Raw genomic sequence first — 144,179 nt, 5'->3', positions numbered from 1 at the left:
TTGATAAGGTACCGGTGTGGATGTGGAAGGAAACGTTAGAAAACTGAATTCAGTATTGGTAGAAGGAAGCGGGTTGTTTACAGAGTCACCGTATGTTGGATAAAATCCACTTTTGTGCAGAGGGCTAGCACAGATGACATCAAGGCTTGGAATGAGATTTTCATCTCGGGCTGCCTTTCAGTGCAGGGGTGGAGTTTACCCTTTGAGCCTCTGTATGTAATTGTGCTACATCAGGATTTAAATTCTGTATTTACTGTTTTCCTGGAAAACATTTAGGTAAATGTTGCATTAAGTAGACATTTATTTTTAATAACATTGACATTTATCTTGCTTTTCTCCTGACATTTTTAGCACCTTCACAGCTATCTGCATAGCTATTTCTGTTCTAAAATTTGCACTAATTAAATGCTTTTCTGTGTATCTATGGGAGCAGCTATTAGCAAATAGAAGGGGAGGCACTGCGGTTACACATCTTTTGATTAAAGATAAATTGAAATAATGAAAGATGTGGTATTTCACGTAGATTCTTTAGGGCTGAAAACCCACCATCCTGCTACCTGCTGAGAAATACCTCACCCCACAAATAATCTCCGTTGTGGCAACTTCTGCTGTGACCGAGGCTAGCATTGGAACGTGGCCTGCAGTAATTACTGTTTTGAGAGAAAAGGGACTCTTTCTGTTCGCCCCAAAATGAATCACTTTGATTCCTCTTCTCTTATGACAGAGCACTAGATGTATAATTTAGGACGCACAGCGCAGCAGTGGAGCTTTTTAGGACTGGATCAGCCCAGCAGTCGGCAGCGAGAAAGCTAATTCAAGTGACGGGTGAGCAGATAAACTCCAACAATTTCGGGAGCTGGCTAGTCCTGTACATCTTTCAGTCACCAGTTTTGATCCTTTTGGAGGTGACACCCAGCTTGCCCAGGTGTGGCCGAGCTGCAGGAATGCCTTGGGATTGCTCTTCGGGGGGGCTTGCCTCAGCGCTGAAGTGGAGCTGCCGTTGTGTCAAGAAAACCAGTCCATGGTGTCAAGCGCTAATACCAGGAATTAAGTCATTCTGTCAGCATGTTTGGGGAGTATAAACAGGCATAATCAGTTTAGTGTCTCTTGATTCCAAACAGAAAGCTGAAGGCGCGGGGCTTTCTCGTAGCCGTGCCTGGAGCCGTTCCGTGCACAGCCAGGGGTGACCTCACGAACACAGGGTTGTTTGTTGAGTTATTAACCAGCCACTTAGGAAGGGATTCTAAAAACAGCTCTTTTTTTATTTCTTGGCGAGCACTCAAAACAAACAGTCCAAGGCAGAAATTGCTGATGTGCTTACCTCAATTCCCTTTTGATGGTTGTCTCTTCTTTCTTCAGTCTGAGGTCTGGGATGCTTTGGGAAGTCTGGGATCCTTCTCCCGCTCTTCCCTGACTCCAGTTCCTCCCCAGGCTGCAAACTCAGCCCCAATCTCTCTGTCTCTCGTCCTGCTCTAAAGTCTTTAAACCTTTAATCAGTGCCGCAGCTAAACAGCCCCTCCTTACAGTGCTGGGAAAGCACGTCTCGCTCCGCGCGCCCCGGGTTTCTGTACCGGAGGCACGACGAGAACTGGAGGAACAGCCAGCCCCTTCTCCCAGGGCTTTCCACCTGCCCTGGCTCAGAGGAGAGGTGAGCCACGAGCACCCAGGTTCTGGGGTCACTCGGTTGAGGTGGCATCAGCCAAAATTCGTGAACCTGGGCCTGATACCGTGTTTTCTCTCCTGGCCCTGCAGAAAGGCTGACTTGGGAAGTTTAGTAAAACACGTTAAGTCAGCACCCAGCACCTGCCACAGACAAGATTGCTTCATTGTGTCCCCTGTGTTCATCTGAAAAAGCAAATATATGTAGTTTGCATGTCTAATGCAACTAGAAGAGCCAGAAAAAAGACCAAAAAAGGAGATGGTTCTGTTTAATTTCTGGAGCCGTCCTACTTTTGTGTAAAATCAGCATTGTGATTGAGGCATTCTTATTATAATTTCGCAGATACGTGTTTATAATGTGAGGCATTGCCATGAGGTATTCTTACATCCCCCCCCTTTTTTTTTTTCCTTCTTTATAAAATTTTATGCTTTCAGTTCTGAAGTAAATTAAAGGGTTTGGATTGGCAGTTTCAGATGTAGATGCTGTCTGTTCATAAAGCAGGCGCTGTAAAGTAGCAGAATTAAACTGCCACTTTAATTTCACTTGAGCGCCTCTGATCTGATCCGAAGAAACCTTCATGCCAGCAGAGGAAGTTAGCAATTGAGTTTTGAGTACGAGCATGAAGTTTTATGATGCAAAAGTTACGCAGCTGACTGCAGTGAACTGACTGGTGGTATTGCTGCCTTCCTATCCCTGTCCTCACTCACTGGTTATTAAAACCCTGCCTCTTTACCCCAGTTCATAGCAGGTTCCCTACTTTCTGGATCTGCTGGGCTTCGGCAACACGTTTGCCGAGAAAAATTTCTGTTGTCTAATCTTAAGCCTCGTACGGTTTTATTCATTTTCTTGTTATTTGCATTTAAAAACTAAGAGGGGAAGGAGGATCCTAACAGAGAGGCGAAGCGGCGAGTGCAACTCGGATGCTAAACCGAACCTTTTCCTTTTGAATCACTCCATGGGTGGTGCTGCTTCTGTACAAGCACAAGGTGCCCTTAGTACTTTGGTAATTCAAAATTATTTCCAGCAACGTGAGCGCAGATGGAGCCAAAAATTGCTGCTTATTTCTAGGCTCTTTCTGTCTTCTCATGGGGGAAGTCTTTCTGATGCCCTTTTGAAGCTGAACATGATGCAAAAATCAGGCAGACCTTTCGTCTTCCTCTATCCTGATGCTCATCATCTTCTTTCTTGAACCACGGGGGCAGTGGCGTGTGCCTAGCGTATGGACTGAGCCTCCTTTGCGCGGGGCTGGAGACAGACCACAGCTGCCTTTTCCGTGCAGGACCCCGAGAAAGGGCTCATCCCAGCCCCAGCCTGTGGAACAAGCAGTTCCCATGAGGGTCCTGTGCCCAGCCCTGCGGCCGGGCTGGACCCCCACCTCGCACTGGTGCCAGGTGGGAGCTGGTAGGGGCAGCCCCTCGCACGGGGACAACAAGCGTGTGCCTCTTGCGATCAAAACCCGGGGGAGGTTTCCTTTCCAGCAGCCTAATGGGAGATGTTTCAATCTCTTCTGATTGACTATTACTCCAAACCAAAATGCCATTTTAAATATCAGTGTTCGTCTGGACGCGGCTCTTCTCTCTCACCTCTTTCACAGCGATCGAGGCACGGAGCTGCGTTACAAGCCCGACCACAGCCAGGTGACACCTGGCGACAGGACACATTTAGCAAGGGGGCCAAAACTTGGTTTAGACTAGGGGTGAGGGAACATCATCTCCTTTAAGGAAACCTGGCGGCTTGAACAGACCGGCAGAGCGTCTCTGCCCCCCATCCCGACCGCGGTGAGGCACCGCGCCGGTGGGACGCTCCGCACACCCATCCTCTCTCTGCCGGTGCCTCTGTGCCGGCCGCTGGAGGTGCACGTGGGGGTTCTTGAACAAAGACCTGCCTGTGCAGCTGGCGAAGTGAGAAGCGCTCGCTCTCAGATGGAAACGACGACAGCTTTTTTTTTTTTTTTTTTTTTTTCTTTTTTTTTAAACCAAATAATTTATTTGAGCAGATTAAATGGTAACTGTGTGCTGTCTTCCGAGTCGTTTAAAACCAAATTAATGGAGCGCACTCGTAAGCCGAGGCATAGGGAGGCAAGTAAATCCTTCTTCCCGAGTCACAGGGGAGTTGCTTTTTCCCTGCAGCTTGTGAGGAGGACTCACACGTGCTTGAAATGTCGTGTGTCAGTTACGGAGCCCACACGGCTGTTCAGATGACACCACTGGTAAGCACACAGTTTTCTTCCCACTTGGCCTAGTAGTGTGTGTGCCCTCTCATCATCATCCCCCATTTTATTTTAATAGGGACCAGGCTACACCAGCAGCATAACAATACGTTTCATAGGGGTTTCTCTTCCTCTAAGGATGATCTTTAGAAAAAAGCTGGGGTTGGACTGACACAGGGGAAATCACTAGACTAAGGCTGGAGTGCACGGAGAGCCTGGTCTAGCCCATCTGCATTCAAAGCTACTGCTGCTTTTGCCTTTTAGGATTAATATCTGGCAGAAATTCAGGCTGGGTGCAGTAAAGCTGCTGTTTGCAGCTGGAGGAGAGGTTTGCTGCTCCATTATGTCCCGTCATTGACTGCTGGGTAGCTGGAGAAGCTGGCAAGTTACTTCAGATAACGGCCCGGGTGGGGTATTTTTGAGTAACTGCTGCCAGGATTGCCCTCAACCCAAAAAGCCTGTTAAAGTCAGTGGTAGCTGGCTGAAGTGTGGTTTCTGCTCATTGGCATAAAGTCTAAAATGACTGGACAGAAAAAGCTCTTGGTTTGCGGTTCTCCTTGAGCAGACACTTCTGCCCAGGATAACTCCCCCCTGGGGGTGAGGATGAATGGAAATTAGTTATAGGGAGTTCCAAGGGAAGACAAAAATAAAGCAATTTCATTATAAAGCATTCTAAAGTTTATGTTGCGGAAATAACTAATGGGTTTTGAGAAATAGTGATTTTAGGATATATAATAGAGAAATATTTTATGCATGGAAAATTGGTAGATTCCAAATACGAGATTTTATGCTGGAGTAAACTTGTGCCATTAGTTCTGTCCAGAAAAAATGAGATTTTTGTAATGGGAACAGCAGTGGGACATTGTCTTGTAGAGAGCTGTGATGAAAGAGGGGCTTTCCGTCACCCTCCATTTACACCCAGAAAATTTTGTTTTTTCCTGTTAGTAACTTGACCAAAACATTTTTAATGCATACTCTGAAAGCTGCTTTGCACTGTACTGCACAGAGTAGGGGCAGCTGACTGAAATAAACTGATGGGGAAAGCATAAAAATTATTGTACAAAGAGAGATTGTTTAGATATCCTTATTTAGCAAGTGAAGTGCGTTGCCAATAGGAAGGAGAAAAATGGAGATTCAGCTGTGTTTACAGAGGCAACAGAAATTTTCCTGAAGCGAGGCCAACTTTGATACGAGCTATTAAGTTTGCTTGATTTTTGCAGGGCTAATTCTGAACAGGGTTTGAATGTCATGATTTTGAGCGAGGGCATGAACAACTTTTCAGTTCATGTTAGCTTTGCACCCGTGCTCCGAAAAACTAAAGCTTGGTCTGGCAGTTGCAGGCCTGTAAGGTGGCAGAGGTCGCAGCGCGACCTGAAACGGGTTCTGCCCTGAGCCCTGTACGCTTTTGGGAAGAGCTGGGATCCTTGTGGCAGCAAAACAGGCCCTCGATACCAGTGCCAAGCGCATTGCCTTTGATCTTGTGGTTTTTTGTCCTTCTCCCATCCCAGCAAACGTTTTCCTTGTGGCCTTGATCCAACAAGCCGTTTAACTGCGTGCAGGTGCCAGCACGTGATGGGGCCTACGAGCACGTCTCGCTGTGTGCTAAACTGTATTTTCGATGAAAAATCAGCTACAGGACGACCTCTGCGCCCGCCAGCCCCAGCCTTTGTTAGTGCCGAGCATGGACACCTTTCCTTAGCACCAACCTCAGGGTGGCGTACCAGGAAATACTGAATTAAGGTACAAGCCCTTACGTCGCTGTCTGGGACCTCCAAGGATGGGTATAGCTGCTGGGAATCGCCTGCGGCGCTTTGGCCTGACCCCCGGGAGCAGGTTTGCTGGGTGCTCGGTGGGGGCAGCGCGGCAGGACCCCCCTGGGGGGCTCGTTGCTCCCTGAACGCAGCTGTGTGAGCAGAGGTTGGCTGCTCACGCAAGGCCACCCGCAACGCTCGCACCACCGGTGACCCACGCTGTGCAAGCGCGGCTGGTGGCGTCCTGGAGATTGCCATCCATGAAACGTTAGAGGGGGGTGAACATTTTTTTCACAGGGTTTCCTATGAATCACATTTTTTTCCTGTTACCTAAGTGTGACTGTTAGCTGGTGGCTTAATACCTGCAAACTTACATGAGATCTCAAGCCTATTTCTGCCTCCCTCCTGCCTCAGATGAGTGCCACGCGTGAGTGCCGGTACATGAGCGTCCTTTCACATCCCACTAGGCCACTCACACTCCTGACCCATTGACCATTAGCTTAAGAGTCTTGCTCCTTGGCCCCTTTACTGCTGCAGATCTAGGCGTAGCTCTGCAGGGCCTCCTGTATCTCACACCCACTCTAATCACTACCCTCTCCCCTTAACAGGAACCCTTGGCCTTCTCTTTCCCCACTAATTCCTTTCCTCATACTTTCACCCTTCATATTATTCCCCTGTATCTCCTTAATCCAATTTTATCTGACAGGAAGAAGAATTTATTTATCTTCAAGTGCTTTTTAGATTTCTTGCTGTACTCAAATTGCAGCACCTCAAAGTGATCCCTGCCCCTCCCCATCACCTTCTTAGCAGAGCGAGGTTGTAAGGGTCTACCATCACTTTGCTTCCTTCCACTCCCTGGTTGAAAAACACACTAGTAGGTATTGTTCAGGCCTTGGGGCTAGTGACCCCTCCCGCTGATCCTGTCGAGCAAAAGAGGAAAATTGAAGGCTAGAAATATCCTTGACCTGCCCAAGCGTGCGTACTGTGACCAGTTTGGCTGAAATTCTTGCATGTATGACTGCCCACTGAAGAGCTCAATTGCTGTAGCAATACAGTGTCGAATTGGCCATGTCCCAGGAGGGACTTGCTTGGTGCTACTTAAGTGGAAATGTCAACAGGCTTGCAGGTATGAAGATATGATCAGAATTGGCTCGTGATCAAGTTCTGGTGGACTTCTGTTCACCTTAAGAGAATGATAGATTTGTCTGAAGATCATATTCTCTGGTTTGCACAGGCAAGATGCATCAGTCCCACGGAGTTATTTATGGTGTCTACCTCCCATCACTGATATTTTCCTCCTTTGGAGTGCTGTAAGCGATCTTTGAGTACAGTCAAGTTTGTGAGATTTAGGTGGGAGTTTTATTTCAAAGGGCTTCTATGTAACATCTACATAAGGTTTGATTTGAACCCGGAGGAGGAAAAAACAACAAATGGGGATGATCCAGCTCCTACTGACTTAGAGAAAAAAACATCTACTGACATCTCTCAACAAATGGACTTGACTGAGGCTTAACAAAGGACGCTAAGCCATGGGCCCAGATGAAGAAGTTCCCAGAGAATTTTTTTTGCAGTCTGTCCTTTCCTTTGGCAGCCCCAGGCTGATGGAAGTGCCAAGCTTTGCTCCTCTCCCAACCCTAACCCTAGGTATGGGCTAAGCCCTTTTCCAAGGACCACAAGCTATAGCAGAATTCAAGAAGCTATCACGGAACAAATATTTTTGCAGACATCCTTTTCAGCCACAACCTGACTGGGAGTTTGAGGATTTTCCCTCTCCTAACCCTAAACCTAAACACTGGCCTTGGCTGGACTACCATCAAGTAGCACAAGCCACACCGGTGATGAAGTTTTCAGCAGCAAAATCCTACTGAAGCCCATCCCTCCCTCTCAGGGAGCTCCTTGGCAGCTCTACCTCATGTGGAGCTCTAGGCTTTGACATTCTCCCGAACCTAATCTTAAGCCCTGTGTGTGAGCTGAGAATTTGCCAAAGAAACCAAGCCATGGTCGAGATAAAAAAGCTGTGAGGGTAGAAAGCTCTTTGCAGCCTCTCCTTTCCTTTGGCAGTGCATTAACAACTCTCTGCCAGCTGGAGCTATAGGAGCTGTAAGTGTCCTCAAGGTAACCCTAACCTGAGGTGTGGACTGCTCCGTCGATAAGAACACTCAGCTGTGGCTGAGATGAAGAATCTATCAAGGGGTTATAAGTTTCTTGATGTTCATTCCAGCCTTTTCCAAACCCTTCCTAGTCTCGTGCCAGCTGGAGCTCTAGGCTTTGTTCCTCTTCCATCCCTGTCACTAAAGCCTGAGCACAGCCGATCCTTAGCCAGGCACCCAGAGCAATGGTCCAGATGAAAAAGCAATCAGAGGAGAAATCTTTCTGTGGCCCACACTTTCCTTCAGAAGACCATCACCAGTGCCATGCTAACTGGAGCTTTAGACTTTGTCTCCTTCCCAACACTAAACCCAGCTCTAACGCTGTGCATGGGGTGAAGCCTTTGCCAAGGACCCAAATCCCAAATCAAGCGGTTGTCAAAGGAATGATCTTTTAGGAGGTTGCTGTTTCTTTTGGCAGTCTGTGGGAAACACAACACCAACTGAAGCTTCAGGGCTTCTCTCCCTCTGTCATGGTTTGAGCTCAGAGGGCAACTGAGCACCACGCAGCCACTCACACATCCCTTCTGTCCCAGCGATAAGAAGGGACAAATGAGCCAGGCTTGGGATTCCAGATAGGACCGGGAGGGGCAAATCACCCACTATGGTCACAGGAAAAAGGCAGACTCATCAGGGGAAGGAAAAAAAATAACATACATTTATTACAGACACTAACAACACATAACAGAGTAGGACAGTGAGAAGCATTGCCACATCTTGAGAACACCTTCCCCCCACCCCTCCCTTCTTCCCGGGCTCAGCTCTGCTCCCGATATCTCTACCTCCTCCCCCAGTGGCGCAGGGGCAGGGAATGGGGGGTGCAGTCAGCGCTGCTGCTTCTGCCATCTTCAGTGGGGGGAGCTGCTGGAACTTGTTCCTCCTGCTCCATCGTGGTCCCCCTCTCACAGGAGACAGTCCTCCACAAACTTTCTCTGAGGTGAGTCCCTCCCATGGGCCGCAGCGTTCCCCACACTGCTCCGTCATGGGTCACCAACTTTCTCCGACTGGATTCTCTCCCACAGCTGCAGCCCTTCCCGAGCTGCTCCGGCGTGGGACTCCCCCGCATGCTGCAATCCTCCCAGCACTGAATTACAGCAGCGGGGCTGCCTTTTCCCATGAGACCCCGGCCTTCTTCAGGCACAGCACCTTGGTAAACCAGGCAGGAGCCACAGGCCATAAATCAATGTCTGCTCCACCGTAGATCTCCATGGGTGGCGGGGGGGCCGCCCTGCCGTCTCCCCACAGGATACAGGGGGGTCTCTGCTCCAGCACACCTCCCCCCTCCTTTCTTCCTCCGTTCCTCCACTGACCTTGGTGTTCATGCAGCTGCCACAACTCCTCCTCACCAGTCCCACTGCTCCTCACCACGTCCCTTCTTAAATACGTTATTGCAGAGGCGCAGCTGATGGGCTCAGTTTCCAAACAGAAGTGGAGCTGACTTGGAGCTGGGGGAGCTTCAAGAAGCTTCTCACAGGGGGCCGCCCCTATAGCCCCCTCCCCTGTTACCAAAAAACCCACCACACCCTCCTAAAGCAAAACCCTGGCCTTGGGTAACTATAGCTAGGGACAACCAGCCATGGTCACAATGAAGAGGTTGGAACAATCTTTCGGGTAACTCATACCTTAATCCTAACACTAAACGTGGAATGAACTCTGGGCCAAAACCTCCAGCCATCATTTAAATGAAAAAGGGGTTGGGCAGAAACATTTTTGCTGCCTCCTCCTTACTTTGGAAGCCCATTGGCAGCCCCATGGCAACTGGACCTCCTCTCCCAACTCTCTCCCTTTTCCTGTGCCCACCCTAACTCTACCCCTGACTCTTACCTCACCTCGACTACAACCAAAGGCCTGCATCCGTGACCCAGAGGGAAAAAGTGGTCAGGAGATACATTTTTTTTTTCAGCCTACACATTGCTTTGTCAGTCCAATGCCAACTGGAGCTTTAGGTTTTTGTCCCGTTCCCAACCATTAACGTTACTGTAACCTGAATTTTAACTTCAACACTATCCCTAAACTGGACTATTCAAGGGATAACTGGGTTATTTCCATGCTGAGATGTTGACAATCTCTAGCCTTCCTTCTAGCTATAGGGACTCACTTTCTAAGGCCTGTGTTGCTTTTGACTCTTTTTTTAGTGCCACAGCTAGGCACAGCACAAATGAAGATTACTAACAGAGCTGTGAGTTGCTAGTGTTTGTGAGCACTGTTTAGGGTTATTCCTCTCTAATTAAAAATAAAATAAAATATAAAATCCTCTGCCAGGTAGCACTGTTGTATCTGTGATTAATTATGGGGAGGAATATTATCAGACAACATACTTGTGAAATAGGTCCACTAACCTGTGTGGACTGATATGCTGGTGTGATGAAGTGGTGACAACACAAACTCCAGACACCAAGTATCTTCCTGCCTGTTCTGGTGCAGGCCAAGCACCATTCCCCCCCTCTCAGATACTCTCCCCTGGCATCCAGCTGGGCAGAACAGAAGGATCAAACCAGCTCCCTGTTCTTTTGCATCCGGCTCTTGCTGTTCCTGCCAACGGAGCTGAGAGGAAGACCGCATGTTTATTTTCAAGTAGTGTCTCCCACCCATCAGCTGGAGCAAGCCGTGGATCCCTGCCATCTGAATGCTGTGAGCAATTTCCCTTTCCCCCTCTTCAGCAATGTGTGCCCGTGCTGGAAAGTAACTTAATAAAATAAAAGGCTTCCCATATTAGGAGAGATTATTTTCTGTAGCTCCTGGTACAACATGTTCCATATATGCTCAAGTCACAGAAGTCCAACTGGGGGGCCTCTAGATCTCCTCTGTTGTGCTTTAATCCTGGGAAGGCTGGGGTGTCCACCCCCAGGGTGTGTTCAGAAGTCTCAGCACCCATCTGCCCCGGAATTATAGCCACCGTGTCCCCGTGGGAGAGCTCATAGCATATGACACTAGTGGGTCGTTCTTAAACACACACTAAAATCCGCCCCCGTGCCCATAGGCAACCGGGCTGTGGAGGAATTCGGGTGTTCTTTGAGGTGGAGCACACACTGGTAGGTGGGAACTGTCAGCCCCAGGAGGTCTGTGTATGAGTTGTCATCCCTGCCAGCTCATGAGACCTGCTGCTTTCCTCCGCGCTGTGCCCCGCAACCAGAGAGCAAATCTCCTGTGCAAGCAAATCGCAAGATCTTCTGCACCTCTGCAAGCAACGCCAGATACTCCCAGGGGATCCCTGCGATCCTGAATAAAGAGACCCAGGGAGATGGTGTGGGGTAGCCAGAAGGAGAAAGCAAGCAGTAAGAGAAATCTTCTCCATCAGTAAAAGGAATGAGCCAGTGTGTCTGGAAAACAGCGAACGTTAACAGATTCTCGCCCTGTGGTGTGCCCTCTGGTGATTGGTATTTCAGATGGCCCCAAATGAGGGTTATCTCCTGTAGCTTCTCAGATCCTTAGCAAAACAAGGAAAGCTGCTTTCTAAGATCAGCACAGCTGCATTTAAGGCTGTGAGTCCCTAATCTGAACCACCACTCAAAGCTTTAGGATCGAATTTAGACTAGTGCAATGGAAATCAAAGTAAACTTGCAGCACGTGCAATTGATTTTTCGGAAAGCTTGAGGGTGTGAGTCCAGGAAGGCAGCATGACTGAAAGTTGGAGGGAAAATGGAAAGAGTCACTGATGTGAAAGAAAATTGCTGTATTAAGGATTTCCATGGGCAAATACCAGGTCAAGTGCTGATGAATGCTAACTGCCCAAGCCTTACTCATGAGTTACTGCAGGGTGGAAAGTAAGAGACTACATCAAGCATCCTCATTCTGCAAGGAAAGTCCTGCTGTGCTTTCACATGGTGCACAAGAGCTTACCTACATGGTTTTGGTAGTGCTTTAACTCCATCTATAACAATTCAGCCATGAATGCAGTTACACCAACAGGACCTGATTCCCACACATCTAGCGGAGAAGGCCGCAGGGATGTGAACAACTCCAAGATGATCCAGCCACGACCCACACTGTGATGACGCTGCCAGTAAATCACAACCCTTGACCCAACGATAGGGTGAATCACTAAAAACCCCAAACCGGTCCGTGTGTCTTAATTTTAAAACAACAAGCTTTGTTTTGCTGTGTGTTTGTCCTTCCAGCTCCTTGAAGCCGAGAGCCAGAGGGACACGTGGAGCGGCAGGTGGGAGGAGAGGGGAAAGGCAGGGCGAGCTACGGGGGGAAGAGCTGCCCTTGGCGCAGCACGCCGAAGCCGTGCCCACGGCGGGGCTGTCCTGCGCACAGTTTAACGGGCAGCACAAAAGGAGCAGGGTCTAAGGGAGGGGTTGATGAGGCTGGAGTTGCCGAAGGGCTCCCCAGCTGCAGGAGACAGCAACAGGGAAGGTGCCGAGAGGAGGGACGAACGGTGGAGGGGGCACACAGGTAAGCAGTTGGCAGGCTATTGGAAAGCCCTAAATCTTCAGCCCTGGTGCATATCCGACCATTTCATTTGCTTGCTGGGTCAGTGATGGAAAGCTTATTCATCAAACTGCTGTGTCCTGAAATGTGCTGCGTTTTACTAGAAATAACTTTGGAGCAAGATATATTATTTATTCCGAATCCTCTCACCACAGCCAGAACACTTTTTCCTGTGATTTAAGTGAATTACCAAGTAGGCTGCGATCGGATGAAGCAGTGAATTCTGCAGCAGCGCTACAGGACAGAGTTCCCCTGTCCCTGGGGATGGGGCTGTGCCACCGATCAGAGCTTGAAAGAAACAGCTAGGGGAAAAAATAAAAAGAGCTAAAAAGAGCATTTTTTTGAATGGACGTTGAGGTCCATTTGAATGGGCAGTCTGGGGTGAGGGCTTCTGCTGGTCTTGCCACGATGTCGTCAAACCTGAGCCAGCGGTCATGCAGAGCAGAGAGAAAGAGATGAGGAAGCAGCAGAAATAACAGTTTGCCAATAGTTGGTGTGACATATTTTGGCTAAGAGTGATCACAAAATCTTACAAAAGATCACAGCCTGCTCACAGGACCAAATTAAGACGAGGAATATTTTGCCTAGAACAGAAAGAGGCTGAGTTTATTGGATTATGTATCCACAACAAGCAACATGCCCGTTCTCAGTACAGAGATCAGGTGTATGCCCAGAGGTCCTGTTGTCCTGCTGCATTACTTACAAATGTTTGGAAGCTTCCAAAGTGCACTTTTAGCAGGAGGCACGAAGGACTTGCATAACCACCACCCAAGCACCAAGCTGAAAATGGGCTTTTATATTACGGTCCTCTCTGCTCACAGCGTTTGGGATGACATCCAGAGAGCCCAAGGAAATCCTGTGAGCCTGGGAAATGGCTGGCTGCGTGGAGGTAGATTTTATTTTTCCAGGAGTAAGTGACCATTGCTTCTCATGGTTTCTGAGTGGGATTTGCATGCAGTGTCGGGGCAGTGCCGCGGTGCACACCCTGCTTCCCCCGCTCAGGGTCCCTTTGCGATGCCTGGGGGGGACGCACTGGATTAAATGCATTCACCAAGCCTGTCTCAAAAAGTCCAGTGGGTGGAAGCAGAGGGATCCCTCCCCTCAGAAAGCACCACTATTAATGCAGGATGTGGTAAATACGGGTTATCTTCCTCCTCTCTCCCTTGGGCTCCCCGGGCGTGTCTCACACCTTCCTCTTGAAGCTGCTCCACTTTGCTTCAGGAGTCACTTGGCTAGAAAAAAAAAAAGAGCAAGCATAAGGCTATTGAAATAATAATAATAGTAGTAGTTGTAATTAGTAATAGTAATAGTAATAGTATTAGTAATAGTAATAGTAATAATAATAACAATAATAACAATAATGATGATGATGATGATTTACTCTTGACAGCTGCATGGATCACATTGGGGTCTGACCACTTTTCTGATCAGTTTTTCCTCTTGCACCTCTAAGGGGACAGGAGATTTGCTGGCCCTGTTCTCCACAGGTGAGGCAGAAAGTCACTGAGGAAGCAAATCGGGATCACTGGGGTCACGGGCTGCTGTCCCTGCAAGACCCTTCTTCTTCCTGTCCATCAGAGCCAAGAATGAAGGGTTACAGCCTGTTCAGCTCTGCCTGGGAGGGAACACAGCTGCTGCTCAGAAACCAGGATGAATAATTCCTTTTGCACAAAAGATATTTAAAATACAGGGAAATGACCAGAAGGAAAGAAAATGCAAAGGTGCTGAAAATTATTGGTGTTTGCAGATGCTGAATTTGCCTAATCAGGAAGGTAAATGGCTGGGGCAAGGTGGAGACTCAGCTGGGAAAGTGAATGTTTTTCCAGCTTTGCCCATTGCTACTCTGGATTTAAGGAGGCAGCAGATGGGGAAGAAATGGCGGTAGTGACTGTCATGTCCGAAAGCAAAACCAAAAGAAACCTCTTACAAAAGCTAAATCTTGATCCTCATCTACCCCTTACCACCAGTTTCAGATCACTAACCACTGGTCACAGCTACTCCAGGCTCAAAGGGGAAAATGCTGAACCAGGGCAACTCTTCTTCCTCTGAGAGATTTATTAAACTAACGCCTTTATTATTCAAAATATTTGAACAAGTGGTAACACGGTTACCTCCCTCTTGTGGAGATCTGCTGACGCCAGCCGTAACACAGAATAACAAAGTGGAGACTTTTTCTCAGCACACCATTTTCTCCTCTCTCCCGTCCCCCCCACTCCCCGCACGACATGCACCCCTGATGAAGGGCAAGCAGAGGCCTGAGCTTCAGAACAAATTATTTTGTTCACCCTTGGTATTGAAAGCAAACACTCCTGAGTCTCCTTTGATGCCAGCTGACCTGAATCAAAGCTCGCAGACCCCTAGCTGATAATTTTTACCAGATGCAGCAGTGAAGAAGGGTTTCCAACCTAACTTCTCGCTTGCTAGGCATCCGTACTGAAAATTAAGTGCATGGATAGGAGTTTGGCATCTGACTGCTGTGACAGAAAGCTTGCGTAAGAGAAAAAGCAAATCGAAAACGAAGTGATGATCTTTCTGCATAGCCCAATACATTCAGGTATTTGACTAATAGCTTGTAATAATCCAGGGAAGTGCAAAAGGCCGCCTTACAGGTTCTACAGAGCTGGGGTTTGCTTGCAGCCGGATTTGTACTAACAGAGTTTGCCATCTGGGGGAGTGGGGGGAGTCCTATTTGGCCAATACACATTGGCAGAAAGGCAGAGCTGAGTGAAAAGAAGGAGCAGCAAAAGCAACACTAATGTTTTTTTTTTTTGCTGGCAGAAGCAGAAGAAAATGGGAAGTGTCACCTGCGGGAGTCTCGGTGGCAGATCCAGGCACTGGCAGGGCCTGACGGACGGAGATACTGCTGTCATCTGCCACAGGGAGAGCAACAGCTACCTGGTCACCGCGTGTGCATCAAAACGATGATGCAGTGCAGATATTGCTTCATAGCCTGCAATCACTGTCTCGAAGAGTTCAGTTCTGCTTGCAGCTCTGCGACAACAAAGCAGAGGCATCTCAGTGCAGGGGGAGGAAAGAACGGGTCTTAGAGGAGAAGCAAAGAAAGGTGCAAAAACGCCCAACTTCCAGAGGCGCAATCGGTTACACAGGTACTTCAGCTGAGCCTGTTGAGAAGGGGAGAAGGAGAAGGAAGCAGGGGAAATACATGCATTCGTATTTCAGAGGCCCAGCTGCCCAAAGCAAACCCCAAACAAAAGGTTCTGCTGTCCCGTTGCTGGAAATAGCAGCAAGATCAGGCTGTTGGGTCAGCAGGAGAGAGCTAAGCACCGCAAGGCGGTACATGCCCACCCTCGTGGGGGCCATAGTGCTGTATGTAGAGCTTCATTGAAAGTACAGAAAAAAATCCAGGCCCCACAGCTTGCCACGTGTCCTTGGGCCATGGGGTTGTGCCCATACCTCCCCCCCCCAGGACATGGCAGCTCGACAGCCAAGCCGTCACATCAACTCTTCCCGGCTCCTGGGAACGCGCCGGTCATCCTGGGGGATGGAGCCTCCTTTCAGAAACTGCCTTAAAAAGCAGCAGTGGGGCAGGGAAAGCAGCCAAGGGATGTAAAGCTGCACCGAAATCCTTCAGGCTCCTGCAGCGAGCAGGGAAAGGAGAGGGGGGGGGGGGCGCAGGGAGCTGCTCCTGTGAAACAAAAGCTGGCGAGTGCAGAGCGCAGACCCCAGCTTGTCCGGGGTGCAGGGCAGCGGCAGGGGATTTGGCATGGCTGCAAGTCCTGCATCTGGGAAAGGGGCAATGTAAAACAGGGCTAGATCTGAGTCCACCGGGATGCTCTTCCATCCCCCTCCTCCTCTGGCTTTTTTTTTTTTTTTGTGTGTGTGTGTGTGTGTGTGTGTGCCATTTACTGATTAATTGCCGTCCCCGAGAGACTGCGTAAGGATAAGTTGGCCTGGGCTAAGACCTCTCATCTGTCTTGGCTTTTTAAAGAATGGGGGCATAACAACATCGTGTGGCCAGAGGGCTTCGTGCTGCCCTCCTTCACCCCAGGCTTCGCTCACTGCCTTTGAAAAACCCTTAGCTTGCTCTCAGCTCCACGAGCCTCCCTAGGTGTGAGAGCCAGAAGGCCAAAGAGCACTGCCCGGGATGTGTACGGCCCCTCCAGAGGTGGAAGCAGCTACAGCACTGCAGCTGGTCTCTCCATCGACTGCCAGACCTGCAGCACCTGCGTTACAGCTGCTGGGGTGCTCCCGTGCCCCCCCCGACACATACCACTGACACACAGGGTCTGTAGCCTCTTCCCTGGCACCGGTCCCAGCTAAGTCCTACAGCCTCTCCCAGAGGTTTTTTTCCCTCTGCTGTTCTGCAGTCCCTTTGCCTTGAGCAGCACCTTGACACTTCAGGATTTAAGCAATAAATGGCACGTAATTAAAAAACATAGGCAGCCTTGCCTGTTGCACGTCGTTAACCCGTTCTTTGCAAAGAGCGAGCGGCAGAACCCGTCTCTCCCCAGCCGGCTCTCAGCCCTTGTCTCCCAGGAGCCTGCCCTCTCCACTCGCCACCGCATCGCCGAGCTGATAAAACATCAGTGCGATGTCTGAGCCAAAACCCCATACAGGTCCCAGTTTTTGTTCCTGCCCTCTGCAGCCAGTGTACCGCCTGATCCCCAGGGTGCAGGCGAGGGAGAAGACCCGGGGTGCAGCCTGCCTGGCCTACCATGAATTTTAGACTCAAGCTCACTATAAGCCTGGCCTAAATCTGCCTCCCACCCCTCCCCAGTCTGCCCAGTGCACTTCAGGGGGGGTCACCCCAGCACAGAGCTGCCACCCAACAACAGGGGCGCTGAAGAGGACGTGCATTTAAATATTATTTAGCATGTGGTTTGCATGCTGTCTAGTCGTTGCTTGAAAGAGCAGTGTATAGGAAGAGAACCAACAAGTCACGGTTTTTTTTAAAGCCCTTGAAGAGCTATAAACCCCACCGCTCAAAAGTGAACCAAAGCCCTGATGAAAGGAAGCGCCGTGTGTCGTTGCCACAGGTAAGCAGCCAGGCATCTGCTTTAACAAGGAGTGTTTAAAGGCCTCCAGTGAGCACACCCTTGCTCAGGTTCCTATCAAAAGGAAATTCACTCTCAGGAGTTTTTTTGTTTGTTTTTTTTTTTTTTTTTCCCCCTGAGAAGTTTTCCAACCATATGGTGCAAGTCTCAAAAATTAATGTCTGAATCATTTATTTTTAATGAGTAAATATCTTCCTTCTGCCTCTTGCTTATTCAAGCATCCTTTCTGGGACCAGAACAAAATGTTGGTTTTTTGTTTTTGTTTTTGTTTTGTGTTTTTTTTTTTTTGTTTGTTTTTGTTTGTTTGGGGTTTTTTGTTTTTTTTTTTGTTTTTTTAACTAGAGAATGGGTCTCCCTGTCTCGGTCCCTTGGATTAGTATAAGTTTTCCCTTGAGAAGTGTCCCCAGAAGGGGAAGGCAGCCGCCCTTGTCCCATCCCATGGGGTGGCTTGGGGAAGCGCTGCTCTTCTCCGCCTCGTATGCAGCACAGGGCTGCTGGTGAGCCTCCCTGCTGAAGTGGGGGGAAGTCCCTCAAAGACTGCATGTATGCAATAATACGTTACTTATGTCCATCTCCTCTTACAAAGTCCAGCGTGTTTTTTTTTCTTTCTGCTGGCTGCACTGTAGCACCTTTGGAAAATACGCTTCACCACTTCCGTGGTCCTGTTGTCCTCTAAGTTGTCTGCAATCATCTCTTGCAAGCTGGAAAGCAAATCCTATTTTCTCTCTCTCCTTTCATCTGATGGAAGCCAGTAATACGGACGTGTGTGTGCCTGGGTGGGTGCGGTTGTTTTAAATGTGTCGCCTGCTTGGTTGCTATCTTCTCAGCAGCGGAGCAGGAAAACCAGCACTGCGGCTGCCCTCCCCTCCCTCCTCTAACCTGGCTCTGCCATTTTAGTGCCCAAATATCTTCCCGAACGGGGGGACTGAAAGCAGCGGTGGGAACGTGCTCCGCATTCAACCTGATGTGCTCAATCCGGGCTGCAAAAGTGTCCGGATAACGTGCTGCAATTGGGTTGTCATCTGCAGCGGTTAGCTGTGCACTCGCGTATGTAAGCGAGCGGATGCATCCAGCTTTGGGTAAGATTGTTAAACAGGCAGATCAGGCAGTCCTCTCGATTTCTCTCAGCGTGAGGATTTGCTGCTTTACTGGTTTATTTTTGGACGTGCAGACCGCAGAAGAAGGAATTTCATTAATAGCGGCGTGCAGGCTCGCTTGTGAAAGTAACTTTTCAGAAGTACGAGAGACCATTGTGCTGTTATAGTTAAATCATGCATGTTTTGCTGACTTGGAAGTTGGTACTGCATTTCAAAGACCAACTCTCTAAGCCTGATTGATGTCCTTTATCTTTTGATGTTTAAGAAGCCTTTCTTTCCAAAGTCTCCTTTTCTTTCAAGGCACTTCAATGAAAGTCTTCTCTTGCCCACCTTCAGAACTGCATGTAGCAACCTTCTATTCTCCCTGATGTATCTTATGTATTCTCTTGACTAGAGGCAGATCATAAATTTGCCCTAATTTATGATCTGGTGTTTTTCTTTTTAATTTTCTTTCAGTTGTGCCATTTTCTGAGACATTTATTTCACCCTAATGAAATGAAGTAGCTACTGGGGTATGCTCATCCCTCTGAAAGCAAACTGTAGTGGTTTTACAAACTATAGTTTACTTTTGGTCTATACTGCAATAAGGACATTAAATGCATCGACTGGAAGCAGAATCAACTGATTCCTTGCTGACATTTCATCAAGCATCCGGACCTTTTTTTTTTTTTTTTTTTTTTTCCTTAAACTACTACTACTTACATGTTCAAATGCAAAAAAGTGTGTTTAAAAATAAAGTGAAGGGTCAAACTCTGACCTTGTCTTCTGTGGGAACTGCACTGATGTGGTGCTTAAGACTGTGTTCTGGTCATAATTCCACAGTAGAAAGAAGAGCATTTTTGTTGTTGTTGTTTTGGCTTTTTTTGGAGGACAGCAATAGCTACAGGGTAAAAGACCCACTTATGTCTTATTTGGAGGCTTTAAAAAAAAACATAGTCCTCAGTGACAGTTCTGGGACTTGTATATCATTTGATTTTTGTATTTCTCTTCTTCTGGCTTTTTGACACCAAAGGTGTTTGCAGGAAAAGAGGATTATTATTCATTTTTAAAGAGGTCATCTGCTCCTGCTTCAGCTCTCTCTCTCCTGGAATCATTATTTTCTGTTTGTGACATCAGCATTGTTGCTGTGGAAGTGTTTATCATCTCAAAAATAGAACATGACATCATGCAGAAAAATAATAGCAGGAGGTGAGGAACTTTTAAAGGTGACCTGATTTTTATTTTTTATTTTCTTAAACTCTGATTTGAACTGTGTTTCCCTGAATAAATTAATTTGGCAGGCAATAGGCCCCCTACCTATCATGTCCCTTGCTGGCATGTATGACTTCCCAGAGCTTTCATGTTTCAATATGAGATGATGAGCAATGGATCAAGATTTAAACTTCCAAATCAGGGTTAATCATGAAAACGTAACTAGATCCTCAGCCACAGATTCCCTGGCAAAATGCTCTGTTGATTGTGACTCCTGCCAAGTTGGGATAAAGATTTATTAATTCCATGCTCCTGATGGTCCTTTGTAGGAGCCAGGGCGCATCATGTCTTCTCTTGACGCTCAGTTGAGCTGTGGGGAATAGGAAAGGTTTGGACAAGATGCCACGCTTGGTGTTTGTCCTCCTTCCAGAGGTCAGAGACTGGCTGCAGCAGGAGGGAAGAAGGTGGACAAGAGGCAAAGCTTCTCTGTGTAGGACTGAGCAACCTCGTGAGTGGTGGGGTCATCTCTCTGGTCCTCAGACTCAGAACTGAGATGATTGCCAGGTTAGAAATAAGAATCAAATTAGAAATCAATGGGGATTTTGCATCTGGAGGTAACACAGGGTGCAGTCCACCCTGGAAGATCATCTGGACTTTTTCCCCAATGGACTTCTTACTCTGACATGGTCCTAGGACATTAGAACCCTCTTTTCTACATTTCTGTGGTCCTTTGAGGTAGCTGTTGTGTGCTTTATTTCTGCACCAAAGATCTTAAGATTGTCATGGCTTAATGAAGTGTTTTGTGGCAAAGCAAAGACAGGGCGTGTATCCTTCCATTATATGGTTGCCTGTGACTGCCAAAGACTGGATTTAATGACTCGACAGGCTTCTTCCAGTTGCATTACTGATACTAGCTGTTCAGGCTGAGCTCGTAGGAGAATCTGGACTATTGCCCTGACAATGCTTTACTTGCATTCAGGCCTGGATTGAGAGTGGGACTCTTGTAATGAGCTCTGAAAGCCGCCAGTTACCCAGAGGAAAGAGCTGAAGGGATCAGTCTACTGCCTGAAGTCTGCAACATTCATTGATTTGAAGCCTTTTGACTTTGAATCTTGTATCTTCTGAATTTGCTTTTTTAGAGAAAGGCTTTCTCATTTTCCATGCAGCAATGGAGTCTCTTTGCATATCACAGTCCTAAACTTGCCTGAGGCCTCTGGATGCTTTCATCACGAAACAATAGTTCAAGAACCAACAGTAAAGACTTTTGACAGCCACCGCAATCCTGCAGACCCAGTCCCCTCCTTATTCGGTGTACCAGTTTGCTGCAGAATTTGGCTGAACTTGTTGTGGGATGACTCCTTCACGCCTGTTTTTTTTTTTTTTTTTTCTTCTGGGGTTTTGGAGGCCTCTGCACAGTTGTTCTTATCTCCACCTTCTTGCTCATGCTCATCTGTTTGTCACATCTCTCACCAGATGGGATCGTGCAGTCTCTCAGGCAGTGGATGGGTAGAGGCTATGGGTGTAGCATACTCACCCCACAGACGTTTAACAAATCCGCATGGCTGCATTACCATCCTGGCCAGGAGGCATCACCCCGGCATTGGAACTGGAGAGCAAACAATCAGGGTATACACAGGGGCTGAGGCCGAGATACCCAAGCAGCTCTTCAAGGCTTCATCATGGATTCACCTGACCTAAGGGTCTGAATGTAGCATGAATTATGGCAGACCAGATGTACCTCCTGCATCGCATCCCCAGCACCTCTGAGCATCTCGGCGGCTTTTCTGAAATGGAGAGCACAGGGGACTGTGGTGCAGGCTTCTCAAGGTAGCTCCATGAAGGGTCTGGGGGAGATGGAAGGATCCATGCTGGTCCCATGGTAATGAGCCCTGCTCGCTTAGCTTCTGGAATGAGTTGTTATAAGCAAGGAAGCCACCTCCGTCTACCAAACAAGAGAAGAAAATGTTGCCCCATTAGTTTTAGAGGCTTGCCTTAGAGAAATCTTGATAGAAAAAGCAGCAACTAAATGCAGACAGGATAATGGGAAATAGAAGATTTAGAAAATAACAATTGTTATGTGGAGATAAGAAGATGCCAGTGGACATGATTTAACAATGGGAACATTAATCCTCATCTTTTTATTTAATAGAATAGCTGATTACATTCTCTTTCATATGAAAAGTAAAACAAACAACTGAACAGGAGGGAATGGTAAACTGTTGGCTACCTATTTAAAAACACAGGAGCTGCAAAGACTTATTCCAAAGGCATTCTCTCCAACTTGCTCACTAACTCGTAACTCAACTGGAATAGCTAATGAATTTGGGACATTCTGAAACTTGCAAGTGCATTTTCCAGCATCTCCTGTAATCGATCAGTCTACAGGGAGACAATTAATTTATCAAAATTAGAAGTTCTTGATAGGGCTGTTTCACAGTTTCTCTGCGTTTAGAGAGAAGAACAAAACAATGAATTGAACAAAAGGGAGAATTTCTCTAAAATGAAGACTCCCCAGCCAAATAAAATTAAACCTGTTGTGAAGATGGATTTATTTTGGGCTTGGTGAGGAAGCCGGTGAGCTCAGAAGGCAAGCAGCATATATAGACACCAGTGCCCAGAAACCGTATGAGCTCTCAATCTGGAGCATCGCTAAATTATCAGCGCCGGGTCTCAGCCCTTCCTCCTAAGCCATTCAGCAACACTTGGAAGCACCGGCTTAATTTTAAACTTGTTGGCTCACTGATTAACTGCTGAGGTGCAGCTTCACCAAACATGCGGCAGCAGGTATTGGGGGCGTCTGGCCAGCTGCCCCCTCTGAAGGTTGATGTCACTCTCTGGAGGTGCTGGAGGTCATGGTCCCCACAGCAGCCCCTGCCAGGAGATGTGACTTTTCTCCTAGGACCCCAAAAAATGGAAGTCACCAGGCCCGAGGCTATCGAGGAAGGCTGCAGGGCTCTGCCATTTCACACTCGCCAGCAGCTGTTAGGTGCACATTCACTTACAAAACCTTTGTGGATGCCTATCTGGAGCTCAGCACGATGGGGCCCAGAGTTTGGGGCTTTTGAGTGCTCCTACAATGCAAATATTAAATAAAAATTCATAAAAGTAAGAACAGGAAAATAAACTAAACAAACGCTTGGTTCAAACTCTGTTGAAATCAGTGAGGCCTTTCTTTTGAGCCCATTAGGACTTCAGTTTGGCTCTTGAGAAAAATTATTCCCTTCCATGACAGAAACACTAAAAGTATGTTTGTTGTTCCTGTGTTCAAGTATGGGACTCTTCCGCATTTCCTCTGCATAATGAGGCATTACAGACTTATCCCCAACCAGTTAACAGCAAGGAGTGAAGAACAGATCCTACACACTAGGCGTTATTGGAGAGATAATGAAACCCAGATGACATTTCAGGAAGAACTTTGAAATCCTTTTTCCTTAGATAAGCTATCATCTGCTCTCTAAGCAAAACTGTTGTGACTATGTTCTTTTCCCATTGGTTTTCATTAACACAGCCATTTGCATAAAAAACAAGATTCTTGTTTCTGCAAAGTTCATATTCTCCTGCTGCTTGTTCCCCCCCCGAAGTTTTCATTCTCTGTTAGCAACCTGATAAATCACTTCCACTAAACTCAATTATGGTATCACCAACACGGCTTTATCGCTTCGGGTGATAAGGAATAAGCAGCAAGCACAGCCACAAAACCTGCAGGAATACAGATTATGTTTCCATGTCATTTGCTCCATTAACAGCTTGTATGGCATGTTTGAAAGAAAGGAATAAAAAGAAGACATGATAGAAAGAGATTATATTCCTTATGTACCTCAGATGCTTACAGCTGATGTAACGCATAGATTATTAGCCTCAGGTAGGGCCTTCTGAGACCAGTGGAAGGACTTTCATCAGCTTCGGTGAGTTTCAGGTAGAACTATGCATTTGGAGTGAAGCAGAGTACCACTATGTAATCAACACTGACAAAAATTGGAAAGAAAATAAGCAAATGAGAAGAGAAAAAAGGCTGCAGGCGTTTTTTGCTAACTTGGATATAAAGGTTCACAGCAGACTCCATTGAAGCCAAGAGATCCTTATCTCAATGGAAATAAGGAAACCACTACATCTGAATGAGATTTTGCTGATCTTGTCTAATTAGCCTGGTAAATGTTCAGGTATTTTAGTAATTAAACTTTAACTTCAGAAGCTAAATTGCTTCTAAATAAGCTGCTGGGATTTTCCTTTGGCATGGAAATCAACAGTCTTCTTGTCTTCTACACTACAAGAGCCTGAAGCATCATTATGACAGCCAGCATTATAGTCCAAGCCATCATCAGAAACAGATTGAAGAGGAAGAGACCCATATTTAACTATAGTCACGAAGTCCTGTAAGAAAAAAAAAAAAAAAAAAAGTTCAATAATTTTAACCAGATCAAAAGTCATCTAATATATAAATCATGAAGTGTTATGATCAACCCGTGCTGTAAAATAAAGTGTACTGTGGGAATGCCAGTGGACAAAGCTACAGTGATAACGACAAGTTACTAGGAAAGGATAATGTCTGGTTAATAATCACTATCTAAAACATGCTTCAATATTTCTGAAATAGAGGCAAATCGCAGCCTGGAAAATATGGTTGTGAATAACCTCCTCGACATGACCCCCCAGGGCAACGCTGCACAAGAAGAGGGGGTGTCAGACAGAAGCAGGCATGTTGCCATGTCCCTGCGCAGCATGCACAAGACCGCTTCTGGGGTGCCATCCCCAGTTATGGGGTCCACACTGCACGGAGGATGAGGAAATACAGGGGAGAGACCGCAGGAGAACAGTCAGGGTGACCCTCAGCCTGGAGACCAAGCCTTCCCAGGCGTGACTTCAGGTAGACAGACTGGCTTTCTTACCAAGGAGTAAGCTGAGCAGTGACTTATGTTCTTACACACAGAAAAATCTATCTGGTAAGAGAATGGTGGGGGTGGTATAAAGTTGCAGACAAGGGTATAACAAGATCTGGCGGGTAGAAATTGAAGTCAGACGAATTCAACCTTGACACAAGATGTAATTTCCTACTGCTAAAGTTAATGGGATGTCAGAGTGCCTGAACAGGGGAGGAGGTGGGCTCCATTCACAACTACACTAGGCACCTCTGTCAGTTTATGATAACACATGCTCTTTAGAAAATGCTGCTCTCTTAAAATCAACAGCACGTAATCTGTACAAAGTCATGGAGGGGCGAGGAGGCAAGAAGGAGTAGGTGCAGAAGGGAAAGGGGGACAGAGGAGATTCTGGCACAGACCCATGCATGTGATTGGCACTGCTGCGGATGGCTGTACAGATGAAAATACGATAATTCCCCTGTTTGTTGTTGTCCTGGGTTGAGTGAGTGGTGGAGTTTTTTGGTGGCAGGGGAGGGGGCTATAGGGGCGGCCCCCTATGAGAAGCTTCTCGAAGCTCTCCCAGCTCCAAGCCAGCTCTACTTCTGTTTGGGAACCTGAGCCCATCATCTGAGCCTCTGCGATAACGTATTTAAGAAGGGACGTGGTGAGGAGCAGTGGGACTGGTGAGGAGTAGTTGTGGCAGCTGCGTGAACACCAAGGTCAGTGGAGGAACGGAGGAAGAAAGGAGGGGGGAGGTGTGCCGGAGCAGAGACCCCCCTGTATCCTGTGGGGAGACGGCAGGGCGGCCCCCCCGCCACCCATGGAGATCTATGGTGGAGCAGACATTGATTTATGGCCTGTGGCTCCTGCCTGGTTTACCAAGGTGCTGTGCCTGAAGAAGGCCAGGGTCTCATGGGAAAAGGCAGCCCCGCTGCTGTAATTCAGTGCTGGGAGGATTGCAGCACGCGGGGGAGTCCCACGCCGGAGCAGCTCGGGAAGGGCTGCAGCCGTGGGAGGGAATCCAGTCGGAGGAAGTTAGTGACCCACGACAGAGCAGTGTGGGGAACGCTGCGGCCCATGGGAGGGACTCATGTTGGAGAAAATTTATGGAGGACTGTCTCCTGTGAGAGGGGGACCACGATGGAGCAGGGGGAACAAGTTCCAGCAGCTCCCCCCACCTAAGATGGCAGAAGTGGCAGCACTGACTGCACCCCCCATTCCCTGCCCCTGCGCCACTGGGGGAGGAGGTAGAGATATGGGGAGCAGAGCTGAGCCCGGGAAGAAGGGAGGGGTGGGGGGAAGGTGTTCTCAAGATGTGGCAATGCTTCTCACTGTCCTACTCTGTTATGTGTTGTTAGTGTCTGTAATAAATGTATGTTATTTTTTTTCTTCCCCTAATGAGTCTGCCTTTTGCTCATGACCATAAAGGGGGATTTTTTCCCCATCCCAGTCCTATCTCGAACCCCAAGCCTGGCTCTCTGTCCCTTCTCATTGCCGGAGGGGAAGGGAGAGAGAGTGGCTGCGTGGTGGTTGGCTGCCGACCAGGCTCAAACCATGACAGTTGTCTCCTCGCTCCACGGAGAGGCTGGGGCTCTGGGGCTGGGTAGTGCTAGCCCGGGCTGCTAAGGCCATTAGTGCCACGAACCTCCCTGCATACAGGCTTCGTGCAGCTGCCCGAGGGGCTCTGCAGGGGATATTTTTGTCCTGTCAAAGTATGCCTACTAGATATGCATTTCAGATGAAGGCAGAAGGAAGAAATTTAACTCCAGCTGGGCACAATAAATCCAAACGTGACAGATCACAGGACACCATTCAGTGCGGGGAGATGGTATCGAGACCTCTTTTACATGTTGCTTAGCCAATTGCCAGATACGGAATTAGACCAGAAGAACCCTTTGGGTAACATTTGCTGGTGCCCCCCGCGCCGAGCACACACCACCCGCTAGCGTGGTGTCCCGCGGGCCCCTGGCAGCAGCACAGCCTCCCCTCGGCTGCCGGAGCCCAGGCTTTGCTCGTGTCTCCAAGCAGGAGACGGGCAACGCGGTGCAGTGCCACGGAGGGGTCAGCGTGGGCTTCCCGGCCTTCGGCTGCCTGAACGCTGAGGAGAAATGAAAAGCTGTTGGTTGAGGACTGAGCTCTGCTGGCTTCCTGCTGAGCCTGGCTGCAGCCCTTTAATTAGGGGAAGCTAATTACATGTGACAGAGGAAAAAAGGCTGTCAAGTAGTATGGGAGAAATTCTTTTTGATTCAGCAGAAAACATTTTAACCCGGGGTGTCCTGTAGGCAGTAGGCGCAGATTAGGAAGCCAGCATGTCTGAGGACGGGATGCATTGTCTTTTTAGCAACGTTTCCCCTCCGCTGGGGACGTGTCCTATTTGGACAGTGGCCGAAAGGCAGGAGATGAAAGGCTGCTGAGGCTGAGGTTTCCAGCAGCACTCCACCTTCCTGCTGCATCGGAGGGGTGGCAGCAGCCGGGGGGGTGGGGGCTGCCAGGGCACGTTTAGGCTGGCATCGGACCTGAAGGAGGTTTAGGACATGCAAAACCTCTTGACTTATTTGCTTATCAAAGGATTTAGGCTGAGCTTTCTAGAAGAAGCTGGCACGGGCTGAGCACAGTCCCGCTGACATCCAGGAGGAACTGGGCTCCTCAGTTCCCGGACCTCTTTGAAAATCCCAAACTTCCTCTCCCCCTCCTGTCCCTGAGGGGCTGGGACTATCTTGGGGTGCTCTCTTGTGACTTATTTCATAATGTAGTTAAATAAGCTCAATATCGTGGAGCTTAAACTCGCTAAACTCCAACGACTAGCATAATGTGGAATTTGAAGAGCTGGCGATTGCAAATGGTTAACTAACAAGTGTTTACAGCGCCTCATGATAGTTGCTGGCACTAAGACAAGGGCAGTAAAAAGTGGATTAGATGAAGATAAATGTGAGACACAGGCAGAAACAAGTACTCCAGCAGATGTGTGTGGAAATTAATGGGGTGGTGATAATAACAAATTCTGATTCGCCACACAGTAAATGTGTCTCTTGATAATCACTTTCCAGTAGGATACCAACCGGGCATGCAGGAGACAGAAATGTAGACGGGGTGACATCTCCGCATTGCCAATGCATTGAATAGACACCGAGTAGCTCAAAAAAAGGGAACTGGAGAAGCTGAGTTTATTTTCTCCCCTGCAATCTCCCCCCCTCAAAAATTTTATTTTCTGGATCTGCGATGCAGTCTCTTGACAAATAAATCTGCAGGGCTACCAAGGAAAGGTATCTCCCAACTCGAGCATAAGGTTGGTCATCAGGAGATCTTGGTCACGTTCCAGCTGCTGCTGCAGATATCCTGTCTGACGTGGGGCAGGAGGTCACGACTGACCCCACGTGTCTGCTCATCTGCCGAACTGGGATGTGAAAGTTCCCACACAGCACAATACTTCGCCAGATGTATTGTTGAACTTCATGTGTTTATGTTTGTGAAGAGAACATAGGATGAAAGGCATCACAGAGCGGCAAGATATGATTTGTTATGATTCAAAAGCCATTCTGGTTTAGCAGTCCTACTTTCAAATATTTGCACCCTGCAGGCATTTCCAGAGAAGGACTCAAGCCCAGATTTTCTTTTCCGGTCCCATTTTTTAAAGAAGCAGAGTGGCTTCCAAACCCTTTCCATGGAGCCTGGGTGGCTCCACAGACGCGGAGGCATGAAGAACAGTCCCTGCGCTCTCCTCTCTCCCCCGTACCTATGGACATGCTTCCTCCCGCCGGCTTCATCCCGCACATCCATCCTCACGGATGATTGCAGTGAAGGCAGAGCAATCCCGGCCAGGGCTTCAGCTGGGTCCCTTCCCTGGTGCCTGGGAGGAACCAGGAGGGAGGGAGAGAGTGGCCGGGGAAGTCGAGGGGAGGGGGGGCTGTTTTGTGGTTCCCATGCTGGAAGCATAAGCCGCGTGCCCGGAATGGAGTCTCGGGATGTAGGGCTGCAATGCAATTTTCTTGGCAGGGAAATCATTCTGAAGGGTCCCGTTTCTCCATCCTCTGCACCACAGCTTGCTGCTGCCTGAACTGTGTGGATTAAACGGGGCGGCAGCTCTGTCCACCGAGGCCTTGCAAAGCTCCAGCTTAACAGCAGCAAATGGAGGTTTTCCTTTGCTTGCTTTGCTTTGAGGAAGGGTCTTTTTTTTTTTTTTTTTTTTAATTGGGGTCTTTTTGGTGAAGCTGTTCGCAGAGCAGTGCTGTAAACACATTTCCCGGCACAGTGGACGTTGGGGGAGATGACATTCAGCTTGCAAAGGACCTGACCGGCCAGGCTGGGCCTGCCCTGATTGCCATTGTGCCAATTGTGCGTGGAGCCCAGGCTGGAGCTGGGGAGGGAAGGGAGGGGGACAGGAGGACCCGAGGCTGGCATCACCACAGGGGGAACTGTAGGAAGGACCCACCTCATCTCTGGTACTCAGTATTTCTGCCCAGGTGCCTGGAGTGAGGCTCGGGGAGAATAAATCCTGTGGGACCCCTCCGAGCACCTGCTATATCCAGTCATTTGAAACAGCGGGGCGTACTAAAGGCAAAGAAAATGGAATTTATAGATTTCTGTCTTACATCCTAAAATGAATATGACATTTTCCACTCCCACAGAAGGCAGCTAGTGCCTCCCTGCTCGGAGGATGGCTCTCCTTGCCGAAGGCTCTGGCTGTGTGGGACGGTGCTGCTGAGATCCTCCGTCTCCCAGCCCCTCTCTCCTGGCCTCCCCGTGTTCAGCCACATCAGTCCTGGGCTCCCCGGCCCCGGGCTCGGGCAGTGAGGGGTCGGCAGCCGATCGTGGTGGTGAAAGCCCCCGAAAGCAGCAAGCAGGGACCTGCCAGGTCCAGACAACGGATGATGTAGCCCAACCGAATGAGTCTAATTTCCCAGCCACTGCTTCTTGCGCGCATGACCTGTTAAAAGGATTAAATTAAAAGAATTCCCAGAGCTAATCTAGTGATGATATGATGAGAGACAGGAGCTCAAGCATATCCCAGAGGTGGCTGATCGTGTTTCCTAGGATGTATTATTTATGGGGCCATCTGCTTTAGACGAGTATTGAAGTCTGAAGGGGAGGAGGATTTTGACAGAATTCACTCATTGAACTGGGACGAGGGGTGCTGTGGGTTCCCACCCCCCCCCCCCAAAAAAAAAAAAAAATGCTGCTGTAGTTATTTATGGAATAAAGCTGGCAGCAGGGTACCTGTGTGCCGATGCCTTCAACAAAATGCTGTACATCTTTGAGAGCTCGCGCGTGGCCTCACAGAAGGGGCCATTCATAGTGTGGGCCGTTAGTGTAAGGGAGAGATACAATTGCGTTCCAGTCTGAGCTACTGGTTTTGTGAAATGCAGGCGTATAAACAGAGCCATGGCTGGAATGTGAGGAGGCAGGGGGAGCAGCCAAAAGAGGCAGAGTCCACAGGAGAACAGGAAGAATTTCCCCAAAATAGCTGACTTAGTTACTGTATAGCTCAGTAACTGCAGGATTTGTTAACTGCTATTACAGGCAACACGAAGCAAAATCACAAATGTAAAAAAAGAGACTGTCTCTCTTTCTGATTTGGGCTGACATGCTATTTAAATAATATGGGTCAAGAAATCTGAAATAAAATATCTTCATGAACAGGATTTGTGTTCCTTCCTTTCTTGTCTGTCTTCCATGGTGCTAAAAGCAGTCGCCTTGTGCTGACATTTTCCAATCACAGTTGCATCATCTCATTTCTAAATAACAAAGGTTCCTCAGGGTAGTGTCCAAGCCTTTCTTAGTGATCAGGAATTAAGTTCCTCCCAGAGCTTTAGTTGGGAAGATTCTACTAAACCTTTACATAGAAATTTGCTGGAAGCTATCTGTCAGTTTGCTGCCCATTTTTCAGTAATTCAGACTAATGACTCGTCAGCCCTTTTTTTTTCTTCCTTTTACATCTGTCTAGAAGTAGCTTTCTGCTCCAGTTATCAGCTTAATAACACAAGGCTATCTACCGAGGTGAAATTCTTACCCAGTCTTACTTGATTTGTCTCATGACTGTTTTTGTAGTCTTTATTTTGTTAGTTATTAGGAAAAAAAGTCTGAGCAACTGGCGGTAGTGTTCAAAGATTTGTACCTCTGAGCTGGGGTATTTCTTAAGAGCTGTTCTCCTGGAGACTGGGCCTGTGCAGGAAAGTTTTGATTACATCAAACGCAGACTTACAGTCACGGACTATAAGGCGGCTGCGTACAGACTCAGAAAGCCTTTTCTGCAGAGTTTTCGCTTAGCTGAAATTTCACTTTCTGTCCTAAGGAAGGTTTCTCCCAGCGTTGCTACCTATCAGTGTTTTATCCGGACAGGCAGAGAATTAGGTTTCTGTCTGACCGGCAGCTTGTTGTCTCATCCACGTGCCAAATGTTCAGGCTGTGGAAGGCGCCTGAACCAGGCTGCACGACACCCACGGGCTTCGCTGCCGTGTCTTTCTGATGTAGCTGCCCCCCCCCCAAACCATCCCAACACCCCCCCCCGGCCGTGTCACGCCGAGGCCCCGCTGCCATCGGGGTGTCCTGGCCAGGGGGACGGTGCCGTGGGACGTGGGAGCAGGGAGCAGCCAAGCTCCCCCACGAGTGGGTCCCCGCGGGGGCCTGCGGCACTGACCGAAACCTGCGTGGGAATTAGTGCTCGGGGACACGTGCGCTGTCTTGCTGCGAAAGTCGGAGTTAGCAAGATGATGAAAAGCAGCCAAGCCACCGGGGTCCCTTTTTGTTCCCGTTGCTGCAAGGCTGATACCAGGGGCAGATTTGTCTCTCCTCCTCCCAGCCCAAAAGCTTCGTGAGGACTGGATGTCTCTCCTGAAATGGCTCTGGTTGGCAGCCAGGAAATGACTTACAAAATCTTTGGGCAGGACAGAGGGATGGGGATTTTAAGGCCTTTGCAGGACAAAATACTGGAGAGGCTGGCATCGAGTGGCTTTTGAGCAGGTATCTCTGCAGAGGCTGCTTCTTTTTCCAGCAATCCAGGATGAAGAGTCATGAGAGCTTCTTAAGGATACACCTAAGAGCAAGAAGCATCATGCCTCCCTGTGTGTTTGTACAGCCTCTTATCACAAAGCGTCTGGCTGCTATCACTCCACAATTAAATCAGGGATAAATCCAGTCTGCTTGATTTCACCGTCGTTAGCCACCACCATGGCTACACTGCCACACTGGGTGGCAATGCTTCCTAAATCTCTGCTTTTCCTCAGGATAATGTTCTTCCAGGAGGCTGGAAGAACCTCACCCCTTGCTGCTGTTCAGAGGAGAGCCCCATCGCTGGAGTTCAGCCGCCCAATTCTATGTCCTCCCTGGTCCCACGTCATACATCTGTGGGGCACGTCACTGAGCTTGGCTCACGAAGCCAGCTAGGAGAGCAGCCTGCCTCTGTTGCTGCTGGGTTGGTCTTCTGCTGGATTATTCTTCTGCTGTCTTAGTGAGCTGAACTGGCTGGATACATGCTGTTGGAGCCAAGGTGGTGTAAGCAGTGAGAACTGCCCCTGGAAGGGATGAAGGGAGAGGAGATGGTGTTTGTGGTGGCAAGACATCAGGGTGACTCAGTCTCATCCAACTTAGTCCTCATCCCTGCCTGGTGCCTTCCTGCCCACTGTGCTGTGGCTCATTCAGTCAGTGATGGGGTGGATCAGGAGATCAGCTGAAGCGATGGGGAGGTTGTTTCTTTTTTTTTCCCTTGGGGTACTTGCAGCCAAAGACACTTCCCTGATTCGGATCTCTCCATGGCTATATGCATAGCGAGTAAGCACTACATACTTGGCTGTTATGGTGAGTAAGAGCTGGTATTTCCTGTGGAGTCAGCAAAGGGAAAAAAAAAAAACCAAACCAAAAAAGCTTTTACAGACTTCCAGGTCCTGTTCCTTTAAGTTTAAATGACTGCACTATGTGGACTGAATTTTGCACAGTAAAAAGCAAGCCGCAGTAGTGGTATTTTTGAGGTCTGCATGATCATGTTACTTCCAAGCAGTGGCAGTAAATACAGCCTCTCTTCTTAGTGCTTGTACATGAACGTGGACGTGTGGCTGGCTGCCTGTAGGTAAGCCCTGTGCGGAGCATCTGGGCCCTGATGTACTGCATACAGCTGCTTCACCGCTGTATGTCCAGATGTGTGCCATGGCCATGAATGTTCACCCTCATGTGGCCAGATGTCCTGAGGCATTATCCAAAGGGTATATCCATTTCCACTGAACACCTGGATATGTATCTTATCTTAGCAGTTCTGGCGCTAAAAATACATAACGTGCCCCCAAAATACAGCTGTCACTGCCTCAAAAGTTTCTTTAAACTGACTGTGATTTCCTCGGGCCATTTGCAATGTTACTGGGCTGCCCCCCTGAAAACCAGTGCTTTTTGACACGCAGATGCCATGCTTGTTGTCTGTCCCTGGCTAGTTACAGATTCAGAGAAATTATTTTGATATTTCTGATGCCTATCCTGTTTTTTCCTCCTGGGTTATCCATAACAAGAGGCAAAAGCCCACCGTGACTGGCATAAAACATTGTTTTACCGCTGCAGCCTTGCGTGGTTTTGAGCCCGGCCAGCAATTACCAGGAGCACGGGTCTTCCCAAGAGGGAGCTTTGTTTCCTGCAGTAAGGTGAGCCTGCTGGTCATGCCTTCTGCCTCTGGCCCTCCTGCTGACCCTAGGTGTGCCATCCCTCCGTGCACCTCTTGGGTGCTGGGTCTCAGCTCTGCTGCACCCCGGCTCATACTGTCTCCCAGCACCTGCAAGAAATTAAAGAGCACTGAAATACTCCCCGGAGCCAGTCGCTCATACAGCCGACACAAAAGCCCAAATTCCTTTCACATGAGAACATGGGTACATCTGCTTGCAATCATTTTTTTTTCTCCAGGCAGCCGGCCTGATTAAGCAGAAATGTGATTCTCCACACTTGGTCCAGGGAGGCACTCGGCAGACGCCTGCAGCCGAGGGGCTGGGATTCGGGAGAGGCGGAATAAACGCGCCTTTCACGCCCGGCATCCCCGGCAGTCCCGGGGCTGCCACGCTCGCAGCCTTGGTCGCTTCTTGCCCCGCTTGCAGGAGGTGAGATAGGCTGAAATAAAGAGACATTTGTTCTGTGGCAGGAGGAAAGGTCATTTCTTCTGGCCAGGCATTTGAGAAGGAGACAGGAAGCATATTATTTTAAAGGTAAACTGATAAAATATTTATTTGCTTGAGGAAGGGGAAGAATGTCAAAAACTTGTTAATGTTCTTTAGCAAAAATTATTGTGGCGTCTTACTCCTGCCCTGACAACAACTGTGGGGTGTCGTAAAGAAATATTTTAGCCTTCAATGGTCTCTAGCCTCATGCAGGATATTTTCCTTGCTGGAAGGATGCTCTTTGTCCGTCAGTGCACGCGTGTGTGCGCGCACACGGGAGTGCGAATGCACATTCCGTAGGGGAGGAAATGGCTGAAAAAATTAGAAGTGAGTGGACGTAGAGGAATATTAGCAGAGTGTCTGGTAATGCTATTGTTTGTTTCTTAATAATTTCTTTATTGCAGCTGACCAGTGAGGAAACAACTAAAAATCGCTACTTTAATGAAAGCTGAAGTTTGTAGCACAGACGAGTTCCGGTTTACGTACTTTTGTACCTTTGTCAGATTCCATTTCAAAACTTGCCTTTCATGCTGCTACACAAGCAGACTGAAGAAGTAATTTATAGGTGAAATTGAGAATGCCATGTTTGGGGAGTAAAGGGAAAGTATTTTTAACAAAAGCGAGCTTGACAATTGAGTAGCTCAGCCTCACTGTGGTTCCTGAAAGCAAGCTGAAGGCAGCAGCCACAGTGTACTTTTAATCCTCAAACCTGATTGTCAGTTAATATGTTTGTAAAGGGCTGCCCCCCGCTCCCAGGACTGGTTCTCACCGACTCATAGTCCAGACAACGTGAGGTTCTAAGCCAGGACTTGCTCCAGGACTTTGCTGGCGCAGCGGTGCCGTTGCAGCCGCAGAGCTGCGGGGGCACGCGTGTCCCTGCCCCGCTGCAGCGTCCCTTCAGCTGGACTGATGGAAATGGTCAGAAGTGACAAGTGACCTGCCCAGGGCAGCCGTGCGGGGACACACTGTGCCCGTGGGCTGGGCAGGGCGCTGGGGCCAGGCAGCCCGCTCCGTGCCCGTCCTTTGGAGACAGGCGATTAAAGCAGGAGCAGGCGGCCCCTAAACTCTTTGAGCTGGACTCTTGCCAAGACCTGCCGAAGTCTTGGTTTAGGCCAAGCTAGATTCTTGGCCTCAAACAAATGCCTATTAGAGAGGAGTGGTCTCCTGAGTAAGTCTGACTCTGGGCATTTTTAGGAATCTAGCTGGTTTAGGGAATTCCTTAATATAACCATAGGGTGGAAGAACGCTGTCCCTTAACAAGTGCAGGGACCGGTGATGGACAGACACTGTTTTAAAAAAAATTTGGCATGCAGGGGGTCTATTCACTTGCCTGCATGTTTGACCACTGCAGTTTACTCACCTGCATTCATGTACACATGCAGAATTTTAAGGTGACAGTAGAATGATTTATGCTAGTGCATGAAGATTCAAAGGGAAACATCTGCTTTTTAAAAAACGTTAGGAAAAACATTTATTTAGCACAGACTGAAATACAGAAATGTTTACATGCTGTGTTTGTCTTGACTTGCTATAGGCAAGACTTAATGATGTACAGAAGGGCTATCTGAAAGAAACTGTGCAAGGTCTGATATTTTCCGGGGCTTCTCTCCTGAATGTTCATTTGGATGTTGCAAGACAATTACACTCTGTAATAAATCCATCCAGGTATTATTTAGAGGTCTCATACTCAATGTCTTTTTTTAATACGGCTTCATTCCCTGTGAATGCTAATGTGAATATACGGCGATGAGAAGCTCTCTGATGATAAGACACAGATGGGATGCCTTTAAGGCTGTGTCAACAGCCTCTGAAAATATTGATCGCCAAGTATGGTTACTGAGGAAAGATGCTGAAGCCGTTGGAACTGAACAGTTAACAGAGCGTGGATCAAACCTGGATTTTCAGTTATAGGAAGGATCAGCCCTAGGGCAGTCAGCCAGCCTGATGGCTGGGTCTCAGTGTAGCGATGGGAAAATGCACATCTTTGTTACTCTGCTTTGTGAAGGCTGTGTTTGCAGAGCATATTCTTACCACTCACCACGCCAGCTCTCATCCTCAGCAGGAGGCACAAGCACAAGTATTTAGCTTCTGGGAGTAAATGTAATTTGTCAAGGCTTTGCAGAATTGGGTCCCGCTCTTGCCCCTGGGTCTTTACGATCTGTTACGCTGCCATCCTTTGCCTGCTCTGCTCCTTACCTGCGGCCCCTCTGCTCCTTGTAGCACTGTCATCGGCCGCCGTCCTTTTTCAGCCATGGCCTGAAGCCACTGCCGTGCAATTGATGGGAAAATGGTAATGGTTAGGTTGAAGGAAAGTTGGCTTTGGCTGACAATTTTGTATAAATTTGAAGCAATCAATTTCGTAGGTGATTTGTAAATGTACAAACTCTACCACCTGTCTTTTCCTTCCTTTTACATCCAAGAAAGATGCATTCATTTTAAGGCTAAAAGACATCACCCTGGGCTGACCACCTGCATAATTCAGATCTCCCGACACCCCTGCATGAACTCATGTTTCAGGATCAAGAAGAGTACTCGTGAAAGAGACTTTTAGCAAGAAAAAGAAACCCTCCCCTTACATTAAGAAAGATCCACATAGTCCAAAACAATTCTTCTGAAGATGTTCCAGTGTTGTCCGAGAGAAATGTCTTACACCTTCCACATGTTTGCTAACACCACCTGATACTTTCCCTCAGAAGTTAGACTCTGAGCCCATTACACATTCAATTAGGTTATAAGCACTCCAGAAGGGAGGCTGCTCTGCTACCTGCACATTCATTGCCTGTGCACAGAATCCAAGTACTAGCAAACAAAATATCCACGTTTCATAATTGTAATTGTTCTTGTCACAAATTTGCCTTAGATAATTTTTGATAATTCATTCCTGAAGCTTCTCACCTAGTCTGGGAAAGGAAAAGGCAGATACATTTTCTAATATATTGATATGCAGAGAACGTGCTTAGATCTTTGAATAATATTCCTGGTTTGTGCTGTTTATTTACATATAAGATTTGTTCTCTGTGTGTGAGAGCTTATTTTTAAATGAAAATATGTGATGTTTAACTGGAAACCAGAGATGAATATAGGAGAGAAGCCTCTGATGAAATAAGAAGAGGTGGGATTTGTCCATAATGAAACCAAAATGAAGGTATTCTCTCAGCCTTTGTTTTACTTTGTTTCTTTTTTTAGCCTAGCCTGGAGTTGTCTCGCAGGGAAATCAATCTGTGCCTTGGGCAGCGGGATCTCTCTATGGCTGGGGGAGACTGATTGATTGTTTCACATATTGAGACTGGAGGTTTGATGGGAACTGTGTAGAAATGGTGACAGTAGTGGAGATTTGAGGGTTTTGGCTTCTTTATTAAAATATATATCTTACAAAATATGCTCCTTTCTTTTTCAGATCAAAAGTCCTCTCTATGGAGAGGATGTATTTCTCTGTTCTTCCCGCTGTGTATTTCTCTTATTTCTCTTCTCCTTTCTAAACATTTTAGTATGTCTTAAGTTTTTCCACAGGCATATTTAGTGCCTTTGTAATTATTTAGTGATTTGGTTATATTGGGCTGTGTTCTTTTGTTGTTGTTGTTGTTGTTGTTTTGTAGTGTGGCACTATTTCTCATGAAATGGCCAACCCAAACCCTGTCCTGTGACAAAAAAGTTTCATATGAAACGATCAGGGGTAAAGTACTGACTTTACTAGGCCCAAGGACAAACTTTGCATTTGAATCAACAGGGCCAGGATTCTTCTTGTCCAGGTGCCTACAATTTACTCAGCAGCAGGCCAGGCTAGATCTCTGAAAAATGTGCTCCCCCATCAGGTACTGCATGCTTCAAAGACTGATCTGTGCTCCCCCAGTTTTCTCTTCATTGAAAAAAAAAGACAGCAAGCCTCCTATCTGCTTCTGTCTCCTCCCTGCTGCCCGGGGAAGTGGTGGAGTCACCATCCCTGGAGGTATTTAAAAAGACGTGTAGACATGGCACTTAGGGACGTGGTTTACTGGTGGACTTGGCAGCGTTAGGTTTGCAGTTAGACTCGTTAGACTCGATGATGTTAAAGGTCTTTTCCAACCTGAAACGTTCCATGATTCTATGATCTTACCATCTCTGATTAGCAAGTGATTACCAACAGCGAAGTTATATTGCATGTTGCATGCTGTCCCTGCACCTGAAATAATCAACATGAAAAATAAAAGTTTAAATGACCAACTTTAAGATGTTCCTAACCCAGTTATTACCTGAGTGAAAATGAACAATCTAATTCCACGGCGCAGCCTCTCCTGATCTATCATATAGTCATTACTGTGCTCGGGCCATTTCTGTAAGGTACAATAAGTCCTCAAAGGTTTGTCTGCATGTTTGCCCACTCCTGTATGGCTAAACACTAACCTGGACACACACGGGAGAGAAAGAGATCAGTGTCACCAGAGCATCACTGTACAACTACCCTGCTCGGGTCCTCCCCAGCTCCAAATAATGTTCAGCTACTATATATTAGACTTACAGCCACTGCATCATTACTAATAATTACCAGGTGAAAGCATCATTCCATTGTGGCCATTAGGTGGTAACATTATCTAATAGAAAGGCAGTCACCGTCCTTCGCTTAGGAAGAATACTACAGGTCTGCAGTGCAGGGCGTGAAGAGATGTTAAAACAGGAAAACGTTCCTTAAAGCAGAAATCACTGCAGTCTTCTTTTAAAATAAGGAGTTGGACACAAAAGTCTATACTGGCAGATCTTGAGAAAAGAGGAGACAAAAGACTTTTGTGTTGGTTTTGGTAGAAGTAAGCGATTAAATTGCTCGCCCCCCCATGAAGAATTACAGCCTCAGAATTCCTGTGTCTGAATCAGGTTAGCTTTCTGGTTAAAGTGCTCTGGCCCCAGATAGAGTGATCTGGCCCGAAACAGGGCTGTCTTGCCCACAAGGACATTTTTTCATGGAGAGGAGACAACATGCCGGAGATGGATGGCAGCGTATCAGCTCCCCTGTGCCACAGCTGTCCCCCATGGCAAGAGCTCCAGGACGTAAGAGCAATTATGCCGATGCCCAGGGGAGCTAGCAGGGACTTCGGGGGCCTGTCTACACCAAGAAACGCGGGCAGGTCCTTCTGCTTGTCTGAGGGAGAGCCAGTCTGAGTTCAGAAGTCGTGAAGCCCTGTTAGCTAGCACAGCCAGGGCTAATGGGCCCTGCTGTGAGCTGGGTCAGGCCCCATGCTGGGCTTCGGGATCAGATCCCAGAGGTGTTCCCCTCCGTCACCCACTGGACACAACCCCAGGGATGAGACTCCTGTCTCTCCTGGGGAGCCACGTTTCTGTACGACAGTGTTTTGTGAGATCCAGGCATAAGCAGCAGCAGACTGGGAGTTAATCTTTCTGAGATAAATGGGATTCTGCAGGGCTCTTATGATTAAAAATACATATGTGCACGAATACTTGCAAGACAAACGCCTAAAGGATCACAACAGGCAAAAAAATCTCCCCTCAAATTTCCCTACCCCACAGCTGCTGTACTGCCAGGTTGGCACAGACACACTTTGAAGTCGCTGGCATCTCAGCCCAGCCGGGTGCAGTGGGGCTTCATGTGGGAAGATTAAAGATGTCACGATCTCTTACTCAGCAGCAGGATGGAAACTGCAGAAAGTGCATTCTCCTAGAAACGAATCGGATCGTAAATCAGAAAGGTAATCCAACATCAGATGAACGGAGGCACAGGCTTGTTCAGAGGCAGGGCTGTGTTGGGGGAAACTGGAAAGCAGATACACAGCAGCGCCGGCGAGAGCGGCCACGGGGCAGATCAAGAGAGGCGTGAGGTCACACGTGATAACGTCAGGAAGACGAGTGAGGTTTCTGCTCCGACAGCCCGAGAATCGTGCTCTGATCTGGGATGTCCTGCCTGTTACTAAGGCTCCCAAAGGCTCGTGTTAGACCTGAGGAGAGAGCAGTCACCTGTCCTCCGCTGCGGATGACTTTGCCGAATTTTGACCATTTTGGGCAGACATCTTGCGTGCCAGAGGCCTGCCTCAGGCAGGCTGGCAGTGCTGCTGAAAATTTCAGCCCATCTGATTCTTACCTGCCTGAGAAGACAGGCGGGGGAAAACAGGTTGTTTTGTTTATGCTAAAAACGCCTGGCGGGCTCCAGGCAGGGTTCCAGCTCCCATGCTTTGAAACAGGGGCTTCAAACTGAGCAAGGGGTGGCAGCAGCTCTCTGGGATGCTCCCCTTTTCCTTCCCCATGAAAACGCACCCACTTTGTCCCATTTCAAATTAAAAAAAAAAAAAAAAAAAGAAGAAGAATAGTTGTAAAGCACACGCTCAGTAAGGCATGTGTTGTGTCCCTGCAGGTCTCTGAGGCTTACGTCCAGGCTGGTGAGGTTGCAGTGGAGATGCTTGCCCTCCCACCCAGGCTGTCGTGTGTGGCTGCAGGCTGCTGGGGCTCAGGGGACTGAGGCACAGGGAAGGAAACTTTGGGTAGAGCTAACCTGTCACCGTCTCAAGCCCTTTGCCCCTCAGCAAGCAAACTTGTTCTGCTAGTAAACTTCCCTGCGCAGGCAGAAATCCACTCTGGAGCACGCCCAAATTTAACAGGCGTCTGAGTCATCGTTAAGAGGGCGTGAAGGCACCGACTTGGGCTGCAGGGACCAGTTTTAGGCATTGCTAAAGCCTCAAGCACAAGGCAGGAGGAGGAAGCGATCTGACTGGGGCATTTAGACGAGATGGGACCAGCGTGGATTCGGGTTGCCCCTCTCTCCACAGTGACCTGCTCCAGGGACTGTGCTTACCGAGGATCGAGTGAGCCTGACCCCAGCTATTCCTCAGGGTGTGGTAGATATAATAGCCTCCTCCAGCAATAAGGAGAAGTTCTGTTTCACCAGTTTCACCTCATTCCCACTTCTGGCCACACTCACGCACTGCCTTACTTGACCCAGTTCTTGCCAGCCACCCACCCGAGCCATCACAGCTCACTAGTCCTGAAGATAACTAACCCAGCAAAACTAAACTGGGTCTGCTTTTTTTTAGCAGACTGAACTGGCTCTAAAAAGAACTAGAACCGGTGCTGGTAAGAAAGGGGAGGGTGAGGTAGAAGTGTGCAGAGACTTCCCCATCTTGGTGGTAGCAAGCCACCACATTGACTTAAACTCTTAAGGGCAAGGCAGCTGCCTCAGGAAGCACAACCTGGTTTCCAGCCATCCTCCAGTTTGTGCTGGAGTCATCAGAACGTCCTGAACTGTGTGTTACAAAGTCTGCCTCCTCTGGTGCCACTCTTTACAATGGAGGAGACTCGTGTGTGCTGTTCTGTGAAGGGGTTTAGGGCTGCAGGTGGCGAGGGGAGATGCAGACCTCCGGCCGTGACGAAGGTGCCCAAGTGCTTGAAGGTCCTGGTCTTGCAAGGAACCCCTCACAACTTCCCCTGGTCTTGCAGTTGCTGATGTGACGGTGTTGTGTCCCCAGATCAACTTTCTGGTGAAACACAAGGGAGGAAGTAATAATCTTGGGATGAGGATGTGACTGGGGGCCTGGGAAGACGGGGAAACTGTGGCAGCCAGGACAGGGCAGCTGGCGGTGGTATGGGACACTCTTCAGGGAAGGTCTTGATCACTGTGACTAACGTGGTCAGTGATGACATGATGTAGCACGAGGTCAAATAGCTTTTTTTTTTTAAATTATATTAATAACATCCACCCCATAAGTAAGCCCAGAGTGTCGGGGATAGAACAGAGATATGTACAAACCATTAAGACAGCAATACTGTGCAGGAAGAGGGATGCTAAAACCAAATTTTCAGATTTAAGATTTTTAAGACTTTGCATTTACTAATCTTTGAGTAGTTGCAGCCTGTTTGTTGGGTGTTTTTTCCTTTTTTTTTTTTTTTTTAAAAAAAAAAAGAGTGTCCATGCATTCTGGATGTGAATAATAAAAGAAGGGAACGAAAATAAGTCAAAAATAGCTCAGAAATAAGAGTTCAGAAAAAATGCTCTGAAGCATAAAGCATCCTGAGAGACAGCAGTAAAAGAAAGAAAGATTCGAATGAAATCAGTCTGTGGTAAAAAGACACGGCATAATGTACTACAGTCCTTCTCCCTTCCTGTTATATCTGACTTGCAGACTTGCTATATACTTCCAGGTTTATCCTAAAAATATACTGGAGGCAGTGGAAGATAAAAAGAAGGATTTCATAAAGAATTTTTTTTTTAATTCCTCTGGGGAAAGGAAGCAGCCATGATCAGATAATGTTGCCGAACTAATCTGCTTCTCACTGTGCTTATCACAAGAGCAGTAAGGTTAAATCTGTAGTGAGGGCAGCAAAGTACTGTCAGTTAGTGAAGGGAGGAGGACGAGCAGACCAACAGACACCATTTCTTATCTGACGGGGTCAGGCAGAAGCTGCAAAAAATAGCAGTAGCCAAGTGCAGGGCAAAAAAATGGCACTATTTTAAGCTATTTTCTATGGAAAACATAAACACTAATATTTATTAATAACATGGACCAAAGTAATAGTGCAATGAGTTGAGGCACAATGGATGAAATGTGTCCTAAACCATATGTCGAGGCCAATGAGACTCACAGCCAGCAACAGATAAACTGTCCCTAAAGCAAAGGTGTTTGTCCTGGGACTTGGGGCTGGTCCTGTCACTATCTATCGGGAGGACTCTAGAGCAGTGGAAGAAATAGTATGACACCCCAAGTGCTTTGGAAAGAACTGACTGATGACTTAAATGTTCTTCCTTCTGTTTGGAAGGAAAACACGACTCCTGCGGTTTTCTTGGAACAAGATGCAGAAAACAATCTGGAGTGCCAAGTGCCTCTGTCCTAAGGCTAGCCACCAGGCCAATATGGCTGGGAGACTTTGTAAAAACCTCATTAACAGAAAATAATCATTTTCCGAGTGGTGGGAACACTGTTCAATGCTGCCATGTTCTTGATCAAATGGTGTGATTCTCTGCAAAAGTGTCATCTCCTGCAATCCCAGGCCAATTTCCCACTTATCTATTTGCCTACTAAGTTAGTAAGCTGGTTCCGGGCCTCAGTATTTTGCCACAATCTTGTTATATTTGGTGTTTTTTTTTCCCTTGAAAATCCAGCTTTGGGAGTCCTGTGATTATATAAGCATTTAATCTACTGTCGTGGTTTAAGTGCAGAGGACAACTGAGCATCACGCGGCTGCCCACTCACTCCTTCCCCCCTGCAGTGGGATGGAGAGGAGAAAATAGAACAGAAGCTCAGGGATCGAGACAAGGACAGGGAGGGGTCACTCAATAATTACGGTCATAGGGAAATAAAGACAGACTCAACTTGGAAAGAAAGAACATAAATTTAAACTGAACACCACCATCAATCAAATAGAGTAGGACAGTGAGAAATATAATCACATCTTAAAAAAACCCACCTCTCAACACCCCGCCCTTCTTCCCAGTCTCAGCTCTGCTCCCAATTTCTCTACCTCCCCCCCAGCAATGGTGTGGAGGGGGGCAGGGGATAGGGGTTACAGTCAGTTCATCACATGCCCCAGTGTGGGGTCCTTCCCATGGGAGACATGAACTTCTCTGTCATGAGGCCTCCCCACAGGCTGCGTCTCTTCACAAACTGCTCCAGCGTGGGTCCCCCCTGTGTGTCACAATCCTCCCAGTGACAAACTGCCCCGGTGTGGGCTTCCCTCAGAGTCCTGGCCTTCTTGATGCACAGCCACCTGCTCCGGTGTGGGGTCCTCCACGGGCTGCAGGGGGGCATCTGCTCCACCATGGACCTCCACGAGCTGCAGGGAGGCATCTGCTCCACCATGGACCTCCATGGGCTGCAAGGGGGCAGCCCGCCCTCTCACCATGGGCTGCAAGGGAGTCTCTTCTCCAGCACACCTCTCCCTGCTTCCTCCTCCTCCTCCTCCTTTCTTCCACTGACCTCGGTGTTTGCAGAGGTGTCTCCCTCACTCCCCCTCTTCTTAAACACCTTCTTGTAGAGGTGCAGCCACTGTCACTACCTGGCTCGGCCTTGGCCGGAGGTGGGGCCAACTTGGAGCCAGGGGAGCTTTCAAGAAGCTTCTCACAGGGGCCACGGCTGTAGCCCCCTCCCCCTGTACCAAAACCCTGCCACAAGCAAATCCAATACATCTACGCTATATCTAAAATCACTATTGTGTTGAAACACTTGAAAACATGAAGCTTAATAAAGGAAGAAAGAAAGAAACCAAGATTAATCTTTTTAACGCAATTTTTTGTGCTTTGAATTTCTGAATAGCCTTGAATGGTCATTACTGATGCTATCTCTTACATTTTAATGAATACAACACAGTTCTCTCAACAGCTACTGTGATGAGATGCAAAAGCAGAGGTGTCTCTCTGCTGTTCAGGAATCTCTCTGTGCTTAACTTTAGGCAAAATGTACAATAATAATAAAGGAATTCAGACACTTAAAAATTCAGTGATTCTTCACGGCCAAGATTTTCCCCATGGTTCAGTTCAGATCATTTAAACAGCCACACATGCCCACACCACTTTAAGCAGTTTTAGAAGCCACCGGGCTTAAAAACACTATGTGTAAACTCAAAGATCACCCAGGGGGAATGGGGTCACCCAAGCAATCGCCAAGCATGCAGTGAATCGCAGAACTTCTTTACAAAATAAGCTAGAAACTTATCTGCTTACCCCCAAAAGACTTACACAGAGTCCTGCAGGCTTCGGAGACAACGTTGGCCGGCAGCAATCGGAATTTCTCTGGCTTCAGTGAGCTCCTTGCCTGGCTCCTGCCTGTTGTTTCTCAAGGTCAGGCTCTCAGTGGCTTTCTGTTGGATTGCTCTCAGATTTCTGCCTCAACACTCAAGCGTGCAAGACCATAACCCAGACCCACGCTGGGGAAGCAGCAAAACCTGCCAGCTCCATCCTGCTATCCCGCCGTGGGCATCCTGCCCGTTAGTGGTCCCCATTACGCTTAAGGGACTTGACGGAGTTTTACACGGTGCGTGAAAGGGGCCCTGCTCACCGCTCCTCCTCATCCCGCAGCTGTCTGGGAAACAATCCTGCTGACAAAATTAATCAGCATCTTCCAACAAAATTTTGACGACGAGAGTCTACCATTGTCACCAGAGGTGGTGAAAGACGTTTAACTGGGTTACGTCATCAGCGCAGACTTGCTTACCCAGAGCCCTTGGGGATGCTGAGCAGCCATGCCAGCAGAGAGCTCCCAGCACTGGCGTGCCAGCAGAGGCAAACCAAGCCCTAAGACAGGACTTAAATTCCTCCATGCTGAAGAAGGGAATGGTTTAACAAGAGCGATGTCACTGCTGACCGAGAGATCCCAGGAAAAAACCCCGCTGCAGTATCTGAGCCACGCACACGGCAGCTGTGGTTTTACATGGCAAATAGCAGAAAGGGGTACCGCAGGCATGTCAATAAACTCATCTGAAGGCCAACACTTCTAATAATGGTGCAGTAGGTGCAAGCTCAGCAGAAAAATAAAAACACCTTACTACACCACCAAGGCAATGCTGACTTAGTCCTTAAAACAACCTGGAACAGAAATAAAGATTGCTACTGGAAAAACACCAGTCACCTTTCACCACTGCCTTTGAAAAGAAGGGGTGTTGTATTTTTACACAACTTTTTTACTTGATATCAAAAACTTCTGTGCCCTGAACTGAGAAAGTGACCTCTTCTGGGAAGATACTGCACTCAGTTTAACCCTGAGCATTATATTCTTCTGTCAATCACTTCTTCCACCACTAGAGTGATGATTTTCTACAATAACCTTGCACTTGAGTCAATCCTTTCTCTGGGCTTTGCCAGGTAGCATTTTATCTCAGCAGTTTCTTGAGTCATCGGGATATATTTAGTATCTGGAGGAGGTTTTGTGCTTTGTATTCCCTTGGCCCAGAGGCACCAACTGCCTGAAGTTCTGCAGAGCCCCAGCTCCCATGCAAGCTTCTCACACACCAACCAGCTGAACAAAACGCCCTTTGCCATTACTAATAGAGCAGTAGACCATAAAAATTCATGAGTCTTCACCCCGGTTTTATAAATTATCTACATCATGGCTGTTTCATGCTGCCTTACATGCGTGCTCTTCGCTTCTGTCCCTTCTAGCTGTTCTGTCCCTTCTTGCTACTTCTGCAACCAGCTATCCAAAAACCTCAGGTGGTTTTAGTAAAGAGGTCATCAACGTTAAGCTGATGAAAGAGTGCGTTGGTTCAGAAGAAGGAGCATTTGCTCCAACACACGGCTGACACTTGAAACATGGGGCTATGGGGAAAAAGCACTCAAAAGCAGTGACAGGAAGGACAAAGTAATTTTAGTTCCCGGTTTCATGGGAGTTGAGCTGGGACACCAGCCTCCTGCGGGAGTGCTTCCATCACGGGGGGCTGGAAAGTGCTGCTCCCTCCTGCTCTTCCCCCACTCCCCTGCAGAGAGCACGGTGCCCTTTGGCTGGAGCAACCACACCGCTTTTTCAAGCTATTGCTGCTTCAACTGGGATGAGCAGAGACGCCTGAGCAGTAGCTTGAGGGTGCTGGGGAGATGGAGGGAGGCAGGGGAAAGGCTTTGGGTACAGCTCCAAGTACTTTTTTCACAAGGGGAAAGATGCATGGGGCAATCAGGAGCAGCCACCTGAAGTGACAATTCAGGCTGGGCCTGGGGAACTGCTGAGGGACCAGCCCATGCTGGTGCTGCTTCTGTGTTTTATGGTGAGTGGTAAAGCCAGCTATAGGGTCTTGTCACACCCCTACAATTATCCGTGCCTGAAATGGCACCGACGGGCTCCACATCTCATCACAGGGAGCTGCCACCCCACCGCCCGGCTCCCTCACCATGCAGGTGTGTGTGTGTGTATATACACACATGTTTTCAGTGTACGTATTTGTACACAATTACAGTATATACAGTATACACAGCTAGTGTGTACGTATTCATCTGGAAACAGTCCTTGGATCAGGGAGCAGAGGCCCCCCGTGCTTGCCAGATTTCTCACAAGCAGGTTACAGAGGGAGTCTGGCTCTCCCGCCCTCGCCTCCCCCTAAATCCCTCCCGTGCTCCTCGCTGCACCCTGGCACAGCTTCAGCAGGAGGCGAGACGCCCGTGACGGTCTCCTGAGTGCCGTGGGTCTCTGCAGCAACGGAAGAGAGAGGTGTGTGGCCGAGGACGGGCAAAGATTTCACTAGGCTTCATCTGGGGTGTTTCTGGCATTTTCAGGGGAAGGAGCTGAGAGAAGCTGAATTCACCAAGAGAAGCTTAAATCTGAATTAGGAAAAGGCAGAGTGAGCTTAGGCACCGTTATGGTTATGATCCTGCTGAGAACGGGCTTTTAGTTTGTGAGTTTGGCTTTTGGTCCCTGAGTTCTTACTATAAACTAAAGCTGTCTATATAAAGAAAAAGAAATCCAAATTATTTTTTAAAGCTGATCAGTTAAAATGCATTGTGGCTTTCTGCGGACTTGAGGAGTGGGAGGGAAATAGGGAGGGAGGGAGGGGAGAGGGAGAAAAAAACAGAACTGAGCCACCTTTGATTGATTCAGATTTCATTTCCCCACCAAGCCAAGCTCTCGATTTTCATCTGCTGTTGCAGGCAACTGACAAACTGGCTTGATAGGCGGAGAAATGTTAAACGACGTGCTACAGCTATTTATTTATTTTAATTCCCTGTAAGACAAGCCTGCATGAATCGCTGAAAGGTCTTGACCAGTTGCACTGGATTAGGTGTCACCCTAAAAAAAAAAACAAAAAAAAAACAAAACAAAAAAAAACAAAACAAAAAAAAAAAAAAAAAACAAAAAACCCCAAGCTGCTCTGCTGGGAACTGGCAGACTGTGCCACACCAAACAAAGAGGGGTGCCTTGTCCTACCGAAACATATCTCACCCTGTGTTGGAAGGCAAAGGCCCTGGGGTTGGCCGCACTCCCCGCCCCTCCCCGTGGTGTCGGGCCGGGCTGGGGCGGGCGAGCGTGTCCCTTCCCTGCTCCAGCTCTGGCTCCATCCTCACCCTCTCCATCTCCTCCCTCCCAGGTGGGTCGCCGCGCCATGCCACCACCGAGCCCCCGCGGGGCCCTGCCCGGGGCCGCCTTCCTCCTCCTCCTCCTCCTCCTCCTCCCGCTGCTCTGCGCGGCCCCCGGTGAGTGACCGCCCGCAGCCGGGCTGGGGCTGCGGGGTGGGAAAACATGAGCTGACACGTCCTGGAGAGTGGGAAAAAAACCTTCCCTTGTCACCACACGTGGCCGCGTGGGTGAACGCTTTTGGTCACTCCCCAAACCTGTGCAAATTGAGCATCTTCTTAAAAGAGCTCGTTTTCGAGCATAAATAAAGCCTTTTGGAGCAGCCGAGCACCTGCAGGTCTCCAGGATCCTGTTATAGGGATCCCGAACGCCTGGGATGCCTCCGGGAAAGGGTTTCGGCAGCACGATGGCTTCAATGTGCTTTGGGACAGGCTGCGAGGAAGAATCTTGAAGCAGTCTGGTTGTTAGCGTGCCCCTCACTCCGTGACAAGGGTTTTCCAGAGTTACCGTGCCGCCCTGGACGCTGTGTCACGGTACTGGCACCGGCTGTGGTCTTCTGCTGCAAAATATTATAATTTAATGAGCGAGGAAGGCCAGTTTCAGGGTTTCCTTGATGAGAGGAGCCCTGGGGAAGATGCTGGAGAATCAAAAGCTTCCCTGGAGCGTATGTTGCACTGGGGCGTGGAAACAGGAGCAAAGGGAGGTGCTGGGAGGAACTCGCCACAGAGTTTTGCCCGTTGGGCTGGAGCTGTGACAAAAATACTTTCAGTATTTTTTGAAAAACAATCTTTTTGTTGTTGTTGTTGTTATTTCCCGTGTAGTAAATGTATGTGTTTTATTTTGACTTGTCTAGACGTGTCAAGGGGAAATAAGCTTAAACTGATGCTTCGGAAACGCGAAGGTGAGTGAAGAGACAGCAAATTGCTTTCCTTTGTTTTTCCTTTGAGTCAGTTGCTGTCGGTCAAAGCTGCCAGCGTGTTGTCACTCTGTCCCCAGCCCCGGGAGGGCCCTCAGAGGAGCAGCATACAAGCACCCAGTTCCCAGTTGCTCTTGCTTCCACACTGTACTTCAAAACCCCAGAGCTTGCGCCTCCGCGTCCTTTTGGGACTTGGTGCTGGCAAGGCTGGAGGCTCCGCGTGCCACAGCCCCCCGCCAAAACCCAGGGCTCCCACCCTCAGGTAGCACACCTGCGTTTTGCTCTGCATACATCACTTACTTTTCTCAGTGTATGCATGGCAGGCGTGGCGTTCATCTGGTTTATTCTGGGAAGTCAGGAGATTTTTCAAGGAATTGAAACATGTGGAAATACTGCTCAGGTGCAGAGATGAAAAGGTGCAAACCGGGCTTGCTCATGATGCCTTGACTTGTTCCCTTTGTCCTTTTGGCCCCATGTGCGCTTTCCTTTTTGGAAGACTGCTCTCTCTACAGGAGAGGTGGTGGCCAAGGGCCCGGCGGGGCAGATGCACCGCATGGCCCACTGGTTGAGCGAAGGGGATGGAAATGGAGCTACCTGAGGAGAAGCAGCACTGCAGCAGATGGGGGGCAGGCTGAAACGCCCCGTAAGTTTTGGCTGCCTCCCTTCAGCCTGCTCTATGGCTGAGGCAAAGGATTTACCCTCCCGCCCCGAGCTGGGACTCTCCCGCTTTCTGCAAGCCTGCCTAACTTCTCACCGGCTTCCTCCTGGCATCACCCGCCGCCTCTTGCCAGCCCTGAAAATGTGTGCCCATCCACGGGTGTTTTCCTTGCGCGTGGGTTCCCCACCTCACCCTTCCGCAGTGCCGGCGTGCAGCCAGCAGCGTTTGCTCAGGTCCCCCGGTGAGAGGAGGCAATGCCCACGGGGAGGCTTTTAGAGCGCGCAGGCGACACGGCCCACACCAGGAAGAACTGCAAAGCCTCCAGGTGATGATGGAGGGCAGAGGCAGCCCCTTCATTCCAGCCTAACTCCCCCTTTTCCAGTTGTGCACTAACACGGGCGGGCTAAGCGCGCGGTACTGGCTCCCTTGCTGGCAGTGTCCCCTCTGCAAGGCTCATTCTCTTGACGTTCGTGCAGCTGTCCATAGATAGCTGTCCATATCCATATCCAGATCCAGGGATATGGATATCCATATCCAGATCCAGGGATATGGATATCCATATCCAGATCCAGGGATATGGATATCCAGATCCAGGGATAACACCCAGCCCAGGCGCACGGTGGGTTATCAGCTCGCAGCTCATCACGGCAGGGCAGCCTGCTGTGTCCCCACTCTTCCTGCGACAACTCATCTGTCACTTCGGCCTCTTGAATCTCCTTCCCGCTGCGAGTCTGCCCGGCTCCCACTTCCACGGTTTTCGCATCTCCACCTGACCTCCCTGCGTGCCCCAGCCTCTTCCCTCGCACCCTCCGAAAATCCCCATCCACACTCACCTTTCTGGTGTCTCCCTCATCGCAATGGACCCCCTGAAGCCAAGGCGTTCCTCCTACTCCTACACGTGCTTCTTGTTTCACAGGAAGAACAAACATCATACCACGTTTTCTCATTCCAGTGCGTGGGGGGGGGGGCTAGCCCATCCTCCCATCCATACCTTTCGGAGGAACATAAATTCCTCTAGCAGCCACAGCACACTGCCTGCCTCTTAGGCACGGGGCAAGCCAGATGGCACGCCTGGGTCTGGCAGGTCGAGGGCATTCCCACGCATCCACCAAGCAGTGTGCTATCAAAGTCTGATGGGCTCTTATTTTCAGGCACACAGGGCATTTAGTAGCACCCGTTATTTAAAAGCTGTATTTTTACACAACAGATTGAAAAACCTACCTTTTCATGTGCACCCCCCCCTTCACCCTAATAAGTTAGCAGTGCTTCTCCAGCTCCTTCAGGCTTTTTAACTTCACTCCTCATCTTCACTCCCATTTCTGCAACAGCAGCACGCAGGGGCCAGTCTCCTCGCCTCAAAGCCCAAACGCACTGTGTACATGCTCTTTGAGTGTGGGTTTGTTTATTTAAATTCCTCACTCAGCTTCTGTCTTTGAGCTCAGAACAGCTTTTCGAAAATCCAAGAGCATGAGGGTAGCTGAGAAACCCTATCACATCGACGATTCCTGGGTTTATTACTGGTACTGCTGCTACACACATGGCCTTGCCAAGCACAAAGGGGATGGCGTGACGCGAGAAGCGTTTTCTTACTTGCTGCAAGCAGTACGCTTCAGGCAGACTAAAAATTTCCTGGCATGCCTTTTTTTTTTTTTTTTTTTTGGGGGGGTGGGGTGGGGTGTGGGGATTAATTTCAGCCCCTGTTGCCACGAAGCCCGAGGTGTCGGTGAAAGAAGCGGCGGCCAAGGAGTTCCTGAGCAGCTTGAGACGCCAGAGGCGCCAGCTGTGGGACAGGAGCCAGCCTGACGTGCAGCAGTGGTACCAGCAGTTCCTCTACCTGGGCTTCGATGAGGCGGTGAGTGCAAGGCTTGCTCCCAAGGGTTGGCAGGGCTTCGGCACGAGCGGCTGCGGGGGCACCCAGGGAGAAGCTGCCCTGCTTCTGCTCGCGGGCACCGCCGGGATTTCTTTTTTTTTTTTTTTTTTAACGTAGCAAGTATCGCACAGAAATCGAAGCTCTGTTACTTGTTCAGGATTTCTGCACTATTCTGCTGCTGGAAAAAAATGACATTATAAACCTTGCGTGGGGCTCCTGCCTGCTACCGCACTCAAGCTTAATGAATTGCAAATGGACGTATAAACAAAGTTTGCTTTGAGAAATAGGGGGCCGGACCCAAAGCAATCAATTGTATTTCAGGAAATTAATTTGGCAGCCTCAGCCCAATCAATTTGCTTTTTAACATGCTGAGAAACCCACACCAAGCTGGCCGTGACTGGCATTCCTCAGCGAAATTGCACTAACATTAGGTACCTGATGCATGCGTGTGCCCCCACGGCGAGGGCCACTCCTGACCGTGGCGAGCACCGGCATCGGTGCTGTGACTCTCAGTGGGAAAGGAAAACCGTTGGATAGCCTGCAGCCACCCTCCCTTCAAATGAGAAGGATACTTTTTTTTTTTTTTCTTTTTAAAACCAGTTAATTTGTAAAAACGCTGGAGTGGAGTCAAGAGTTCCCAGCTCTGCACAAAGCTCTGCTAAATAGCTGCTGAAATAGGGCGAAAAATGTGCATTCAGTTGCAGTCCCATATGTAGAATAATTTCTACATTAATAAGAGGCAAAAATAGTTATAGATGTTGAGTTCTTGGCTTGTGTCAGCTGTGTGAATACGTTTAACGAGATTGCATTGGCACAGGCAAGCTGGAGTACATTTTGGACCTTCATGCTCAGTGGATTGCTTGCAAGATGAATGCTCTCATTTTCAAAGCTGGAACGATTAAAGACATAATCCTTTGCTTGGACTGAAAGAACGAAGGTTCCATTTTTTTGTTGCTCCTGGACATTATGCAGATAAAAATGGCTTTTTAACAGCATGGCTATATCACCCTCCCTCCCCCCAGTAGCGATAGGAAAAATAGGAAAAGTGGCTTTGTGCATCAGAAACTGAAGACTGGGGGCAAATACCAGGAGGTAACAAGGACAAACCATGCAGATAAGATGAATTCTCCTCACGAGTTCCTGTGTGCATTTCAAAAACTGAAATAAGGCCTGTTGTGGGATACAATGAATCCACTTAGTAGGTCTTCTTGAGTATTAAGACATAGTTTTAACAATGAAATAACTGTTTGTTCCAGCAAAGGACTTGGGCCATACTTACCCACTGTGTATTTTGAAAAACTTTTTTTTCAAATCTCAGCCAAAAATATTTCCAAAGAGTCATTCAGAGGGAAAGGCTTTGACTTGGCAAGTATTTGATATCCTTGCACACTGTTTTCCCTCTGCCGTTGTGAGCAGAATTGAACCGCTTACAGCATTTCCATAGCTAGAAGGCTGTGCTGTACATTCATTTTTGCCCATGCAAAATGGGAATGAAAGAGCATGGGAATAAGGCGAAAGCCTGTTGCACCCACTTTGACTCAGGGACATCAGAGCAGCGGAGAACCAAACCTTTAGATTGTGAAGTACAAAACGTTATAGTCCACCACTGAAAAGGTGAAAAGAAATACTAAAGGTGCTCAGGTGCATGTTTCAGTTGCCGGCGCTCTCAGTTTAAGCACTTTGCAGTGGGCAGAGGGAGTGAGGGTGGGTCCCAGTGACAATTTCTGCACTTGGGGCCCTGATAAACCCATAGAGAAGGTATGTACAAGCCACAAAACCCCTTAGATCTAAAGATTTCGTTTTGACAAATATGCAAAGGAGCTGAATTTCTGAAAGAGACAAAAGGTTCTTCTTGCACCTCTTCTGTTTTACTCTCCTTGCTGTAAAGTTTCTGGCTTGGAAAGCAAGTATTTTCTTTCTTTTTTTTTTTTTTTGGGGCAGAAATTCGAAGATGACATCTCCTACTGGACAAATTTAGGGCGCTCTCGCAACGAATACTACGGCGGGTACTACCACCACCACTATGATGAAGATTCACCAATTGGCCCACGAAATCCACACACCTTCAGGCACGGAGCCGGTGTCAACTATGACGATTACTAATGGCATTTATCCTGCTACAGCTGGTGCCAGCAGGGCGGCACCGGGCGAGGCCGAGTCCTCCCTCAGTCCGAACGACCCCGCTTGCCTTCTGTTAACAGAAACCAGCAAGAGTAAAGGAACTGCCAGACTCCGAAGAAAGCAACGTGACTTTTTTTAATTATCGTTACTTAGTAGTACACTCTATATAAAGTGTTATAGAAAGAAAGCTTTTTTGATAAAATAAACAGGTTGCCATTATTTAGTAGAGTTTGTAACAGCAAGCTTCATTCCAGCTATATTACCACAGATTCCTTTTTAAAGGGCTTATTCGTTTGCTTTCCTACAATCAATTGCAAAATTGTATCATCTAGCCTGGAATATAGAATACATAATATAAACCAATACATTTCAGATGTGCCTGCTCGTTCAGATTTATGTCAACAAATCAATCCAATTCTTCTTGGGGGAAAAGGAAAAAAAAAAAAACCATTCCTCTCAACTGAAGTGCTGCCTTGTTGCCTCCTCTGCTGTCTCCATGCTTACCTAGGGAGCCCCCCAAACCTGTGTGGCCTGGCACTTCTGCAGTTCCTGCTGGGGCAAGGACGCAGGTGCTCGCAAGAGCTGAATTCAGTGCAAAGCCTGGGAAAGGAAAGGGATTCTCCCGGGCAAGGGCTCGGTGCAGGTACCTGACTTCAGGAGTAATTGCTGAGATGCAGAGAATCTAACCTGAGTGGCCCCAGCCCCTCCCAGGCACGGCAACTCCAAGGTTATCTTTAATGAATTCTCCCCTTTGTGTCCTTTCCACTTAGCTGCAAGCTTTCAGTCTGGCACGAAGCAGGGAATAAAATAACAAAGCAAGCTATTTAAAGTGAAGTTAGCATCAGATAGCACCCCACAGAGTCCCCAGACTTAACTTCCCACCGTGAAGTTCTCTCTACCCCCAATTCAAACCGGAGTCTATACCAAAATATATGAGAGACTGGGAATTTGTTAATGAAGTACAGAGGATGAAAGGGGGGGGGGGTTGTGCAACCCCGAAGTACAACAAGCTTTTCTACCACAGCAACGTCAGCCATGCTGCTGCTTCTCCCTCCTTACTTTAGAGAAAGTCCTCATGCAGGCCTGAGTCTAGGGGGGAGATTCCAGGGGTCAGAGGCTTCAGGAGGAGCTCGGTGGGGGAAAGCACTGCTGGAGCTTGAGATGCACAGAGGACTGGGAAGGGGCAGGTGAGGAAGGCTGGCTGCTCCGTGACTTCTGGAGGTGAAGAATCAGGATAAAGAGAGGTGAAACGTGTGCTGCAAACGAGAAGACAGTGTGGATGCTTTAAGCTGTCATCTAAAGCTTACAAGAAATTTCCGAAGTATGGATCATGGCAACGCTGCACTTTACACTTCACTCACTCCTTTTTTAACTCCGAGTGTATTCCCTAATCTTTCATCTCAAGCCCCTGTTGCACGATGGACTGGTGTCCAGGAGAGGCAGCCCAGCACTCTCCTGCTCCACGCAGGAATGCTTCCAGGGAGACGGCTTCTCGCCGAAGGAACCGGATGGAACAAACACGTTAGTCACTTCTCCTCTGCACGCTAACCTATCGTGCTCCAAAAACTCAGCTTTCCCCCAGGTTTTGGAGCACTTGGTCTTAGCAGAATCCTTGCCAGTTTAATCACTTCAAACTGGTGTATTTCCTTGGTAGAAGACCCTTTATTCCAAAAATGGAATAATCATATTCCGAGCCAAGCACACACTGTTTTGCAAGTTGGAAAACACCTATTCCTAGAAGAATACGTCCATTTTGTATCCTATCAAAAAAGCGCACCGAGTTTGGCAACATTTGAACCATGCTGGCAATTTCCATCATTTCCCAGAATTTACATCAACTGGGAATTCAGACCTGCTGAATAAGGAAGAACAGAAAAAAAAAAGTGTAAATAAATACTATCCCTCCCTAGGCCATGGTAAACTGTGTCCATTCCCACAGGCTGACTCAGACCAGCAGCTTTCTGCGCCTCGCAGGCTCACAATAAAGGCTATGAGCTCTCTCTTCTGGATTGCCTTAAGAAAAAAAAAAAAAAAAAAGAAGAAGGAAATATTTCTCATTACTTTGGCTGCATGCTGAAGTTTCCCACCACGTACTGGGTCTGGCTGGGATAGAGTTAACTTTCTTCATAACAACACAGATGGTGCAGTGATTTAGATTTGTGACTAAACCAGTGTCAATAACATTCTAGCTTTTGCTGAGCAGTGCCTGCACAGCATCAAGGCCTTCTCTGTTTCCCAAGCTGCCCCTCAGCAGGTAGGCTGGGGGTGGGGGAGAGACTGGGAGGGGACAAAGGTGGAACAGTTGACCCAAACTACCCAATTCCACACCATGTAACGTCCTGTTTGGCAGTAAAAGCTGGGAAGAGGAACAAGGGGGTGGGGAGTTTTGTCTCCCAAGGTAGCCGTTGCTCAGAGTGGCTGGGTATCAGCCTCCTGGCCAGTGGCCCTTGCATCACTTTTTTCTTTTTCCTTCACTTATTAAACTGCTCTTACCTCAACCCTCAAGTTTGCTCATTTTTGCTCTTCCTCTTTTCTCCCGTCCCACTGGGGCGGGGGGGGCCTGAGTGGCTGTGTGGGTACTTAAGTGCTGGCTGGGGTCAACCCACCACAATGCAATAGGTCTGAGGGGAGGGCACATTCCCTCTTGCAGAGGGGTCCACCTGATTTGAAGCGCAGAGGTTGCAACAGATGCAAAAGGACATGTGATAAGCCACGAAGAACGCATGCAGGTACGAGCCACTGCAGGTTTGGGCAGAAGGAGGGAAACTATTTAAAAAAAAAAGTTTGTCAAACATGCAGAGTGCTTCAAAGTTAACGACATTAAGAGTTAATTTCCTTTGGCTATTTCTGTCTGAAAGCACAGATAAAACCGTGCACCCTCTCGCCGCCTTTCTATCCCGCTGCGCCGACAGCACAGAGCGCTCCGCATCATCATCATCATCATCATCATCATCATCATCCAGCCGCCCCCGCACTGACATCACGCCGCCTCTTCACCCAGACAGAAGAGTGGCCACTGTTCACCGTGCCCCCCTCCCTGCAGAACAGGGACAGCCTGGCCATGGCCCAGCGCTTCACGTTTCAAGACCCACCACTGCCACATCCCCCCCGTTTGCGGGGCTCAGCCGGGCACGTCCGTCAGTCGGACGGACAGGGCAGTCCTGCCTCCCCTGCTGATAATACTTCTAAAGGAATCCTTTCACGTCAAAGCATGCAAGTACTGCTGTCGTGCCCCCACAGCCACTCACATATACCCCCCCCATCCCCCAAGTCTAGACAGAGATGTCTCCCTCCAGATCCAGTGTCTTCATCAGCAGTTTAAAATATGTATTTAATTTAATCTTTATTTTTGGGCCTTCATTCGCTTTAAGTTCCTGCTTGTAACACAAACACGTTGGGGGTGGGGGATTGGGCACTGTTACCCCAGGACTGCTCCCCAGGTAGAAGATGTAGGCTTCCTTGCTCAAAGCAGCTTTCCCTGCAGCGGGGGGGACAGAGCCCAGACTGCGGTCCCTAAGGCCACCCCACAGTTCTCCGTGGCTTCATGTTTCGGACCTTCCAGCTGCTTCAGCCATGGCATGGACAAGGCGTTCAGAGGATCCCCCCCTCCTTGCTGAAGCTCGTGTCAGAAAACAGCAAGAGTGAACCCACCGTTGCTTGTTCCAGGCTGTAAATGGCAACAAAGCAAGGTGGACAAAAAAGCTGTTGCCGCGCTTGCTGTTATGGAATAGGCAAGCGAGGGAAGGAAAGGGACTGGGAGAAGAGAATCAGAGTGTTTTTTGCAAGAAATATGAATTATTTCAGAAAAAAACCTCCCTGTTGATACAGCAGCCTCCAGCCATAGGAAAGGAGCCCTGCTTTGCTCCAGTTATTGCTGCTGTTCCTGGTAGCTGCGAGGAGTCAGAGCCGCAAACAAGGCACTCCCTTCTCCTGCCATTTGGGATCCACGTGCAGGGGAATGTTCACAACAGAGCGGCTACGGATTTGTGGGGGCCACATCCCCACTGATTCCAGGGAGGGGACGTATGGATCTTAGGGCTGGAAACGCTGAGTACACATTTCCCTTGCTATTAACGAAGCATCTTCTCCCTGGGGTCACGTCTTCCCTGATCAGCTTCCAACAACCCTCAAAGACTTCTTGGCCTCAAGTAGCATTAAACTCAATGCTAATAAAAGTCTGCAGACTAGCTCAATCCATCACACTAATCAAAGCTCTGTTTTGCCCTCTGTAGCCTGTTCTCTAAGGCTAATGAATTTATGCAGTCGTGTTTGTGTCTTTCTCTTGCCTTTTTCTCTCGACTGTGAAACTTAATTTCAACTGTATCTGACAGAAGTAAAACATTTTTCAAATACGCTACATTTTTAAAAATTCCTTGAAAAAAATAGATGACAGAGAGACATTCATAAATGCCCAAAGGGTGGCAAGTTCAATGGCTACTGAACTTGTCAGAGTCTATATCGGTTAGAGAAACTGCAAACACCCCAGACACAGGAAGACTGTCAGATCACGATTTCCCCACATAGCAAAAAAATCTAACCTAAAGATAGACGTGATGTTTCTCTAGTCTGTACATCCGTGGAACTAAAATAGACTAGGTCTGCAAGCCCCGCTGTAGCTTGTCTGTAGACCAGCAATGTGGTTTACAAAGCTTCTGAGCAGCCTACATATAGAAAAAACCAAAAAGTACATCATGGCTAAAAAGAAAAAAAATCCAACCGAGAACCTCATGCTGATAACTTCCAGCAGCAACAGCAGTCCTCCTTGCAGGGCTGAAGGAATCCACAGCAGTGGATCTCCTCACACACTTCTCCTAGAAGACTTCTCTCAGTTGCCAGCACCAAGCCGGCCAGTTCATCACAGAGCTCTGCTACCTTGCACATTCCCTCCTGAGAGGAGGACTTGCATCTAACGCTGGCTGAGCCGCCCGTCTGTGCAGATCGCTGTGACTGAACAGGCCCCTCAAGCCTGGTCGTGTCAGTTGTACCTTGCCTGCCTGACCAGGTGACAGCAGGAAAAGCCCAATTCTCCAATTTACCTGGAAAAAAAAAAAAAAATGTTATATTCAGATACGGAAATGAGAACACAGCTTGGCTTCATTTACTCCCGAGTCCTACGGTTCCCAAACTTTCAGTGCTGTATTCCACCACCCTACATCAAAAGTGGCTTTTCTGGTGAGGCACCAGCTCTTTCTCACCCCTGGTTCCCTGCAAACTCGATGCTTCTTTCTCCTACTGAGATGTGTGACCCCAGATGGGAGCAGAGAGCACCAACATGCAACCCCGCATCTGCCTTCTCGCAGACTCAGTTCAGACCAGATAAAACTTGAAATTACCCGAGGCTTTCAGTCTTAAGCACCAGCAGACTCTGTTGTAACACCCAGGATTCAAACCTTTTGAAGCAGCGAGGCGGCCAGTCACTGGCTTCCAACACAAAGGGCAACAGCTGCCTTAGCTGCTGTTTCTGGAAGTCAGTATGTAGAAAGAATATGTGAACTGAACCAGGAACCTCTGAAACGAAAGCTAGAAACAGCACAAGGAAAGTAACAAATCAATACAGCCTGTCACCCAGGCCCAGTGGGAGGCACGCCACATACTCACAGGGGTTCTGCTGGTACTAGCCACTTACCCACTCTCGGATTTGCTCCTCTTACGAAGGAAGTCAGGCTGTGAAGTAACCTAAAAAGCTTTAAAATTCTTAAATTCGTATCTGTAGTATCCAAACGTTCAGACTTCCTGAGGGATTTTTTTTTTTTTTTTTTTTCTCCTCTTGGAGAATACACATTTTGTGCTAGTCTCCAGAAGCATGCTTCTTCCAGTGTAGTTTACATATTTTGCACTGAAGTCATTGGATTAAATGAAAACCAGCCCTGGAAGTAACAGCTGGCACCCACAGCTCCCCTTGATTCTCAATGGCTGCTCTAAACGCAGGACTGGAGTCGCGCCTTTGTGCACCATCTCTTCACAGCTGCTCTGGCATCCAACGGCGCAATCTGCAAAAATACAAGGGGAAAGAGCACCTTCCCCCAAATACCATCTAGAGCTCAGGGGTTAAAAACACCGTGCCGGGAGCTGGCTAACAGTTCTCACCACAGAACTATTAAAGCAGTGGGCACTACTTTCACATACATCCAGCTGTGGTTTTGAGCACAGGGAGAGGCTGTGCTTCGTGAGCCTATCGGTAACGACAGGTTCCAGGCACGTCTGGCGCAGGCACACCACGGTGTGCTTTTCAGGCAATTGCATGTGGAATAAATGCCCAGATCAAGTACCCAGAAAAAGGCTTCCAGCATAAAGCAGGCCTCAAGCTGCTGAGCTGCAAAGAGGTGGAGGCAATGTGGAACATACCTAAATTCCACCTCTGAGTCCAGACAGGAAAATTCTCCCTGGCTCCCCACCGCAGTGGCGTGGCAGATTGCCGCTGGAGGAGAACCTGCGCGTGTGAGCAGGGAAGAAACTGTTTTGTCTTAGAAGGATCACTGCAGACCGGGTCCAGGCAGGGCACACCAACGCACACAGCAGCCCCATCGCTGCTGGCGTCCCAGGGAGCTTTCCCAGACAGCCTGGGGGGGGACTCCAAGGCTTGTGAGCACCAGGAGGCACGCTCGGACAGGGGGCCTAAATACCGCGCTGCTCTCACTCTGCCCTGGGTCCTCCCGCTCTGACCATCAACCTAGAGACACTCGAAAGCTAATGAAACATCAAGCTTAAATGAGATAAAGTCAAGTCACTTTGCTTGATGAGATTTAGGATTTTCAATTCTGAGTGGCACTAAGCTAAAACGCCTTTTAAAAACCCTCTGCCAATTGCCCCCCCCCCCAGGTGTCCAGTCTTAGGTGTTAAAAATAAAGGGGAACTATTAAAAATAAGGGGAACTGGATTTTTGTGTTTGTTTGGGGTTTTTGTGCTTGTTTGTCTTTTTTTTTTTGTTCTTTTTTTTTTTTTTTGTTAAGAGGACAGACATAGTTATCAAAGTCAAAAGCACTTACTGGCAATTCAATAACTGCTTAAAATAGAAACATTTCCTCAGTTAGAGAGGCTGGAAGTTAAGACTCTGCAGTTTAAAGAAAATCTTATACTCCTGCATCACTATCAATTACCTGAACTGGAATAAATCATGATGGCTTTGTCTGATCTATTCCAACAGACATCCTGCAGCCCTTCCTACATATCTATTTAGAGACAAGCAAGGAAAAACCAACGCTATTACCTTTGAGACGGTTATTTACAGACTGTTACTCTCTAACTAATATACAATAAATGCATGGATGTGTAATGCCAGAGAAGTGCCCACAGTGAAACCCTCAAACTAGGAAATATAAGTTTCAATATTTTATTAAAATAGCATATTCAACCACTGTAACCAATAATACATTAACTTTATTCCCAGAGTACGCACAACACAGTAGTGATTCAAAATATCCTCATCCATGGTAATCAATGAAAATATCTCAAATTCAAGTGTACAACTAAAACTAAACCTTTGAAAAAATCTCTCCTTAAAGAATACATAAAGCTCTCATACAGAATTCTTTTAAACTCCTCTATACTTAGATGTCAGTATCTCTCACCTGACAATACCACTAGCTTTTTTCTTATGCATAGTAGAACATCTCATATTTTATAGTACCCATTTTATAAATAAATTGGCATTTTCCATCCTGTTTGTGTTTATCTTCAGCTTCACAAAGAAACCAGTAAATAAAACTGTCAAGGACAGTCACAACAAAATGATCTCACAGCAAGATATAAAACTTGAAGATACTAAAAGATGCTTCTACTCTATTTTACATAAAAAGACAGATTTAAAAAGTGCAAGGCAAGATTTGCAGGGGAAGGGGGATATTCGTTTGTTATTTTTAGGCACATCCACTTCTTTAAAGCAAGCTTCAGAATGAAATTCCAGTTTGTTCTTCATGATACCTGTTTCAAAGTCTCTCTCAAAAAAAAAGAAAAAAAAAAAAAAACAAGAAGAAAAAAAAAGTTACATCCGTCAAATGTCAAATAGGGAATTTCCTGTCCAACTAGTAGCCTTCAGTTATGTCTTGTTCTTCCTTTTTTCATCCTTGCAGGTTTTGGTTTGGGAATATACTGATTGTTCGCCTGATACTCAAGCTCTTTACGGAAGTAATGAATTGCTTTATTCAAACCTTCTTCCAATGGGACCTGTTCCCAAAAGCGAGGAGAGAATCATATCACTCTAAGTTCACATCAGCTCTTTTCACAACAGTGTCTTTTTCAATACAGCTATCAAAAGACTGCTAGGAAGTCTTGTTCTTAGCCAATATAAGCACTAACAGCACCACACACTGGTTACATTCTGCACTGCTAATGCATGTTAGCTTTTAAACATCACACCCATTTCCTGACATTGAAAGTCAAAAAACCCAACAAACTGAAATCTCATCAGATGGTTTCGACTGGTCTGTTTAGTGCCAAAACGGACACACAGACAGAAATTTAGGCCCCTTCTGTTTTTAATGTTTAAAGATCCTCTATGGCAGAACCTTACAGAATGGTATACACTATAGAAAGGTATAAAAGTGGTGGGTTTGGTTTTTTTTTATTTCTTCAGTGCTCCAGTGATATACAGAAGAAGGAATACAAATGATCATCCAGTATCTCATAAGATTCTCTCAAATCCTGTACAAATAATTGGAATTCTTCATATTCTATGCCTGTATTTAAACTGTATGGTTTGGAGACAGGAACAACAGAAATATTACCTACTTTTCTCAGGAGCCCTATGCTCTGACACGTTTGTGCTGATACCATCATCATCATCAGTACAGAAGGATAAAACAGCAGCACAAAACCTATTTGCCTTGATGTACCAACACTGTACTACTGCTACTTCATAGTAAGTTTTGTTACTGACCGTGCCAAACACAGAAGGTCAGAAATACAGAAGTTAACTGTTTTAAACCTTTTGTGATTGTAACACTTGCCATCATCCTTGTGTTTTCAGGCAGTCTGTTAATACTGGGTGCCTCCGTGAGTCATTTCAAAAGGATCTGGAGCTACATTCTTCTACTTATAGGCCTACATTTACTAGATTGGTTCACATGCTTCCTGGAAAGAATTTTGTCTGCAAATCTAAAAAAGCCTACAAACCACTGTGCTAGCTAGAATGAGGAGGTGGCTAAGAAAGTCACACCCTTTCTGGGGATTAAGTAGACCTTACACCTCCCCAGACAAACCAGCTCTTATCATCAGCTATGCCTGGTTTTACACCGTTAACTTCACCCAAAAAGTCGAGAAATTTAAAAATAGCAACCACAGGCATTTTGCATTTCTCACGTATTAGCTGTGCAGAACAACCATAATCTCAGTATCACCTCAGACAGCTGGTAACTAAGCTTTACAGGTGGACAGACATTACTGTGGGTGGTGAGATGTTAGACTAACCCTGAGCAGGCTTCAAGCTTGTCAACACACAGAGCAAGCCCTGAAAATCTCTACGTATGATACCTGTAGTCCAAAATAAGGGCTTCTTATTCTGGTTTACTTCACCCAAATAAAAGAAGATAAAATAAAATAAAATGTGTCATCTCTCTCTGGCCAGTTCTGCCTGAGTTTCACATATTTTACTTTATACAACCTCTAAAACCCAGAACATTTTTCTGGTGCTCGTATTTCTCCCTATTAATCCAAACAAACTTTTTGTTCTAACGATGTTACAGAGAATCTTAAAAATAGTCTTACTCCAAAGATTTTTCTAAAAATATTTTGATTAAATAAAAGCAATTTTTTTCTTTCCATAATGCCTGTTACCACAGCAAAAGAGGAATGAGGATTGCAGCAACAACAACAAACTCATTACCTCCCATAACTATGTACCATGTATTTCAAAGGCTTTGTCGGGCTTACAGAAAGGCAGACCATGATATGCATGTGAAAAAATTGAAATGTCTATCCTAACAATGTTTTTGCCTACTTAAGCCGATTACAACTGCTAATGCTAGCCTGCTCTTCTGCATGGCACAGGCCACACAATCCTACCCAGCACTTCTTATATCGTGAGCTAGGGCAACAGATGAGACAGCCTGTTAAACAACTGTCCTGGAGACTGTGATAAGCAGATATTCTGAAAACTGAAACGTATCGTTATCATGTAGTCCTCCTTCATCCCTCTCTGCCTCCCTGTGTTTTTGCACACAAGAGTCACACAGCTGTACGTACCACAGGTTCCCAGCCGAGCAGTAACTTGGCTTTTCTGATGTCAGGTTTTCGTTTCTGAGGGTCATCCTGTGCTTCTGAGAGAAACTGGATTTCACTCCCGCTGCCTGTCAAACAAGAGACTGCATCATCATCCACAATTCGCTATGCTTTGCATTTACATCTTTCCTACCTATGGGAGCACCACGTCTTTCTGCAGCTTTCTGCTTCATAATTTTACCGCTGAAATGCTTTCCACAGACACAGCTGCACCGCATGCAGCAGCTCGGTGAACCAGCTGTCCCACAGCAACATGGAATCACAAAGCATTTCACGAAAATTTCAGCACGGATTCACAAAAAGGAAGTTATGCTTGACCAGTCTAATAACCTTCTACAATGAAATGACTGCTTCAGTAGCCAAGGGCAGAGCAGTGGATATTCTCTACCTTGACTTCGGTGAGGCTTTTGACACTGCCTCTCATAACATCCTTATTGAGGGCTGGACAGCGAGGTGGACTGAAAATTGGCTGCACGGCCAGGCCCAGAGGGTGGTGATCAGTGGCATGAAGTCTAGTTGGAGGCTGGTAACTAGTGGTGTACACCCAGGGGTCAGTATTGAGTTGCTGATACACCAGAGGGTTGTGCTGCCATCCAGAGGGACCTCGAGAAAGGAGGCTGGAGAAACGGGCTGACAGGAATCTCATGAAGTTCAACAAGGAGAAGTGCAAAGCCCTGCATCTGGGGAGGAGCAACCCCAGGCACCAGTACAGGCTGGGGGCCAGCCAGCTGGAAAGCAGCTTGGTAGGAAAGGATCTGGGGGATCCTGGTGGACACCAAGTTGAATGCGAGCCAGCAATGTGCCCTTGCCACAAAGAAGGCAAATGGTATCCTGGGCTGCAGCAGGAGTGCTGCCAGCAGGTTGAAGGAGATGATGTTTCCCCTCTACTCAGCACTGGTGAGATACACCTGGAGGGCTGGATCCAGTTCTGGGCTCCGCAGTACAAGAGAGACCTGGACAGACTGGAGAGAGTCCAACAAAGAGCCACGGAGATGATGAGGGGACTGAGTGCTGCTCCTGTGAGGAGAGGCTGGGAGAGCTGGGACTGTTCACCCTGAAGAAGAGAAGGCTCAGGGGGATTTTATCCATGTGTATAAATACCTGATGGGGGGAGTAAAGAAGGGGGAGCCAGGCTCTTTTCAGTGGTGCCCAATGATGGGATCAGAGGCAGAGGGCACAACCTAAGACACAGGAGGTTCCTTCTGAACATCGGGAAACACTGTTTTACTGTGAGGGTGTCTGAGCACTGGCATGGGTTGCCCAGTGAGGCTGTGGAGTCTCCATCCTTGGAGATACTCAAAAGCAGTCTGGACGTGGTCCCAGGCCACTGCCGGCTGTAGGTGGCCCTGCTTGAGCAGAAGGGTTGGACCAAATGACCTCCAGAGGTCCCTTCCAACCTCAACCACTCTGTGATTCTGTTAGCACTTTTGCATTGTAAAGTGACTTCACTTGCTCTTTGCCCACACTCTCCTGTCTGATTTAGTCAGTCAACTCAGCACTTGCCTTTCTTCATGACAATACACAGAAACAGGACAATTTCTCTAACCAAATCTAGCAAGTAGTTTACATACCATGTTACTGTGAGATTTTATGGATGTAGAACTAAACTGCCTCTCCGGGCAGACTGAAACAGATCAAGTTGCTTGTGAACAGACAGATAGATGGAGGTAACAATTACTCTATGTGCCTGATGGGTTTGGTGCTGTGATTTTCAATTTCCTTCCCTGATCCTTGGATTCATAGAAGTTTTCCAGAAGAGACAGTCTTCTATTAGAAACATCAGATGCATCAGCTTCTTTACTGTACGTTTGAACTTGCCTTTTTCAGATCTCTCAGAAGCACTTCTGGAACCTATGGACTAAAACCTCTTGGCTAATGGCAGCAGTATGTTTCATCTCATCAGAAAGCCACCCTAGAAGGCTAAGCACAGCCCTTCACTTCCAGTCTTGAGAGATCTGATTTGCTACAGGTATCAGAGCAAGAATGAAGAGGAAGCCATGGTGTCTTCTTCCCACCCTCACACAAGGGAGGTGCTGACAGCCCTTGCAAGAGTCCCTGGTAGATCGGTGAAAAGTAGAAAGACTGTCACCACAGCCTGAGGTTTTTCATGGTGGCTGAAGGAGAACAGCCTGCATAATTGTGAGGAAACGCCTTGCTGAAGTATCTGTATTTTAGCTAAGATGTCACGGAAGACATTTTCATTCATGTGTTTTACATTTCATTTATGTATTGTCCTTGGGTCAGAACATAGCTAAAAAAAATGCATAAACATTATACAAAATAATGGGTATAGACTGCACAGATACACAGAAGGAATGTATTAATTCTACTGTTCACGCAATATTTTACATACAATTGAGAGGATTTATCTTATTAATATTTAATTCTATAATCAGGATACAATTAAACGCCTTTGATAAAGTTACTAAGAAATCCAAAGACCAATTAAATTATCCATATATTACACATACTAATCAAGCCATAATTATCTAACAATAATAAGTACTTCATAATCTTTATTAAGAATTACTTATCATACTCACCAACAAGTTTTTTAATTAACTGGGCAAATTCTAGGATAGTGTGCTCTTCTGGGTTTCCCTAGAAATGGAAGGGATATTCTTTACAATAACAATTAAACACCTTACAACATGCTAGCTTTCTCACATGAGATGGTTCTAACAGGGTCATGTTAAACTCTGAAAAAGCTAAACGTTATGCCCTATAACTACTCTGATGAAAACCAGGTAACTTTGACAAGCTCAATACTCATTAGAAAAGTTACCCTCCGTTACATTTGCCTTGGTAATTCAATGTATGCAGGAGCATGCCCCAAAAAATCAGTCTGTAAAGAACGGGCATGTGGACTTCTATCAGTAAAGGCATATGCCACTCAGCAGCCCACATGACCACGCCATCGGTTTGACGTCTGGATTCAAGGACTTTGCCAAGATGAGGACACACGATGTAATGGAAGTGTACTAAATTCTCAGTTCATCCAGAGTTAGGAACCCAAACTAATTTAGCTGGAAACAATTGCTTTCGTATTTGCTACAGCTTACATATCAATACATATGAGGGCTACTTGCCTTCCCATACAACATTCCTTTTCTTAACTCCTTTTTTTTTTCTGTTTTTTTAAACAAATTGCACGTGAACTGCTGATCAACATTTCAGGACAAAATGCTGAAAGCTTCCTGTCAGCATTAGCTCACCTTCAGACTCAATTCCCTCTATCCCTAGCTTTCCTTGGTGCAAAATTCGTTACTACCTCTCGTTTGACCTAAAGCTGAACATTCAGGTACATACAGATTGAAACACTGAATTTTCTGGACACAAAACACACAATAGGAGTTTAAAAATATTAGCATTTAGATAGAAACACAGAAATTAATTCACAGCCACAGTAAAAATGGAAAATATAGTGAACTCAGAGCCCTGCAGAGTTAACTATCTATTTGGCAAAAGTTGGCATACACAGAAACGACCTGGCATATGCATCCTTCTTCTATTCTTATATCCACTGCTGAGAATAAGGTGACAACAAATGGGACAAACCAAAAATCTTATTGAAAAAGTTAAGTTCTAAGCAGCCTTAATCAATATTAGAAAATTACATCATCAAATACTATCCTGTTTTCCTCTAATCAAGGCTAGTATGAAGTGATTTCTAATTATTTAGAGCTAAGCATTCCTTTAGTGCAATTATTTCCTTTGTGTATTTTGTGTGTCCCCCCAGCTCACTTTTTTTTTTTTTATAATATTCTAATTACATAAATCTTTTTGCTAAAACAAATTAAAAACTCTAGAAAATTTATTCTGTTCTTGTAACTACAAGATCTCAACATCTAGGGCCTTAATTTCTTACTTATAAAGAAAAAACAGAAGAACACATTCATAATGGAAAGAGCTTTTTTGTTTCATTTATTTCGTCTACAAATCAGCATCAGTGACAAGGAGGAAAACAGAGGTGATGTTGGCCATCGCAGAGTAAACGCAGTAGAGTGAAGCTCTCATACTCACCAAGTTGACAGGACTGCTGACATTGCTGTTCATCAATGCCACCAACCCATTCACAAGATCACTATAAAAAGGGAAGAACAGATTGAGGCAATTTCCACTCCCCTATAAATAATATTCTTGTCTAAAAAGAAAGCTGCCTCCTCAGAGCTCCAGTAAAGCAGATCAGGCAGCTGAGGAATACTGAAATCAGATTTGCAGCGTATACTTCAATGGGTGCCTGCTTTCTTGGCTGTTTGTTCCACAGGCCCTATCGTAAAATACACTGATCTGGAGGTTAGTTTGAAAGGGTGATTATCTTTGGGATACACTAGCTACAGTTCCTCTGAGCATATGAAAGAATATTTTAAAAAATCAAGTTACTAAAAAATGCTTAATACTTCTTCTTTCCTCCAGTACCCAAGCATATTTAGAGGCCCATTTCCAACACATTTCAAACGGAATAAGTTAAAATACAGAGGCACGTGACACCACCATCTGCTTTGCAGTTTGTTGTTTGAACCGTCTTCTCGCTTTCAGAAATTTTTAAACCAAGCTTGTTAAAAACCCCCAGCAAAAGAACCCAAAGTTATTTTGGATCATCAGAAACAAACTCAGCGGCTTGCCCCCGGGCATACAAATCCAGATCCCTTTCATTATGAGTTATAATCAGGAAAGGAGTGGCTACTTTGAACTGATGGGGTTTCCACAGCGTCTATCACCGCAGTTATTACTTTCAGCAGAGGGAAAGAACATTCCTAAGCGGAGGATGATTAAAACAATCCGGAAGCCTGGCACGGAAGTTTATCTAGCAGGGCAGAACAAAAGATTCTGAGGAACAGATTTACTTTTTTTGTGTAGCAAAAATACATTCTGGCATTGCTTATGCTGCAGATATCAGCTGCAGCAATAGCACCTGAACCGGCTCCTTCCCCGGAGAAGGGGACACGCCGTGCAGTGCACACACCGACCACAGCAGCCCCAAAGGCACGAGGTGGCAGTATTGCATTAAAATGCAAGGACTGACAAACTGCCCAGCGTTAAAAACTCACCTATCCCTTACTTGCTGTCCCTTGAAGGGAAGAACACATTAACGTCTCAATTCAAAGTTCTACACCAACTAATGTTTTGTTTCTCGGTACTTTTAAAAACTTCTGTGCCTCCCTTCTGAAAGTAAAGCTGGCCTAAGAATGAACGTGATTTCTTTGACTAAAACGTATGTGCACACAAAGTTGGCCAAGCTCAAAGAACCATCAAGTGAAGTAAACACCACGGTACAAACAAGGCTTACCTGACATACTGGAAAGCTCTCGTCTGAGTTCCAGGCCCATAGACCTAAAATCAGATGAAAATTAGAAAAGTTACTTAAATATAAAAGTCCTTTCCAGCCCAATTATCTTTTCCTCACTACTCTAGAAAAACGTCCCAAGGAGAAACACCTGAGACACAAGCTCAGTGTTACAGGAATGGAAAAAGATGTGCTTGCAGAGCCTTTGGCAAAGTATCAGTTCTTTGAAGGTCGTCTTCCTCTTGGATGTGTTTCCAGTAAACATATCCTTAGGCATTTAGTTAACCAGAACTCTTCATGTAGGAAACATTCTCAGGGATGTAGGACAGTGATGCTTTGTCCTCTCCTGGAACACTGAAAGAGGTTGCAGCATGAACTCAGACAGAAAAGAGCACCAAATATTTAAAGCAAACCTCAGACTACTAAGATGTGGCTATGATGAGCAATTTTTATTCACTCATTAAAAACAGCCAACTTCAAAGAGACCGCCAAATGTTAGTGATCTCTAAGAAAACTGTCAAGAAAAATAGCACTGTAAGAGTTTAAAGCAATCAGGACAAAAAAAAAAAAAAAAAGAAATCTAGCTCTAAATATTGCTAACTGGGAAAATGGGAGGTAGAATAATTTAGGGGATATGACTCCCAAAGTCACTTGCACAGATTTGTATCAAAATCTTAAGAGACACTTGGAGCAAGCAAGTTATTTAAGTTCAAAGAGACATTAAAGTATACTTGAAGTGTACGTAATGGTATCAGATAACATTTTCTTCTCAGTTTAATTGCATGCAGTACTGAAGTCCCAGGAACGTGAATACTGAAATTCTGAAAGCTATCACTAGGCGTATTTAAACAGTGAAAACACTTAAGTTTAACTAGGGATGCACACATCTTACCATCAAGCCACTACAAGAGAAAAGCTTTTTAGAAGGACAGAATAGAAAGCATGCTTGTTTTCCTAGGGGACAGGAAAGACAATACAATCGGTATACATGCCACCGTCTGTCAGTTGGTAAGCCTGCTGCTCTCTGAGGCCCATTCAAAACCAAGAGAGTTCACATTTCAGCAGGCACTGGGGAAGATCAGGCGTTTAAGAGTTTATCCAATAACTGATTCTAAGAGGAATGCACCAGGAGAGGACACTGACAGTCTGATGGCCTCCCAGAGCAAGCAGGGAGCAGATTTTATGTGTGTATATATATATACATATATATATATACATATATATATATACATATATATATAGTTTTCCGCTTGTTTTCTTTTAGCTTGTGGGCTCAGTTTTACAGAACCAAGTAATCTGTGAATGATTTCTGCAAAGTCATTCATGTGGCTACCTTTCCTGCATTGCAGGCAGTGGCTGGAAAATACCATGTCATCTCCTTTTCCCAATTTCTCTCAATAAACCCTTACTTTACAATGCAAAGCAACAATCGTCATGTTTGCATAGGCTACAATTTCTTCAAATTGAAGAGATTGTTTTCTCAAGAGATTATTTGCTCCATGTGAACAACTAGTTTGAATGAGAAGATTGAATAGGTTCAGTTTCTAAAAAGGTCAACACTTGGTATTCCTGTCAGCCAAATTCTCTGATGATAAAAGGGTGAAAATTTTTTTTTTGGTCTCAGCTACTGCTTATTGCTGATAATTCCTTTTATTTGACCTGGTCAGCTAAACAATTCTCCTCTTAGTTCTTTTCTCATATTCAGTAATTTTCAATGTCAGACAGTTACTCCCTTTGCAACAGTGATGCTGGGCAAAATGTTCTATTTCATCCTCCATTACATTCTTGATAAAGTCTAGACAGCGCGGCAGTTACAAAGATAAATTTAAAAAGCTTTCAACATTCCCTTCCACAGCACAGCACTGACTCCAGACTTCTCTTACTGATGCTCTGAAGTATCCCATAGATTGTATGTTTTAAAACAAGGTAACTGCTTCATATTTAGTAAAGCTTCACAAAACTTCTAGTTAATGGTCTTCAATAAAACTTGAGAAACTAAGTGGGAATGAAAAAAAAAAGCTTGAGCGGCCAAATATGGCAATAGCTCACTACATGCACTGGGGAACAAACCTGAAAAATGGAAGTACCTTCTGACCTTCTGTAGGCTAGATAAACTTTCTAAACAGCATTGAGAGGCTCAGATTTTATGCTCCCGGTTGCCATCCTGGAAACATACAATACTGGAAAACCAGTGTGTGGTTACACTTGCATTTTGATACAAGCGAGTCCTACAAGGATCAAAAGCATCAAAGCAAGAAGCTCCATCTTCTTGTCTGCTTCTATTTGCTTAGTGTTTTGCAAGAGACAGAACCAGCCTCAAACTGCAGCTTTGGGGATACACCTGGGTGAGAAAGCGAAACCCTTCCTGCAGGAATTTCAGTGCTTTTGTTTTGGATGTTTTGAGAGGAGAAAAAGTACTGAAGCCATGTGGTCATGCAATTAGCCTATTCAATGCTGAAGACTCTCTTCTCAATAAAGACTAGGCAAGCTGGGCTCACTGGTTTCGTCAGCTACCCAAGACTAAGCTCTGACATCTGCAGTCTTAACGCTGACTTATATGACACCTTCAATGTCATATGTCCTTGTAAACACTGGCCACTAAGTCACAATCAACATCACACAATTGCTACCATACTCTGAGCGCTGGCAGTGCTTTCTAGAAAAACAATAAAGCTCTGGGGAAAAAAGCAAATCTTTAGGAGATGAAGTGAACACAGCATTCAAATTAGCACAGGCTTGTTACTCTGAAACAACCACAAGCCTAACCCAGAAATTAAGCAATGGAACAACAGAGTAGCCAAGATGCATCACTGATGACATTAGAAAATAATAACAAATTGACTAAGTTAACAATCACTGATAAACAGCAAGCAAGTAACCAAATGCTGACCTCTGGAGAAGACCAATCTTTCAAAAATTATCAGCATACTTAAGTCAGGTGATGTGCATTGCTTTGCAGAATACACACAATTTGAGCTTTTTTTGAGAGTTCTAGATTTCACCCTGTCAGTAGGGTAGTGTCTGTTACACAAGTTTTGCAAGGGTAGCCATATTTTGGCATATTATTTGAAAAAGATTAAAGTTAGGGGCGGTCTATCACAGGACACCAAGCCTCATCTTGCCTGGGCATGACTTACTCCCTGGTCTATACTCTTCAATGCTCTGTCCAGTTTCAGATTTTGCTCTGCAAGAATCATGGTAGTGGAAGTTGCCACAAAACTTGCAACCTTTTTCTCCTTGGATCATATGCTCCTTCCTAGAGGAATTCCTAGCTGAACTCTGGATTTCACAGTCTCCAATAGAAGGAATGCTGTCTCAATCTCAAGACAGATGCCCCATGGAGGTACTTAGCAACATTTTTAGTCATTTAGCAGAAGCCATTGAGTGATTTCCTGGCACTGCACTCTTCTAATCTAGACAATATTAACAAATATTTATATGAAATTGCTGTTGTATGTCACAAACTGTAAACTTTTCCATGAACTCACAACTGATCTCATTCCAAACTACTTCTCCCTGTTTCAGGATGTCTCCACATTTATTTTACATATCCTCATTATTTTATAACAATAAACTAAACAGGAGCAGGGCACAGGTCAGGCACTGTCTGTACTGCTAAATTACCAGCAGCAACTGTGGCAGAGTACTGGCCCATGCCAGCTCTTGTTCTCCCAGACAATGTTGTGACATTGCTTAAGCATTATCAAGAGCCAAGGACCATTCACAGCAACTGTTTAGATGTGGCAACCTGTTCCGGCAGGAAAATCTCGCTGTATAGATGTGGGTCATGCCACACCAGTTTGTCAGTGGTAACAAAAACCAGCCCTGGCCAGCTTTATTTACTAATACGTGATGTAGCATGAATGCCTTTAATGTTATGTTATGCATGGAAAACTTAGACTAATCTCCAAGCTTGCAAAAGGACGTTTAGATACCTAACTTCCAAAAAAGGTTCACAGAAAGTTCCTCAACAGGAGTAAGTACCAAAACATGATTCTGTAAGCCTTGTCATGCCGTGTCCCCACAGAAGAGGTGTGACAAAGATTTAAATTCAGGATGACTAAAAGACTTTCTCAGGTCACAACAGGTGATCTGAGATCTTGTTGAGATCTGATCTTGTTTCTCTCTGGGAAAGGAACACCCATACCATCAACAGAGCATGTCTTTGAATAAGTAATTCTATACATTTGAACTTGATATAATGAAAGACTAGATTTTTAAAGGAGGCGGGGAGAAACCTCAGCATTTTCAAAAATCCATCCCTCCTTGATAGCATGTGAGGATAGGATCTAAAGACAAATGGTTCTTCACATCACTGAGAGGTTATTACTTACTGTTAGTGGTTCTCCCTGGAGAGCTTGTAGTATAAAATTACTGACAACTCTACCATCATTCATATGCATCCGAGGACCAAAGGTATTGAATATTCTGGCAACCCTCACTTCAACTCCCTCCTGTAGGCAAAGAAAAAAAAAAAAGAAACTGTTACTACCTTCATAAGAGTGTCTTTCTTCCTGAAAGTGCAAATTAACTTTCCCCTGTCCAAAAGCTTCCTTATGAATCCTTCTTACATCCTTAACAAGCATTGCTTTCTCACCATGAAATTCTTCTAAGCTCTCCTCAACACTACTGGAAACTGTAGTGCATACAGCAAGGTATTTTATACTAGTTCTCAGTCTTTGTAATACAAATTCTAAATCATTGCTATAACAGTTGATGATTTCAGCACAATCATTTTCTTCCAACAAGAACTTTAAGATTTTTCACTAGTACCGTTCCAATAACTTATTGCACTTGGAACTTACCTACATTTTTTGGATGTGAGTACAGTTTCACAATCACCAGATGTAGTACCAAAGTACCATTTCCAAAGATAGAAAAGTGGAACGCTTCAGGTAAGTATCTTTATGAATGCTATAAAGTGGCTTTGTAACTACAGCCACAATTTTTCTTAGCTCCCTGCTACTTATTAGGCTGTGTAAATGCATGTGTTGCAATTTGGGTCTCTTCAATGGCTTAGTTTTTCCAAGAAACATTTCTACCATTTCCAGGACACCTTTCTGCAGGATATTTTGCAAACCTTCAATGCAAAATGCAACAAATATGTGAAATCAGAAACTGTCTGGACAAAACATTTTAACACTGGGAGATTCAGACTGAAGCAATCTCTCTCGAGGCATTTCCTGTTTATTGACACGTACTCATTTGGACAACCACAGTTCATGATAAAGCCTACGAGAAGGGCTTTTGGCCTTTGTGAGCCGAAGCATGCGTTGGGCTCCTGATGAGTTCAGAGCAGCATGGTATGCTGAACGCAGACAGATGTTACCATGTGAGAGTGACAGCCGCAAGGCAGGGAGGAAGGGGTCAACTTCAGCCCAAGACTATGCATCATCCTCCTTACGCTCCCTGGTCCTCTTCCCTCCCAGAAAAAAAGCAATCCTTGTATCAGTCACAGGAAACGCTTTTCGTCTGAAGCAAACTTTGTGCTGCTGATTCGACTGAAGCAACTGAAGTCACAAGCACAATGTTCTGGACTTGCAAACATTCAGTTATTCCCTTCAGAGGATACACAGAATATCTTGTATTTTCAATGCCTTTTACAAAGGCTGAGATCGATGCTTGCCATTTTCTTGGAAGACAAGAGTGTGTGTGGAAGAAGTATATTGTTGGTACATCTGTGGCCGAAGGCTGCAGCTCACACGCACTTCACCCAGGAGAGACCTGGAAACATATTTTTCTTGGAAATAAATGTAGCTTCATTTAGAAGAGAAACTTGCTGGAAAATCTGATTTTCATTCCTGCGTCTCCAAGTGATTCGTAAACAAATGAATCCTCAAATAAGTTTTGTGAAAGCACAGCATTAAGCTTTTTACAGATGAAAGAGTGAGAGGCAAAAGGCACATTTAACACTTCAGCTATTGGTGTTGAGAAATGGGAAACACCAAGTGGCACAGGTAAAGTTCAACACTTCCTAGTATGGAGGAGGCCAAACAACATCCAATTCTGTTTAACCGCAGGTAAGGTTTCCTCTGCCATGATCAAGCGTTGTTTATATTTGCAAATAAATTGTAAGCTAGCAGTAACCAGGGAGGCAACTATTGTGCCATTGGAAAAGCTACAGTCTTAGGTCTTTGTCACACAACAAGCTTACATCCACAACAGAGCCAAAAAAATAACCACACAACATCCACTTGGCCCCACTGAGAGCCCCTGGAAAGAGCAGAAGTCCCTTCCCATGCAAAATGCACCAGTTGGGAACATATTCTTTATTTCCTGTGAGCTAAAAAAGCACAGCAGTGTAACGTGACAAACATACACTTCCAGCAGCATATTACAGAGACATTCCCGGTGCCTTCATGGTATCTGGAGATATATACTCTATCAGAGTTGCTCGTTCTTTCATTTTGCCCAGCACTTTATCTTAAAAAGGACACTGACTCCTTCAGGGAGGGACTGTATTTCATGTGGGCTTTCCAGATATTGCCATTAATAACAAGTACAGAAAATGAGGCATTTGGAAGCTAGTACTCAAGATAAAAATAACTCATTAAACAATACCGACGAAAAAGCCTCTCTTGTACTGCACAAGCTACAGCAGCAGCCTTGTTTTCCAGTATTGGCTGAAAACTAGCAAGGGATCTAGAAAAGAAAAACAACACATTCTCTGTAGGCACGTACTCATAGCCACAGTGAATCCAGTATTTCTCCTCTCTTCTATTTATTTCCCTCCTCCCACTGTAATGTCTTTTAAAATGAGTAACTTTTTATTTATAGTGTCATCTAACAAAGCTTTTCTCTACAGCCTACTGCTTTGAAAAAAAACTGTTTTCTACAAAGCTGAATTTTCATTTCTGCCTGTAAAACTGGGATCTACCACCTCAAAAGACACTCTTCCACACAGCGATTTTGGAGCCAGTAACTTAAAAATTGTCCTAAATTTATTTTTGCCATTTCATGAGCATCTCCTTTGAAGTGATCCTTTTTGCATGTTGAGTAACTCTACTCCTTTTTGTACGAACTGCCTGTGAATACTTACGGTACACTCTTACCTATGTCCTGTTACTGTGAATATCAACATGTTAATTATGACTAACTCCCTCATATTCCCACTAGCAATGCCAATTAGTTCCCCAGATTTGTGGCAGTAAGTCATGTACAATACTTTATTATATCCTAGAGAAAGGATAAAAACTTTGGCCCACATTTATACTGCTAAACAAAGAGAGCTTGAGACTAATCCCTGACGCTGAGATCAAATGTGATCAACTGGCTTTTGTTCTGTTGGTTTAAGACTATGCCTTCCTATAGTAGACTAATCAGAGAGAATGTTCCTTGAGCAACCCAAAAAAGAGCCTGGGAGCAAACTAAGAAAAGGCAGCATTGTGGGCTAGCAAAACACTTCAGCTCATTCTATTATTTAACGGGATGGACATGTTCACAGGGATCGTGCCTGTACAGATGAAGAGGGAAGACAGAAAAGACACAAGAAAAGATTGCTGTGGCTTACAGATATACCTCCTCTGAGTAAATACTCAGACAATTCTATAGCTGTCAGTCAGAAAGTAGCATTACTTATCCAGTCTCTCCTGCAAAACAAACTTGTCCATGGTCTTCAGCGTGAGTCTTTGCCACTTAGTTCTAGAGATGCCTGCTCCAGGAAGTATCAAGGTATCAAGGATTCTATGATAACACATCAATTTAAAAAGACATATTTTAATTTTATAAGCCTTCTAAGAAAACATAACTTCTTGTGTTGACTGCCTCAGGAAATAGATCAGTACAGAATACAACTCAAGTGGCAAGAGGTTCTTTTAACTGAAACAGCTTAAACATATGCTGTGGCTGTAATTCATACGGATATCAGGCAAACTTCTCTTACTAATTAACAGTGCTTCCTTTTTTGTAAAGTCTGTAGATCTATCTGAACAGCAAGCAAGAATCAGAGCTCCTAGCATACAAAAGTCAGGAAAGGGAAAGCTGCAATTGTCTGGTCTCCAGCAGACAACTGGATTCAAAAAATCTGCCAGGGAAAGAACAGACAGTTGCATGGGTATCACCGTGACCTGATGTAAGTCTTTATCAATGTTTCAGCTAAAATGACTAAGATTGTTGCCTGCATCCCTTGCTTTATTAGTCACTTACTGATTCATATTCTTTCCCATGTGTTTCGGAGATGGTTAACTAACTTTCAAAATTGTTCCCAAAACCCTGAACTGTAATCACAGTGTTCACCAGGATCCATGACATATTTAAGCTACAATACGTTACACTGAGGCTTGGTCCAAGGTATTTTATACGTGCTGCCTATTGTATAAGCAAACTGAAATTAATTTCTGGTTACCAATAGCTTTTAAAACTTTTGCAAAAACAGTGATGCTAAAATCTGAATTTCATAAACAGTAAAGCTCCTAAACAAGCTAGGAAGGACAATCACAACCTTATAACTCTACTTTCAACATAATGAAGGTCCCTGAACACAACCAAGGTACACCTCCAGCATTCCTATCTTATGGTTGAAATATTACCATGCTTACAGTTCAACACTTCCCAGAGTAGAGAAGCTATAACTTCTCTTCAAGGTCTCTTCATACCGTTGTTTATACCTCCCTGCTAAAAGTACATCCTATTTCTGGTATTTGACTCAGCTTGCATACCTCTTGTACATAGCCTACATCGCCAATGCAAAGTCAGAGGCCCTGTTCCAACAACACTTTGACAGGAGACACTGCCATTGGGAAGGGATAGGTACCCACTTAAGTGCATCTACGCCTGAATTACTAGGATATTCCCTTCAGACAGGGCTTTTAACTTCAGTATTTTCCTGCACAGCATGGCTTCTGAACATGAGGTGGCAGATAACATAACCAGTTGTCGCAGTTTGAGTCCAGAGGGCAACTGAGTACCACACAGCCATTCACTCCACCACCCCCCCAGCCCCTAGTGCTGGGAAGGAAAAAATGAAGCAAAAGGCTTGGGAATCAAGATAAAGACAGGGAGGGGTGACTCACCCGTTAAAGTCACAGGCAAAAGACAGACTCGTTAGGGGAAGAAAAAAAAAGAACATCACTTTAATTCAAACACTAAAAAACCTAAATCACTTAACAGACAAGATGGGACAGTGAGAAGCACCACCACCTTCTCCCCAGGCTCAGCTCTGCTCCCCATCTCTCTACCTCCTCCCCCAGCAGCACAGGGGGCAGGGGATGGGGGTTACAGTCAGCTCCTGGCTCCTTCCTTCTCAGGAGGTGAACACCGCACTTTCCTCCCCTGCTCCCCGGGGCTCCCCTCCCACTGCAGACAGTCCTTCATGAACCTTCTCCAGAGCGAGTCCTCCCCACAGGCCGCAGCCGTTCCCGAGCTGCCCCGGCGTGGGTCACCCCTGCGTGTTCCAGTCCTCCCAGTGCTGAACCACAACAGCGGGGGCTGCTTCTTCCCTCAGAGTCCTGGCTTCCTCTACGCGCGGCTGCCTGCTCTGGTGTGGGCTCCACCACAGACCACAGGTCCCTCAGCTCCACTGGTGATATCCATGGGTGGCAGGGGGGTGGCCCTGCTGTCTCACCACAGGATACAGGGGGTCTATGCTCCAGCATACTTCACCCCGACTTCCTCCTCCTTCCTTCCACTGACCACAGTGTTCGCAAAAGTGTCCTCCTCCCAACTTCTCCTCACAACTCCCAACCCCCTCCCACGTTCCCCTTCTTAAATACAATGCCGCAGAGGCACAACCACCATCGCTACTTGGGTTGGCCTTGGCCAGAGGCAGGTCTGACTTGGAGCCGGGGGAGCTTCAAGAAGCTTCTCACAGGGGCCACTGATGTAGCCTCCTCTCCTGCTACCAAAAAAACCCACCACACAAACCCAGCACACCAGTGCAATAATACCCAGTGAATGAGAGCTGTATCACAACTTCCCGTTAGTTATCAATAAGGATCATGCAGATAAACAACACTATATACTCCAGTTTAATTTTAGTCATCTGCATAATAGAGAGTTCTGCAAAGTTATACTCATGAATTAGTGTAACAATGACACGTTACAGGGGAACGAAATGCCTTACCAATGCTTTTAGAGCACTTGTGGCTGTATGAAGAGGACATCTTATAGCCAAAAATGAGGTGTACCAAATTGAAAAGAACATCAGGAACACCACACACTTTGCATCAAAAGATGAATGCTGTTACGGATATACTCTTATTCAAACACTGACTGAACTTATTGACGTGAATCGATCTCCAAAAAAAGTTTAAAGTCTTCAAGACTTCAAAATTCAATTTGCACAACAGTACAGCAATATAAAAACTAAAGAACTAAGTTCTCCAATTACCTGAGGGAAATCAGAAGACAGGATTTCCTACAGTAGAGCAAGGAAAGAAAACAAACAACCTAGAACACAGAGACTATGGGAAGTATTCAGATTTTCTTAAGAAAATGCATTTAATTTGGTTAATCCATGGCTTTGATAATCATTGCAATACAATCTTCTAACCTTGTCTATGGTACAAGGTTATTTTGCAATTATTAACAGCACAGAGCATGTAGAAACAGTAAAGACACTAGAGCATTAGCAAAACCACTGTGTTTGAATATGGGCCAGAAGACCTGACAGTTTCTTCCTGCTTTATTTTCATATAATTTGGAAAAAGTCTTGCTCCACTGACAGAAAAAAGCCTACTATATCCAGACTGTGTTTGCATTAGGAAGTTCTGACAAGTCAGATAAAACAATGCAGTTTAGAAATAGATACTTAAATAATGAAACTCTCTACTTACAGAAGAGATCCCATTATCAATGACCCAGTGAATTAATAGATTGCATTTTTATAATACTGTCTCAGTTCTCCTCTTTTCACCTTACTTCCTACAACTGAATGTTAGCATCAGCTAGCTTTGGAAAACTATATGCCTCTTCTGTATTTGTACAGGACCAAATGCAACATTTTAGCTCATGTGCGGAGCTCCTACACAGCAAAAAAATATTACAGACAGCTCCAACAACTCATGCAGATCCATTAATCCAGTAGTGCAGAGAATACATAGATACCAGCAGGTTTTAAAAAATGGCAGGACTATCAGAAGGGCTGTATGGGGTTAACTGGAACAAGCCAGTTTCAAAAGCTTAGCATTATTTAATCTCTAAATCATTACAGTTTGCAGGACTTAACTTTATTGAACTATGGGGAAGGATTTTTATCTGTGGTTTCTCTTTTCCAAAGTATAAAAGCCTATTTGTGAACCATGCAGTTACAGCGGCTGAAAGCAGCACTGTTTTCTCTTTCGAAGTGGAGCCAGTTAAACAAGAAGATAAAAGTGATTAGCAACAAACAGTTCTTGATATTTTCAATGGAACTGCCACATTTAGCAGTGAGCGTGTGACCTCTCAGACTTTGCAGAGGAACTGAATTCTGGACGATTTTTTTCTTTTCTTTCTGAATTTCACTGACTTGGTATATAACTACTCAGATGGCACACTAGTTGTGGTGCAGACACCTGCACTTCAGGGGTTTCAACACCCTCTCAGCCAGCAGTGAGGAGAGTTGTAGCATCTCAACTCTGCCTTCCAGGCAATGCCCAAGGCGGCTGACTGCCTGTAGCATCTTACAGACTCCCTCCCCTCACTATATACCTGAATGTGAAACTCCTCTGTATGCTTCAAAAAGCTACAGGGATCCATGATAGCTCTTATCACCATAATTTAGCTTTGGCCTGGTATACATCCAACAGTAAACGCCATCTGTGTCATTACAGGACTGTTGTCTGGGCTTTTGACTATTGCCCTGAGATGCAATGTTTCCTCTTCTCTCCCTGTGCTGTCAGAACCACAAACAATTCAACTCCGTTCTTCCACAAAAAACATCAATTCTCCATCTTTTCTTAAGCAAACTGCTAGCAAACTTTATGTGATGACACCAGAAAAGAATGCTGCATGCTTAAAAATAATCTATATTGAATATCAAGGAACGGAAACAACGAGCAATAATTAGAGAATACTGGATAAACTCCAAAAAGACATTAAAGCAAACAGCTTGAATTCAACATAGCTATCTGTTTTCTACCTAATTATTCAATAACTACCTGGTTATTTACTATTCAATGCCTTTTCAGTTGCAATTCAATCAACGGTTTTCATTACCCTTACATTTTACATCAAGACTTTTTATGATTACTGAAACCAACTTGATTTGTGAATTGAAGATTAGGGGGAAAATCCAATTCAATAGAAAACAGAAAATCACCCTCGTGCTGTGTTTGCAATGCACTTCTGTATTTAACTAATTTCAACATCAGTTTGCTTGTGTCATTCTCTCACATTAACATCATAAACTTCACCTCTACCATGTCTATCCTTTCTTCTGTTACCAATTAAGATTTTTTGGCACCTTGAGCCTTCACAATCCTGGTTATAGCCATAATGCAGAGCATAACACCTGTCCACTTAAAGATGCTTATACTTAATATTTGATTATGATAACTGAATTCATTCTGATACGTTTAGTAAGGCATCCAGTGGAATTCTTAATTGGAAGATCTAAGCTATTCTAAGGCAATTTGAAAACTATCACATCACGTACAACTAAGCCCACTTGCTATCACTGAAGCTTGCAGTCACACAGTTGTTATGAAAAAGAGGATGAAGAAAGTAGGAGATGAAAAATTTCCCTGCAACATTCCATGGTGACCTGACCTGAAGTGTTGCTTCATGTCTGGAGAATTTCCTTACAGATCAATGGTGTAAGAGGAGAAATTAAATCTAGTTCACAAAACACTCTTAATATGCTAACATTTAAAATGCGGTACGTTTGTATTTACAACATGTCTATGCCAACATACCAGAACCCTGCCATGAAGGCAGTGTCAGATTCTGGCTAGTATTTAAATCAAGCCAGATTTGGAGCGTACATTAGTATTTGGATTGCCAGGTAGCTCCATAGTTCCAACCACTATTTTTTTAACAGTTACATGCATACTGAATGGTAACTCCTGAACAAAGCACAAAATTCACATAGCAGTACTATGAGCTGAAAGTCCTCTCCCATGTCTTTAGCCCCCCCTCCCCGCACCTGTATGTTTTCTCTGCCTATATATGTCTAGGAAGACCTTACTTGCATTTAGAAAATGCTGTTCATTTTGTAAAATGGTAGTATTACCTTATCTAGTAAAACAGAAGTTCTGTGGAGGAGAAAAATCACTAGCTGTGCAATTGGATCACATCTATAGCAAGTCACACCTCTTTATGGAGTTTGTGCAAAAAAGCACTTTGGAAGGACGGGGGAGGATAGGGAAAACAGTAACAAAAAAAAGGAGTACAGAATGGAGAAAGCAAACAGATCAACAAGCTGTTATTATAAGAGAGTTTCAAAACTGTGCCTTGCCTCTTTGTTAAGGCAACTGAGTGAACTGAAAAAGGCTTTCCAGAAGGGAATGCTAGCAAGCACTGAAAAAGAGAGGAAGAGAAGGGAAAGTCTGAGAAATTCTGAATCAGAGGATGCAACTTAGCTCCCAAATGAACAAGGCACGCAACTAAAGCTTCCTGTGGCATGAGAAAAGTTCCAGAAGCAGGTGCTTCCACCCAAACTATAGAGCATGGCCGACCTACGCTCCCACAAGAATTTATGAAGAGCTGCTCTCAGAAGCCTATAGCAAATATCCTCTCAAACCACACACTCAGGTGCCTCACATGGGATGAGATGAACTTGTGTACGTGTTTTGAATTTGTGAGTCCTGCATTTCTCCAGCAAATATTTCACTCCCCACCTCTCCTTTCAGGCAGATGCTTATGTATTACTGCATGCTACTACTGCCCTTGAACTCTTTGACAAGGAAGTACTGCTGGTCTTGTTTAAAGACAGTAGTTGTGAAGAGGAGATAAAGTCAAGAAATGCTTAATTCATAGGGTCAAAGTAAGTGAACAAAACAATGACACCAGCAAAAAAGAGTGCATCAAAAAAAAGGTCTTGGTCAGAACAGGCAACTGAGCAACTCTGACAACTGTGAATAAAGAGTCGTCTTTGACTAGATTCAAGAACTGTTCTGATTCAAACAGCCTGTCTGGAAGTATAATGCAGGATTTAATTTTTTATTTTATATCCTTTGGAAAGACAGGTATATTTAAGATATCTAACAGCATGTACGAAAATGGAAATCTTTGGAAGAAATGATGAAAAGATGCAGAAATAAGTTCGCTTCCTTCTTCTTTTTATTGAAGCTGAGAAGATTCTGGAAATATTTTCGCCTGAAAACCTGTAAATCCAATTGTTTTGGGATAGGTCACTCCTATCTGAAAACCCTCTTAAAAGCACAATACTTATTTTCATAGCAGAAGTCACTTTTCCACTAGCAAAAGATGTCTCCTTCACTAATAACAGCGTATCGTCTAAACTCTGAAAAAAATCCAGCTCAACAGTGTTTCAGAATATACATGAATGTGGGACAAGCTTGGGCAGGCTTCACTAACACGTAATAAAGTACAAGAAATACCTCACAGAATTCTCCCTAGGACAGACAGCTCATTTGCATCATGAGTTTTCACTTAATGTATCTGTGCACTGCAGTTCCACCTTACAAACCTTTACTACTGTTTGTAAATCCTGCATAAAATTTATGGGATAGTATCATGACTCATCCTGGTGCTTTAAGATACAGTCCATGATTTTCAGAACAATCTACAGTCTTAGCCTTCTAAAAAAATACCGCAGTGTGTACCACGAACCTGCAAAAAATTCAGTACCCTACAGCAAAGAATTTCCCATAAAAATTACAATATTCAACTGCGAATGGATTTCCAGACCCATGAGGAATAGTTTGCTACAGTGGAGCACAGAAGTCATCATCCTGAACAACAGCAGCACCACCCTGTTGGACCTTAAATGATTTAAAAGAGAACAAACGAGAGGCGAAGCTCTGCCTTCTCTGTCTGGCAGAAGAGATAAGAGAAAATTACTACAACCTCTGTAGTAAAATATCATCCCTAAAATCTCACCACTTAAGTTTAATTCTGTTTTCACGGTTTTTAAAAGCACCTAGTATGTTATCATTTAAAGGTTTAAAAATCTACAGAATATACTATATTTGATTTATCCCTTTGTATATTAAGGCTCTAAACACCATGAAACAATGATATGATTTTCTTTAGTGTGCCACATTTTCTAATTGAGTAGTCCCCCAGAGACCAGCTAGACAGCAACTGAGATGTACACACAGGTAAATAGTCAATGCTGGATTAGTTATTGATGAGTTTCTACTTGCTGAATATGAAACCCAGGGAAACCAGTGTGAATAAATTCACAAACATATTTTTAATTGCATTTTTATCCTCATGTTGCCATATTTTTCGGAAAAAGTGCATCACATAACTAAGTATTCCTATCTTCTGCTAAGGTCTGTATTTATACCTACATAATTTTAAGACATTTTTGAAGTGATTTAAAATATATTGCTCCTATACAAGTACTCATTAAAGAACCTCCTCATTTTTACTTGTATATTGTGATTTCAATTATGCTCATTAAACATTTCACTTTTAGCAGTAATGACCCTATTCAGCAAAGCAATTCTCAGCACAGGACCGACTTAAAACAACTCTTATCCGGCTCCCAGATTAGTAGGGCCACCTCTGTTTAATCTGTCTAAAAACTATTTATGATACTGAGAGACATAGTAAGTCTATTAAGAAGACTAAACCACATTTTACTGCAGAAGCTGAAAAAACACAACAGAATGGAGCAATAAAACTTTTGCATTAAAGAAAATAGATTTTGCAGCTATGGTATGCGTGCTCCTACTCAAGACATTCTCTTTTGCCCTCCCACCCCTAGATACACATATTCTAGTTTTGACACACATTTGGCCTTCATTAATTACAGAAAATCCGTTGAATCTGATGTAAGTTTAATACCTGCTTCATGTATGCATAGCACATGGTCTCTGCAACCCGCTTTCCTTCATCGTAGCAAGCTCTGGGACCTATTGGATTCACATGGCCCCAGTAATCCTCATTCTGAGGGTGAACTTCAGGATCTATGGGGGAAAAAAAACATCTTAAATGATCTTCTATCAGAAAGGTGACTCTATATAATGAATCTTTCAGTAAACACAATTCACCAGCTTCTCCCTAAACTAAGCATTTAAAAAATATTATGTTTCAACACCATTGCTTGAAAATGTATTCACGAGAACTATGAAAATGACAGTTAAGGAATATGTGAGACTACTGAGATAACCGTGTACAAGCAAATAACAGTCATCATTTGCTTTCCTCCAAAGAAGTGTGCAAACAGAGGGTTAAATTCAACTATTCTCTGCAAAGACAGACTACTTCAAGGGCACAAATACGACTCATCTAATCCAATTCAGAGAAAATGTTACAGGTTATGTAGGCAGCACTTTTTACTGTATCTGGGGGGGGGGGGGGGTGGGGGGGGGGAAGTAAAGTATCTTCAAGTTTTATAAATAAGAAACAAAGAAAGAAAAATGGACAAAACGGAAAAGTACTTCATTTCTTAAAGAGGAAAGAGTAGAGCAATGTACCACAATGTATTTGCTATGTTTCTTCTGTTTTATCCTAAGAATTTTTACCAGCTGTCTCTGGGCACAGACAGCCAGGTTAGACAATCCTTTGGTTTGATCTAGGACAGAAGTTCTTGGTTACAAAAAAACCCAACCAACAAAAAATCTCTTAGGAATCCACGTGTGTGTGTGTGCTCTATGTGCTTGAAACAATACAATCGCTCTGTTACATTTTTCCATTTTGCTATCTGTGCTGCCATATCCTTCTTCCTGGATTCGAAGGTTGGATACGTTACTACAAAAATTTCAAGTGTTACAGGCTAATTTTTGAAACAACTTGGATGGTTTGTTCTGATTAAAACTTCCAGTTTTTTATGCTGCTCACAGACATGATTACAGATGAATTGCTGCCATACACGAGCCACAGAGCAATGGTAAACTCAGAGAGGTTTTACATGATTATAAAGCCTGTAGCATTCCAGAAGGTCCTGTGATCTGGAAGGCCACTTCAGTTTCTGTCTCCTTTCTGGCAGAGGCAGCCCTGTGAAGCACTTGGCAACCTGCTATACAATGCTGCTTTGAGAACTCCCATGGAAACAGCTAGCAAATATTTTCTGACATTATTTCCTGTCTTTTATTTTTCAGCAAAATCACTTTTCCTGTTTAGTCAGAATATAATGTGAGTAGACTCTCCCTGCTACATTGGATTTACTGAGACAACTGGGCCTGATAATGGGAGTTTCAAGTCTTCCACGTCAGCAGGAAGATTGCAACAGAGCAATAAGGCTCCAAAACTTGGGGTCCTTTTTGCCTGTTGGCCCCCTGTTCCGGGAGGGAGGTTTGCTCAATTACAGAAGAGTCCTTGGGGCTACTGTATTTCTCTGTGGAGCCTGGCCATGGATAATCAAAGGCAAGGGAGGCAGCAGGAATGCTGCACACGTTCAAGCCGCTTATTTGGTTGGCTTATTTGATCATCTTAGTGATCTCTTGCTTGGGTACTTGCTTTGAATCTTCTCGACTGAAGTTATTCCATCAAAAGTGTACTCCTTGATGTACGTTCTTTGTCCTCCCTCACTTTTTCCTCACAAAGCTTTGTATCTTGTTAGACCGATGAGTGTTTTCTGTTTGCTTGTTTGTTCTTTTAAGCCTAGACTCTCACAACGACTAATGTCGAGCAGGTAACTCCCTGCATATCTCCATTAATCTTGCAACACTGCTATTATCAATTAGGCAAGAGTTCAGAGCAGCAGTTGCATGCCCCTAGTAGGCACACAGTCTGTTACACACCCCAAGGCAGCACTAAAGATTCTCGCTGCAACCAGCTAGCAGTTCTATCAGTCATTCTCTCACTACTTCACTTAGTAAAAGGAAGATGGAGAGATATGGCATTATCACTGAATATTACATTTTAAGAGACACCACAAAAGCCTCCATGCACAATCACAATTTTCTTAGCTTGAGGTTATGCCCTTGCCTCTTACATACCAGGGCGATTGCTGAATTGTAATAATTCAATTCGTGACTTGGAAAAAAGAGATGCAGATTTACTACTGAAATCTTCTTCACAGGTTTTCATTATCGCATCTGGATTTTAATTAGAGTTCAATACTCAAAATTCCCCCACAAACCCTTTGGAAAAAGAGACATAAACTAAGACACAGGGAAAGCTACAGACAACAGTCTGAGCCTCCTTTCACCACTCTCACTAGAGATTTAAAGCAAGTACTAATGCCCACGTTTTAAGATGTGAGAAGTACATCTGATAAAGAAATCAAGCTAATACAGTGATGAAAATCTATCATTCTATCATCTGAAAAAAGGTTTGTAAATACCCTTTTACACAGTCACATCTCAAGAGCTCTAAACACTGTTTCATCCCTCTTACCTCCGTATACCTCTGATGTAGAGGCCAGCAGCAGCCGTGCTCCAACACGTTTAGCTAATCCTAGATTTTGTGCAATAGGGAAAGAAGAACATAATTAGAGCAAGTGCAAGAATCTTTCAGTCATGCTAACTGCTTTAGCGTGATCCTGTTTTGCATGTTTTTAAAGATAATTCAATTTCTCTCACTAGATAAATCTAGCTTTAAATTGCATCCATAGCTCCCACTTGAGAAACACCAGAGCTGCACCCCACGTGTGATATGTTTGCTTCTGGGACTAAGTTACACTGAACCAAAATCCAAGAACTTAATTTATTACACCCTAAATAAAGGCCAAGGAAGCATAAATCATTCCAGTTATGAAATAAGGATCTTGAAACACCACACTACATTATGATTACCAAAACTTAAAGATAAGCTACAGAAATATATAAAATTGATACAGAATAACGTTACAGGACCAAATTAATAATTTTCCCTTTATTATGCCCCTTTAAACTGCCTAGATGATCCTACCCATCATTTGAGATTATTCTGCACTCCATTTCAATTACTTTCTGGCCTTCAAGTTGGCATGGCAAATCACAGAAATCTCTTACCTATGCCATACAACTGTCTGGTATCTCAACTGCTTCTAAATCACCTAATGGTCTGAACTGTACTCACTATAGTTATCACTCAAATGAGAAACTCAGCTGCCCGGAGATTTCTGGCTTCATAATAATTCTTAGGAACACTGACAACCAGTTCAAGCCACAGCATATGACAAATGGATCAAAGACAGGAGGAAAAAGTAGTGAAGGCTTGAGGCCTTCTTTTCATAGGTCCATTCCCAGCATCAAAACCAACAGGCAAAGCTGAAAATGTTGCTTTGTAATTATCTAGCATGAAGCTAGACATTAAAAGTTCTTGCAGAATTTGCCAGCCAAGGCATGCACAAGAGGGTGCAGTACTCTTGATGTTCAGGGTTGACAGAGCCAATGCAGTTCCACCTAGTTCAACACTTGCTGTGGTGGAAAGGAACAGTCACTCATGGCAAATGTGGGAATGTTCCACAGTCACCAAAGTGAGAAGTGCAGTGCTATAAAAATCCCATGCTCTTAATAGTTCCTATGACTTCTATAATTACTGCACACTCCATAGCCAAGTTATTGGCGTGAAGTTCTTGTGCTTTGACAGATGAGCTCGCACATTGTCAGAGTTCATCTGCAGATATATTTAAAGGAAAAGTAAAAAAATCTTCAGAGAAAAACCCCATCCCTTATTTTTCTTAAAGAAAGAACTTTTTAAAACGTACAACTCATCTGCTCTATCATCCCCTCTCCCCAGTAACTCTCTCCAGGTTATATTATGTCTAACCAAGTTAAGTAAGAAAAAAGATTTCTACTTACCCAGCATGTTTAATGTCCCAATAGTGTTGGTCTTTAATGTTTTTATAGGATTATACATGTAATTTGGAGGAGAAGCAGGAGATGCTAGATGATAGATCTGGTCCACTACAGAAAACCAGGACGGGGGGGGGGGGGGGGCGGAGAAAGGAGAGAAAGCATTATTATTTTCCCATGTAACAGATCAAATGTGAAAGCATTAGAGTCAACAAACAACTATTTCTTTCTGCATTCCCTAGCATTGGAACTCAGCACCTCCTGTATTCTTACCTACAGATGATATGTACGCAAACCTGTTGTAATCCAAAGAAAGACTTAAGTTTTAGTAGAACAAAAACTAAAACACAATACATATCAACATTGTTGACACAGATACAGAAGTCTGTGTGGGTGTTGACACTTGCCACTTGTAGCAATTTTAGTTATGAGTACTTCAGAGATGTTTAGAAGCTGCAAAAGTATATGCAGCGTTCTGCTACCTTCAAGTTTTTAAGTGACTACCAGTGTGAGAGTATTTTTCTGAAATTGAATCCCAAGCAAAGATGGTAGAAATAATTTTTAATGGCAAGAGGAAACTTCTGGGAAAAATAAATACTGTATTTTTATTTGTAAAACGCTTGTCAATGAAGTACTGATGGGGTCAATATCATATTTATATTTTAAATATAAATGCCAAGATATGGGCCTGCAACTTTTGTCCTTTTTCCCCTATCTGTTGCTTTTGTTCTATGCTATACTTTGAGTAATGCAGCATTTTAGCTTAAAAAAAAAGTTTTTTTTAATGCCCAATAAAGAGCTTCCAGTCTCTCCCACTAAGTTATGAAATATAATTAACCAACACAGTAGACAGTACCTTAAAATCAATGAAGGTATACTGATGCCTAACCTACTTTAAAATAAGGTAGCTTGGGTACTGCCAACAGATTGCCCAGGTAGTACATGTCCCAGTCTTAACTAATTATATTTGCTGCATTTCTCTGACTGCAGTCAAACCTGAAGATTCAAATCACCCATAGGACATACATATTCAACACAATAGCAAAACAGAGAATAGTACAGCAAAACTAAACAGTTACACCATTTTAACGAGTGTAGACTAGATCAAAACCCAGGATTCTTAATTTAAAGTTATTCCTAGCAAAAGAGTACAAAGAGGGAAAACTGAACTAAAGCTGTTAAAAGATTTTAAGTTCAAAGGCCAAACATATCATCAACGAGGGCTTCTTTTTCTCTCCACCTTTTTCTCCTTCAGTTATTTATCTCAAACTAAATGAATTGTGGTTTGCCATCTATCCATCCAGTAGTCAGGCTTACTTGTTTCTTTTCAACTGTTTACCCATTTTCATAAAATGGTCTATTTCCAGAACAAGCGTGGCAGTAATTTCTATCAAGGTAGTTCAGAAGACACATATGGGTATGATAAATGTATACAGGTATTTGATGCAAGGAACACAAGCACACAGGACTTAGCAACTTTCCTGATGGCCTGTTACAAAACCAAAGTTGAATTATCTCTGTACTTCCGAACTTCAGAGCTCAGCTCATCCCAGCAGATTTAAAGAACTGAAAAAAAAACCCTCAATAAGATGAGCAGTACACCAGAATTAGTCTTAAATATGAAATCTGTTTATTAGTTGATTAACACCGGTAATCAGGAAAATCTTAGGCAAATCTTAATTTGAGATCAGCTTCATCATATCAGGGTTATAAAATTCATTGCATGAGATAAGAATGCAAAGGTTGGAGATACTACACAGAAAAAAGACTTTTTTGTTAAAGTGTAATAAAACCAAACCAATGAAAACAACTAATTTTCACGAGCAGTATCTAATATTCAACAAACTTCAACCTGCAAGCCTTTCATAACAATTATTCTAAACATAAAAATGTCTTTGTCTTCTATGTAACATGAATCAGTTAGCCAGAACTACTTAAACCCCCCCACACAGACAAGCGAGTACCAAAAAAAATTAAACACATGAGTTCAAGTGAAAGATAGTGATGCTTAAGAAAGAAAAAGAACAAATCTCCTACACCCAGGTTATCCAAGAAAAGTAGTCATGAGGAGACATAATGATTAGAAAGGCAGGATGGAAGGAAGGGAAAGTAATTCCTTCCTTGTGTTACAAAAGGAAAGTTTGTTTTTTTTTAAGAAGACTCAGCACTGAAACCAGAAGGAAGATGGAAAAGTCAAGGCTAGCTGCCATTATGACAGAAGACAATATTGCGTGGCATAATGCTGTCTTGCCTTAGAACAGAAGACTATTGGTCAAATGGTACACCCAAACATTTTTCTTTCAACCGCTTTCTCAGGTTTTTTATAATTAACAAGCAGTAGCAAATACAGTAATACAAAATAAAGCTGGTTTTGAATTATTGCTGGGTTTACCTTTCACAGTATCTGTGACATAATGAACTTTTAAAATCCAGTTTTAAATTAATTGTCCTGCCAAAAAGAGGATAGAGACATCCTTGACTTTCAAAAAAGAGGAAAGAATCCAAATTGCCCAAATTTTTCTTTTTCTCCATTTAAATATAATTATACTTGCTTAATCGGCACAAGCTGTATGAGTTACAACTAGTAGGAAAAAAAAAAAAAATCAAATACGAAGTTATCACCTGCTCTCAACTAGCTGAGAACACAGAAATGTTAGAGGACTGTGTTTCCTGTTGAAGACTTCCCTTCTTCCCCAGTTCCCAAATTTCATTTGACAAAGCAAGCATACAGTCCTTTGTTTCCTGACCTCTCTCTAATGAAAAGAAAAAGCAGAGTGGTTAGGGTGACTGTATAAGTGGCTCGATTATCCCTGTGGAATGTACCTATTCTATTACTTTTCAACAATCTAAATTTTTTCATTACTTAAAAGAAGTCATTAAAAGCCTTCAAAACAAGCATCTCCTTCGTATTTAAACATTACATCCTCTAAGATAAGCACGTTCTGATAAAAAAGATTTAAAAGTACCGGCAAAATATTTAACCTACTTTCTTTCTGAAGACTTAATGAAGTGTGCTTGCACATACAATCACATTTTTCTACATTAACTGTTGTTTTTAAGTCTACTGGGCAAGCTCATAGCTCCTGTGAGTGCATACTGGCTCATCGTCAGGCGGCATGTCAAAGTTTACCCATGCTGCATCTTTGCACTATCACCCCAACACGAGACATCCTGCAAAATAATTTAGGCTTAAATTTTATTCACTGCTTAAACTTACAGTGTCAATAGTGACCAAAATAAGGAGAAATTAGTTGAAGTCAAACCTCATCACACAGAACAATTAACTATCAGCATAAACACAGGATCAGTTAGTAGGCTCAAGCAGATGCCACAAAATACATCTACTTCTTATATGCTGACATGCTCTTTTTGGTCTACAGCTGTTTATCTCTGCAGCAGAGGCCACCAGCTGCCTACAAGACGTCAACAAAGCTAGAAATACAGTTTTGGCAGATGTGTAACTTTGGTGAGGATTTATTCCCACATTAAAAAGTGCGGCGAAATACAATTTCATGTAGCAGACTCTCTGATATTTGTGCTCAAATCAACAGAAACTGCCATTTTCATTCACTGTTAACTCTGGTGCAGCACCAAAAGAAAGCTTTCCACAGAGGGCAACCTACAGTAGCAACACACGTGGTATCAAAGACAGCCTGACACTGCGAGTGCTGGAGGAAGCAAGCTCCAGGCTCAGGCTCAATTCAAAGCCCTGCCTGCATTGCTCATGCAACTGAAATTTTCAGAAATCTGTCTACAACATTAAGATAGTCAGTTGTTCTGTGTGACAAAGTGTGACGTGGAGTAATTTCTCCTCACTTTGGTCACCGTTGATATTGTAAGATGAAGCAGTGAATAAAATTTAATCGAATTATTTTGCAGGATTTCTTGTGTTGGGGCAATAATGCAAAGATGTAGCACGGGGTAGAGTTTAATTGGTGTGTTGAACTTTGACATGCCTCCTACAGATGAACCCTGAATATGAATAAAATATATGACTGCCTCAAGTCATGCCTCTGAATGTAAGCATCCCTTTCCCACAGTATGGTACTGTTATCAAACCAAAGAAAAGGGGTAGACTGGAAGCTGACAAAAGAAACATTCAGAGAAGCCACTGACTGCTGCTTGCAGGCAGCAGGTAATTCACGCAGAGTTGTTCAGAAAAATGAACAAAAGCAATAGCTACTCACCTGCAGCCAACTCAGAGCTGAACTCTGGCCTGAGTTTTATGCTGTTCTACCTATTCCCTCACAACCCTTTCTAAATCTAGTTTTCAACAAGCTGTGGGGGAACTTTTGCAGGGGGAAAATGTCACTCAAAAGGCATTGTGGTCGACCAGTAACTTACTGCCCAATCCTAGTCTGCCAAAAGAGAAATTAATACTTCCCTGCCTCTCCATCCACTTAATTTTTGTTTTTTTTTTTTTTTTAATACCTGCTGAATTATTGACACACAGCAGCTCCTATAGGATCAGTTCCTTTAATGGCACGTGGCAATTCAGATGAACAGGGCGAGAAACCACCTTTCTTTTTGAGGCACCAGGATACATCGAGCCCTGTGATTATGCAAGTGGTCATACAGTCGTTAGCTAGAAACAAATGCAAACAAAATACGAAACCCTGGAAGTTCCTTATAATCTTCAAGTTCATACATTTATTTTTAAACAAGAAGCTAAGTGCTCAGGAAAAGAAAAAAAAAAAAAAAGGAGAAATCATTCTCCTCCTCCTGATCCTTCTTCCCCCTTCTGTGTTCCAGCTGGCAACTGCTTCAAATGAAACAAAGAGAAGGGGGGAAAAGGTTTTCGTTGCCAGAGATACAGTCTTGCCCGAGTCTGGTTTGCCTCAATGTACTTCTTCCCATATGCACAAAGGCAAAAATAGAACTCTGTAATGAAAAGCTTCAGCAAGAACAGAACTAGCAAATAGATGGAAGATGGGGCACTTGCCAAGTGTCAGATGGCCATCTTCTAGATCAAAGCAGTAGGCAGACAGGCAGCTCCAGGCCCTTCCCTCTTGCTCACGAAGGAATCTTTTCTTCTAAGACCAGCTGAAAACATCACTGTTTTTTCAAATCATTTAGAGAATGCTAGGCATTTCAGAAGGGTGGAAAGACAAGTTTCTACCCCAAACTGGTCACATTTGAGCCATCAAGCTGAGGATGTTGAGAGAGGTACAATTGTTTCTTCTACTCTCCCTAACTGTGAGGTCTAAAAAATGCACATTTTTGTATCAGAATTTCAGCAGACCAGCCAGACAAAGCCATCACCTAGCTTGGTTGACAACCCTGTGCTCTCTAGCACAAAGTTGGCCATTATTTAAGATGGCAGGAAACTAAAACTCTCCTCAAGCCAGAACTTTGGAAAGCTATCCTAGCTACAGCTTTGCAGAGGATGAACCGTTTGGGTGCCTGGGACAGCATCTAATGGAGAATAGGAACAAATACATCTTGTGATTGACCTCCAATGCCTCTTCCTTTTTATGAGGAAGTGCCCACTAAGAAGCCTTGATCTAGCTTTATAACTAAGCCATCGTGCAATTAATTGAAATTAACTGTGTGAAAGGTTGTGCAAAGCTTTATGTAGACAGGCAAGGACCATAAAAGAAGAACAAATGATAACGATACAATTCTGCAAGTTTTGTATGGAACTCACATCAGGGGCTAGAACTCTGTAAGCCACTGTGAAGACAGCAGCAAGAAGTATTTTACCAAGCACAGATGGTAGACTAATGATAAAATAAAGAAACATTCATAAAGTTTTTGATGTTACAATTTGCTGAAAAAAGGCAAAAAATTAAATCTATTTCAAAATAGCACAGATGTAGAAGCAGACATAAACATTCAAGCCATCAGGTACACAGTGATAAATACAGAAACCTATGATCAACATAAATAAAGTTTTAGTAACGTACTGCAAGATCAACAGCAACTAGAATTTGTCAGTTGTGCCCTTTTCTATGTGAAAAAGCTCAAAACACCCCTATAATTCAGCATTTGTGGAATCTGTAACACCTAAGTCCGGACACAAATGTTCAGTCTTGTGTTTTCCTTAAACCTAAGAAGTCTGACCAATATAACCACTCGCTTTTCCAAAATATTGCAATAAAACTACCCTCCTTCGTATCATCTGTCTTTATTTTCCAGCTGTATCACTGCATGCGTTCTGCATACTTCCTAAGTGAATAGTAAGGGTAGAATCTACCACCTTGCCTATGATAGGAAATGACATTCCTGCCTATGAAGGTATGACCTTCATCTTCAATCTTTGCCTTCAACGTGTGTCATAATACTAGAAAGGACTAAACAGGTCACTAAGTCCGCTAAGCACCTGCATCCAACACTCTACTTGCTAGTCTGGAAGCACTAAGCAGAAAAGCTTTGTTGAGAAGCATACAAACAAGTCTCTACAGCTTAAACACATGGACATTTCTTGTAAAGAACAACTATACCAATTCCACTACTGTAGGTCAAGCCAGAGAAGCTGACACAGGGAGGCGAGACATTTCTATTGCACTGAACCAAAAAGAACTAGAAATATAAATTTATTTTCCTGATGTTAAAGATGTTGTTAACTTAAGGCAAACTAAAATAATTTTATAAAGGTTTATCAAATTCCTTGTACTGGAGCAGTTTTAGAGAGCTTCACCAGAGACCCAGGCACTGCTGCACTTGGCTATGGACAAACAAAATTAAGTAGCATACGTTATCTTCTGCCTTGCCCTGACTTTCTCTAATTGTGCAATTTAAAACCATCAAGTTGAATGGATTAAGTACCTGGCAGAGGGAATGAATACTAGGGGGAGGAATATTTGGGATGGAAATACGGAAGCAAAAAAAAAAAAAAAGCAACGTATTGAAGGCATTCACATAAAAAATTAGAAGCTGCATTTGTATGTGCCTTAAGCTACCTGTGAAATTACTTGGAGGCTGAAAATTCTGGGATACCGTGGAACAGTGTTTAGTAAAACGTTATCATCTTGACTTCTGGAAGGCTGTTATTCACAAGGCAGCTATAGCCTATTCTTTTGGCCAATTTTGTGAGACACTTGGTTTTAGCCTCAAAGTCAACTCAGATAGACTTTGCCAGCAAAGTCCTTAAGAATAAAAGCATTTTTAGCCCCAGTCAAGCCAATGATCTATTCAAGTTCTATAAATAATGTTATTTTATATACCTATATGTCTGTTACTAACAACTCCGTACCTTCTAAAAACTCTGAAAGCCAATCTCCTTGTCACTATGTATGCCATGTGCTTAGGGCATTTCTCTCAGCTTGCAAAATGTGTTTTGATTCTACCATTCTGAAAGCTTTTCAGTGCAAGTCAGAAGAGCCCAAACTACCTTTGCATTCACAACAAACACTGAAAATAGAGTCAACATTTAAGAAAAGTTTTGCCAGAAACCAGACTGCTGGTATTGAAGCTGAGAATAAAAACCAAAACAAGACAAAAACCGAACAGCTTTATTTAACTGATCTTCACATCAATTATTTCAATTAATCTCAGGACACGAGTTATGACATAGTTTATCCTTACCTATCACTTATGAATACTTTTCTTCTGTTACTTTCAATTACATTAGTTAGGCAGTGCACTTGCACTAGTTTTAAAAAGTCTGTCTTTGAGCATCAAAATGGAACTACTCTTCACTACTTTGTCCAAAAAGAAATAACCTATTCTGCCTTCAGGTGCCACAGACTGCAATTTTACAAGTACTGTACTGGTATTTTACCAAGAGCTCCTGTTTAAGCAGTGAAACACTGGTGGCCATCAACAAAATTCCTACTCTGCAAGTGTGCTCCTTTGGTTCAAAACAAATGTGGGCAATACGATCTAATTTAGTTGGAAAGAAAAAGAAAAATCTCTAAGTGAAGCATTATGACGAAAAGCGTAACTCTTGAGAACTACTGTGAACATCTTTTGAAGGAAAAATATCGTTAACCTACATAATTTTTTGATATAATGAAAAGTATTCAAAACATATTGTGCATTTGTGATTCAGGAAATGAAATCGGTCAACTGAGTCAACTGTTTCCACCGTTGACTGGAAATCTGCGGCATTTTCAGGCCTCGTTTTGTTTCAAATTTGTGAAAGTGGCGGTAAAAACAAAAACCGAAACAAACAACAACCCCTACAGCCAACAAAAAAAGAAACAAGAAGCCTGAATGTGTTCATGTGAACTGTGAAACAGTTCAGCTGCGGAGGACGTTTTCCAGATCCAAGAAATGGCTGGAGGTAAAGGGAACGTGTACCCAGCACCTTGTGAAAGATTGCTGTAGGGCTGCCAGAGGTTCCTGAGAAAATAGGAAGAAGAAATACCAGTGGGAGGACAGGGGCTGTGCGTGCCTGCCTGATGTTTGCTTCCAGGTTTATTCAACTGCCGTAGGTATCATGGACAAGCTGGGTGTTCCTACTGGCAGCTGATCACCAGACCACAAGACTGAAAGGTATTACCTGATTTTTAGGAGTCCAGTTTGTGGAATGACAGCCATCTAATGATAGCACCTTGAAACGGGTTTATATTTTTGTGGGTCTGAGGTTTTGGTGGGGTGTATGGTTTGAGGTTTTCTTAGTTTAGTGGTGTTTTTAGGGGTGTGGGTGGTGGTGGTTTTTTTGGTAGGTTTAGTTTGTTTTGTTTTGTTTTTTTTCCACACATATATTCAAGTACAGCAATATTTTACAGCAGAAACATAGACTTCGGTGGCTTAAAATTGTTAAAAAAAATAGTATTTTTTTTTTTATAAACACATAGTCAACTCTAACACAAAGGTGGGTATAAACAAGGGCAGCACTAACCCTTAAATTGCTATGTAAACTAAGCACATAAAAGCAGGACAGAAGTAATTTAATTTGGCAGTTTTTAATGCAACTCTAATACCATGAAGTGGGGTAGATTGCAGTAACCACAGATCAAACACTCATTCTCATTCTTTCTCCAACTAACATCTGTGTGCCTTCACACTAACGTCTATAGGCACATGAACCACAGTGCTCTCAAGTAACTGTCTTATGCAGCTTGTAATCTTAAAGAATGTAGAAAATGAGAGGCAGAAAATAAGGAAAGATGGATTTCTATACTTCTTCGTTGATAATACAGAAATGTAATAAAATATGGTTTTCTTTATATACCACCCTTCAGAAAATAAAGTTGTCTTCATGTACCCCACTTATAAGTGGATTAAACCTCAACATAAGAGTTAAGCCAAAACAAAAATATCTTTATAAAACCCAAATGCTTTAAAAACACAGAACTCAACTACAATAAAGTGCTAATACAGCTATTATGCAAAGTTTTGAAAATTTTCTAATCAGACTTCCCCCCCCCTTTTTTTTTTTACTATTTTCCATCTTTCAAGATTCCTAAACTACGTTCATTCCATTAAAGAATTCAAGGCCTTTGTTTCTCTGCTTGAAAAAGCCTACATGAAAGCTATGTTCTCGTGAGTCTTCCACTGGCACTTTCTTCAAATGCTGAAGCAAAGGAAATCCTAGTGGAGGAGAAAGTCATTCAGCACTAGAGTTAACTGTAGTTATCACGGGGCTGAGAAATAAAATGTGTGTTTAGGTGATTTATTACTGTCTCTGGCCAATCCGTATCAAGATCCAAGAACGCTGAGTGTCACTTCATGTCATGGATCAAAGATAATGACTCAGAAAAGGCAGACTGTGCACAGATACTACTGTGAAGCTAAAAAAAAAAAAAAAAAAAAGCATCAACAGATTTAGTAAAAGCTATGCATCCTGAGACTAAACTCATTTTCCATATGAGAAGTGCAAACACTGTTCTTTCTAGATCAGAAATGAGGTCTCCTTCAGAAACAAAGCACTGGTTACTCTCTGGAATTTAAGTGCCAAACATACCGTTATATGACAGTATCCCAAACAAACCTGTATTCTTTAGATACAAACCTTCTTTTGTCATTCCATTTTCTAAGTAAAAAGGAGAAGCTGGGACTAAGAAAAAAAGCACTGATCCATATGCCAACTTGTTAAACTGTTAAAATAACTATCGCTCAGTGCCTTATTATTTTTTTTTCCCTTTCCTATGTTAGAAATATAAACTCTGCACTGAAATGAAATTTCACCATGTTCCTATACTGGTATATCAAAGTTAATTTTATTTTAATGTTTAACCATGCCCACTTTAATTTATGCTGTTGGAAGATGAGAAAACATTCAATAAACTGCCCACTGAATAACATGTTATAGTTTGTTGTCAGTACAAAATTTGGAATTGGTGTCTTAGTTACACAGAAGATGGGAGAGGCAGCTGAAGGATCACCAAATTTCCATTCATTAGTGCCTAGTAGCTGCGCAACAGTATTAGCAACAATGAATAATTCTCTGAGAAGGTCTCGAGTGTCATCAGTCAGAAAGCAGGTAACACAGGGGAAAGATTAGGAACTGACAAACTGAACTGGCTGAGGTGTAACCTACCAGCACTTGGAGTCAATTAGTAAGATCCTAGTCCCATTATCCTGTCAGAGGAAGCAGAAGTCTGAAGTAAAATAGCAGGCAGTAACTGAATCAGTGCATTGTCAGAGTAGTGAAGGAGCATGTGTTTGCAGGACTTTCAGTAGTGTTGTCAGGAATTCATCACAAGATATAATACAAGAGATGCAATTGCTAGAGATTTTCCCCGTGAAATTTCATCCATTAGAATTTAGCAAGAATAAAAAAAAGATACAACCTCAGATTCATTTTACCTACATTGCTACAAAGTTTTAAAGGGATGGAGCAAACCCAAGAGAACTGTAACGTGAGTAACATTTTCATTGATTCACTATATACTCCCAGGAGAGTCTATAAATGCATATATCTCTCAAATATGGCTACACTAATGCTGTCTTACAATTTGGCATAATAGTTTGAGGCTTATGATAGTTTAGATGTTGAGTTACTTCTACTTCTTTGAAGCAGAATGGCTTTTTGTTCCTCTGTTTAGGGTTTTTTGCTTGTTTTTTTTTTTTTTTTTGTTGAAAACTGGGGAAATTCAGTGCTGCCATTTTACAACTCTACAGGCTGTGGAATGCCTGCACCTAAAGTAGAAGCAATGTTTTCCACAGAAGACACAGAAGGCAACTAAAGAAAGTGAGCCGACTCGATGAAAGAGCTTATTCTCCTCTGAACTGACCATACACAGTTGCAAGATGTACGCTGTGTAACTGCAGCCCTGAATTAAAATTCTCCGTTCATGACATATCTAGACCACAGACTCTGCGTGCATAAGCCCGGGCAGGCACAGGGACGTGTGACAGTGGATAGGACAGACTGACCCATTGCCACCTTGCCTTCTCACAACATCAGTCACATTAGGAAGTTTTTAAGACTTCCTTCCTCCCCTTGAACTCAGAAAGGAAGAACTCATTTCAAAGACAAAAGCACTCTGAACCTCTCACCCCACACTAGTCAAAGAACTTGGGTTAATAACAAAGAATACAGGTATTAGATAGACCAATCCAGAAGCCAGTGCATAAACTGTATTTCTTTACAGGCATACATACTTATGAGGGTAAAGCACAACAAAGTGCAGATACTGAAGCAGGGACTACTCACCTTCAATGTACAGGGGCTCAACGACATCGTGATTTATCAGTTCGAAGTTCTCATGACCAATCCAATGCTCCACATTTCTTTTCCTGCCCGTAAAGAAGTTGTCCACAACTGTAACCTCATGGCCATCCATCATTAGTTTGTCAGTAAGATGAGAACCCACAAACCCTGCTCCTCCAGTTATCTGCGTTAGGACAGTTGGTATAAATTTCTTTTTCTTTTTACAGAAACACCAGACAAAGTCTACAAACACGAAGACAGAAGAACAGTAGCTTTCAGATCTTTGCTTACTCCAGGGGAAACAACTCCATTTCCATGCTTTTTTTTTTTTTAAATTCACTATTTACAGCATTTAAAATTTCAAGAGATGCTTGACATGTTTCATCACTGTCAGCCTAGAAGCTCAGTTAACCATTTATATCAATAAAATCTCTTTTTTCAGATGAGATTTTTTTTTTTTTTCCCTGTTTTCCTTCAAATTGGATTGTGCCCTTTTATGCAACAGCAAAGCCTAAAAAGAGCCAAAAAAGTAAAAGGAGCATTCTCTGCAATTCTCATTTCTCAGAAAAAGAGATGACAGAATGCCAGGTTATTTTTGTGGAAGATTTAGACCATCAGAAATGTCAAATACACATTTTGACTGGGTTAAACGGAAGACATGTTAAGTGTGCAAAGTACTACAAATTCTTTCACCCTTCATACAAGGAAGGAAGGAAGCGTATTCTTAGAAGACAGCTCATATGAAGTATCTGCTGAAACCAAAATGATTCCTTTTGTGTTTTAATACATTCATAGCCCACATCCTATCAATCTGTTTCAGCCTCTCATACCATTAGCTCCGACATCCAGCATTTGCCTGTCTTGGAACTTTATGATGTTTTACTGCAAAGAAATAAGCAGAAATAAAATATTTAAGAATTTGTACTCTTGTTCTATTGCAGACGTAGAAGCAGCAATGAAGTTCTTTATTTTTTCCCTTTCTGCATCTCAAACAATAAACAAGCAAAAAAAAAAAAAAAAAATCACTCAGTATTGAAGCAGTCAACACAGTAAATAGCAGAACTGCAACTTGTGTGACACATCCAGACAGACATATCCACAGAAGCGATTATGCTCTCTGCACTTCATAAGCTGTTTTCAAGAACACACAAAGACATGACAGATCACCACTCCCAAAGATGAAGGGACTTGTAAAAGCCCTTCATGGCATCAGCTATATTATAAGACTGCATGATCAAATTCACATTTTTAAAGTGATTCAGCTGTTGATCTCCGTTCTTCAGCTGCAGTGACAACTAACCAAACAACAAAAGGATGTGGTGAAACTGTCAAGCAGGAATCTAATGCATGAATGATGTGTTACAATGACAAAGTGCTGTGTGGAGAAGGATGTAGATGTCTGTAGTCCTTTCCCTTTGGGCTAAAGCCTAAACATTTATCCTGCTCACTCCCTCCCCATCCACTACTGAAAAAAGCTAGATTAGCAGAAACTGTCTTTTTTTTATATAAAGAAAAACAAAACAAAACACCAGCCCACAAACAGGGAAGACACAAAGGCAAATAGCTATCAAAACCTGAAAAGGGAAAAAAAATAACTACATCTGTTCTGTTAAAAACCTGAATGGCCATTTCTTGTATTCTGACACTCCTTGTTCTTAAAAATTGAGGGCCATCAGTGTGTCAAAGACATTGTAAGTACCCATTAACAAAAGAATCATTTAGTTAGTCTATCTAGTATTCTTTCGAGTTTGTCAGAGTTTCCTTGTAGCAGATTCAATACCTGATTCAGTTCCTTGATAAACCTGAAGGAGAAAGTGGATTTAGGAGAAACCTTCTTTGTAAAAAAGAAATAATCTCAGAGCTCCCACTATCCTGGAACAGACAGGATGGAAGAACATGTTTCTGGCAGAATGCTGTGAGCAAGGAAAGAAGAAGGACAGTAACCGAGGGAGAACAGCCCTTTACCAGGTACCACCACTTACAAAGGGAAAAATAATATGCATGAAAAACAAACTGCCATAAACTTATCCTGACTTGGAATTAAACTGCAGCCTTGATGAATGTTTCAAGGGGTTTGGCTTTTTGTGGTGACCAGGACAAAAGTGTTCTATATATGACCTGAAACTATTCCTTCAACTGAGGCCCAAGGAAATCCCCTGCTGCTACTTCTATTTCCAGGACTCCAGAGAAGACAAAGGCCATGCTCACAATATGTCTTTGGTGCAGTAAAATAAGGTGTCTTCTTCCCCATCTTCCTTTTGGAAAAAAACAGACCAAACCAAGCACTGTTCACAGCATTCTTCTATGCTATAGGCAAGCAAAAGAAAAAAACAAAACAAACAAGCAAAAACAACAACCAAAAAACCCACAGAAAAAAATACAAAAAAAAAAAAAGCACAAACCAATTTTGTCTGGAAAGAAGTTTCCAATTACTTTAAATCTGTACATGATTTTTATAATAAATCTATTTTAGCTTTATTAACATATTACTTCCATAGCCATTAGATAAAGAACTACTTGGAAAAGGAGCTGAATTTCCCCTGGAAAAGTAAACAACTGTATAAACGATTTTTTTTTTTTTAATCATTACTTGAGGCTACATTAAAAAAAGAAAATATGATTTAGCACTGAAATTCTCTGTATAATCTTCCTGTAATCACTGATAAAAGCAAGGTCAATATACTTAATTTTAAAATATTACTTCCTGAAAATCACAGTGACATATGAATCTTCAAAATCATATACTGTATGTGAATCATTTCCATATCAGTATTGAAGCAACAGCACCTGGGGCTTAAATAGGCATTTTTTAGTAAGACATCTTTAATAAAAATATTTAATTACTTAGTAGTGCAATGTTTGGCAACCTCAGCATCTACTAAAAGGCACAAATATTACTGATAATTTCCTCCACTAGAGGCACTTAAAAGTATATGTATTTGCTAGGCAGGTTCATTTCTGCTGTCTGCAGTCAGATTCAAAACATCGAATGTGGGAATTTTTTTTTTTAATTATTTTATGTTTTAATTGGTCTACCGCATTAAATTCAGAAAAAACCCAAACATCAGACTGAAGCAATGCCAACACTATCATGCATAACATTAACAGAATTCCTTCTTTTGCATACAAAAGCCTGTGGCCAAGTCACTTCAGAGAACCGAGCAAGTAGATAAATCATGCACACCAGGATGAAGACTTGAGCTCTTTTTAATGAAAGAGCCAGAGTATCTAATCTCTGCTGAAATACCACCTCTACTAGCAATCATCTCCAAACAGATACAGTATAGTAACAAATAACTGCTGGAACTGTTGCCTGATCAGGTTAGCACTGCAGGTTATCTCCGGGTTGCAGCTGGAGACTGCATTCAGAGAAAAATCAGAATTTAGAATAGATTCCAGGAAAAGACACAGTGTCAACAAAATATGAAGCAAATCATCTACCAAAGTTCACTTGGCTTGCCTATTCTTGTGTTTACTCCTGAGAAATTTCCAAGTCTCATGCAAGGTCTACACAAATCCTCAATAAGCTGACTTCAGCTACTCAAAATTTTTCCTGCAGGATTATGACAGCAACCTAACAGAACGAAACTGCCCACATGGGCAGGAGGCTTGTGAAAGCCCATCCGAGTTCCACTGAACTAGTCCCTAATCACGACAGAGAAGAAACAGCTGAACAAGTTACTGATCATTTTGGCCAGCTTCCTCTTTAGTAATTTAAACTCCACAAAATACATTGACACTAGTAAGTTATTCACCTCCAGGTCACCAGAAAACATTCCTATTCTAACTACTTGCCATCACTGTTGAAGGAACAGATTTCATCAATATATCCAGTAATTTTAAGAGGCAAAGTTTAAAAGTTAGTATTAAGAGCTCCATAGCCTATTAAGAGCTTGCACCGGTACTTTCTTCGTGAAAGTCCCTTCTTGCTCACATAAAAGCCCATGATATTAAGGTAACTTTATTATACTTGTACACATAAGCACGTGATTTAGGAATTTTCAGAATTAAGCCTCTCTCTGATACTTTCCCCAGTGTACTTTCCACATTCAACAAGGGAACAGGAAGCCTACAGGTCTATCTCCTTCAGACTGTCATAAAAATGACAGAATAACACTGAAGAACTAAACTAATTTGGTAACTCTTATTCTTTCTGAAGTTTTTCCATAGCAGTGAAGACTACTGCCTAATAAAGTAGTAAAAACAAAATTTATTTCTAATTGCATCTTTTCAGTGTTTTTCTTCAAAATTTCTTTGAAGAGTCAGTGCAAAGGAGGACATTAGATAAATTAGGCACTTTATCAGAGATTTGTCCCAGATACTGCTCTCTATTACATACTTCTATATTTATATATCTTAAGTAGCTATACTTTCTCTGTCTCTTCAAAATGTGGGGACATTTTTTTTTTCCCCAGAACAGACAGAGATAAGAAAAAATTAGGATACAACTAACTTCAAAAAGTGTTCGTAGACAAAACTGGAAAGCTGATGTTGCAGCACAGTTTGCTGAGTTTAGGAATGCCTTGGACAACTACTTGTCCTGACTTAACTTACCTTCCTCTTCCACCCTAAAACACCTGTGATGCATCAAAATACCAGAAACAACATAGAAGATAACAGAGATTAACATTCCCTCAGTCAAATTAACTGATCCTTCTTAAAAGTGCTGCAGAGCAGCTACTTTTCCAGCCTTTTAACTAGATTTTGTCCAATTCAGTCACACAAACTTTCTGTCAAGATGTGCCTAAAAAAGTTTCCCAGTCTCTTCAAGTTTAAGCCATCTGGGAGCACAAGACGAAAGATCCTTTGGCAACACACTGCTGAGATATTACAGGCAGAGAACAGTAGCTTAATTAGCAAGTCCAACCTCCAAACCAGAGCCCAAGTCTATTATCCTTGAGTTTGAGAACATCAACGTAGTAAGTGAACTACTACTCTAAACCTTGTACAGCACATATGACATACAAAGTAATTTACTTTATTCCTGATCATAACTTCAATCAATCCTACAAGGCTGATTACATTCCACAGATTTTTTTTTTTATTTCCCCAAAACAACCCCCGAGTAAATAGCAACTTACCAGGATTCTTTTACGATCCTTTTCTGATAAAAATTTCACTGGTGGGTATTTCTGGGTGAAACTACAAAACATTTAAAAACAAAGAAGAAAAACTATGCAAGCTTCAGCCTTGCTGCTTCTTTCACATATCTATCTTTGAAATATGAAAAACTACTCTGACAATCTCCCATTCTTACAAGTTCTGCTAAGGGTATGTTTAGTCCTTTTTTCTAAAGAAGGATCTGGGCCAACATGAGAAAATGCCTACGCTTTGTAAAAGCGCTGTGAGAAATATCAAAATTGATTTGCAAAAAGTGCTTTTAAAATTTCTGCTTAACTGATTTTCTAGAATGAATCACTTTTATCTTTTGAGAGCAGAACAGCAGTTCAGACATGACATGACAAGAGAATAAACCAATAAAACATGAGCAGTGATTGGACTTTTTAATTTTTTTTGGTTAAGTTTTTGTTGTTTGGTGTTTTTTTGTTGTTTTTTTTGTTTTGTTTTGTTTTGTTTTTTTTTAATTTTAAAAAGCAAACAACCTTCTTAAAAATTCTGGAAAAGAAAGCAAGTTGTGATGACTTACCACATTGGCTTCAAACACTGTTCCTTAAAGTTTTAATGTGAAGTTTACAATATAAAGTTTCAATTCTCCTTAAAGTTTCACAGTAATCAACATAAAGTTTACAATCACAATGTCAAAGAAACTCTTTTTAATAGTCTTCAGCATTCCTTCCTAAAGAGCTTACTCAGTTTGAAAGCTAATCTTAATTTTCTTCTCTGAAACAGCTAAACTGCATTGTTTTGATGGTCTTCAAGCTACCTTAATCAAAACTAAAACATCCTAAATAATGTGACATACGAATCTCAGGTGCTCTCTCAAGCTCTTGATGCTCAGAACCTTAGATGATTTTGTGGGCCTGGAATTATATCACTTCTTGCTCCTCCCACTGGCATGCATTCTGTATACATCAACAAACTTCTCCAAAAAGTGTGAAAGAAGGTGTGAATTTTGTTTTATTTATTTATTTCAGTAAGTAGCATTGTAGTCTTGCCAATATTTTAAAAGCTCAGGTTTTTCTTAACAAAGTATCAGTGTGGCACAGGATATTTCATGCTGAGATTACATTTTCATCTACTCACAGATTGTGATTTAACTGACCCTATACCTCTGATCTTGAAGCACCTCCTCTGACCTGCAGTGCTGGCTCAATAGAAATTCTTCAGAGGCAAAGCACAGATGTTTCTGTACTTGTGTCAACTTTTCCCCCCAGAGTGAAAGCCATTTTCTGTTTCCTGGATAGGGAAAATATGGCAGCAGAATCTTCCAATGCTACCCATACAGGAAGACTGAAGTAAGAAGCTACCTACACCTACACTTGCCTTGTATCACTACATGGGTCACTAACAGCAACCCTACTTCTTTGATTTAAGCTGAAGCAATTAGCAACAGAAATGCTTAAGTATAACGCAGACATGTAGAACGCTGCCTTCCTGTGAGAGAAAGGCAAATCCACCAGTAACAACAAGAGGTTTATGGAGTTCAAAACAAAGCTAAGTGTCAAATAACTTGATCCAAGATGTAAGTCAGTCTCCTCCATTTTTAAGACCACTACTTTAAGGTCACATTAATTCAGCATAGAGCCATACTGCTGCCAAAGAGACCTCTCTGATTTTTGCTCCTTCCATTATACCAGTACTAGCTTAGAGGCAGTGAGCAGGAGTCTGGAACAGATCCAGCTGAATGTTCATCTTTTAACAACAACTTGAGTTTATCTTGACCTAATACTTGCTTTGATGATTATACGGCAATGCTTTTGCTGTGTAAACTATTAATAAAAACCTTCCAACTTTAGCTTCAGTTAAACAATCTCTTGCATGAGACTAGCATTAAGGAATTCTTGTCTTTCCTGCTTCCCAAAAGCATGACAATGGCTTGCTTTCAGGTTTTATCAGCTTACGAGATAAAAAAAAACCCACTGACACTAGAGTAAGCTTTGCCAGCAGGATCAGCCTTCAGGCATATGACAGTGAGCAGTTATTTACTGTCACTTTACATAGATATAAAATTCAAATATTAATAATTGCAACGACCTACATGCAGTCAAACTAGCAAAGGTAAATGATTATACTATGTTAAAAACCCAACAACATTAAGAGCCCATAAACCCACATTTTGTGAAAGTATAATTCCCAATTTGGCTCCTATAGAGGTAAAAAACTTGTTTTAGTCCTTCTCCTCATTGCTAGACATTTGAAACAAGATTCATCAATACACTGCAAACAGTACTCAAGAAAAGAGCATTTAGATAGATCCTGGGAGAATCTTTTACTTAGTGGTTCCACCCAACAACTCATTGCTCATTTGGAAAAATATAACAATTATTACAAAAAGAGCCAATCAGGCTCAGACCACAAAGGTCCTCTGGGGAAGGCAGAAGGAAATACCTGAATTGCCACCAAGTGAAGTTGAAAATATACTGGGCTATCTTAAATAAGCCAACTGAACAGAGGCAGAATATTGAAAATTTAATCTGAACATAATATTTTTATAATTTGACTGTAACAAGTGGTATGGTAGTATCACATGCAACTACTAGAGGTGATGCAGTCTGCAATTTGGTTTGTGTTGCCAATATATTGCCTAGTTTTATCCATGAAGTTCATGCTTATATTAAGAGATGAGCAATCAGATCAGTATTCACACTGATCTACATCGCATGTGGCAGGTCACTGAATCTTTCAAATCAATTGTAAAAAAATGGAACTGACAATTTTTGTTGTTGTTTTTTTGTTTGGTTTTTTGTTTTTTGTTTTTTTTTTTTTTTTTACAGCACAGGAACAGTGGGAACAGGGGAAACTGCTCACTGGGCAAGACAAAACTCCAAGCACCATACCCCCGTGGGTGTTGAGCACACCCCTGGACAAGAGCAATGGGATTCTGTGCCCCCCTCCAGAGGAACAGCACACAACCACCAGTGTGCCATATGTAACCCTCCAGACTTCCTGGTACTGCTTGGAAAAGCCCAGACTTGGTCCTTTGCAACGCACCATTCTCAGCTCGCTGTTTGCTTGGCACATCAACAGTGCCACCCGTGAAACAGTATCACTGTCAAAAGCAGCAGTGCCCTTGTCAGAGCTGACAATTCCCACCCCTATTCCACACCTCATTTTGTGATGAAAAGCATCTGCCCATGAGGAGTTAGGCAAGGGAGTTATTTGCAAAGAGAGACTGAGATGCCCAGTTTCTCCATCCAGTTTACTAGTGGCACTCAAGCAGTTCTGCTGGCATAGAAGTGAAAAAATGATGTTGCAGGGCAGATACAGCCAGCCATGGAGAAATGGAGCAGGCTTGGATTTTTTTTTTTTTTTTAACAACTATGTAAATCTAAGGTGCTTGTGGAGCTACAGCACATATTTAATATCTGCAGCTTATCAACAAACTTGACTACTTTTCCTCAATTGCATCATCCAGTTTAATCCAAGATAACACATTGCCTTACAAATCCCGAGAGGAACGAGTCAGTCAGGCCACCCAAACCACACTCACAGACTAAGATTCACAGTCAAATCACGGTACACTAGCTGAACCCTGGTAACTGATGTGGCAAATGCAAGGTAAAACATTTTCACAACTCCTGAAGTTGAAACCAGCATGTTTTAGCACACACCTGGGCTGGACTTAAAAAACCATGGTAATCCATACACCAGCTGGACTCAAACTAGCAAATTCCTCCACAGGATTTGAACTTTACAAAAATCCAGCACTCCCAGTTTACTTTAGTGGGATTAATCAACCTGAATACCTTAAGCATGTCTTCCAGCATTTAAGGGCCCATCCTCACTTAGATATGATAAAAATCCAAAGGTACTGGGGGTATATGCAAAACATTTATCTCAAGCCTACAACTACAGAATTGACTGCTACAGAACAGAAACTGTGATCTTTAGCTGCTTCTCAAATTTAGCAAAAGACATACCTTTTTTCTAGATCTTTGATTTTCTCCCTTAGAGGTGCAACGGCCTAAAATAAAAGAATAACATTTGATCTTTGAAGAACAGAACAAGATTCACATCACAAAACATGCATATAGGAAGTTACTTCAGAGCAAAAACCATGGTAAACAGTCTCCTATGAAGAGCTTCACTGAAGACACTCCAAGAAACCCGCACCTTAAAGCATCCTTTATGTCAAGAATTCCTTGGACCTTTTTCACCAAAAATCAAATCACTTAGTAGAATGTAAAATCCCTTGGCTTCCCACTGAAAAGAAACCACCTCAAGGCTATGAGTACAATACCCTTGATAGGAACATCCAATGTTATCATTCCTATTTGGAAAAGTGAAGTCACGAGTAACTTGTCTGAGGTTGTCAAAGGCAATTACGTTGAGCAACAGCACAACAGGACAGTCCGTAAAACCTCATTTAAATGGACAGCATACATATACTTAAGAGCACACAGACACATAAACAGAGGCATTAGCTCCAGTGCAAAGGCTACAATTCTCTCAGAACATGGTATGTGAATTTCAAGAAATATCATGTTTAAAAATCTATGATGCATCATGATTTGAGGGTGTAGAAAAGTATAGATACACTTTCTAAAAAAAGGAAATTTGTTAGAAAATATAGTTCACCTACCAAGACTTCTGTTTGCATTTTTACTGCTTTGAAAGAGAGAATCACTTAAATTGGCATCAGTTTCAGGTTCTTTATCACAGGACCCAAATTTCTAGCAGTCCTGAGAAATTTCAATGAGTCCTTGAACTCTTGTTTTTAAGTTTACTAAAACCATGTCACAAAATTTACCATCTCGGGCCATATATAAGTTGAAAGCTATCGGAGAGTTATCATTTGGAATGGTACTATATAGCAACACATCACCAACCACCATTAATTTGTTTCGTACAAATACTGCTGGTTAGAGCTAGACAATTGAGGAACTTTATTAACTGAAATAAGCTGCATATTCATGTTAAAAGGAAATACAGTATTGTCATTTATATTCATTAAACACCAAGCTGTGGAGCAGCAAATAGTTCTTCAAACAGTCATACTTATTCAGATGGTTGAAGATACTGTACAACTAAAGCTTTAAAAACAAGATCCAGAAACACTCAGCTTCTCAGACCTTACTCTGATGTATCCACTGAATTTCAAGCATTTGACCATTCTTAAACAACTGCGATTTTCAGAATGCTTGCTGCAATGTTTGCCAGAAGTTAAGAAATAAATTAAAAAAAAAAAAAATAGGCAGAGAAGAATGCAAAAGACAAAACTAAAACCACAGTCTTTCAACTGATTTTAAGCAATTTCAGTGGGCCTCTCGCTGTGTCCGGTTGCTATCTAAACCTGCTGGAATACAAGACACTAGGCAGACCAGACTACACTAGTACCATTACACACACTCACACAAGGGGTAGTGGGTACTAGAAGTCTAAAAACATGTGGAGAAAGGCCTGCTGCACATATTCTTAATATTTCACAACAAACACATTGAAATGGAAATTCCAAAGTATTGATAACAGACGTTCAGAACCATCAGTGTGTTCAATACCCAAATCCGCTCCAGCAACTGCCAGGCCTTGTGCTTAAAGCATTGGTACTGCACACCATCCCCAACCACGACCACTGCTACCTTTGCTCGTTAGTTAAAAACAAAGCAAAAGCATTTTTGGGAGGTTTCAAATTTCTAATGAAACTTATACATACAATATTTCATAAAGGTGACAGCGGAAAGAATTTGTGTATATCCTTCATGCAGTAACAAAAAACAGTTCTCAGGAAAACTCTACCACAGACTCTGTAGCGAATGAGACAGTAGAGCTACTACTTTCAAGAAAGGTTTAGAGGGAAAGAAGGAAGGGGAAAAAAAAAAAAAAGGATGAGTCACAGATCTACATTAAAAACTCCACTGTGGTGGAAGAACAGCTAAAAAAAAAAAAAGAAAAACACTTACGTACAGATACAAATCCAATGGTTTTAGTGGAATGGAGAGTAATGAGATAGAACTAAATACACCATTTCAGTATGAAATGAGTGAAATGGCATCCTCAAAACAAAAACTCAGACTACAATTATTAGCAAACTAACCTCCTCTATTTTACTTTCCACCTTCTGATCCCCATTTTCTTGAAGAGACCTGTTGGCAAGAAAAGAAAAAACATAATCCATACCTAAGCAATAGTTGCTCCACTGCACCTGCATCATGCTTTTTCTATTAAATCAGTATCCTCAAAACATCCCAAGTTAGTATTATTTCAAAGACATACTCAGAGCAAATAAAAGCGGATGGTCCAATTCCCACTGAAGTCAGGTAGTCTTGTCATCAAGCTTGGCAGGAACTGAACCAAGCCCACAGGAAAGCGTAATAACAATGAAGATGACATTCATTTTACAGAGAAAATTAACTTCATTGTAGAGAAGTGTCTAATCACTGCGCTAATGTAGGGTCAGCAGAAATGTTTTTGAGTGTAGCTTTACTATGCAAATGCCTAAGATGTCTCTTTGAGGGTCTCTGTTTACTGTATGCTACACGTATGTTACCAAAACTTTTTCCCTAAATGCCACAAGTATAACTGTAATATTGTTCAAAAATTGAAAAGGGTAAATGTATCTAGCTTTGACTTTGAACTTTTTCAAATGCAAGGGAATAAAAAAAACCCTACTAAAACTGGTCTTAAATGATCATCTGATGGGCAATACTGACTTCTCACACAAATGTTACTTGAAATGAAGCCATGGATGAAGGATGTCAAGGTAACTTGTGAAAACACAGTACTAAGAAGTCGGTGTCTTGTACAAACCTCTGTAGTCTTATTTAGCATCTAATTGTGTAACGTATCTCAACTCACTGCATTAATTCTTTGAGTGAACTTCTACAAGTATAGAATATGTATTTTTAAATTTTATGTCTTGCATTTAGTCTATACAACTTCCCTCAGGTTTGCATAATTCTTTTTTCCAATTAAACTTTCTGAAAGAGGAATTATTAATCTTACGGTAGTGAGTTTTTGCATACTAGAGGATTCATGGGTATCCAATATAAAATGGAGTTCTTTCAAATAAAACAGAGCTCCTTTACTTGGGATCTGAAGTCATTGCTCCTAGGGAAACAGAAGTTCCTTTGTTAAGCAGATATATATATATGTGCCACACTGTTAGAAGTTAGAGCAATGATTCCCTCCATATTCCTCTGTAAAACACTTACTAAAAAACTAAAAAGTCACGTTTAGTCTATTACTGAGGCAAAAATCTTGTTGACCAGATTAATTTTGTCGTATCAGTAAAGAGTACAGTAAATTCCTACACTAACGCACACAGACCCTGAACCATTTTTTCAAAACAAATTGTAATTTTTTGTAATAGAGCTGCTTAGGAACCATCCAAACAACACTGAGCTGCTATTCGGTTTTCTCCCTACTTTATAGTGAGTGATACAAGTTGATGGGAAAGGTAAGTTGATTTTATTTCAGATAAGGATATTCAATACAAAAATATATACATTACCTCATATTGACAAAGTTTCCCCATACAGCTGGAAAATAAGAAGAGAGATAACATTACAGTGTCATATAAAGTACTAGGCAATTTTTTTCCTATTATTATCAGAAGGAATTTAAAACAATATTAAGTATTTTAATCACACATTATTTAAGTAACTTACATGCATGATATGGATAAACACATACACCCCCCCAAGTGACTAGAACACAGTTTAAGGGCATGGAAGGAATTCTGATGAAATTATATAAGACCATAAAAAAGTAGGAAAATACAATAATTCAGTAAAACAGGATTAGACAATTCCAGTGCACACTTGGAATTATCTGACCAGTAAATCAGCAGATACAATTATTTGATCATTATCCCCACATTACATTACATAAACAAAATGTACAAGAATTCTCTGAACTACAATTTGTCACCGCACACAGATTAAACAAACCAGAGCTCTGAACTTATTAGGGATATTGAAAAAAATGGCAAGAGCAAGAAAGGAGTCCTGTAGACCTGAACCACACAAATTGGAAACTGTAGACTGACAAAGAGCAAAAGGACTGGCCACTGTGGGCAATAGCTGAACCAGTTCGAAGAGGTGTCACAAGTTTTAAGGAAGACAAATCACAGTATGAAATAGCACAGCAAACATGCATCAGCTGCTTCTCTGAGTTCATAAAAAGATTAATCTGCTCAATTTATTTTCTACTAGGGAAAAAAAAAAAATCTGCTGAAACTGTTCAGGGTTTAAGTGAGTACACAAAGACTGAATTTTCCTTTCAACTATCAACTAGGACACAGAATGTAGTTTAAAGTGAAAAAATCAGAAGCCATAAACCACAGTATGCTAGAGTTTACAACTTCAGATCAAGACAAACAAGGTTAATATGGAACAGTTACGTAAGGCAGTCTGCAACGCTCAGCAACACAGGAAACACACCTCCAATATCACCAGAAAAATCATTCTGCAATTGCTCTCTAAGAGACAATGCTCACCCAAGGATCCAAATCACACTGGCTCTTAAGGAGGAGTAGCCTATATGCAGTATTAACACTTAGAGAAAGCTTCGGAGGTGTCCTCAGTTTTTGTAACCTGCACACCTCAGGTCTCAAGTAGCAGCTAATGAAGTATTTTGCCTAGATTCAAGCTTTGCACATGCATTTTCATGATTATTACTTATTGATCTCAAGCAGGTAAGATGAGGTGTCACAGAAACAAGAAAACAAAAAATGCTGCTACAGTCACAGGCACCTCCTGGGCAAGAGAAGAAAGGAAACGTACCCAGGGAAGAGGAGCAGGGAGGACAGGAGTGAGGATGTAGAAATGCAGTCGCTGTTCCACCCTTTGGGGAATGGCAAAGCTACTGAACTCTTTTTAACTACTGAGTGCTGCTGAGCAATTCAATGAGTAATTCAAATGAATCCATGACAGACTATCAAACAAGTTGTAGGAGGGCACTGTGATACCAGTGGTGGTATCACAAAACATCTGTCGTCTTCTGGGAAAAAGATAAGGAAGCTTTATATTAGAACACATGAACAATATAATCCACCTGAATTTAAAAAACACTGTGGAATTTAGGTTAATTAGAGAAAGTAAATTATCTGGGGGGAAAAGGGATACAGTGTTGAGCACCAAGATAAATTCATTATTTACCCTCTGGCTGGGATTTTAGAATTATTTATGATAATATTAATGGAAAAACTTTTTTTCTTTTTCTTTTTTTTTTTTTTTTCCCCTCTCCAGTGAATGATGACCATCTGCCAACTACAGGTACAGAATTCTCAAATTATACATTACTCAGCTATACTCACAATCAGTTATTTTTCTGGGCTACAGAAACCCATACAAATAATGTAACGTATTGTTTATGCAGTGGCAGGAAACATCTGGGCTCAATTGGTGAAGTAGGAATCGATGAAAAACAAGTCGCCAGCTGCACCACAAATACCACCCTGGCAGTTTCGTTGAAAAGACAGCGCAGCTACATCGCCTACAAGAAACTGGCTTCCTAAAGAAAACATCTTAATTGTGTGTGCTGGGTGTCCACAGCAGGGAAGGGGAGCTCAGAAAGACGTTTGTGTACTTCCCGAAACGCTGTACTTGACATCCCAGTTCTGTAGGAGTAGATGACCTTCCATTAAACTTCTAGGAAACTTATTTTTTTACCATGGCAAAAAAGACTGAAACTGCAAAATGATCCACATAGGAAATACCATATGTAGGGATATGAAGAACCCTGAAGCCTCTCATATGCAGAGAGCTGCTGCAGAAAATTGCTTGAACATACTGCCCTCAGAGTATTTTGAATGCACAATTCCAAGGAGGATCTCGTCAGCTACTATTGCATGTTCATACAGGTTGACCCCTTCATCAAGTTTGAAGGGACTAGAGGTAAAGTTTTGCACTACAGTGAAATTAACGTTTTGTTGGGGTTTTCTGTAAATGCACATCACAGTTATTTACGTAACAGGCTTACACAGCCACAGAACCAGCAGTATGACTATGGCTGACCGAGGACTTCCTTGACTTGTCATTTCCTTGCCCTAGAGGTTATGCCAAGGCCAGCTTGACGTTCAGGCAAGAACGATGGAAACAAGGCAAGTGAGCCCAAATCCACAAGTAGAATGATGCAGAATTACAAGTCTAAAAATCCAAGATGAAAACCCTCACCAGCCCCATCAAACATCTTGACAGGCCCACCAAGTTCAGTCACCAAAAGCTGCAGACATATGGATGGTTAAAAAAGCTTCCACACCGACAAGGTCATGAATCAGGCACTACATATAAATCCAATTTTCAAAAGCATCAGACTCCTAATGGACCCAATTTGAGCAAACACTAACATAACTGAGCACCTCACTGTAAAAGCCAGTCTTAAAAACATACAATTAAAAAAAAAAAAAAAAATCTAACTCTAAAGCCAAATCTTTTAAGTCAAGAAGTATTCATCCAGGATAATAGCCCTCTGCCAGTTCTCAAACCTTTGAGATTTAACACCCTCACACCCCACAGCCACACACGGTATGTATTCTATGAAGAGATTCCTATTCATCCATCTGCAGAGCTTTCATAGACAGAGAGTGTGCAAAGGAAGACTTCATGATTAATTGGACTAGACAGACAGAAGCATGACTTGTAACCAAACAATTAAGACACTCACCTACAAGAGAGAAGAAAGAGAGATTCTGATTATTCTCTCAAAGACTATTTGTAAACCTCAGCAAATGATTGATTAAGGTAAGAATAAGTTGCCATTAGGGAACAGACCAGAGTATCTGGATTGTTCCGAGACACGTGAAAGCCTGGTTTAATGGCCTGTAGGAGAAAGGTGTAGTCCTATTTTGACTCTTACCTGTTCTGGGATGTTTCTTCCCCTGTGCATCCCTTCCATAAAATAATAAGAACAATGATTTTTATTGTAGCGTTTTTACAAGGATTAATTGCAAGTACCATGAAGATTAAAAATACATCAGAGACATTAATCACTCCCACAGACATTACACTTTAAAGTGGCAGCTTCCAGAGAAGAAGAATGACATGCCTTGGATGAAGAGATAAAGAGCTGTACTTTCAGAGAAGAGATTTGTTTGTTAAAGCCTTATCACAGTACTGTTATTAAAGAGGTATTTACATTTTGCCAACTAAACATTAATCACTCACAGTTTTCAGAAAACCTCCAATCCTCTTTTTTCCTTCGTTTGTTTGGGTTTTTTTGTTGTTGTTTTTTTTTTTTTTTTTTTTTCCTCCAGCCTCTGACAGATAAAGCTGTAAATATTTGGCAAGCATAGGCTTATGGTAAAACTGCTGTAGATTTTCCAAGACTTCTCATAACTACCTTAAACAAAAGCCAATCAGTCACAGAGGATTAAAGAATGTTTATCTTTCTGCTGAATACATTTATATTCCTGGAAATGTAAAGGCTTGTTTAGTTTTTCTAGAAAAGATCCTTTCTGAAAGTATGCTGAATGCAGAGCAGCATGATGACCCCGCTACTTTCAGCACAGGACTAATCCAAGAGCTATCCATTGGATACAAACCAACCCTGCCTGAATGAAGTGGGAAAGAAAAAAAAAAAAAAAAAAAACAACACAAATTCTGTTAAGTCACACTTGAAAAAGTACAAAAGAAATCCCAAGCAATTTGCTGTTGAGCAATTCTTTACTATGACAGTGGTGAGGACTACTGGCCCAGGGTGCCCAGAGCAGCTGTGGCTGCCCCCTCCCTGGAAGGGTTCCAGGCCAGGTTGGACGGGGCTGGGAGCCCCCTGGGCTGGGGGAAGGGGGCCCTGCCCCAGGCAGGGGGTAGGACTGGATGGGCTTTAAGGTCCCTTCACACCCAAACCATTCTGTGATTTGACCAATGCATTTCAAAATGCATTCTATTGTCTAGATTCCACAGCAATAAAAAAAATCCTCAGCTGTATCCTATCTGTAATTCCAGTAGTTTGTTAATTTACTTTAGAAAATTATTATACTGAGATTATAATGAGAGTATGTTGCAATACTAATGGACATAACTACATACAATTACTAATCATAACTTTGTCTTACGGATTGTTGCCTTCCTGGGTGAAGTTTATGATTATGCCTTTAGGGAACGTGCAATAATTTGAATATTAAAAAAAATAAATAAATCTACTCCTCTTGCCTGTCTATACAGATTTCTGTATGGCAAGTACTTCTTCCTGTTATACTTCCCGAAATGATGTCTTGTTCAACAGTAAAGTTCCTGGCTCAAATCAAAGACAGCAGCTAGGAACTGTAGCTTTTCCCACATGGGGAACATCAGGATACAGGGTTTTCTAAAGGGCAAGATGCTCTCTCCAAGTTGGATAACATCACCACTCTATGTCAATCCCTCAGCTAGTCATCACCTAGCAAAACAAAGGCAACATAGTCACTAGGACACTGGTTTTGTACCTTCTCTTAAGAATGAATACTTTAGCAAACCAATACACTCCTACAGCTGCAGGACATAACATAATGCATATTTTTTTCTTTGCAAAAGTTAATGGAGCTTCATAGTGGATGGAGAGCTAACCACGTATACTTACTCTAACACAGAACCAGAATACCAGGTTGGAAGGGACCTCAAGGATCACCTGGTGCAATCTTTCATGGCAAAAGCATGGTCTAGACAAGACAGCCTAGCACCCCGTCCAGCCAAATCTTAAAAAGCATCAAATGTTGGGGAATCCACCACTTCCCTGGGGAGATTATTCCAACAGTTGATTGTTCTCATTATGAAAAATTTTCCTCTTGTGTCCAATCGGAATCTCCCCAGGAGTAACCTGTACCCATTACGCCTCATCTTTTCCATGCGACTCCTTGTAAAAAGGGAGTCTCCATCATCTTTCAGCTAGTATCATCACTTTGTGACTGAATTCTGTTCTTAGTTTCCCAGGCAGCAAATTCTTTCCAAACCCTCTGTTAAGTCTTCTTTCCAGTTCTCTGTTCAGAGTTTCTACTCCTTCCTATCTCATATCATTAGCATATCATTCTTTACCACTAATCATCCATTTTTCTCTATCTTTTGTATTTTACCACAAGTAAGGTAATGCACTCCAATTGTTAGTTACTACAAACACAAAAAAACATCCAATATTTACAACAAAAAAACAGAATGCATATAACTCAAAGTCATGAAGTTCCAAACAGGAGCTTCGATTTTCGTCACCACATATACTCAAGTGTGCCTGGACATCATAAAACCTTCTAGCTTTGAATTTACTGGCTTGAAACAACAAAGTGGTTTGCCAGTATGTTGACTGCCTACAAAAGGTTTGAAACCCCAAGGAAGAAAACACAAGGACTTTGACCTATACCTAACTGGAGTACTATGTAATAATTGCATTCTGAATCAGGTCAAAATTATTTTGGCAGTGTGAAAGCTAAGCAATCTAAATTGCTAACACCCCTGTGTCCCCTTCTCACTTAATAATAAAGAACTGAAAGCCTTAAGTGTCTTTCCTTAAACAGCAGCAGATAATTAAAAAAACTATGAAATGACATCTATCTCCACATAAATCTGATCTAAACAATTCAAATGCACAAAATTTGTTGAGAAAAGCATTTTCTCCCTTTGCCTTAAAGCAACACAGCAGGTTAAAGAAACTAACAGACCCACGCGGGCTGCTGTTAGGGCCACACATCTCCTTATTTCACATGAAGGAAAGAAAAAGGAGCAGAACTATTATCTCAACTGGAATATATCACATGCAGTTTTATACAAATCATGCTTTCCCCAATCTAGACAGCAGCCCTGATTTTTAAAATGCCTTAAAAAAAAAAAAAAAAAAAAAAAAAAAAAAAAAAGGGGGGGGGGGTGGAGAGGGTGCACTGCCTTCTTTAATTTAGCCCTTGACCTTCCCTTTTTTTCCCAGACATGGCTAGCAGAACTGTGGGACATTTTTTCAAGAAACTCAAAGAGGCAGAGAATATTCCACACTCCCAAAATAATGACGGTACACCAGCCTGCATGTCAAACCCTAAAAACTGAGCAGTCACCCGAAGTAACATGACTCAAATTAGGGCTCATAACTCAAATCGACTACTTTCAATATTTTATTTTAAGTTTGTTGACAGCCAAGATTGTTTTCAGCAGACTCACAGCATGTGCCAATGGTCAGCACTGTAACTGAAACAACCTCACTTTTCCCAGTTACCTTTTACAGTCTCCTTCGGGTAAGCTGCTTCAGTAACCCTCATCTCTCCTTCCTAGGGTCCACCAACCAAAAACTGAAAACTACCAGTTTCAACTGAGATCTGATGTGGTCAACCAACCTCACAGAAAAGAAATAAGCAATATGAATGATAGGGAAACATTTCCCCTTTGCAAAAACACTGAGGAGAAAGAAGGGAAAAGCTCTAAGTGTGTTTGTCCTTGAGTAGAATGATGACAGCACCACCTCCTGCACATGCCACAGAAAAGACAAATACTAAGTGGAGGTAGAATATGAAAGACAAATACTAAAGACAAATATAAAATGGAGATAAGCTGGGAACTGTAAGCACTAATTTCTCCAGGATGCCAAAAAAAATGGGTTTAGAACATCATGGCTAACAAAGCAGAGTTGGAGTCCACCTACTCCTGAAACTGAACTGAAGCTTAAGAAAATTCGTTTACGTTACACAGCTACAGCTAGCTGGAAGCCTGACGAACAGGGAACTGGAAGCTGTTGAAGACAGTAAACTTATTTGCATAAACCCACAGATGAAAGGCAGCTCTGCAGGACATGAAGCCAGCAAGAAAATGTTTTTGGTTGGTTTGTTTTTTTGTGGGGAATCCATGGCATGCTGACACAAAAAGCAGGAGAGCCTGATGTCACATCAGACCATTTCCAACTCTTCCGTGGCCAGTCAATCCTGCTGTCTAGTTGTAAAACAGCTGGGGAAGGAAGATTTCTGGTATTCTCCACAGCAGTGCTGAATAATGTTCAGATAGTTAGCCTGAAGCAGTAAGACAAGACCAAATTTGCAGCTAGTTCTCTATTATGAAAAGTGAAAGTAAAAGCTTATCAGAAAACAACATTAAGTAGCATGTAACCTTTGTTTTGATCACATGCATGATAAACAACATGCAAGGGGCTGGTAGGATTCAAACAGAAAAGCTTACTCCCACCTTGATATTCTGAGAAGAGCACATTACTTTCTTCCTAGCTGATGGAAATCTTACAAAAACAAATGGCTAGTCTTGTAGAACAAAAGATAACAACCATGGAAACTTACAATGCCGGGAGAAGTCAAGCCTCTACACTGCAGGATGTACTTCCCTCACATTATTTTGACATTTTGTTTTTAAGTTGTTTCAGTAACTGTGCTGTAATTTATCTTATAAAGGTAACAAGGCCTTAATCTTGGATCTCATGACAGCACCCTACTATTCATTCTTTTTTCCCTTGGGAAAGGAAAAAGGCTATTGACATACTTCCTGAGAACTATTTGATCTACAAATGAGCAAAGAAAACTGTTCTACTTTACCAGAAACAGAGCTCTTTATTTTCATTAAGAACATGCAACTCCCTTGTTATATCAAGACATCAGCAGATTATTTACAGTAGCACCAAGATTAAAGCAAACCATGCAGATCATTGAGCTCTGGTCTTTAAATTCTGGCAACAAGATTTTACAGCATTATTTCCAACAACTTAAATAGGGTCCTGATTCTACAAAGATAGCCTCACTAAAGCATCTCAGTATGCCTATATGAAGCTGGATAAACATTTAAAACATCGAAGGGAATGAGTTTAATGTGTCTATGTATTGACATACCAACCCACAAACAGGTGGGCTTTTCAAGAAAAAAAAAAAAAACAACAAAACACTCAACCTGCATGTAAGTTACTCATAGTGTGATGACACTGGATTTTTTATTTTTTTTACAATATCTATTTAATCGGTTGCTGTTTTATGATCTGTCTACATTTCTCGTTACAGACAACAAAAATCAATTAAATGCACTTGTGTTTATAATCGCCTCATGTTCTTAAGCTGTGGTTTCACAAAGGCTTCGAGATGATGCAAGTGCAGCCCATGACTGAAAGGATTTGTTTCAGTCCACCTCCACATTCTCCCCCTCTCCTTTGGTTAGCACTAGCACTCCTGCAGTATCTTGCTGGGGGTTAAATCAGAGAAACGCTGTAGTAGGAGACTCTGTCCCTTTAAAAGGGCAATGAAAATTCAACCTTTGGGCCAGGCTTCCCATTATATAGGTAGTTCAGTACAGCCATTCAATGTTCACAAGCGATAGCACTGCAAGTGAGTCAACTAAAATAATCTTGAAGAAAAAAATTAAAAAATAGTAATGATAAATTGAGTAGCATTCTACCAGATTACAGAGTGATTCAGACAGCTCACTAGCTACACTATCTCCAGTTTCATCACTTCGGCGATGAGGAACAAAATTACCCCTTTCACCTAGGGCCTACAGATAAGGAACATTTAACTTACAACTGTTCACTTCAGTTTTGCCAGGGAACAGTTGCTTAAGTTACAGCAGCTTTTAACTGCCTGCTGCATAGAAATGCTCTTTCTGGGTTCTGTTTTAATATACACAAACTACGCATAGCACACTGTTTTGAGTGAACAACGATTTTTTTAAATTGATAGAAATTAGATTTACAGAAATGAGAGATCAAATATTACTTTAATTCAAACCCAAATGTAAAGTAAGGATCCTTCTTACCGTAAGTGCCACTACGGAAACCAGTGAAGTCCACAAAAAGAGTTCTAGGTATCTTTAATATGAGCCTGACCGTGCACCTCACGTCCCTGTGGTACTTTAACCGAAGTCAGCAAGACTCTTTAGACGAGACACTAACTGCAGACCTGCAAAGCGGGAGATGGCAATGCTGCCAACAGCACTCCCAGCTGCCCATTTCATCACTGCACAGCCTCCTCAGTTGGGCCCAGACAGCTGTCTGAATGTCCGTGCTGCCAGACGCTTGCAACCTGAAAAGGTGATCTTAGTTCAGACCAGTTCCTTTACCTGGTCCACAGGACAGAAATTTAAGTCCTTGCAGATGGCAGATGCCGTTGGGAAATGGGAGATGTGGGGCAGGGACACCTCAGCCAGACTTGACATCCAACACCTTGTGCCGTGAAACTACCAAGAGAGCCACTCAGTGACTCTTGAGAGGGAGACAGCCAACAGCCTTTCAACCACCTGTAATAAGCTCTTCCCCCAGTTTGCAAGTTCTCACAGAGAAGTTCTACAGGCACGTTTGTATCAAATTTGAATTCAAAGGCAGATGCTTTTTGTGAAATACGACACTTTTAAAAAAGATATTCCCTAAGCATTCTCTTGGGGTTTTACAGAAAAACCGACAAAACGGCACTATCAAAAAAGTCCTATCTCCTAGTTCATAAAAAAATCATGTACTTGCCAAGTATTTCATTCCCTGTAACATAATGTGCTCCCAATCTGAGTCCTCATGTACTAGCACTGAATGGAAATTCATGGGAAGGAGGTGCACAGCCCAAAAACACTTAGTCATTTGGAGAGCACTTAAGAAAGAAGGACTGTAAGAAGTGCCAGCACATACACCTACACTAGCAGATCAGTTTTCTCAGATTCTATGCTATTTTAGTCTGGCATTATCTGACTGCAACCAGAGAACAGTGATGATTCAGTAATATTGCAAGGAGTACACTTTTAGGATAGGGGGATGGGATCATCATCACTTCCATAGAGAAGGAAACAAAAAATAGCCTCTCTAGAATCTATTAGACCAGGCATCTGCTAGCATCATACTATACTGAAAACAACAGAGCCGTAACTAACGATTCCACTACTTTTGACTGCCAGTCAAAAGATTGAAAAGCACAGCAATCTGACATGTTTGATTTGCAAAAAAAAAAAAAAAAAAATAGCACTCCCATCAGACACCAACCCATTCCATTTTCAAGCTCCTTTTTGCCCCACTGATCTGCAGTCCCTCTCCTCCTCCATTTTTCCTGAATGCCAAAGAACCACCCGAAACAAGAGGTAAGAAGACTTCTATGACTTACAGCCCCGACAGGAAAAAATCACATGGCATTTTTTTCCCTTCCTTAAGTCTAACTTTTACTCACAAAGCTAGAAAGCAAACACCAACTACTTGTCCGTAGAATATAAGCAATAGGCAGGTCCCAATAACCATGTCGATTGCCACTCAATTCCGGTATTTTCACAGCAGCCTATTAACTCTGTTTTCAAAATTAAGTATTTCTGGCAAAACATCAAACCCTTTCAAAATAAGAACAGACATTAAATTGCCCCTGCTTCAGTATGCATGGGACCTGAAGTCACTTGGACAAACAAACTGCTCAGTTCAACGATAACAGCCGTATCTAAATAATGAGGTCCTGCAAACACAGTAACAGATGGTAGTAAAGGGAATTCCTACGTTGTGTTTCTGGAGTAGGAAACACCACCCCTTCTGCCAAATTACTCGAGTTGTACCTCTTCACCCTCTGAAATGCAAAGGGAGTATCCTAAATCTGATGCACAGACTCATCCCCCCAAAGCTAGCTCACCTATATGTGTTTTCAAGCATCAAGAGAATCACTTGTCCCTAGCTAAGCTGACGAAGCATCAAAGATCCCTCCCTCATGATGTGTCTACATAAAATCCGCCTAAACAAAACAGGTTAACATAAAGTAAACTGAATATGAAAAGTGCAACAGAAAAATCTGGACAAGAAAGGGAAGAGAGCTGACAGGACAACGTTATAAATCTGAGACTCTATTTGACTCATGCCTAATAACTGCAGTCAGAACCATCACAGTCAGTGGTTATTCTAAGATTTTAGCAAATATCTTTGTGCCTCTCTTCAGGCTCTTAAGACTCCAGCTACGTGCTGAACTAATAAACAAGCAAACAAACAAACATTTATTTAACCCCCGGAGGACACCGGAGGATTTCACAAAAACCAGACAGGCGGCCTGCCCTGGAAAACTTCCTCGCAGGCTCACCTCACCCAGCTACCAGGTTAAGAGCAGAGCGGACAAAGAGCGGTCTTGAGGAGCGGCTGTGGAAATACTTACTCCTTGAGCCACGTCTGGCTCGCCCCGCTGCCCGGGCAGCCCACCGCCCCCCCCCCCCCCCCCCAGCCCCGCCGCCTCCCGCCCGGGGCTCGGCCTCTGGGGGCGGGTGTGGGGTGGGGGGTGCGTCCCCCACACACCCCGCGGGACGGGGCAGGGGAACGATAACCTGGCGGACACCCACGGCACGGCACGGCCTAGCCGGCTGCCCGCCCGACTCGGGGAAAGTTTCAGCAGGGCGGGGAAAGGGAGGAAGCCCACAGCCCCGCCGCCCAGAGACGAGGGGGGCCAGCCTTCTTCCCCGCCGGAGCGGCCGCGCTGCGGCGCCTCGCAACCGCGCAACACAACGGATTGGGGGGGGGGGGGGAGAACGGGGGTGAGCGCCGCGGGAGGAGCCGCCTCCGCCGCCCCCCCACACCCCCGGCGGCGGGAAGGGGGGACCGGGGGCGCCGGGCCAGCGGGTCAGTGAATGCCCCCTCACCCCCCCGCACACTCACAGGCGACATAGGCGACGAAGGCGAGCCCCATAAGCAGCTTCATCCTCCTCCGGTTGATGGCGGTCAGCAGGCGCAGCAGCGGGCCCTTGCTCACCATGCCCAGCGGCAGCGCCGGGCGCCCGCACGGCCGGACACGCCACCCGGCTGGCGCGCGCGCTGGCGCGCGCGGGGCCGGCCACCCACCGCTCGGCTCGGCTCCGCTCGGCTCGGCTCGGCTCCGCTCGGGCTACCCGGGACCCGCCGCGCAAGCGCAGTGGCGCCCGCCCGCTCTTCCCCCCCCCCCCCGTCCGCGGTCGGCGGCCAGCGGCGGCGGCGCATGCGCGGGCCGGTGGCGGCTGGGCCGGTCGCTGAGGGGAGGGGGCGAGGCGTGGCGGCGGTGGGCGCGGGCTTCGACCGTCCCGCCTTCGTTAACGAGCGGCCGCCGTCGTGGCTGCGAGCTGCCTGGAGGGCGCCTGCCTCCCGCAGGGCGTGCCTGAGGGAGAGGAAGGGCCCCCGCAGCCTCCCCCGTGCCCCTCGCCGGGTCTTTCGGGGTGCTTCAGCACCGGCGGCCTCTGTCGCCTCCCACCGTGGTGGCCCTTGGGTGGTGGCCTGCCGGGGTGGACAGACAGACAGATGTGGGCACACAAGTGGACAAAATGTGTGTCGCGCAGTCTTCTTCGTCTACCCGGTATTTTGACAGCACCATTTCCCTCATCCCATGTATGCTTTCCGTATCTGCACACATCTCTTTACTATGGTAAATGAAAAATTTGTTTGTTTTTTTTTTTTTTTTTACCCCTTAAAGTTTATGAATTTGCCTCTGTTTAGGGTAAGAAGATTGCAGTTACGTTAAAATGGTTGTCATTTCTGCTGCAGCTTCCATCTGAAGTCCTTGTGGCCTGTCACAAACTGCAGATTTGTATTTGCCTGGGACGGTAGGCACCTTCCTCACCTGTCAAAACATGTTCTGCCAGCGAAATACACTCAATCTGAACAGACATCTCCCTCCACAACCCAACCTCCCTCGGTAGTAAGGCCTTCACACAGTTTCTAAGGGATATTCTTTCTCACACTCACCTGCTAAAGGAGAAGACTGCAGGAACAAGTGTTCTTGAATTAAATGACTGGATTCAATCCTTTAATTTCCGTATAGAAACAGCTTGTTTAGACCAAAGAAATTATGACCTCAGTCAAGCAGAGATCCACACACTTAACAAGAGTTATCCCCTCCTGCAAAGTCAGTCAAATGTGTGAGTCTTGAATAGTTAAGTGCAGTAAGATGCTGTTCAGAGAAATTAAGAATATCCCCCTACGGGCCAGAGGGGCAAAGCGACTTTATTCAGGAAGCCTCGAGAATTGAAATTTTCTCATTCCTAACCCTGTGCTTTGATTACAGGGCCACTCCTTTCCTTTTGGCTTTTGTTTCCTTTGATTTGTATTTGAGACACTTTACTTGCCTGTTTATTCCACTGCTTGTAGCTACGTGGAGAAAAGGGAGTAAAAATATCACCATTTAAAACACAATCTAGCACCAAATTTGTCTGCGTAGTAATCACTCAAATAGTAACAGAGTTTTATACCAGGAGTAAATTGGGCCATCAAAAAGCTGTAGCTGAACAGCCCTGCATGAAAGCTGGAGTATTCTACGGGAGTATATTATACAGGAGGATTATTCTCTCCCTGCACCTCAAACTCACATTTTTTTCAGACAGCATTTTCCATAATGGTATCTGCATGCACAATACCGATTCCACAAGCCTTTAGGGGTAGGCAAGACGCTTTTAACAGTTGCCCTGCCCTAAGCTGGGCCGCACAATCCGGGACTCGATCAAGCTGCCTGCATAAGGCACCTTCCTTGGCACCACACTCGGTATGCAGGCCAATTTTGCTGCAGAAACGTGTTGAGACAAACTGCAACCTGTGAAGACGGGAAAAGGAGAGCAAAGGAGCAGGATGCTTTAAGGAACTTCACAGTGGAGGAGGCTTGAACCGCGTGGGAGGCAGCCTGACCACGCTCTCCACAGGGCCAGCTGTTTGTCACACATGACACCAGGGCCAGCTGCGTCCGTGTCACTCTCCAGGTGAGTCAGGACACGTCTGACTTAACTTCAGGGGGGTGGGCGTAGATCCATCGTGTGTCAACTATAACTATAGGCATGTACCTTATAAGTACTACAAAGTTCTCCAGGCACATGGTGGTCAGCCGCAAGGACACTGGATACTGGCACCAATAGCAGAGGTTCTGGTATGCAGAGCTGCTAAATGTGCCAAGACAAAGACCACGGGATGATAGAGTTTTGAGTGCCGATTCTTAGGAGTGCTCTACAGATCAAGAAGCAGGCACACATCTGCCTTCAGATCATTATCTTAATCAGGCTGATAGCGTGACCTCGGCTAATGGCAATCCTCTCTGGGCTGGTTTGCAGGCAGTATACCCTGTTTCCCGTACTGCAATTTTCAACTGTAGTTCTCAGAATGCTTTATGAGAGCATTTTGATTTTTTTGTCACTAAACCACAGCCTGTAAAGTGATGGGGCTTTTTAAATGATGGATTTTTTTTTTTCATGACTTTTTTAACAATTAAAAACGTGGATACGCAGATGTATCTATCTGAATAACCAGTATGAACTTAGAATTACAGTACCCCTGCAATGTACTTCTCCTTGATACCAGATCAGAACCATGCAATTACCCACCTGTTCTTCCACTATTGGGAAAAAAAAACAGCAACCAACTGCCACAATTTGCACAATTCCCACATGATGCCATATAAGGGAGACTCTTCTGCCATGTGGAAGTACAGGGAAGATCTTGTCTTTCTGTCCCAGTCATGTTTCTGCAAGAGATGACATTCCACAGTATAATCTGGGAGGCAGATCAGGTCTGCCCTGGAAGCTGAGACCCAAACTGAGAGATCTGCTGTGTATGAGATAAAGAAATGAGCTGCAAAATACTGAAAAAATGCAAAAATAAAACTAAGCCATTACTACCACACTACTGTCATCTCTTGTAACTTTGGTCTCTAAGTTAGTCAAGGCTGAATGTAGGCAAGAAAGCAACAGAGAGTTGTACAGCTACGTGTGCCCTTCCTCGCCATTCAGCTGCACCCTACCGCTAGTGACACTTACCTGGGAGGAATTGTTCTGGTACCTCGATCCTCCTCTAGTAAATCTACAGATGATTCTGTGGAGTAACAGTGTTGTACTGCATAGCCTCAACGATCCACACAAAGCCCTAGATAATGTTGAAAAACTAACGGCATTCATTTAAGTACAGGTAATAAAAGTGTGAAAACAGGTTTCTTTGAAAAAGATTGGAATGTGAATCTTTTTCTGGTGAACTCTAATTTTAACAGCAGACCATAGTGGGGAGGGGAACTCAGCCGAAAAAAAAAAAAAAAAAAAAAAAAAGAGTTAAATCTAACAGCATTTGTTTTCAGGAAAAGTTAGAAGTTTGAGAGTTTGTGTGTTTTTTATAAGACTAATGAAAAGAAAACATGCAGTTCTGGGAACACAGTCAATTCTTTTAATATTAACATCTCAAAAGAAAAAGAAAGCTGTCAAGTGCTTCAGACAGTTATTATTTATTATTTGGATAGTGATGGCAATAAACAGTTTCAAATACAACTGGATCACAACTGTCCTGAGCATTACACGAATGCAGAATTGAGACAATCACAGCCCTCAAAAACATACAAAGAGACAGATCATCCAGTGAATGTGAACAAACAAACAAGCAGGTGTCAAAGCATAATAAGAAAATGACTACTTAAATAAGGATTTGCAGAATTTAGGTGAATCATTTCATGATTTAGACAGCTATATGTGAAGAATAAATTATATACATATAAGGAAATAATTGTATTTCAAACTACAGTGCAACCAATCTATATTGTTAACCAGTTTCATGAGGCATCATGGGGGAGTAGTCCCAAGATTTCATTCTGTAAAAGTTGAGGCTCCTTTTTACATCAGGCACATAGAAACCCAACACACAATGCTGCTCCGATAAGTTGCTTCAGGCTCCAGACTTGAAATCAATACAATGACTAGATTAAAAAAAAGTCAAACAGCATTCCTAGATTGACCGGTAGCATTACCTACATAAAGTACTTGTTCTTCATGATGCATTTTTCCCCTGAGGTAACTGAAGACTGCCCTGTACATTTTCAAAGCTGGAGAAAGATTTTAAGGTGCTGTATTGATTCCAAAAGTGCAGAAAGCCACATGCAAGATTCTCTGGTAACTGGGTCAGAATAAAATAGCAGAGATAGTGGCTAAATTACTGATTATAAAAACTTGTGAACAAAAAACTTGTGTTCCTCAAAGCTCTTTTATCATCCATCAAAGAAGCTAGTTTATTAGGCTAGGTCAGCAAGTAAGTTATTCGTTCACTGCTGTTTTACATTTCATAGTTTTCTCAAGCCCTTTGGAGCTTTTTAATTGGCATCATTCTACCCTACAGCACTGGGGAATTAGTGACTTTGAATGGATCTATTTTGGGTTGGATACAGGCCAGATCATGCTGGAATTAGTATCAAAGAAGCCCATGACTTCTTTGTATGATACACAACGGTTGTAACTATATGCCCCTGTTTCCCAGTATATCTCCGGCCCAGAAAGTGAACAAGAACGAACCTATCTTGGGGTGGTCCAGGGATGTATACGAGTGTAACATGCATGCGATGTAGTGGCTGAGGACTGCTCTTTGTTAAGAAAACCCACCTGGGCCTTATGCTGGAAGTCTGTGCTGGCCTCTGCAGCACTAGGAACAGGGAAGACAATTTTCTTATGCGCCTTCGCTTGCAGTAATGCTAGCTGGATGTGACTTCATCCGTTTTAGCGGTATGCTGTATAAAAGGTCTGCGTCTCCTTTCCTCATGCAAACCTCAGGCAGATGGTTTACAAGCCACCTCGGTGATAGAGTTTCGGTGTTACACCAATGTGAGGATTATCAGCTTAATTGCAAGTAAGGTGTTGATGCTGAGTAACTGGAGGAGCAGGACTGCAAGGTGCTGGAGAGCACATCTGCTCTGCAGTCTAGATATATCTATTGGTGTTTTGTCCTCTGAGGCAGAAAAGACGTAGTGCTGTTCAGCTACTCTAATGTTGTCAATAAAGCAGAAAGTAAACAGGGCCATTAAAGGTGTTAGATAACTTGTACAGTTGAATTTCTAGAAAGACACTACTGAGAAGTGTCTGTATCACAGCACAGTTGAAATGTATTTGAAGTGCACAAATTCCTACTGATGTTTGATATTATTCCTCTTCCACAAATTTCCAGAGTTGTAGTGTTGGATAAGTTAGATGGATAACAGAGAGAACACGTTCACTCACACATTTCTGGAAATGTAACACAGAAGCATTATTAAGTTTATGTGGTCCATAGCTGTGACGGTCCATGGCCTCATGAAGAGGGATCTAGGACAGCTTCAAACAGAAGAGCCTCATGTAGCAGGCTGATGTGAATGATGGGGCAGTGTGTACCCTCAGCAAGTTTGCAGTTGACACCAAACTGGGAGGAGTTGCTAATATGCCAGACAGTTGTGCTGCCATCCAGAGGGACCTTGAGAAAGGAGGCTGGAGAAACAGGCTGACAGGCACCTCATGAAGTTCAACAGAGAGAAGTGCAAAGCCCTGCATCTGGGGAGGAGCAACCCCAGGCACCACTACAGGCTGGGGGCCAGCCAGCTGGAAAGGACTTGGAAGTCCTGGACACCAAGGTGAACCAAAACTAGCCATGTGCCTACATGGCAAAGAAGGCTAATGATATCTTGGGCTGCATTAGACAAAGTATCGCTGGCAGGTCAAAAAAGATGATTCTTCCCCTCTTCTCAGCACTGGTGAGGCCACACCTTGAGTGCTGGGTCCAGTTCTGGGCTCCCCAGTGCACGAGAGACCTGGACATACTGGTGGGAGTACAATGAACAGCTACTAAGATGATGAAGGGACTGGAGCATCTCTCATGTGAGGAAAAGCTGAAAGAGCTGCTGCTGTTTAGGCTGAAGAGAGAAGACTCTGGAAGGATCTCATCCATGTGTATAAATACCTGAAGGGAGCGTATGAAGAGGACGGAGCCAGGCACTTTTCAGTGGTGCCCAGTGACAGGCCCAGAGGCGGTGGGCACAACCTGCAACACAGGAGGTTCCCTCTGAACATCAGGAAGAGCTTCTTCCCTGTGAGGGTGACCCAGCACTGGCACAAATTGCCTGGGGAGGTTGTGGAGTCTCTATCCCTGGGGATATTCAAAAGGTGCCTTGACATGGTTGTGAGCCACCAGCTGTAGGTGGCCTTGCTTGAGCAGGGGGGTTGGGCCAGATGACATCCAAAGGTCCCTGCCAACCTCAACCGTTCTGTGATTCGGTGTTTACAAAGCAAACAAAAGCACAGATCCACATATTTTACCTAGCTGTGGGCTTTTGATCTTTTCCTGGATACAGCTGAATAGATACAAAATCAAGTGAGTGCCTGCCTTTATATAGATTGCCTTTAGTTATCTCAACAGAAATATTCATGTAAGTGAAGACAGTAACGAACAGCCTTCTGTGTAACCTTACTCTCTTTTGCAATTACAGGCTTTAGAATTATAGCCTATGGTCAAGGTAATTTACAGTATCAAATTTCTGTTTTGAAGTAAGGAGGATTAGAAATTCCCAGATAAGTTTTCCAGTAGCTAATGAGATTTAACCAAATAAACTTTCATTACGGCATTCCAAAGTTAAATTATGGTCTTACATAAACAGTAAATTCCCCTAGTGAATACCTATTAAATGAATTTGGAAATTGTGTTGCAGCCCAACAACCAAGCAACCAAACCTAACAAAAGAACCCTTGAATTTTCTTGTTATACAGAGTATAAATTCACTGCTGGTGAAAGCAATACCCTGTAGACTTCCCAATCATGTAAAAGCAATGTGAACTTCTGAGTATGAAACTCATTTGTAGAAAAGATTATGACAATTCTTATGTGCACACTTTTACCTTGTGCGTCTCATTGGTACTGGAGATTTATTGCTGCAGTGCTTATTAAAAGCAACCAACAAAAGGCAGTGAAGGTCTAATGCGTAAAGCATTTACATTATTAGATCAAAAATAATGATCAGAAATGTATCTTTTCATGTTATGCCAATGCTTCCATGGGAAGGTTTTATAAATGAACAAGTTTACATTTATCATGAGTTTCACACTAGGCAGTTAAGCTAAGTTGATTAGGCCAGGCCTGGACAATACCATATGACCTTATTGGCTCATGCAGCCTTGTCTTTAGCTATGGAAGCAATATTGTGGAGAGAATGGTGGATTGAGGAAGTAATTCAATGAAGACAAAGCTGGAATGTGGATCCGAACTACCTCTGAGAAGTATTCCTAGATCCTCCAAGTTTCAACACATGGGCTGCTTTGAAGCATTCTGCAAAAAGTTCTGAAAAAAAGGTAGTGTTCTTATCAGGAGACTTACATCTGAAGTCTGGGGGAGGCTGTAGGTCAAAAAGGTTTGGAAACCTTTCTTCTACGCACACACGGTAGGCTGACTAGGTAGGAACAGGATCTCCAACTCTGGTGCCTGTTAAAAGGAAAATCATTATGTTGATTCAAGTTACTGGTGATTTCAACAAATACATGGGTTAGGAGCTTGTTTACTGTACGTACAGAAGCATTTCCCAACCTAGTTGTTCTGGTTTCACTTCCAGATAGCGCAAATGTGTCCACATAGATTATATTGGAAAAATGAGTCTCTTGCCAGGATAGCTTAAACTTGTACCCTGAAAAGAATCAAGTAGTATCAGTAAGACAGGTTGTTACTAGACATGTTGCCCTAATGCCTGTGGTGGTGATGGCTGTGATTTTTTTAGCCTGGGTACATACCTGCGCAAATGTATGTACACATTCCTGTGTCTCTTTATGTCTCTCTTCCTGCTCCCCTGTCTCTCTGGTCCCTCAGTAATTTTTTAAATACCAGCTGGTTTCCTCTAAAATAGCATAGGTCTCAGAGATGTTAATTTCCCTATACATTTATTGGTGGTAGGTGAATGAATAATAGATAGGTTATGCTTAAGTATTACTAAGCAGCCAAGAGGCCATGCAGGAGGAAGACGTATGAACAGTGTGACCATGAGAGTTTCAGTCAGAGTTCACACTTTATTAAATGTGAAACAATCTGACCACAAGACACAAATTCTTTGGAAACCAGGCTTAATTAGCTCTTCTGTTCCTGGAGTTACTAACTGTTGCAGCAAAATTTAAGAGCAAAGCCCATAGTGCCCGCTTTCTGGGAAAAATGAATGGGACCCCAGGAACAGGGTAGTCTGCAGGAGAAGATGGAAAGCAATATGGAAAGGGGAAAGGCAAAGAAAATAGTCTGTTGAAACTAAGAGGCTGTGCCCAAATATCTTGAATCACAAGCTTTAATTATCCATGTTTCTCTCAAGAAGTTTGAGAACAATGCCAGGTGATAACAATCTAAAGTAGATTTCTGATCTCTTTTTCTCCCCATTTACAAAAAGAAGAGATTGTTTGTATGAGGAGGGAAGAAGCAAGGGTGTCATCCATGTCAATGGCACTTGAATAGTGTGTCTTGGCTCAGGCCACCCACGCTCACCCAAAATGAACTTGGCTGTAGAGATTCCAATCACTCATGCATCTCATGCAGCCTTCATTTGCTAAATCCAGCCAAGTGGAGAGCAAGTGCAAGTAAAGCCAGTTTTGTACTCCATCTGCCAGGCCATTCATTTGTCTTCTGTATGGTTTTGTCACATGTCAATGGACGTTTCAAAAGAAAACACGTTTGAAAATCATTGTTTTCCATTTTCATTTTTTAAAGAAAATGGCCATGCTGAAGGACTGCATCAGCAAGTTTTGTCTAGAGATTAGTGTGCTTTTCTACAGAAGACATTCTTGACTACCTTTATTATTTATTTCAGTGTTTACAATCATGTAGACTCATGGTTTATAGCACCTAAATTAATCTTGTGAGGCTATAAAATCCATACTTACAGGTGGCACCCTTCATATTCATCTAGCTTTAGTAAAGGCTGTGCTCATACATTTATGAGCTACGGTACTCTGTGTGATTGCTGGATAGAAATAGCTATGCTTGAACAAAACTGTATTAAAAACTCACCTATTAAGGACCTCTGATGCCTTTCAATGTGGTTATGTACTTCGGGAAATAGTTAAAATTTATTACCAGGGGCAAAGAAACCTCTCTTTTTAGCAGTAGTTGCTATCTATATTGCATCCTGCAATTAGTTAAGATGCTATCTAGAGGACCACTGTCCTTTCCCGGGAACTGAAGGACACCCTAATACCAAATTCCTTGTATTCCTCACTATTATGGTCTCAGACCACATCATAAAAGCACCATTAGAGTGCAACAGCTGATACAACAAAACAAATATCTTTCTATTTCCCAGCTTTCGTGTGCCATCTAGTACACCCTTCTGCCAGTCTTGATGACTGCTATGGGCTCGGATGGTCACAGCTCCAGCTGGGGGCTGCCAGGTGCAGGTCCTGGGGAACTCCATAGTCAAGCAGTAGGGAATGACAATAGTCCAGAGATGTAGACACCAGGCTTAAATTTTCATCTTCCCCACATACAGCTAAGATGAGATATTGGGCAAAGTGAGTAGAAGGGAAGGCTCTGTATGTAAGAGAGAGATACAGAGCTGGTGTGTCATTGTGGGTTAACCCCAGCAGGCAGCTCAGCCCCACGCAGCCCTCAACCACCTCCCTACACCTCCACCCCTGGTGGGAAGGAGGAGAGAAACAGAAAAGTGGGAAAACTCGTAGGTTGAGATAAAGACACTTTAAAAGGTAAAGCTGTGTGTAAGAAAAGCAAAACAGGGAGTTCATTCACTGCTTCCCATCGGCAAGCAGGTATTCAGCCATCCCCAGGACAGCAGGGCTCCATCATGTGTGATGGTGACTTGGCAAGACAAATGCCATCACTCCAAATATTCCTCCCTTCCTTCAGCTTTCATTGCCGAGCACAACATCATATGGTATGGGATATCCCTTTGGTCGGTTGGGGTCAGCTGTTCCCACTGTGTTGTTCCCTCCCAACTTCTTGTGCACCCCCAGCCTCCTCACTGGCAGGGCAGTGTGAGAGGCAGAAAAGATAGTGATGTTGTGCAAGCACTGCTCAGCAATAACTAAGACATGGGTGCATTATCAACACTGTTTTGATCACAAATCCGAAACACAGCACTATATGACCTATTATAAAGAAAAGTAACTCTGTCCCAGCGAAGAACAGTACATGTGTGCAAACAAATGAGGGGAGAAGGGCCCTAGAAAGGTGTTGGATATCGAGTGGGTTTGTAGTGTAGGCATCACAGCCCAGCACATTCCATGCTGCGTGTAGATGTGACTAGACCACCGAGAGAAAGGAGCTGCAGAAGCATTCTCTGTGGTCTTGAATGGGGCTTTCCAGCTGGGGCTTGTACATAAATACGTGCTGCAGACATAGCTACAATGTCCAGCTAGAGGTAGGAGGCTTTCTGTATACTTGCATGAAATGGCTCACTGCTCCTGCAAATGCTTCCTTCCCATCTGTTGGTCCACTTGGCTTGGAAACTCAGAAGGCCATTGGTATTCATTAATATATAATAGGAAAAATGCCGGCTGAAAGGAGAGGGAGACAGTGCTAGGTGGTGTTTTGGTATAATATTTTTTTTATACTTTCTGATTTGTATTTTCAATGACTTTGCAAAATACTACTTTCAGCACTGAGCCTGTTCCTGGGTGTTGCTTCTTCCTGAGATGATTTTTATTTTTTTACTCTTCAGCTTTTCAAGACTTAACTGTTCTCGAAACGCACAGACATTTCCTTCCTCGAACGTCTTCCCTTTTTATACCCCTGGACAGTGTGGAAAGGTAGAGCTCTGAATATAGTGAAGTAGTCAGTGCAGAATTTATGCACCCCTCCAGTAAGGCCAGAGCAAGCACTCACTCTACATCTTCGATCTTTGATTTACCCATTGAAATACTCTGCCTTGAACCTGCTCAGGTTTATTATTTGAAATCAAGCACTAAAAGTGAGGCAGTTAGGGGAATTTTTTCATCCTTTTGATGTATATAGTATTTCCACTAGCATTATGCAAAAGAAGATCTTCCCAGTTCAGAGATCAGACAATTTCAAGAAAATAAGTAAAGCCTTTAGAACAATTAATGCAAGTCACTGGAAAAGTGTTCATGCCTGCATTTTTTTTAGACTTCAGTAGTTTAATTGTCTCTTGAGCCTGATGAGGTGATGATCTCTGCTAGCTTGCAATAGCTCAGCCTCCTCTGGCAATAACTTAAAAATGGAAATAGGGTAATTATCATCTAGCCATCCAGTTTTCCAAATAAGACCTGGAGAAATGTTATTTAAAATCTCTTCCATCAGCAGAAGTGATCATATAGTTTATATAATTCTACTTCAATCTGATAAGATCAAGAAAGGTCTATTTATAATCTACCTACTCACTGCTTGGTTTGGATAGAGGAATAATTTTTTATTTATGTTAGCACTGATTCCCTCCAATCTTGCAGGAACAAGCTAATTCAAGGAGGGGGAAGGCAGGAGCTAAGGGGCAGCTATTCAGTTAGACACTTCAGTATTTAATATGTTGCCCCTCTTCCAGACAGACTTTTTAAAAGTTTACTCCCTGTGAATTTAGTGGGAACAATTACATTTAGTGGGAACAATTACAATGTACATACAAAACATGCCTTTTATGAATGTGGGTCACTGCCAAGTCATTAAAGAGCCTCATACAAGAAATCAGGCAAATTCCTTGAGGTACAAGTTAGAAGCAAGGAAAGCGAGGAAAGTAAATTTCAAAAGAGTGAATCACTAAGAGTGATTTGTTGTAAACACAGTGCTAAGCCACATGTTTAATGACCAGATCATAGAATCATAGAATCATGTAGGTTGGAAAAGACTGTTAAGATCATCAAGTCCAACTATTAACCTAACACTGCCAAGTCCACCACTGAACCATGTCCCTAAACACCACATCTACACATCTTAAATACCTCCAGGAATGATGACTCAAGCACTTCCCTGGGCAGACTGTTCCAATGCTTGATAACCCTTGCAGCGAAGAAATTTTTCCTAATACCCAATCTAAACCTCCCCTGGTACAACTTGAGGCTGTTTCTTCTCATCCTAACACTTGTTACCTGGGAAAAGAGACCAACATGCACCGTGCTACAACATCCTTTCAGGTAGTTGTAGAGCAATAAGCTCTCCCTTGAGCCTCCTTTTCTTCAGACCCCCAGTTCCCTCAGCTGCTCTTCATAGGACTTGAGGACTCCAGACCCTTCACCAGCTTCATTGCTTTTCTTTAGACTCAATCTAGGTCCCAAACTAAACTCTGGAATGAAGGTTGATAATGAAGGATCCATGAATGCTGAAACAGAATCTTGTCTGCCTGTTCTAAGGGAAACTGCATCACTTCTGTGCAGATATTTTCTTTTTTTTTTTTTTTTTTTTTTTAAATAAACATTAAAAAAACTAATTTCAGACAGTAATCCCATTATCAAAAAAGAATTCCTGAAAACCCTAATCTTCTAAAAAATCTTTCCACTAAAAAATGCATTTGCTGAATGCCAGTTGTATCCTATTGCCTAAAGGCTGAATCTGCAATTCACATGTAAGCACATCTTGAAGCTGTGTTATATTCTTTGTGACTCCACTTTAGCTACAACTGTTTGTGTTGCAGGGTCAAATGGCACCCAATAAGTCGAAAAATGTGAGTAGAATCTTCATCTACACTACAGCATTATAGCAAAACAGTCAGTATGATATAGGGGACCTCCTTGAAAGTCTTGAACTTGCTGGGAACATGATTTACCCAATACCAGGACCACAGGAGACACTTTGTAATTAATTGTTCAGATGGATTTTACCCTGAGCTAGCTGATTCTCCTCATATATTATGCAAAGAACTCAAGACACAGGGGTATGGCTTCAACTTTGGGGTCAGACATCTCTGTAGGGATCAATTTTTACGTGATTAAGTCCTTCTTCAGCTCTAGCTCAAGCTGCCTACCAGGTTCCCACAAGAACTCGTTCTCTTTTGAACATCCTTCATTCTGGCTAGCCCTCTCTTGCACCAGTTATCATCATGGGACGAGACCAAAACCATTTTCCCCCTTGTTTCATGAAAAAGAGGAAAACAATGGAGCAACCTAAAATTCCCTGGGATTGCAGGTTGGAATGGTCACACAACAGCTAGCAAAATCAGTATTACATGATTTAAATAACAGAGGTGGTCTCTGTAAGCTTGGAGGAATGAGTACTTTATAAGTTCATGGAGATTTTATAAAAAAAAACCTTCAGAACAAGGCTCTTATCTCTTCTTTCATTAAGTTTTCCATCTAAATTAATTTGGTAGTTCAGCTGTTATGCTCTATTTCCACAAAGCATATTCAGCTAACTAGCTAGCTAACTATATCTCACATTCCGATCCAACGTTTTTCATTGACAAGGAGCCTGTTTCATTTCAACACCAAGAATAAAGTCTTGCGTGGGTTTGATTGGGTGAATAGATATTCTTTCTCTATCTGTTACTGAGAAATAGGATGGATGTCACCTAAACTGCAACAATCTCTTTCCATTTTTAAACACGACCAGATGGCAGTTTATTTCCCTGTTTTTTTGTAGATGGAGTACCCTATGTGGTTTACAAGACTCTTTGCAGCCGCATGCCTTTTTTGACCATAGAGCAAAGGAAATATTCAGATTCGTCATTACTCTTAAAGTGTATTACAGCCTTCCTGAAAATACATAATTCCGCTTGTAAGCACATTTCTGTTCTCATTTATTCCAAGAGCTCATCAACATTTAGGAGAGCCCATGCTGAGTTCTGATGTTGGAGGCCCAGAGTGTATCAGCACGTCCCCCTGCCCCTCCTGGGAGTTTGCCTGCCTGGGCTTAGGGCCAAGAGCTTCTCTGGCTGCTTTCGAGGCTGGCTCATTGAGAAGAGCTCTTGTGAAGAAAGAGCTGGAAGATGCCTTGTCTAAGGGTCCCCATTCCTTCCCTTCAGAGTTGCTTTTAAGCTGGGGCTCTTGCCCTCGTCCTCACCTGAGCTACCTTGCAGCTGTGCCACAGTCATGCCCATCCCCAGCCCTGGACACCAGTGATCCAGACCCTGATCCTGAATCACCGCCTTGACTCCATGACTTGATCACTCCTGCTTTGTCTCTGTGGTCTTGTCCGGTGATCTGGACTCTCAGCCTGAGCTGACCACTGCCACCAGACCTTCTCTGGTCACCTCACTCGGGTACTGTGGGACTCAGCCCTTGCTGGCACAGCCCCTCTCCTCTGTCTCCCAGCTGCTTCATCATGCTTGGTTCCCTACCGCCTTTTCCTTATGGCACAGCTGGATCTTGCTGCTCCCTGACAGGGAGATTCATGGCAGACGGCACGGTTTGTTAGCAGTAGCCTGGGTATCACACTGTGCAATGACTGCCTGAGAAAGAAAATCCATTTAAGAGGTGCAGAGGGCCCTCCTGCAGGATAAAGAATAGTCATGCTAGGACCTTGTCTATCTACACCTCACAATTTTTCCTTTCGTAATTGTTCCAGAAATAAAGTTTCTATCTTCCCCTCTCACCCACCCACTGAGATACACTCACAGCGGTACAGCGATGTTATTATTGGGCTTATGAAAAGCTGAGGGATGTATTCTGGACTGTATGAAATACATGGCACCTATAACTAACTAAGCTGACAAAAAAAATCATACACCCTCTCACCACCATGCTTAAAAATGGTAGAACTTTAAATGTACGTTAGGTTCCGATTTGTAATTTTGGTGTGGTTTTGCTGGTATTCTAGTTAACCAAAGCAGTTTTACTGTGCTCCTTTCCAGTAAAGTTAAATCTGGGTAGGTATGACAGTTTGTCCTATATACACTATACAAAGATGTTTGGAGGTACATACAGAATCTCTTCTTATTGTCTGTCTGTCTCTCTAAACACTAAACGCTTTTCAGTCATGCTTGTCTTTACACTGCACGAATAGAACTACCTAACATGCAGGTGATACAGTCACACAGGGGCCAGTGTGCTGGGGGGCCAACTGTGGGTTACACATCTGAGGATAAGTAAATAGTTGTGGATTTACTTCAGCCTCCTTTCTACCTTTTTACTGAACTCCTGTATGGCCTTGACTACCGCACATTGGGATTGACATTTTCTCCTTTTAGACATTTGTAGGCTTCTCCTATAGCTTTTCTCCCCTTTAAATTCTCAATAACACTACATGTTTTCACTACATGAAAAGACATATTAGTGATCCATCAACAGTTACTGGATTACGCTTACACACAAGGTTATTCACAGAGTTTTACTGATAGCAACTTCCCACCAATATCCAGAACTCACACAGTTCACATCATCACTGCAACAAAATACTGTGAGCAAATCAGCTTCACAGTGGAAATTTCACTGTCAGACATTCACTCTAAATTATGTATTCTTTGTTTGTTCTGCATACAGATCTGCTGTCAACCAGGGGGAAATAAAAGCATCAATACATTTGAGACAGAAGCAGAAAGGTAGAAACTGCAGTGTGTAGGAGGAGAGACATCTTCCTTTGGTTTATTTATTCTGGAAACTGTAATTTTTGCAAAATTTTACAAGACTACCCAGAAAGCTCACTTACGTGTTGCAACCCTTCCCCAGCTGCCAAGAGACTTCTACCTCTGGGACTGTATTACACCAGGGCATTGGCTTACTCAGTGTATTTACATTTGCCTGGAGGGTCTCCCACGACTACCTCAGCTCACTCCTCTCGTCACTAATAGCCTGTCTTCACAGCAGAGTTAACTCAATTGCAAACATAGTGGAAGTACAATATCAATCCACTCAGATGAAGAGTATGTTAGGTCTAGAGGTCTTCATCCTCAAGATGCTGTAGTCCAGACCAGTGTGACTGTGTCCATAGAAACGCTGATCCAGCCTAAGTGCTTTAACAAGGACTGTTCAATGAGCTCATTCACAAGGTGCTCTCTCGTTTGCCCAGAGATGCTGTCTATGGCAGTGGCATGAAAACAATGCTTTGTGTAAGTAGCTTCCAAGCAGTTACTCATTATTAATGCAGACAGTTCTGACAGCAAAAGCAACAGTTACTCATTATTAATGCAGACAGTTCTGACAGCAAAAGCAAACAGCATTTGGCATCAAGAACTTAGTAAGAATGTCATTAAGGAGTTCAGTCTGCCAACCAGCAAGTGCTCCGTAAGTGCAGTGAGATGACTTTCCTGCCTCTTTGCCTCTTTTTCTTTGACTGCTAAACATAAAGATGTCATTGTAAGTATATTTTCCTTCTTGATGTGTTTTACTGGTATCATACCACAGCTTACCAGAAGATTCCTGTCAGCTCCTGGCAATCTGTATTCTCTGTCGGTGTGGCAGAGATGGAACAGAAATAAATGAAAAATACAGAACACAGGAGAAATACAGCAAAGAATTACAAGCCTGGTAATACAAGGGTTGGAACTGGAGGACTAGCAGTATCAACATTTAGTTTCCCTGCATATTCATTGAATGTATTCGCAAACACCTACACATTACTTATGTAGATGCCTCGCAGAGTATTAAAAAGTGGCAAAGAATAGCTGATAAGCATTATCCCTGATGAAAACTCCTGATATTTCCTTTACTCACACTTATCCAGTGTCACAGAAATGAAATGTGTTTAAGATCAAGGGAACTAAGTAATTTTTAAAACCCCGTGGCTTTAACTTGACCTGGACACAGTAAAACATTTTTATCAAATGGATTGAAAGAACCGATGTATCAATTGCTTCAGAAAGGTTAATCAGCAAAATTGGCACGTGGCACTGAGTATTGGCATGCCAAATACCATCCCGTGTGGCTGTACAGAGAGAAAATAATGTAATGCTCTGGTCTTGGTCCAGATTTGTCCAGATTCAGCTGGCTTTGGATCAGCAAGTGAGCCTGTACCTACCATTTCACTACAGGTGATCTGTAAAGAAGAATAATGTTTACCAGTCCTCTTTAAAAAACAAACAAACAAACAAACAACAACAAGGAAACAAAGTGCAGAACCATCAAAGGTCTCACGTTTGGAGAGTGAACAGCACTTTCCAGACTTTTTCCCTGTTTCACTTTCTAATGTTAGAAATATCAGGAATAGAAATTTTGTCTCTTAGACGTTTGCTGAAAGATTTATTCGGAATTTAGTTAAAAGAGCGGAAATGTTGAGTGATTCATACAGATAGTATTTCTTGTGGATAGACTGATTAAATGAATGTAAACTAACTCTAATAAAATCACAACAAATTGCACAACAGAGGTGTTTCGAACAGTCTGAATAATGATCTCATTTGCTTTATTTGATCAGTCTGAGTTCCTTGGTATGTGTCACATCATAGCCCTGCCATTTCTCTAGCTTTCCATTGACTCTCTAGGGCAAAACAAGCCCTGAAAGTGTTTCATTTTTTTACAACCCAAATATTTAAAACTTTTCCTTCCCACCCACCCTTTCCCCAGAGGAAGTCTTTCAGACCATCAACCTCACTATAATTTAACCCTCTCCACCAGAAATTATGCCAACTTGCATTCATAGGATCATCATCATCTATCTCTATTTGAAACACAGAAAGATAACTTACAAGAGCAGGAATTGGTAGGTTTTTTCACAACCACCCTTACTGGTCAATACATATGCAGTCAAGGTAAAGGAGCTGGGATGAGTAAACATGGTACACAGAACAGCTAGCTAGGGAGTCACTGTATCCAGAACTCAAGGGTCTCAGAGTATTCTTGAATGCTGAATAGGCAATTGCTCTTGTTATATTTTATATTCTCCTGAGACTGACGATTTTTTTCATAGTTACAGAAAAAAAAATCAGTAGTACTTTGACCCTGAGAGAATTGGATGTTCAGTGCTGGTGATGTGTGTGCTTCTGCATTTTACTAGATAGAGAATTCAACTCCATTCCTCACCATCCTCATACCACAGGATACATGTTTTGGAATGTGACCTGTCCTGGATAAAGATGTTTTTAAACAAGCACAAAATCTGCTTTTTTCAGGCAATCAGAAGTAAAGATCCTTACCTACATCAAAAATGCACAGGAATCTACTAGTAGGCATCTCTTTCTGATTCTGATTCTGATTCTGATTCTGATTCTGATTCTGGTGTAACAGAGTTCCTCTTAAACCAATATCTAAATGTTTATTGAGGTTTGTCCTGCGTGCTTCCTTTTCTCAAACCATCAGGCTTGGCTGCACTCATTTTGCACTGGTGCCAGTGATTTTAGGAGCTGCCGCAGATGCTGAATGCCGCACGGACACTGGCAACCTGCAGTATGACCCACAGAACAGGGAGCTGCTCTTACTCCAATTTTATGAGTAGGGGGCTGAAGCAAAAAGGACAAAGGGGGCCATAGCCTGCTTCTCTGTGCAGGTTATCAAGTACTTCCTTCCAGGACGGTTCTCCCTGACTAGCCACCAGATCCTCAGCTCAAGTAAGGGAGGCAGAGCATGGCTGGAAGTGGCCTACCTAGCTCTGGAAAGCTGACCTGTTTTATTTTTGTTGTACAACTGAAGGCACCATACATGCGCTGAAGGAAGCAATCCTGCCTTTTCATGCAGCGGCAGTGAACCAGACTGGGAACTGATCTGACTGAAAACACCCTGGGGTTTTTTAGCATGTTATAAAGTCTGGGGACTGGCAGAGAGCTGGGGTGATTATTCTGATGGAGGGGCTGCCATATGCAGGCTTCATCAGTTAAACTATGTCCTCAGTTTCAGGATACTGTAATATCTTCCAAGGATAGCCACAACTATCAGTTGTGCTGATTCATCTGCTTCCTATTCTTATTCTTCTACACAGCATTTCATCAAGCAGTCTATTTATAAAAATATCTTGTTTAAAACCTATGGGTGCATCAGAATTGTGAACTTACACAGTCCCATGATTTTAGTTCTGTGTATGTTTCTACGTCTACATGTTGAACAGTTGGAATTAATAAATTGCTAGCTAATGATGGCAAACCTCAGTTTAGATAACGAATGTCCAATTGGTCCAGAGAAGATACATGGTTTTTCTGGGTTATCCTGCCTACGCTGCTGCTTTAGATGTTTTAATTGAGCTAACTAGTTTATTTTGCAGTTCTTTCAAGGATTCCTTATGGGCAACTGAATAATAACAGTGCTAATTAGATGCTTCAGAAGTGACCACTACCAGTACCTTTGACAGTTTATGCATCTTCTCTGACTTTTTTTCCCATTGCTGAGAAAGTAAGGTACATATTATCAAACTCCCTATTTTTTTGTTTGCTTATAGTCCTTCCTTCACTGAATTTCCCATTTTGTACATCATTTCAAATTTGAAGAATTGTCATTCACTAACCCAGTTCCAATCCCACTGAAGGGCAGAATGACTGTAGGAAAGTTATGCTATCTATACTAATAAACATTAATGACACTTCAACACTTCAGGAAAACTGAGTCTTTTGAGCAGACTCTGCATGTTGCCAGTTCTCTCCGCCATTCAGCACTAATGAAAGAGTTGATGACCTTGCTGCAGCTAACAGCTGCAGCGGGAGAGGTTGCAAGGCTATTAAATTAGAAACGCAAATACGGTACATTAAGACTAATTGAGCATGCATTTTCCTGTTGTGACTGTGATGTTGCTGGTTTGATAGTGACACCTCTGCTGAATGTTTCTGAAGTATTCCAGAGTTCTGGCGTAGGAGCAGATGAAAATTTTGGAAAAACAGCAATTTCTGAAGTAATGGTAATGGCAGCACCAACAGTTCTGGTG

At 43.5% G+C, this 144,179-nt stretch overlaps 2 protein-coding genes across 6 annotated transcripts; one reads left to right on the top strand and one right to left on the bottom strand.

Moving 5' to 3' along the window:
* Positions 1-33,304: 33,304 nt before the first annotated feature.
* Positions 33,305-55,509, top strand: ECRG4 (ECRG4 augurin precursor). Of its 2 annotated transcripts, none has more exons than XM_032996947.2 (5): positions 33,305-33,533; positions 47,460-47,565; positions 48,300-48,347; positions 50,715-50,872; positions 52,832-55,509. In XM_032996947.2, exons 2-5 carry the CDS (start codon positions 47,475-47,477, stop codon positions 52,991-52,993), a joined length of 459 nt encoding a protein of 152 aa, XP_032852838.2. In that variant the 5' UTR covers positions 33,305-33,533; positions 47,460-47,474; the 3' UTR covers positions 52,994-55,509. The 2 variants fall into 2 exon arrangements, with proteins under 2 accessions (XP_032852838.2, XP_042662197.1); XM_042806263.1 differs by lacking the exon at positions 33,305-33,533 and adding an exon at positions 46,511-46,585.
* A 4,818-nt stretch (positions 55,510-60,327) lies between these two features.
* Positions 60,328-124,667, bottom strand: UXS1 (UDP-glucuronate decarboxylase 1). Of its 4 annotated transcripts, XM_032997036.2 has the most exons (15): positions 124,416-124,666; positions 112,402-112,429; positions 110,986-111,034; positions 108,872-108,915; positions 104,912-104,972; positions 99,834-100,014; positions 88,292-88,396; positions 86,904-86,963; positions 84,408-84,529; positions 72,848-72,967; positions 68,517-68,560; positions 67,250-67,310; positions 65,770-65,827; positions 63,191-63,294; positions 60,328-61,174 (listed from the first exon to the last, which is right to left on the bottom strand). In XM_032997036.2, the coding sequence occupies exons 1-15, from the start codon at positions 124,510-124,512 to the stop codon at positions 61,043-61,045; spliced, it is 1,266 nt and encodes a 421-aa protein (XP_032852927.2). In that variant the 5' UTR covers positions 124,513-124,666; the 3' UTR covers positions 60,328-61,042. The 4 variants fall into 4 exon arrangements, with proteins under 4 accessions (XP_032852927.2, XP_032852926.2, XP_042661852.1 ...); XM_032997035.2 differs by lacking the exon at positions 104,912-104,972 and having other exon boundaries at positions 99,834-99,916; positions 124,416-124,667; XM_042805918.1 differs by lacking the exons at positions 108,872-108,915; positions 110,986-111,034; positions 112,402-112,429; positions 124,416-124,666 and adding an exon at positions 100,661-100,712 and having other exon boundaries at positions 104,912-104,968.
* Between the last annotated feature and the right edge of the window lie 19,512 nt (positions 124,668-144,179).

The sequence above is a fragment of the Tyto alba genome, unplaced genomic scaffold, assembly GCF_018691265.1.
Source record: "Tyto alba isolate M040663 unplaced genomic scaffold, T.alba_DEE_v4.0 Super-Scaffold_45, whole genome shotgun sequence".
Classification (NCBI taxonomy): Eukaryota; Metazoa; Chordata; class Aves; order Strigiformes; family Tytonidae; genus Tyto; species Tyto alba.
Note: the sequence above shows the minus strand (reverse complement) of the source record. Positions and strands in the feature narration are given on the sequence as shown.

Bases quoted from the DNA above. Each gene is read 5' to 3' on its own strand.
- ECRG4 (XM_032996947.2), top strand. From the start codon at position 47,475: ATGCCACCACCGAGCCCCCGCGGGGCCCTGCCCGGGGCCGCCTTCCTC. The intron at 48,348-50,714 runs GTGAGTGAAGAG...GATTAATTTCAG, and splicing joins GATGCTTCGGAAACGCGAAG to CCCCTGTTGCCACGAAGCCC. The intron at 50,873-52,831 runs GTGAGTGCAAGG...TTTTTGGGGCAG, and splicing joins ACCTGGGCTTCGATGAGGCG to AAATTCGAAGATGACATCTC.
- UXS1 (XM_032997036.2), bottom strand. From the start codon at position 124,512: ATGGTGAGCAAGGGCCCGCTGCTGCGCCTGCTGACCGCCATCAACCGG. The intron at 104,973-108,871 runs GTATGTCTTTTG...AATGTTTTGTAG, and splicing joins ATCAAAGATCTAGAAAAAAG to TTTCACCCAGAAATACCCAC. The intron at 100,015-104,911 runs GTAAGTTGCTAT...GTCCTAACGCAG, and splicing joins AGGATCGTAAAAGAATCCTG to ATAACTGGAGGAGCAGGGTT.